The 144179-nt window shown below is 46.5% G+C and overlaps 1 protein-coding gene and 1 pseudogene across 2 annotated transcripts; one reads left to right on the plus strand and one right to left on the minus strand.

The window, feature by feature from the left end:
* Positions 1 to 2838: 2838 nt before the first annotated feature.
* TP53BP2 (tumor protein p53 binding protein 2) lies at positions 2839 to 73071 on the minus strand. 2 transcript variants are annotated; one of them, XM_062210442.1, is made up of 18 exons: positions 72823 to 73071; positions 48545 to 48692; positions 43151 to 43264; positions 39333 to 39415; positions 34141 to 34242; positions 31561 to 31735; positions 25835 to 26016; positions 25307 to 25471; positions 24749 to 24977; positions 23480 to 23587; positions 23091 to 23239; positions 21929 to 22391; positions 18913 to 19688; positions 14085 to 14222; positions 13300 to 13433; positions 11114 to 11280; positions 6848 to 7047; positions 2839 to 3608 (listed from the first exon to the last, which is right to left on the minus strand). In XM_062210442.1, exons 1-18 carry the CDS (start codon positions 72847 to 72849, stop codon positions 3567 to 3569), a joined length of 3402 nt encoding a protein of 1133 aa, XP_062066426.1. In that variant the 5' UTR covers positions 72850 to 73071; the 3' UTR covers positions 2839 to 3566. The 2 variants fall into 2 exon arrangements, with proteins under 2 accessions (XP_062066426.1, XP_062066425.1); XM_062210441.1 differs by lacking the exon at positions 72823 to 73071 and adding an exon at positions 63053 to 63075.
* A 26829-nt stretch (positions 73072 to 99900) lies between these two features.
* On the plus strand, positions 99901 to 100819 carry LOC133773747 (large ribosomal subunit protein uL22-like; annotated as a pseudogene).
* Positions 100820 to 144179: the final 43360 nt, after the last annotated feature.

Genomic DNA, 144179 nt, shown 5'->3' on the forward strand with positions numbered 1-144179 from the left:
CTTGAGTGAGGGAAGATGACTTGGTTCTGAATTCTGAGATGATCAATCCCTTATGTGAATTTTCTGGATAAACCAAAAGTAGGAGGAGCAGAGAAGTGGCATTACGCTTCTGGGTGGCGTGTGCCTAACCTGGGGTCACTTCAACCAAGGACAAGGACAAGGAAAAGGGCGTAGGAGGGGGTTCTGTGCTCACCCTCACAGAACCGAACAGCACACAAAACACCAAGGGGCCTACTTGCCGAAATCAAGGGGGGACCTCACCGAGTCCGACACACTGTCTCTCATTCACATTGGTGCGCCAGATGTTGAGGTGGATTCTGAGAGGAGGAGCGTGGTGGGGGCAAGAGGCATGGAGTCACCACACAGACCCTGGGAGTTGGGTGAAAAGCAGGCCAGAGGCGAGCAGCCGGCAGACTCGTTTATTTCAGTTGGTACAGCAGCTTATATAGCTGAGGCAGCCAATCACTGTCTGGAGAGCTAACCTAGTTTACGATTTCACTTTCAACAATTTTAGTTGTAACATGAGATAACAGAAAAGAAGGCACAGGCAGCTTCCGAGTTTGGGGTTCTGAATTGGCAGATTCAACTGACCATGGTGGAAAATCAGCAGGGAAGAAATTGCATGTGCATGGAACACACAGGCTTCTCTTGTCATCATTCCCTAACTGACACAGCGCAACAGCTACTGCCACGGTATCGGAAGTCTTCCAGAGAACCATGTGCACAGGTGCTGTGCAGACACCTGGCCATTTTAAAGAAGCAACCTATGCACCTGCACAGGCAGATCCCTAAGGGGGCCTTGGGAACAGTCCCTGAGGATACTGAGGACAACTGTCCACAAGTCTCAGCAACTTTAGCAAAGACTGGGAACAACCAAGCCCTGAGACAGCCCCCGGCTGGCCACAGCCCCCACGGTCCCTCGTGCCCACACCACTCCCTACCGCTGCCCGCCCTCCCTCCAGAGGAGCCTCCTGTACAGCTTTCCACACTGCCTCTCTAAGCGTCGTTTCCCAAGGCCTCGCACTGGTACCACCCAGCTCACAGCCTGTTGTCTTCCTAGTCCCAGGCCCATCAGCGACCTCCCTATGCCAAACCCTACAAACACTCCCTGGCCCTCATCTCCCTGGACCATCCTGCCAGCTTCCTGCTCATCAGCTTCTGCTGACTGACTCCTCTCACTGACACTCCCACACCCCCCTCTCCTACCCTTAAAATTCAAGCAGAGCTAAAGTCTGTGCACTCCCTGCTTTAGCATGGCCCCTTCTGCAGCTGCTTTATTCCCTTTATTTTGCAAGAATATAAAAATTCTGCTACCATAAACATGCGACCATGGCGTCAATTGTAATACTTGAGAAGGGGGACACAGCCATATGTTCACCATGAAACAGGACTACATGACGACAGGCTGGAATATTATGCAGCCATTAAAAATCATGTCAGTGTTTGTGATTCAATGTCAAGCATAAAACAGGGAGAGTACAGATTACTTATACAGTGGGATCTCCTTCATAAGAGGGGAAAAAAATATGCCCAAGTGTTACTCATTGCCTTCGGGTGGTCCTTTCCCTCCCTCACAGCCTTTTTCTGTCATTGGTAATATTTTCCTAAAGGATAATTCGACAATAAGACAAGAAGTAAAAAAATAAATGTATTCTAAAGCTTCGAGTTAAGGAACATAAAAGATGATCACAGTTCCCTAATTCCCCATCTCCCCTGTCCATGCATGTGTAATTCTTTAGTTTACCAAGTGCCCTCACATACAGCACATGGAATGGCTTTCCTCAACAACCCTGAAGTATGCACTGGCAATGGTATCAAACCACACTACACACTTAGGGAGGTCAGGGGTCATGGGCAAGGTCACATGATGGGAAAGTGTCACAGCACAGAACTAGAACACATGTTGGATTCATTCGCTGTTGTGGCTGCAATGTATTAACACTAACTTAGAGGCTTGAAACACATCCGCTGTCTCATGACCCTGACTTAGAAGTCCCATGGAGCTGGGTGAGGCCTGGCTTCCAGGCAGGGCACTAAGGGGCAGAGCTCACCCCCGGGAGCGGCTGGGACTGCTCATCCATGTCCTTGCTGGCTTCTGCTTTCCTTGCTCTTCAAAGTCAGGAACGGCAGGTCAGGTCCTCTCTGTCCACGTCTCGCTGACCTCTCCTGCTGCTTGAGGGGCTCACGTGGCAATCCGGGCCCACCGGGATAATCCAGGCGAATCTCATCACCCTGTGTAAGGCGAGCAGATTAGTAAACCTTGGTCAGCCTCAGAGTCCCTCACAGTATTATCCAGATTAGTGCTGGACTGACAGCCCCAGACACAGGGACACTGGGGGATGGGGAGATAGAACAGGGCACTTACACAGCTTAGGCTCGTTGTTGCTCTCCCCACCACTTGGAAAACTCTGGAAGGTTGTCCTTCGTCTCCCTTCCTTGCTAGAATTCACCTGCTCATAAAAACGTACAGAAAGAGACCTTACACAATGGTTTTTCATTTGTGTCTGCCATTAAAAAAAAAGTTCCATTAAAACAAAACAGCTTCCAGAACAAGGCACAAACTCAGTAACATTAATAAACAATGTAGAGACTACACAAGTTTTCACCCCATAAATTAAGGCATGTGACTCCATGAGAAAACAAAATGAGGCCACTCACCTATCAAAAGCTCTAGGTAAAAGGAATAAAAAGGCTTCAATCATCACGGTCTCTAAGATCTTTAAAAAAAAAAAAAAAAAAACCCCACTCACACTCATGACTGAAATTGAGGAATTCTAAAAAACTTAAGCCTTTAAACAAGGCTGCTTATCACATCAAAAATGCAGACCAGTGAACGGCTCTGAGTCAAAAAGCTGAATTTTATTACAACTGTTTTTCAGGTCAGCTATGATCTTGACAAATAGTACGGGTAAGCCTCTAACAAGTTTCTAATTCCCAAGATACAAAAGACAATAAATACAGATCCAAGTTCAGCCTAAAAACAAATCTAAATCTGTTTAGATTAGGTAGTGTAGCTTAGTTTCAGTATTTCAAATACATGTTTAATTCTTAAAATGCTACAAGAACTCAGATAGGAAGGTATTGCTCACTGATGAGCAGTCCAACGGTATACAGGCGCAGGGTGCCCCTGAGCCCTCGTGCACAGCCCCGGAGGGTCCATTGGCGCTGTGGGCAGTTGGAGATGGTAACACCGGCACTTTCTGGCAAGAGGTGGGACAGGGACAGGCACTGAAAATGCCCACTGAGCACGACAGCTGATTTCCCAACACCCAGTAAATGGTCCTATTTCTTGCAGAAAACAAGACGGGCGCTGTGTATCTCCGAGCGCTCTATGGGGGCAGCTTTGCCAGCACAGCGCGGGCTGCGTGCGTCCACACCCCACTTCACCCCAAACACGCGCCGCTCGTGAAGTCCTCCACCCTTCACTTTCCTCCAGGACGCATTCTTCCTTGCTTTCCTGCTGCGCTGTCCTTTAAATGAGTCTCACGGAATTGTCGCCAGAAACAGTTCTATTGCTTCTTAGTGACAGCAAAGCTTAATTCTTCATGGAGTAGAAGGCTGCGGCTTCAGGCCAGGCTCCTTTGCCTTGGTTTAATTCTTGGGTACAGCTGTAAGAGAGTTTGGGGCAGGTTTACAGACGTGTGGGTGAGTGGGAGCGTAACAAAATTTCAAAAGTACGCCAGGAGGGAAGGTGTCACAGGAAGGAAAGTAAAAAAAAAAAAAAAAAGATACGCTATGCCCAAATGTACAAACACTCACATTTAGCAATGTTCTTATCAGTGACTCAGCGCAGGGCTCCAGCCAGTGACAAGACCACAGAACAATGACATAAAAGCCCATGACTGCTCCAGCGATCAATCCATCCGTACAGCTTGTTAAGCTATAAATCAAGTCTAACGAGGAAGACAAATTGCTCACAGTGGTTTGCAATATGCCACAAGGTACAGAGTTCATGGGAAATGTTTATGATGAAAAAACTGAATGGACTCCAAAAATGCACCAGAACAAACTTGTCTGTTAATTCAACTTTCCACAAACTTTCTGAAGTATGCGCAAGCAACTGGGGTTTTCATGACTACTGGAGAAAACTAAGAAGATTAAAGTCTCTCAACTTTATTCACAATGGAACTTAATACTGGGGACTCGAGACTGGCAGGGATAAAACGCCAAAATACAAGACACAGACTAAGGAAGGATAGGTGTTCTTAGCTTCGGAGTTCTGGGGTTTCGTGTTCTCCCCAACAAGAGCACGAGAGGGGAGGGCTGGCCAAGGGCTGCAGTAGAGAAGCCAGGTGCAAATCAAATAATTCAACCCACAGCAAAACAAAAACCCTCTGCCCATGACACAGGAGGGAAAAGGAGCTCCCTCAAAGACAGCCAGGCTTCCAGGAGAAGATGGCGGGGTCGAGGCGCTGAAGGCAGACTTTTCCGTCCGGGCAGATGCGTGGCCAGGCCAGCGTCTACACTGTCTGGGCTTCGGAGTAAAATCCTCAACGTTTCTGCATTTGCCCTTTGTTAATGTTGTGTGGGCACACTGGCAACCAGACAGACCCGCGCCGGGAGACCCAGAGGTCTGCTGGTGGCTACAGGGCCACCTCTAGCCCGGCCCACGGGTATGGGCATCTACCTGCTGCTGCCCCACCCGGGACAAACCCCCGGTGAGAAAATGAAATTCACTCATGAGGCCCACAGCGGACAGGCTTCTTGAAAACTGCTAAGATGACAGATCTCAGGTGTTCCCGCTACCCAAGAGCGGTGACGCACACCCCGTGCGGTGACGCACACCCCGTGCAGTGATGCAGTGCATGAGCCTGAGGCAGCCACCCTGCACTACGCCTGTCTCACAGCTTCTTGTACACCGTGAGCTGCGGGAGGCAGGGCGCTGGCTGACACAGGCTGTTAAGAGGCGCTCGCTTCCCGCAGGCGTTCACTAGGGCGCTGCAGACCCTGCAGAAGCACACGGGGGCTTGACAGAGAAACGCTTTACTTTTCCTCTAGCTATCGGAAACCTTTTTGAAAAGGCTCCTCTTAGGGGTCAGCGTTGTGGCATAGCAGGGTAAGCTGTTGCCTGTAGGACCTGGCTGCCCCACTTCTGACCAAGCTCCCTATTAACTGCCTGGGAAAGTGGCAGAAGGTGACCCAAGTGTCTGGGCCCCTGCACACACATGGGTACCCTAAAGGAGTTCCAGGTTCCTGGCTGTCTGGCCAAACCCCAGCTGTTGTAGCCATTTAGCAAGTGAACCAGTGGATTGAAGATCTTTCTCTTCTAATCTGCCTTTTAAATAAATACATTTTTAAAAAAGCCTTTTAGTCTGTTTTTCCCCATTTCCATTGTTCTTTACTATTTGTGTTATGATCACAAAATGAATACGTCTGAGCCCCAAATGTCTGTTTCATAAAAAAATTGTGCTATGAGAAAAGCAGCAGTTAAGATGCACGAACTCATTCGCACTGCACGTTAGACTAGCAACAGTGGGGCAGGGGGAGTCAGGAAGACACTGGTCTGAGTGCAGACAGCAGGGGCCCAGCACTGGAGTCTCCCAGGAAGCCGGGACCTGCACAGAGAGAAAAGCCCACGTGGCAGCACACTCGTAGGCAGAATCCTGCCCCCGGCCCAGGCACCAGCACACGAGCTCTGTGCAAGGACTGACCACATCTGTGTGCCCCTGAAACACCCAGCCTGCCCACACTGCTCTGCACCAGAGCCGGGTGCCATCCTCACAGCAATCAAGGAGGCAGGCTTCTCCAACTCTCCTCCCGCCCTCCGCTGCCCATCACCTCAGGAAGCGCTGCAGGTGCACCCGCAGGCCTGGAGGCCACTGCCGCGACCCACATGCTATGCACTGTGCATTCCCGCCAGCCTTCCCTCAGCCCTGCCTCACCTCCTCACCAATAGCACGCTCTGCAAGCACTTGTCTAACCTGTAAACTTCTCTCTCAATCTCTCTGGTTGCCTTATCATGTCTCTCTCTCCTTCCCACTCCCACACTCTGTACCGCGTAAACCCTGGCAGGACACCTGCATCTATGAGAAAGCACGAGGCAAAGTCTTGAGACACATTCCTCTCACCTTTCCTCCTCCGTCCCACCACACACTAGCCTTTTCTCTGAAAATACTCCTGGGAATCGTTACCTGACGATAACAGTCCCCCTGTGCTAATACAGAAGTGTTAATTGGCTGATATGGACTTGTACAATTTGTTATTTTCTTGGTTTTTCTGACAATGAAATAACAAAGAACAAGAGATGTTGTCTTTAATGCCCTGCTATAAGTTTTTCCATATATACAAATCCTATTTTAGATAGACTTAAAGTTTATTTCACATATTACAAGCTCTAGCTGGCGTTGTAGTATAATGGGGTTAAGATACTGCTTGTAGTGCCAGCATCCCATATGGGCACCAGTTCGGGTCTTGACTGCTCCTCTTCCGATCCAGCTCCCTGCTAAGGTACCTGGAAAAGCAGCGGAAGATGGTCCAAGTCCTCAAGCCCCTACACCCATCTAGGGAGTAAACTAGCGGGTGGAAGATATCTCTCCCACCCCCAACCCCGTGACTCTACCTTTTAAATAAATAAATCTTAAAAAAAAAAAAGTCACAAGCTCGATTCTGCTCGCATTATCCAGTTACCTTCAGTCTGTTTATAAATGCAGACAGGACCCTGACGGCTGGCAAACATCCACCACGGAGCACGATACAATCACTGGAATGTGGCTTTGGGTCTGAACCTAAGATGTGGGGAAACTGTAAATTCCACATCTTACTAGTTGCAATGTGCCTGCAACAGGAGCAGGTTTTGCGAAGCTTCCTCTGTCACACGTGAAAACACGCCGCGTGTTGGATGACTTACCCCCAGCAAGTTGCGCGGCACATAGCCCTCCCTGTCGCTGAGGCGTGCCCACCACCACTCGATCTCGTCCTCGTCTTCCCGGCGGACGACCGTCATGCAGTCGCCTTCTCTCATGGGCAGCTCGTCGTCGTTCTGAGGCTCATAGTCCCACAGTGCGTAGATGACGCCTTTGTTCATGATGCCCATTTTCTCCTGTACTCCTGAAATCACCATGGGAAACAAAATGGCAAGAAACGGGTGTTGGCTGGAGTGAGCGCACTGAACTGTCAGCAAATGCACTTCCCGGGGTTGCGGGGAGGGTGGAAGCCAGCAGTGCTCCGGGAACACACGGGAGACACACGAGCGCTGCCTCCTCTCCAAAGCAGCTCTCAGCGTGGCCTCATTCAGAACACAAATGCCTAGGAACTAAAAACAGAACGGTCCCCGACTATTAAAGTAAATTACGCTTGTCACATTTCAGCCTACTTCTACATGACTAAGGAACTCTGAGAACATTCTTCACCTAAAACAGCAGAGACAAATGATCAGAAGTGCTTGACTGTTATTCGATTAATTTAAAAGAAAAAAACCTAGAAAATGCTAGAATGCAGAAATATGGCATTTTGAACATGATGAAAGTCTTTATATGGTTAGCTCTAAAATAGTGAGAAGCAGAATTCTAAAAAGATATTGAAATTTATAAACTAGGGGATTTCTCACCAGTTAACACCAGATTTCCAAGTTAACTGGCACTTCCAGCTTTGCCTCTCTCCACAGATACATCTGTCCTACAGGGCAACACTCGTAAGAAACAACCACCACCAACTGGCAGACATCAGGCAGAAAGCAGAGGAGGGAAGGAATCAGACAAGAAGGCTGCCAACAACTCAGAGTTCAACAGTCTCACCTGCATGATTTTTTTTTAAGTCAGGACAAAACCTGCTTGCATGTGAACAGATTTTCAACTCCCCTGAGCACTAAGCCATTAATTATGACCTTGTTACTCCTAAATCAATTAATGATGATGTCGCATGGAGTATAACCAACTCGAGGTAAAAATGAGGCCGTTCCTTTCCCAAAGAAGGCTCTGTCAATATAAAGGCCAGGTGAGTTCCCAACTTGTCTGTTTAAATCAGCCAGATTCGCAGGGGCAGTACAACTTGCTGTGACGAATTCCACCAAGTTCTAAAGCTGGACAGATGCATTACCTCTTGGAATGGGGATGCAGGTTTGGGTGAACCAAAAGAAACTCTGGATACTAAGTATATGCAAAATAAGAGCTGGAGTCCCAACTTTTTGTTGTTGTTGCTTGAAGATCTACTGTATTTACTTGAAAGGCAGAATTAGAGATCTTCCATTTCACTGGTTCATTCCCTAGATGGCCACAACGACCAGGGCTGGGTCAGGCTAAAGCCAGAAGCCTGGAACTCCACCTGGATCTCCCACGTGGGTGGCAAGGGCCCAAGAACTTGGGCCATCTTCTGATGCTTTTCCCAGGCCATTAGCAAGGAACTGTATCAGAAGTGCAGCAACCAAGGCTTGAACCAGCATCCATATGGGATGCCAGTGCTACAACATCCAGCCCGAGTCTCAGCTTCTGAGAAACCATCAAGGATGGAAGAACATTTCTCATTATTTGTTTTAGATTAAAAGCTGCAAATTACTCTGTGCAAAAATGTTTGAGGGGTCTGAAGACATGCTCGATGTCACTGGTAACTGGGGCAGCCACTAAGGAGGCCATCAGCCACTCCAGATCCACTAGGGGTCAAAGAGTAAGGAGCAGGGAAGTCCCTGGCTCTGTGCCCCCCTCCCCCCGCCAACTCCACACACACACAACAGGCTCAGAGGGAGGCCTGCAAGGAGAAAACAGCCCTGTGTCCTCTGAAGATAGAAGAATTATCTGTGCAATAGTCACAAAATAGAATGGCACAGCACAGGGAACATAAACCATGGCCACATGTAACATGAGGGACTCACAAAAACAATGCTGAATGAACGAGGCAGGCCACAGAGTCACCAGCATGATTTATGCTAAGTGTCAAAAGCAGCCCAAACCAAAAACATTATTTTAAATTCATATACAAACGATGTAAGTTTTTTTTTTTTTTTTTTTTTTTTTTGGGACAGGCAGAGTGGACAGTGAGACAGACAAAGGTCTTCCTTTGCCACTGGTTCACCCCCCAATGGCCGCTGCGGTGGGTGCACCGCACTTATCTGAAGCCAGGAGCTTCACTCTTGGGCCACAGCAGAGAGCTGGCCTGGAAGAGGAGCAGCCGGGACAGAATCCGGCGCAGTGACCGGGACTAGAACCCGGTGTGCCGGTGCCACAGGCGGAGGATTAGCCTACTGAGCCACGGCGCTGGCCTACGATGTAAGTATTTTTAAAAAACAAGGACTGATACACTTCCCAGCAGCAGTTACCACAGGTGTGAGGGCGTCAGATGCCATCATGGGACATGGTCACGTTCTGGTTCCCAAACTGGGCTCGCTTCTGGCCTGGGTTTGACCTGTGACCTCTATGATTTACACTGCACATCTCGGCCATAAGCACTCTTGACATTTGCAGTATGGCATCTCATACTTCTTTGTTTTGTATTTTTAAGATTTATTTATTTGAAAGTCAGTTACACAAAGAGAAGGAGACAGAGACACAGAGAGACAGACACAGAGACAGAGAGACAGACACAGAGACAGAGAGACAGAGAGAGAGGTCTTCCATCCACTGGTTCACTCCCCAACTAGTCGCAATGGCCGGAGCCAAGCCAATCTGAAACCAGGAGCGAGCAGCCTGTTCCAGGTCTCCCACACGGGTACAGGAGCCCAAGGACTTGGGCCACCTCCTACTACTTTCCTAGGCAATAGCAGAGAGCTGGATAGGAAGTGGAGCAGCCAGGACTCGAACCAGCGTCCATATGGGATGCCGGCACTGCAGGTGGTGGCTTTACCCACTACACCACAGCACTAGCCCTGTGTTTCATACATTTTTAAAAACCTCTCAACAAATGTCCCTAATGCTTTTTTTTTTTTTCTTAAAGATTTATTTATTTGAAAGTCAGAATTGGGGGGTGGGGAGAGACAGAGCCAGATCTTCCATCCACTGGTTCACTCCCCAAATGGAAGCAACTGCCTCAGGCCTAAGCCAGGAGCCAGGAGCTTTGGGTGCAGGGGCCGAAGCACTTGGGCCATCTTCTACTGCTCTCCCAGGCCATAGCAGAGAGCTGGATCAGAAAAGGAGCAGCCAGGACTCGAACTGGTGCCCATGTGGGATGGTGGCACTGCAGGCGCAGGCTTAACCTGTTACGCCACAGTGCCAGCCCCCCCTAATGCTTTTAAAACTCATATTTCATGTAAATATAGTTCAAGACGGCCAATAAAGAAAAATATATTAATAGATTAATTTAAAAATAGTATGTTAACATACCAAAATACTCTATGGTCCAGAGTTCACCACATGACTGAAAAGTAGTCATAAACATCCACAGTATGAGCAACAGCTGAGAGGGACGGTGAGGGGACTGTGAGGCCGAAAGTCCCCACCAACATTCCCTTCACACCCTGACCCCGGGAACAGACCTGGAGGTCGAGGGAAAGTGGATGAACAGAGCGGGCAGGGGTCCACGTCTCAACCTCAGGAGCCCCGGCCAGCACACAGCCCTGGAGCCGCCTCCTTCCCAACTTCTCTCAAGCCAGATCAACAAGAAAAGGTAACCTCAACTCCAAAGCCTTGTAACTTTTAAAATCTTCCTTATGCCTAAAAACAGTGCCAGTGAACATATATTCATGCACAACGTCAAGTCTATTTTTCTCAAGGCACAGATCTGATGTTAGCAATCAGAACCATAACCTTGAAACCAACAGAACAAGAAACAAATTTTAAAAAACTAGCTCCACAATAGGTTTTGCATGCGCACTCCCACACAGCTGCCGTCTATCACCTCGGAAGGAGGGGCTCTGCTCACCTGTTCACACACACACACCACCATGCGCTAAGGGCCAGAGCCTGGGCAGAGATCTTCTGAGGTCAGAACCATGAACATCACAGGGTCGTACGCTGCTTCACTGTGTTTTGTGGCTGTAAACATCCCTGACAACAGTGGTTTCTAGCAGTGCGCACAAAAGCTGTATTGTTACCTCTCACCATGGCTGCTGGATTTTCAATGCCCAGGATTTTATACAACATAGCAGATTTTTTTTTTTCCAAATAGTAAAAATATTTAACCAATTATACTTCAGCAATTCAGGAAAAATGAATGTGGCATCGGTATATCTAGTCTACTGGTTACGTACCATAAAGAAACTGGGAGCACTGGGTGTAGCCTTCCTCCATCTCCTCGCACTTGTCTGCAGCAGTCTGCAGGTCACTGTAGGTCATGGCAAACACAGCAGCCCCCGACTCCACCAGAAACTTGCACACCTGGACGTTATTACACGATGCAGCACAATGGAGCGGGGTCCTGTGAAGCGAGACACGGCCAGGGCTTGAAATGCTTGCCCAAAGTCAAAGATTCCTGCTGTGAAAAGATAGCTAGAAAGTTCTTAAATCTCTCAGCCCTTTTCTCTGAGCCAATCAAAGAATTACAGCCATGAAGGAAAAAAAAAAACACAGAACAATGGACTATGCTGGGGCTAGAACTAGACAAAGGGTGTAGAAAACCAAAGAAATGAAACTCATAAATCCTAAGAACAGGATAAGTGGAGTTTGCTCTATGTCCTAGAGAAACTAATCATTTCTACCAAAGTGGAGGAGCCAACAGTCCTTAAATTACACGGCTTCACTCAAAACACATGCCTTTGAAGATCCCTTTATTGCCACCAATTCTGAAGAAAGTAAGTTGCACTTGAGTTCTCTTTACATTTTTCAAAGCTGCTATCAGGCAAGTGTTTAGGCTAGCAGTTAAGACACCAGTTAGATGTTCATGTTGACTTGGCTTCGATCACCACCTCCAGCTCCTGACTCCAGCTTCCTGCTAATGCAAATCCTGGGAAGCAGCAAGAGCTGGCGCGCTCTCTCTCCCTCTCTCCCCCTCTCGCTCTTTGCCCCTCTCCCCTATGCTTCTCAAATGTTTTCTGAAATTAAATTTTAATTTAAAAAACTGTCAATTCAATTTAGACTAGAAACTATAAAATATACACATTTCAATTTAGGTTAGGTAACTAGTTAAGCATGAACTTGTAATAACAGCATTAAAAAGAATCTGCTCCAGATTTTCAAATGTCTTGTTTTAAATGACCCTGGGTAAGCAGACAGAAAGATAGACAGATAGATAGGTAGATAAAAAGGAAGAAGAAGAGCTGGTACCACTGTCCAGACTCAGGAGATGGACTTGAGAACGTCAGGCTCCAAAATACACAGGTCTACTTCTTTGTCCCTTCCTCCCCTTCATTTTATTTCACTTGGTAACCTTAAAAAATGTTTTTCATCCCCATTCCCGTTATTATTTTGGTGACTATGACTACAGATTTTTTTTTTTAAGATTTGTTTATTTGAAAGAGAGTTACAGAGAGAGGGTGAGAGAGAGACAGAGATAGAGGTCTTCCATCTGCTGGTTCACCCTCCAAATGGCCACAACAGCCAGAGCTGGGCCAGCACAAAGCCAGGAGCTTCTTCTGGGTCTCCCACCTGAGTGCAGGGCCCAAGCACTTGGGCCATCTTTCACTGCTTTTCCAGGCACATTAGCAGGGAGCTGGAGTAGAAGTGGAACAGCCAGGCTTGAACCAGAGCCCATACAGGATGCTGGCATCACAGGCAGAGGCTTTACCCCACTATGCCATAGCGCATGTCCCTAGGTTATTTTTTTTTTTACTACATGCTTTCTATTTTATTTATTTACTTGAAAGGCAAAGAAAAAGAACGAACGATCCCATCTGCTGGTTCACTCCCCAAGTCTATGCAATGGCCAGGACTGGATCAGGCAGAGATGAGAAGCCTGGAATTCCACCTGGCTCTAACACTTGAGTCACCACCAACTGCCTTGCAGGGGGCACATGAGCAGGAAGCCAGAACTGGAAGTGGAGTCAGGACTCAGACCCAGACACTCCAATATGCAATGCAGGCATCACAAAATATCTCATGAAAAATGGATTTAATGGCCAAATGTATTTGTAAAATGTTGCAAATTACAACCCCCTCTTGGAGTCGTACAAGAGACACTGGCATATTAACTTGGACTTTTCCAGGGGCTGGGGAGACCTTGCTTCCAATCAGCCTTTCTCAGACTCACTGATGCACACGAGTTAGCTGCACCACTTGCGATGTTCCCTCTTATTCTTCAATTGCTCTACTTTTCAAAACTCCTCTACTTCCAGAACAGGAATGAGATGACTGTTTCACGAGCACATGCTAATTCTTCAACAGATACCCCCGTTCTCCAGACAGACAGCAGCTTAAGGACATACACAGACACACTCCTCACCTACTGCTGACACAGCAGACGCCCATAAGTGCCGTCTGACTGGGGTTTAAAAGCTCTTACCATCCATCGCTGTCGGCAGCATTGACATTGACCCCAAACTGTACCAGGAACTTCACGATTTCTGTGTGGCCTGCGCACACAGCATTGTGAAGGGCTGTGATGCCCTCATCATTGGGCAGGCTTGGGTCATCAACCTGTAACATCAGTAAGAAGACTAGCATCACTCTAGTCTCTTGTCACCTGAATTGTCACGACTTATTGGTTTATTGGGGTAAAAGAGAATATAAATAGACTTTCGCAGCATTTTTCTAAATCATAATTAAAACCTACAGGAGCCAAGAAAACTATATTAAGAACAATTTTCTAGCAATAAGACAAAATAGCCACATTAAGTAGTTACTCACTATAAAAAGGAGTTTTTTAAATAAAAAAAATTGGAAGAGCAGTGCCAGAAACTATATCCTTATACTCATTTTTGTTTATTTATCCACCCAACTTCCCACCACAAATGAGTTTCTAAGTAGAAGTTACATTTGCCATGAGGAAGAAGAAAAGGTCAACTAAAAATATTTTAAACAGTAGGCGCCTCAAGAGCAGGGACCGCCTCTGTAACTTCACCCGGTATTGTTCTTAGAGAACAGCAAGGGTCACCCCATGAAGGAAAAGCTCTCACCACGTCACAACAGCACAGCCCCACCTTCCAAACAGCATGGCCAGCACTGAACCGTGCCCAGAGGGTCCTCCACCACCCCACAACCCCAAAGGACATTTAAACATACAGCTTCTCTCGAGTAGCCTTCTAATTATTCAAATAAAGGTCATCTTTAAGAAATTCATGATCATACCTCATAAATAATTCTCTGCACAAGGTCAAACTCTCCCTCCAAAGATGAATCGAGAAGTAAAGCAAGAGGGTTGAACTTCACCCTCATCCCATGAGCAATCCTCTCTGAACCAGTTTTGCGTAAGTTTGTCCTTTTGCCCTGTGAAGGAAACGTGCAAAACTAAGGATCTCAGTCTTAAGCAAAAGAGATCAATACCATCCAAAGCAGAAGACATCACAGTTACGTTGGCAAGAAGAACTTTAAAATACATATTTTGCACATTTTTCTCCAAGTGTGACATTACTTAGAAAAGTATACAATCATGATATGCAGCTCAATGCATCTTCTCAAGGTAAACGCCAGCAAGCAGCCCAGCAAGGAGAACGTACTGCAAGCTTGTCTTCTGCAAGTTCAGTACTGGTCCTTAATCACCTATCTAATACAGGACAGCGAACCCCACATTATGAAACTGGGCAAAACAGCTTAGTGTGTGTGTGTATACATATATATATATATATATTTTTTAAAAAGCTACCATATACTGAATGAACATTTATTTAATCCTCACAAAAATGCGCTGTCCCTAACTTACACATTTACAAACTCAGGTGCTCAGCCAGTAAACAAAAAGAAAGCAGTTCAAACACAGGAAGGGAACCTGGTCTCCCTGAAGCCCTCCCTCTAACCGTTTCATGCTACGACACCTTGATCTCCCCAGAGAAAAGCAATAATAAGGAGCATCAGTCTATCACAGACACATTAAAGAGGAACTTTGTCAGTCTCAAAATGTTTTAGTAAGTCAGGCTTAAAAAATAAAGCAAAAATGTAAAGGCTACATTGAACTAAATTTTTTTTACAGATACTTTATTTGAAAGAGAATCAGAGACAGAGGGAGGGGTCGGCGCTGTGGTACAGTAGGTTAATCCGCTGCCTGCAGCACAAGCATCCCATATGGGCACCGGTTCTAGTCCTGGCTGCCCTTTTTCCAATCCAGCTCTCTGCTATGGCCTAGGAAAGCAGCAGAAGATGGCTCAAGTCCTTGGGTCCCTGCACCCGCATGGTAGACCAGGAAGACGCACCTGGCTCCTGGCTTCGGATCAGCACAGCTCCGGCCATTGTGGCCATCTTGGGAGTGAACCAATAGAAGAAGACCTTTCTCTCTGTCTGTACCTCTGTAACTCTACCTCTCAAATAAATAAAAATCTTAAAAAACAAAAAAAAAAAGAGAAGGAAATGGGGAGAAAGGAGGGGGGAGGGGGAAAGAGGGGAAGTGGGGGAGGGAAGGGGGAGGCAGAGAGAGAGAGAGATCTTCTATCCACTGGTTCACTCCCCATATGGCCACAATAGTCAGGGCTAGGCCAGGCCAAAGCCAGGAGCCTAGAGCTTCTTCTGGGTCTCCCACATGGGTGCAGGTGCCCAAATACTTGGGCCGCCTTATGCTGTTTTTTCCCAGGCCATCAGCAGAGAGCTGGATCAGAAGTGGAGTACCCAGGACATGAACTGGTGCCCATGTGGGTTGCTGGCATCACAGGCAGCAGCTTTACGAATAATATTCTATGAAATGGGATTTTTTTTTTTTTTTAATTTTATTTATTTGACAGGTAGAGTTAGACAGTGATAGAGAGAGACAGAGAGAGGTCTTCCATCCAATGGTTCACTCCCCAGGTGGCTGCAATGGCCAGAGCTTCACCCATCTGAAGCCAGGAGCCAGGAGCTTCTTCCGGGTCTCCCATGTGGGTGCAGGGGCCCAAGCACTTGGGTCATCTTCTACTGCCTTCCCAGGCCACAGCAGAGAGCTGGATCAGAAGAGGAGCAGCCAGGACTAGAACTGGCATCCATATGGGATGCTGGCACCGCAGGCAGAGGATTAACCTACTGTGCCATGGTGCCAGCCCCTCAAATGGGATTCTTAAACATATCTAAGCAAGTCGAAATAGTCCCCAAGGTGTAACATGTGTACCACACAGGCTTTTTCTTCCATGTTAGCCCACATAAGGAAAATGTCTGGGTTTTGAAAAACATTAATGGCCACCGATACATTTCACAAGTGTGCAGTGGCTACCATGCTGCAGTCCTTGAAGGGGCCAATGCCATGCGAGCACGGTGCTACCAGTCACAGGCTGCAGCTCCTACTTCACCCGAGGCAAAGAGGAAAGAGAAAGCACTCTTCTGGGAAAAGAAAACTAGAGTCATAAAAGTTAAGTGTGATACTTTTACAAACTCTAGTTTGATTTTCCCTCCTTAAAAGCGTGAATTATTCTGACACAACAACATAAACTGAGGAGAGATCATAGAGTATTGCAGTGTACATTTGTTTTGGCCAGCAGGGCTTAAAACTTCCGTTTGTTCTCACATGTACAACTCAAATGAAGAGATCCAATGGGGACAGCACTGTGGAGTAGCGGCATCCCATACAGACACTGGCTGCTCCACTTGCGGCCCAGCTCCCTGCTAAAGCACTGGAGGATGGCCCAAGTTCTTGGGCCTCTGCAGCCACTTGAGAGACCTGGAAGAAGCTCCTGGCTCCAGATGGGCTCAGCCCCGGCTGCTGCAACCATTTGGGGAGTGAAATCAGCAGATAGAAGATCTCTTTGTTTCTCTATGTGTGTATCTCTAACTCTGCCTTTCAAATAATAAAAATAAATCTTTCAAAAAAGAGAGAGAGTCAAGCCTTAGAATTAAGGAGGCAGGGATGGGCAGTTGGCCTAGCTGTTGAGACACTGCTTGGGACACCAGCATTCCACATCGGAATGACTGGGTTCAAATTCTGGTTTTGTGTCCTATTCCAGTTACTGCTAACATGCACCCTGGGAGGCAGCAGGTGGCTCCAGTGGATGGGTCCCTCCACTCATGTGAGAGACCTGGATTAATGTCCCAGCTCCCGGCCCAGCCTGGCCTGGCCCGGCCCAGATTACTGCAGGCATTTGGGGAGTAAAGCAGTGGATAGCATCTAGCTCTCTCACTGTCTCTCAAACAACTTTTGGAAAGAGAAGTACAAATGGTAACTAGAAAAAAGAACTGAGGAGCTGGCGCTGTAGTGCACTAGGTTGATCCTCCTCCTGCAGCACTGGCATCCCATATGGGCACTGGTTCTAGTCACGGCTGCTCCTCTTCCAGTCCAGCTCTCTGCTATGGCCTGGGAAAGCAGTGGAGGATGGCCCAGGTGCTTGGGCCCCTGCATCCGCGTGGGAGACCAGGAAGAAGCTCCTGGCTTCAGATCAGTGCAGCTCCGGCCATTGCGGCCATTTCGGGAGTGAACCAATGGAAGGAAGCCATTTCTCTGTCTGTAACTCAACCTGTCAAATAAACAAAATCTTTAAAAAAAAAAAAAAAAGATTGAAGAGAGAGCTGTAATAAGAAGTGCTAACCTCTATTTTAAACTTTTCTTCTCATTTTAAATGTTTACTATATTGGGGTTTTTTTTTTTTAATCTTTATTAATCATTTTCATTTTATTTGAAAGGCAGAAAGATATAGACAAATAGGGAGAGATCTCCCATCCACTGGTTCACTCCCCAAATGCCCACAACAGCCAGTGTTGGGACAGGCCAAGCCAGGAGCCCAAAACTCAGAGTCTCCCGTGTGGGTGGCAAGGCTTCAAATTTCAGCCACCATGTGCAGCCTCCCAAGATGCACATTAGCAGGAAGCAGGATCAGAGAGGAGTCGGCACTTGAACCTGGCACTCTGGGACACAGGCGTCACAAGCAGTGACTTACCACTGCATCCCTATATAAAAATGCTAAACAAATATTTACTATCACTAGTAAAAGTAACCTTAGACATTCACTATCTTTGCATACTATCATATTTAATGGATGTACAATCCTATTTCAAAGCGATGCCATACACTTCCAAACACAAGCTTAATACTTGAAAGGAGTACAGGCCGGCGCCACAGCTCAACAGGCTAATCCTCTGCCTGCAGCGCTGGCACCCCGGGTTCTAGTCCCAGTCGGGGCGCCAGATTCTGTCCCGGTCACTCCTCTTCCTGTCCAGCTCTCTGTTGTGGCCTGGGAAGGCAGTGGAGGATGGCCCAAGTCCTTGGGCCCTGCACCCGCATGGGAGACCTGGAGAAGCACCTGACTCCTGGCTTCAGATCAGTGCGGTGTGCTGGCCGTAGCGGCCATTGAGGGGTGAACCAATGTAAAAGGAAGACCTTTCTGTCTCTCACTGTCCACTCTGCCTATCAAAAAAAAATAAAAATAAAAAAAAAGAAAGAAAGAAAGGAGTACAAAAGGCACTCCCAAGTCGATACAGACGAAGCTTTATAGCCAGATTTTTATAGCACACTGAAGGAGAGGAAGATGTTAAAGAGATGCCCAATCCACCCTCAGCCCAATTACCTCTCTCTGCCACCACCTCACCCAGAACCTGTCCCATGTGACCACTGCTGTAAGTTGAGATTAACTTAACATTTCATTAAAAAAAAATTTCTCTGAGAGCCAAAGAAGTATGAAAAGAGGGGCATCGTGTTTTTCTGAGACAAGCGACACCTTCTGTCTGATTTCCTGGGTGATTTAAGCCAGTGACCAAAAGCTTCAAATCCAAAATTTTTCAAGCCAGGCGAGCATTGCTTCCCTAGTAAGTGGCATCAGCTGGAGAGAAAACAGCAAATGCAGTATTTATAGGGATGAGAACTACTCTGTTTCCTTGACAAAGAAATGGGTTCTTTCTAGAACACAAAAATATTCTTTGTACCAAATACACTGCATTTTGATAACGTATATAAGAACCACTCTGTGTCAAGGGAACTGCAAACCAGAAAAGCAAACTGGAGGAGAGCATGAGCACCCGAGGAGCCCAACGAGGCGAAAGGGCCCCCAGGGCCGAGAGGTCCCACGGTACTCACAGGAGGCAGGGCCACCTGCCCAGTGATCTCAGGTGGACGCATGCTCCCAGAGTCTTCTCCGGGCCCTTCAGGCTCCCCAGATGGGTACGGTGGGGGCGGGTACGGCGGGTACTCCTCCAGGTACACCTCAAGTAGGTGGGGAGCCTCTGGGTTGGTTTGCTCTGCATTATTCTGGAGACTGGGGCTGCTCTCTGGAACCCCTTCCGGCACGTAATCAAGGCCCACAGGAGCTGGCACGTCACTGTTCTCCGTACTGGCACTGCCCATATCCTCGGGGGACAAAGGGTCAGCAGCCACGGACACCACCTCCTTCTCTGGCTCCACATGTAAATACGGATTGGGGATGACTTCAATGGGGCTTTCTGGGCCGGCAGTGCTTGCGGCCGACTTCGCAGGGTACGAGGGGGCGGAGATGGTCTCCATGGCAGCAAGGGTGGTCCTCTGATACAAGAGTTTCTGAATGTTTGGCCCATTAGGACCCTCTGGCTCTGTAATTGAGCTGCGCTTCTTCAGTGGCCGAGGTGCATTGGACAGTTTTTTTCGTAGGGCTTCCAGGTCAGCATCACTCTGATTCCGGTAGGGATGGGATAAGAAAGGCAGTAATTTGGTCGGGCTCAGGGGTCGAGGAATTCTTTCATTTTCGTGGTTCTCCTGGACCGAAGAAACGGGCTCTGGTTCAGGTTCCGGGCTGCCAGGCTTGCCCTGGCTGCTGGAGTAGACGTTCTCAGGCTGCTGCTGCTGAGCTTGCGCAGCAGCGACCACAGGCTTCCCGTACACTGATTGGAAATGGGGAAGCCCTGGTTAGCAGTGATTCAAGGAAGCTGGCACGTAACAGAAGTGGCTAACAATCATAACCTAAGCCTCTTTTAATTTCATGCTTGCTATGTAATGACTTTCAAATACAACTAACTTTTTAAAACAACAGATGACAGGGCAGGCACTGAGCCTGGCGGTTCAGATGCCTGCATCCCTCACTGGAGTGCCTGGGTGTGGTTCCCAGCTCCAGCTCCTGGCTTGAGCTTCCTGCAGTGCAGACCCTGGCAGGCAGTGGTGATGGCTCAAGTCTCTGGGGTCCTGCCACCCACAAGACTGACCTGGATTGCACTTCTGGCTCCCACCTTCAGTCCCAACCCAGCCCCAACCAAATATAAAACAAGATTTCACCCTGTATAATAAACTTAATATGGAATCAGAACTCCTGTTGACCGAAACATGCACCATAATTTTATGAAAAAGAAAATGTTGCCAGTATAAGAAATCACTGATAGTGACATTCAGATTTAAAATGTCAAAATGTGGAAAAAATTTAGAACCAATGAAAACTGGTGATCCTCATGTACAAGCATGATAACTGTCTCTCATACTCTCCAAACATGAATTAGTGTGAGAAATCAATGCACAAAGTTATTAAAACCACTTCTATCTACCACAACTACTCAGATCGCATAAAAAATCTAATTCCCAAATTACATCAGCAGTTTCACCAGAAAACTCACAAAAAAGACCTGTTACGACACAGCCAGTTAAGCCACCACTTGTGAGGCCAGCATCCCGCATCAGAGTGCTGGTTTGAGCCCTGGCTACTCTGCTTGCAATCCAACTTCCTGCTCATGAGCCTGGGAAGGCAGCAGGGGGCCTTGACTCCCTGGGCCCATATCACCCATATGGGTGACCAGGATGAGTTCCTGGCTCCTGGCTTCAGCCTGGCTGTGACCTGATTATTGTGGCCATTTGGGTAATAAATCAGCAGAGAAGATTTCTGCCTTGCCCTCTCTCTGTCACTGCCTTTCAAATAAATAAGTCTTTTCTAAAAAATAAGTATATATAGTGATTTTTTGCTATCTAATTTCCATTATGACAGGTTAGGCCACAGCTATAAGCTTATTTCATGATAAGAAAGCCATTTTTTTTTTTTCCAAGATGTATTTTATTTAAAAGACAGAGTGTGTGTGAGAGAGAAAGAGAGACAAAGAGATCTTCTGTCTGCTAGTTAACTTCCACAGTAGCCAGAGCTGGGCTGATCCAAAGCCAGGAGCCTCTCCTGGGTCCCCCACGTGGGTGCAGGAGCCCAAGCACTTGGGCTATCCTCCACTGCTTTCCCAAGCACATTAGTAGGGAGCTGGACTGGAAGTGGAGTGCCGGACTCAAATTATATGGAATACTGGTGCCGTGGACGGCAGCTTCTACCACTACACCACAGCGCCAGCTCCAAGAAAGCCACTTTCATTTCAGTAAAACATGGTCAATTTGGGGGTGCTGTTGTGGCATAGCTGGCATCCCCTAAAGGCACTGGTTAAAGACCCAGCTGCTCTACTTCCCAACCAGATTCTTGCTAATGTGCTTGGCAAAGCAGCGGAAGATGGCCCGGGTTATTGGGCTCCTGCCACCGACATGGGAGACCCAGAAGGAACTGCTGACTCCTGGCTTCAGCCTGGCCCACTACTCGTCATTGCAGCCATTAGCGGGGTGAACCAGCGGATGGAAGATCTGTCTCTCTCCCTCTCTCTGGGTAACTGACTTTCAAATAAATAAATCTTTAAAAAAAAAAAAAAAAAAGTCAAACAATTTTCCACATTGGGTGTTTTTAACACAAACTTATTTTAAACAGTGTTGTGTTCTCATTAGAACAATTTAAAATGCAGTCGAGAATGTTTTTAAAAACAGAGAGAGAGACAGGAGCAGTCAGCCAAGCCTCTGTGTATGAGGACATTGGGCAAACCATGGTGCAAACTGTGCTCTTGCACTGTGACAGCTATAGGCATCTGTCCCCTAGCAATGCGCTCTGAACAGAACCACACTTCTTCCCTCTATGATCAGCGCCCACTGCAGGAGCCGAAAGCTGGTGGACACGTTTGGAAACTCCCACTTGAGAACAGAAGCCACAAAACTCCCAGAAGGGCAGCATGAGCCATCACAGGGCACAGCTCCTCTGCTATCTGCTAACAGCTGGCCTCTGGTGTGGAACTTACACACATCACACCCCACCCCCAAGTGGAAACAAGCCCAAGAAGCTCACCGCTGGGAAAGTGTGGCCCTCGGCTATGTGTCTTGGTCAAGGCACTCTGCACAGCCTGCTGGAAGTTTTTGCCCGGAGCCTGGTGCTGTGTGTACATGGAATATATGGAGCTGGCGGCCACGGTCGCAGGTTTCCTGAAAGGCGGAAGCAGGCTGTCTTTGGAAGGCTGAGGAGTAAAGGGCCGGACAGCAGCAGCAGGTGGACTCTCTTGCTTACAGCCTGGAGCCAGGGCTTGGTCTTGGCCAACCAAAGGTGCACCAGGGCAGAGCAGCACCCTGGGCTGCGGCCCTGCTGGTTTGGGTTTGCTTCCCACGGAGGCAACAGCTGCTGACAACTGCTGAGAGTTTCCATCGGGCTTGCTGTCTGAAGGCGGCTGATTAGTTTGTCCAAAATAAGGCAAATTAATCTGTTTTGGCTTTGTAGGAACGGGAGGTGGTACTTTAGCCACATTTTTATTTGCAGCCTGTAAAACACATATACATACACACAAAGCCAGTTAAAACGGTGTAACACAGGTATACAGGATGCTAGATAGCCTAATTTCACTACTGTGAGTTCACACTATCTGATGTTAACTCTACATTCCTAAATCGTTTGAAGGCTTAAATCTCTGCAAATATCACAGTAAGGGACATCAGCAACTCCATTTGGCTGCTGCCCCACACGGCCCCCTCATCTCCACTTCTTTGGGCAAGTGGAGGCACCTACTCAAAAGCCTTCCAGGGCCTTCTTCCACATTCACAGATGGAACCAATAAGTGAAACTACCATGGTTAAAAAACACCCAATTTGAGCACTCACCTGCATAAGCTATTTGTCAAAGGCTAAGATCCTAACAGCTACAGACTCAGCTTCCAATCGTGTGACATAACCTCAGCTCCAAATTTGGAAGAAGTAAGATACCTGAACAACACCAATATGATGTTCTTCAATGCACTGTGGCTTTTAAGAGAACCACGAGAAATGTGACCCGGAAGCAAATGTGTCAGCTATCCTCCCATACAGCGTGAGGGCACAGCCACACTCATGCAACGGAAATTAAAACAACAGAATGCTCTTGTGTACAGAAATCTAAACAGCAGAAAGCTATTGCTTTCCTAGGCTCCCACACACCCCTCACATCCACTCTCTCGTGCACGTGGTATTTTGCAGTTTCCAAGTACCTGAGCGTCCCGCAAGATGTCTTCACTGCTCTGGTTCTTCCTCAGGGAACCAAAGGAGGGCGCGGCGGCAGCCTGGTCGACTGTGTCAAACATAGAAAAGGGGCGCACCTTCTTCTCCTTCTCCCTCAGCGCAACCTCCCCATCGTCAGCTGCAGACAGAAAAACCCCACGCTGCTCTAGGAACCGCATGCGACAAAGCTCCAGGCCCGCTCACCAGGCTCTCCCTCCCACATCTCTCGATCACGGAATAACCCAAACACTGCAACGGCAGCACCTCGGTCCCTCTGCGGAACGAGCGTGCTGCGGAAACAAGCACCGTGAAATCACGGCCCCGGGTTCCTCACACCTGCAAATGGACCTTTCCGAGGAGCAGCACAAACCAGCCTCACCTGGGTCCACAGCATGCCCGGCGCCCGCAGGTGCAGGGGAGCCTGGGCTCGGGAAAAGATCCGCCTTTGAAGGGCCCCAGTCAGGGCCGCCCGGGTGGACTGGAGCACCTGGAAGGCAGAGAAGCAGCCACAGGTCACCCAGCGTTCCGAGGCGGTCACTCTCCTGCTAAGACTTTCCATCTCTAAGAGCAGCTTTATATCCCACACTCACAACAGCCCGAGGAAACTGACGGAGCACATGAATGCGGTGTCACACTTCCTGTGTCTAACTGAAGGGTCTCCTTCCTCCCTCAAGTACCAGAGCCCGCAAGGGCACATCTCCCTTCACCGAGTAAGCAAACTCCACGCAGCAGGCCTACCTCAGGGCACACGTGTGCAACAAGCCACAGCTGCCGATACACGACCCAGGACTTGGACCGCAGTCTTTCACCAATCAGTGTGTTCGGGTTTTGACACTAACTTCCAATTTCAAAACCCATGACTTTTATTTTTCCTTATAGAAACAAAACAAATACAGCTCTTCCTCAATTAAAATCCAGACTCCATGGCATTATTATGGCAAAATAATTAATATGTTTAAAATTAGCTGTGTCGTTGCATCTAACGAGGGTTAGAAAAGAGACACAACACTGGCGACTGCTTTTTCTTTCTGGGGGTCTGAAGGACATGGTCGGGAAAGTCAGCGTGCACCCTATGTTTCCTTCAACTTCCCTTCCCCTCTCTAGCCCCTCCCCCCCTTTACAAAACTCTGGCCTGCACTTCCCCATGCACCTGAGGACTGCCCGGAATGCAAAGATGGCTCAACACACAGCAGCCTCTGCCATTTTCACTTTTAATCTTCCAGCACATTTACCTTTGTTCTAACAATGATCAGCAGAAAAACCCTCACACACAGGCATGTGTGGATATTTATCACCACTCATCAACAGAGCGCATTCACAGCCCAGTCCATGAAGAGGACGTCACTAGCACTTATGTACGGTGTCCGCATACAGGAAAGCTCTTAAATTATCATCAGATCAAATTAACTCAGTAACAAAGAACTTCCAAAACAATTTTCAGATTTGCAAGGATGTATTTAATTTCATTTCCTAAACAGAATTTTGTATTAAGGTTAAAATACTTACCACTGCACTAGCAAAGAATACAAAAAGATTTTTAAGTGTTAAACATGAACAAGGGATATAAAGACACATTTCTTTGCTAACTCAAACATGGGAAGAGTAACAGCAGGATGAGGCAGGGCTCAGTTGTGTATGGAGTTTTTACCTTTAGCTTGAGAGGCGGCCCCAGATCTCATATTCGGCAGTGTCTGGATCTTCATCGGCCCCTCGGCAGCCTGCATGACCAGGGAGCCGTCGGGCAGGGCAGGCTTCACCAGCAGCTCAGGCCGGGAGGGCATGCGTGGCATAGTGGACGACTGGATGTAGGGACCCACGGCAGCCACACGGCTCGGGGCCGACACCGTTTGCTGGGGAAGGTTTCCATCAGATGAAACCTCAGGGGCAGAAAACAGCGGCCCTTCAGTATGCCAATCCACAGGAGGGGTGACGCTGGCAAGGCTCACAGGGAGCACGTTCACAATCCAGCCAGCCAGTCCGCAAGCAACGACCCCAAACAGAAACACACTTGAGTGTTAGCACAAGTACTAGAAAGGAAGGCAGAGCTACTCAGGCGAGCGCACGAGAAGGGCTGGATTCTCTTTTGAGGCTCAGCGAATGCCACCTCTTGTATCTGAGGGCACTATAAGGACATGGACAAAGGGGCTTGTGTTGGCGGCGGCCTCACGGGGCGGGTCCTCCCCGGCCTCCTCCCCGGCCCACTTACTGGTAGGTTCTCCTTCTGCTGCAGGGCTGCCTTCTTCTTCCAGAGCCGGTCTCGCAGCTCGTTAACACGCTTGTCCATGACTGCCACTTCTGAGTTCCGCTTATTCAAACACTCCCTCTGTTGCTGCAGCTTGGCATTCTGCTCTTGGTTCAATTTGTTTCTTAACTGAATAAAATAGGGAGCGGGGGAAAGACAGCCAAGGAGTAGGGAGGAAAGTTTCGCAAACAGACGATCACATGGTTAACTATTATATAATGTCTAAAACCGTAAGGTCCCTCCGCCCCTCACACTTCTCAGCTCATGGTTTAAAATTAAGTGACACCTGTGCCAGACCACCAGCTGTGGCTATGCAAAATGCCTCAAACTGCCTGTCTGAGGTACTATGAAGTTTATTTTGGATTCTTTGGGGTTTAGGTCCCCAGCCCTGGCCCAGGGAAAAGCAAGCAAAATGTGGCACTTCCTGCCACTCACGCATGAGGGCGACTCTCAAGCACCTTGAGAGGAGCCCAGGCACGAGCGCCAGGGTACCTGCAACTCCTTGTAGAGGCGGTCCAGCTCGGCCACGGCAGACTGGTTGTCGTCGTGGCCTTCGATCCTGCCATTCTTGAGCATCTCCAGCTGCCTTGTAAGCTCCTCTACCTTTGACACGGCCAGGACGAGCTCCCTCTGTTTCTGCTGGAACAAACTATTCATCTGCTCGATTTCCTCCACTAGAACAAGAGTGAGAACAGCAACAACAGTTCAAAAGAAAAATAAGAAGGGACTACTGCCCAGGCAACCAGGCCTTGCAATCAACTTTCCAATAAAAGGTAGGCGGATGTTTCAGAATGTCCTAGAACAACCTATTTCTTTCAGAAGCAAATGAAATCAACACAGATCATCTCTGAATGTCTGGGCTTCTGTCTTAATGCATCCTCACAGAATCTGTATTATGAATATACTACACATTAAATCCAAATTTTTTTTTTTTAACTTTTATTTAATGAATATAAATTTCCAGTGTACAGCTTATGGATTACAATGGCTTCCCCCCCCCCCAATAACTTCCCTCCCACCCGCAACTCTCCCCCCTCCCGCTCCCTCTCCCCTTCCATTTGCATCAAGATTCATTTTCAATTCTCTTTATATACAGAAGATCAATTTAGCATAAAGATTTCAACAGTTTGCACCCACATAGAAACACAAAGTGAAACATACTGTTTGAGTACTAGTTATAGCATTAAATCACAATGTACAGCACATTAAGGACAGAGATCCCACATGAGGAGCAAGTGCACAGTGGCTCCTGTTGTTGACCCAACAAATTGACACTCTAGTTTATGGCGCCAGTAACCATCCTAGGCTGTCGTCATGAGTTGCCAAGGCTATGGAAGCCTTCCAAGTTCACCGACTCTGATCATATTTAGACAAGGTCATAAAAGACAGAGTGAGGATAGTAACCAATGATCCTAAGAGTGGCATTTACCAGGTTTGAACAATTATACAGCATTAAGTGGGGAAGAGGACCATCAGTACACACATGTTGGGAGTAGAGCCATTGGTGGTAGAGTAGAGGTTATGATTACAAAGGAATGAGGCCCAAGTGCACTAGACAGGGCCTAGAACAAAGGACAGAGTCATTATTAGAAGAGCTAAGAAAGGTGCTGTCTAAGCTACAATTAAGTTTTCTGATTGAGAGGCAAATAGAACCTGATAGAAGGGGCTTGATAATAATCTGGTGGGCTTTAGGCCTTGTAAATTCAGAGGCCCAGACCTATCTATCTCTTCACATGGGGTATATCCTAAGGGAGGTGTGAACCTCCTAGGGGAAGGCACTCTGTTGACTTTCATTACTTGGCTGGCCTGGGAGGAGAGCTGGCCAGGTAAAGGCAGGGGGCATCTCTAACAAGAAATTTACAGTTCTGCCTGCAATGTTGCTGACCCTACTTGACCATCCCCTCAGCTGCAGTGGTCACTTTGGAAGTTGGGCTGAGTGAAGGGCTTTTCAGCTTAGAGCCAATAAGATCTGTGGCTCTGACCTGGGCATCCTTCGACTCCAGGGCAGGTCCATTTCCAGTGATCCAACTCTTGGCAGAGCTGCCAGGGCTCTTCACAAGCTGACTTCTGCTGAAGCCCAGGCTTACCACATTGAAAGCCACTGCAGTGGACTGGCCTGTTGGGTCTCCTTGAGGGCAGATCACTGTACAGATCAGCCATTAATAGGCCTGCCACCCATTGCTTCTGATGCCTAGCTTTCTTTTCCTCCTGGTTTGTGTTAAAGCAGACCAGAGGATGCAAGTCAAGGGAGTGCCCGTTTCCCAGCTCTAATCTTCGGTGGCCTGAACTACAAGTCTATAGTCACAGGCATGTTCTGTAGTAGTTTTTCTAAGGTAGACAATGCCCATGAGGAAAATTATAGTCTCACTTTAAAACTTTCTTTCCCTTTGGTCTGAAAGGGAGGTTTTTTCTACTTACTGTATACTTCGCTGATGGCGAAGTGAATCTAGCTATGAGATTATTATTTGAGTTCTTATTTTGGCTATGCTATTGCAGAAAAATGTTAGCCATCTCTTTTATAAGGTCTAAAGATTAAATTGTGCATCCTACAGATTCCTTCATAATAGAATTAGTTTCCTACCTTGAAGAGAATAGAGAAATGAAAGAACAAGTTGGGCTTAGAATAGAGAAATGAGGGAGCAAGTCCTAGATCGCTTGCTGACAATAGCAATATCACATGAATACTTAGCAAACCGTTTCAACCATTAGATAACAACTTAAGAAAACATTTACCAGAAGGTCCAATGCCTTCTATAAATTTTAAGAATCATGTATTTGAAAACACCTCTTAAATATCTAACATGGTGTAGTTTGTTTAGCCAGTAAACTTAAGCACAACCATCTAAAATGTTTTTAGTTTCTTTCTACCAACAAGTCTAAAACATATGATACACAGATTCAGGTCCCACAAATTAAAATGTATCTTTGATTGATTTTAGCAGCTTAAATTTATGGACAATCTTATCTATAAGCCATTTAAAATAAAACTCTTAATAAAATTTCCCCATGTGGACATACAATATGTACACACATATAATATAGCATAATAGACCAATATATCAATTTTAATAATAGCTTTTAAAATCTTTAACTCTTTTTGTAGATTGCCAATTGATTTGAATTGCTTTTTCTTTTTAGTAACCTCAGTTAACCATACTTTCTCTCAGTTGGTACTGTTAATACATTATTGGCTTCATCTGTTTACAGAGCCATCCCAAAGTACTGAATACAATAAAAGTGGCTGGAAAAAGTCCATAGGAACCTATAGGAGGACAGCTAAACACAGAACCAACAACGCTTTAGTTTTATGAGCAGCAGATATTCAAATTTTTGAAAAAAGCACATATTTAAATAACCCATAGCTCTTAATAAAAATTCAGCTGTTTTTGAACAATTAGAATTTAACAGACATCAAGAGAACATAATAGATAACTTTAACACATTGCTTTAACAGAGCATCAGAGTTTAATTCTATGTCAAAGAGAAATTGAGCTTCCTGTGATCTTTTGCTGTGAGGTTTCCTTCCTTTACCTTCTTTCATATTGGTGACCATGTTTCTGTGTTTCTGTGTGTAACACATCTTTAAGCATCTTTTGCAGGGCAGGATGAGTGGCAACAAATTCTTTCAGTTTCTGTTTGCTATGAAAAGTCTTAATTTCACCTTCATTCACAAATGAGAGCTTTGCAGGATATAGTATTCTGGGCTGGCAGTTTTTCTCTCTTAGTACCTGGGCTATGTCTCGCCATTCCCTTCTAGCTTGTAGGGTTTCTGATGAGAAGTCTGCTGTGAGTCTAATTGGAGATCCTCTAAGAGTGATCCAACGTTTCTCTCTTGCACCTTTTAGGATCTTTTCTTTATGTTTCACTGTGTTGAGTTTGATTACAACATGTCGTGGTGAGGATCTCTTTTGGTCATGTTTATTAGGGGTTCTATAAGCTTCCTGTACTAAGATGCCTCTGTCCTTCTCCAAACCTGGGAAATTTTCTGCTAGTATCTCACTGAAAATGCCTTCTAATCCTTTCTCCCTCTCCATGCCTTCAGGAACTCCTAGAACCCGAATGTTGGGTTTTTTAATAGTATCCTGTAAATTCCTGACAATATTTTTTAGATTTCTAATTTCTTCTTCTTTTCTTTGGTTTGCCTGTTTCCTTTCCTGTTCTCTGTCTTCTAAGTCTGATATTCTCTCTTCTGCTTCGCCCATTCTGTTTTTAAGGCTCTCTAATGTGTTTGTCATTTGATCTATTGAACTCTTCATTTCATTATGATTTCTAGTCACTATCAGAGTTTCTTGTTCCACTAGTTGTTTCATTTCATTTTGATTCCTCCTTAATATTTCACTTTCACGAGAGAGATTTTCTATCTTGTCCATGAAGAATTTCTGTAGTTCAAGAATTTGTTTTTGAGAACTTCTTAATGTTCTTATCAATTTTTTGAGATCCGCTTCTTGCATTTCTTCGATCTCCTCATCTTCATAATCTTGAATTGGGGTGTCTTTTTCATTTGGGGGCGTCATAGTTTCTTCCTTGTTCTTGTTAGCTTGGTTTTTGCGTTTGTTGTTTGGCATGTTGGAGATATTTGGTTTCTTCACTGTGGTGTTTTTTCTTGTTACACTATGGCTCTATATTAAGTGGACTGTCTGCTTTCAGTGGAGCCTTAGAGGCTTGAGATGAGTGTGGCCTGAGAGCTGTGTTTGGTTCCTCAGGGTTGAGGGTGTGTCAAGGATGACACTCCCAGGTTAGGTGTGGTAAATCTCTCTTTCTTTTTTTGATTTAAAAGGGAAGTAATTCCGCACAGCTGAACGTAATTGGAGGTAGTTAGCAGGCAAATGATATACCCACAGGAGCCAGAGATCGGAAGCTCTTTCCCAAGGACCACACAGGGAATCTCTGCTGCCCTCAGTGTGGGCTCCAATTCTCCTGCAGTCTCCCACTGGGTTGCCAAGTTAGATGCTAATCTCCTGTTATTTCACCCCTCCCCACAGAGTCAGGTTTTTCTGCTAGGCTCAGGGCTGGTGCAGACCTGAGGTCGCCCTGCTTATGACGTATGTCCAAAATGGCGCCTGCTCTGTCTTGCTCGCCTGTGAGAGGTGAGCGGAGAGAGAGAAACTTGTGTCCGTATCAGTCACTTTTTTTATTTTTTTTTCTCTCTCTTCTAGTTAGCCTGGTGAACTTTTCCCCACGGAGTTTCAAGCCTCGTTCCCTTTAGCCTCCTCTTTCCGCTTGCCTGCTGGTATCTCGGGCTATGGAGGTTCGGCTCACCTCGCGTTCCAGCGCTGGTGCGTTGAGTCTGCCGCTGGTGTCCCGAACTTGGGCTCCCACGCTCTCCACGCAGGTCCACTGTGAATCACTAGTTCCGGAAGAGTTTCCTCTGCTGTTTCATCCCCTACTCTTCCTTGACCCTGCAGTATCTCCACTTATATTAAACTTTCTCTCCCCCCGGACTAAGTGTGCTTCCTGCCTATTCCGCCATCTTGCCGCCTCTCCCTAAATCCAAATTTTAGAAACAAATTTCTTTACAACTTTTAGTCTCAATTTCTAAAATTTTAAAATATTTAACATGCAATACTTGTACACTTTGATGCAGTACAATGTAGTATTTTAACACAGAGACAGAGAATAAACCAACAAAACCAGGCAACTAGGCTTTCCATTTCCTCGTCCCTTGTGGTCAGATGCTAGCGGCTCCTCTCTTCCAGCTCTTAGGACGATGTATACTCCAGTACTGTGAACTACAGTCACCCTGCCATGCTACGGAACACTAGAACCAACTGCATTTTGATACCCATTATCCAGTCTCCCTCCATACCCTTGATCTCAATTTTATAATGGTAGATGCAGCTACTAAATCACTAACCTTCTGTCTGAAATATGATAATACATATGTATACATATGTATATGATAATACATATGTATATGATAATACATGGAGCTATTACACTAATACAAACCCTACCTTTAAATTCTTTACAAATATTTAAAGGAAGAATGATCTGCTACTATATTTTCCAAAGGCAATTTAGCAACTGTGTCTAAAACATTCAACAGCTGAATTCTCCTGAGTGGAACCAGTACCATCAAAACTGCAGTGAAACATGCTTCTTCAAGAATCCCCTTCTGAAGTCATCTGCAGAGCCTCCCCTTACTCTTCTCCCTGCACCAATCTGGTTTCTTGTGCAGTCACAGTGTAACCTGTAGCCCTGAGTACGGAGCCGCTTACCAAGTTTCCCATTGCTCAGCCTCTTCTGCTCCACATGGCCTTTCAGCGCTCTCACTGTCTTCAGCTTGGCCTCCTGGCTTTCAGCTATTTCTCTCAGCCTCTTAAGCTTCTCCTGCTCAGCTGCTTGTTGCTGCTGACGCTGATCTTGTTGTTTTAAAAACTTTAAGCGCTGTTCCTGAAAAATCGTAACTAAAAACTTGTAACCAAAGCTGAGTCATAAGTCACATATTTTATGATCAAAAGCTAGCTCCCAAAATGAATATGCCTAAAACATATAAATAAGTGGAAATGATTTCAAAATAAGGAACCTGAACTGGAAACTGATTCTGCGACAGTCATCCTTGTTATGTGAACAGATGTCCTTGCCACTCACTGCCATGCTGCCTCAGCGCCACCTGGGAGTTTGTGAGACATGCAGGCTCTTAGTCCCCACCTCCCACCTGCACATCACAAGACCCTTTTCAACAAGACCCCTAGGTGCCTAGGTGACTCACAAGCACATTAAAGCTTGAAAAGCAAGGGCATCCCTGATTGTGAGAAAACTGGTGTCTGGGGTTACAAACAGAAATGGATGCATGGGAACCTGGATGGCCACAGCACGTTTAAAATTGCGTTAAAGCATCCATGGCCATTAACACCAAAGCCTTGTCGGGTAACTTGTCATGTCAAAATCATCGCTGTCTCCCCCACCTTCAGTGAACTGACAAGTACTAAGACTGGTCAGTTAAGGATACTGAGCAATTAGGCCAGGGGTGGCGAACAGCCTGCAGCCAAATCCAGGTGCTGTCTGCTTTTGCAAGGACATCTTATTGGAACACAGCCACACCCATTCATTTACCTACTGTCTACGGCTGCTTACAACAGCAGAGTTGAATAGCTGCAACGGAGGCAGCATGGCCTGCAAAGCCTCAAATTTACTCTGTAGCTGTTTAAGCAGAGAAGTTTGATGGCATCTGGTCTAGATCAAAAGCCTATGGCCGAGGCCGGCGCCGTGGCTCAACAGGCTAATCCTCCGCCTTAGCGGCACCACCACACCGGATTCTGTCCCGGTTGCCCCTCTTCCAGGCCAGCTCTCTGCTGTGGCCAGGGAGTGCAGTGGAGAATGGCCCAAGTGCTTGGGCCCTGCACCCCATGGGAGACCAGGAGAAGCACCTGGCTCCTGCCTTCGGATCAGCGCAGGGCGCCGGCCGCAGCGTGCCGGCCACGGAGGCCATTGGAGGGTGCACCAATGGCAAAGGAAGACCTTTCTCTCTGTCTCTCTCTCTCTCATTGTCCACTCTGCCTGTCAAAAATAAAATTACAAAAAAAAAAAAAAAAAAAAGCCTATAGCCGGGGCCGACGCTGTGGCTCACTTGGTTAACCCTCCGCCTGCGGCGCCGGCATCCCATATGGGCGCCGGGTTCTAGTCCCGGCTGCTCCTCTTCCAGTCCAGCTCTCTGCTGTGGTCCAGGAGGGCAGTGGAGGATTGCCCAAGTGCTTGGGCCAAAAGAGGTTTCTTGGGTTTTCTTTGTTCAAGGTCAGGACAAAGATTAGTTTGTGAGTAAGAATGTCCCCAAATAAAGACTAGTACCCTGCAGCTAGTGCCAAGCAACAGAAAGGGACAGTGTGAGCATTAATAAACTTGAAAATTCCTCTTCTGGTAGCCCAGAGCAGATCCCAGCAGCAAAGCTGAAGGGCTCTTTATGACTTTGCTGCTTTGCTCAGACCAGCACAGGAGTGTTAACTTTGATCAAAATCCGGGGGCAAGGGGCTGGGGGTAGGCTCTTAGCCTAGTGGTTAGGACGTAGGCTGGGACACTGCATTCCATGTCGGAGACCCTAGGTTTAAGTCCCAATTCCAGCTTCCTGGTAACATGCACCTGGGAGGCAGTAGGTGATATTTCAAGTAGCTGGGTCCCTGTCACCCTCAAGAGAGACCCAGATTGAGTTTCTGGTTTTGATCAACAGCTTGGGGCTGGTGGGGGCATTTGGGGAGGGACCCAGCAGATAAGGGAGATATCTCTCTCTCTTTTATCCCTCCACCCCAATCCTTTTTTTTTTTTTTTTTGGACAGGCAGAGTTAGTGAGAGAGAGAGAGACAAAGAGAAAGGTCATCCTTCTGTTGGTTCACCCCCCAAAAAGGCTGCTATGGCCGGCGTGCTGCTCCAAAGCCAGGAGCTTCCTCCTGGTCTTCCATGCGGGTGCAGGGCCCAAGGACTTGGGCCATCCTCCACTGCCTTCCCGGGCCACAGCAGAGAGCTGGACTGGAAGAGGAGCAACCAGGACAGAATCCAGTGCTCCAACTGGGACTAGAACCTGGGGTGCTGGCGCCGCAGGCAGAGGATTAGTCTAGTGAGGCACAGGGTAGGACACAAACCCTTTAACATGCAAATTTGTACAAATCAGTTTCAAGGTTTAGGAAGATCTTGAACAACTAGGATAATAAATGCTGCAATAAGGAGAAAGCACCAACAGAGCAGTTAACTTTGACGTTGCAAATATGAACTCATACTTGTGAGGGAGCTGGCTTAATAGTGAGGGTGGACTGTAAACACCTACATTAACAACAGCCTGTCAGTAGAGCTGATAGATAAGACACTACCTTCGTAGCCAGCATTTGTTGCTGGGCTTCAATCTGCTGCTGCTGGCGAGATGCCATTTCCTGAAGTTCTGCAAGTGTCAGATCCATCCTAGGACTATTAACCTACAAATGGAAACACAAACACACACAACCTAACTCACCATAAAATAATCACAGAGAGTCCTCTCTCAGTACCAACCATGACAAAATTACTTGGCCACTTTTCTTTCATAATGGTAAAAAGACCATTAATTTTTAAATTAATACTAATTTACCTAAGATAAAACGCATAATAATATATACTGAACAATATTTTATTTGAAGATGCAAAATTAAACAGTTCAACAGTCAGAGACATAAATGGAACAAGTTAATTTCTATTAGAATAGTAGTGTTTGGGCCGGCGCCGTGGCTTAACAGGCTAATCCTCCACCTTGCGGCACCGGCACACTGGGTTCTAGTCCCGGTTGGGGCACCGGATTCTATCCCGGTTGCCCCTCTTCCAGGCCAGCTCTCTGCTATGGCCCGGGAAGGCAGTGGAGGATGGCCCAAGTGCTTGGGCCCTGCACCCGCATGGGAGACCAGGAGAAGCACCTGGCTCCTGGCTCCGGATCAGAGAGATGTGCTGGCCGCAGCGGCCATTGGAGGCTGAACCAACGGCAAAAAGGAAGACCTTTTTCTCTGTCTCTCTCTCTCACTATCCACTCTGCCTGTCAAAAAAAAAAAAAAAAAAAAAAGAATAGTAGTGTTTGGGGCCTGTGCCATGGCGCAGTGGGTTAACGCCCTGGCCTGAAGCGCTGGCATCCCATATGGGCACCGGTTCGAGAGACCTGGCTGCACCACTTCCCATCCAGCTCTCTGCTATGGCCTGGGAAAGCAGTAGAAGATGGCCCAAGTCCTTGGGCTCCTGTACCAGCATGGGAGACCGAGAAGAAGCTCCTGGCTCTTGGCTTCAGATCGGCACAGTCCCGGCTATTGTGGCCAACTGGGTAGTGAACCATCGGATGGAAGACCTCCCTCTCCCTCCCTCTCTCTCTCTCTCTCTCTCTCTCTGTAACTCTGACTCTCAAATAAATAAATCTTTAAAAAAAAAAAAAAAAGGAGTAGTGTTTAATTGGATTAAACAATACTGGGGCATCAGCAGCAAACTCAGAATACAGTCATCAGAACTTCACTGAAAAACATACTAACACTAAAACATCAAGATACACTGGGTCATCAGGAACAAAATAACAATGTCCACTCTCACATCTATCCCATATTATCCCAGAGGTTCTAGTCAGTGCAATAAAATAAGAAACAAAGTGGCATCCCAATTGGTAAGAAACAAGTTAAACTGCCTTTCTTCAAAGACAGCATAATCATCTACAAAGAAAATCCTGTTATTTGGGATAAAAGGTCTGTAGGCAAAAAAAAAAAATCTATAATCTATGTATTAGCAACAATCAGAAGTTGAAATTCTAAAATACTGCTTACAAAAGCATCAAAAATATGAATTACTTTAGGATAACAGATGTGCAAGACTTGGATACCGAAATTTCAAAACACTGCTTAGAGAAAGAAGACCTAAATAAATAGGCAGATATACCATGTTCATGAATTCAAAAGCTCCATATCATCAATACTACAATGAATCTTCCCAAACTTATCTATAGAGTCAACAGAATCCCAAAATCCCAGCAAACTTTTTTTTTTAAAGATTTATTTATTTATTTGAAAGGCAGAGTTTACAGAGACAGAAAGACAGAGAGAAAGAGAGAGAGCCTCCATCTGCTGGTTCACTCCCCAAATGGCCAAACAGCTGGAGCTGTTCCAGGCCAAAGCCAGGAGCCAGGAGCTGCTTCCGGATCTCCCACATGGGTAGCAGGGATCCAAGCACTTGGGCCCCTCTCTGCTTGGCCATCCTTTGCTGCTTTCCCTGGCACAGCAGCAAGGGAGCTGGATCTGAAGTGGTGCAGATGGGACTTAAACTAGCACCCATATGGGATGCCAGTGCTGCAGACAGTGGCTTTACCCACTACACCAAAATGCCGGCCCTCTCAGCAAACATTTTTGCAAAAACTGATCACCTGATGCTTAATTTCATACAGATGTGCAGAGCATCTAGAAGAGCCAAAAACAACTTTAAAAAGACTAGTTGGAGAACTTACACTATCTGACTTCAAGACATATGAAGTTCCAGTAACCAATACAGTGTGGTACTGACCTCAAGACAAGTAAGTACATCAATGGAACAGAATAGAGAGCACAAAATAAATCCACACATTTGAGGGGCAACTGTTGTTTGGACAAAAGTACAAGAGCAACTGAGTAGAGAAAGAATAGTCTTTTTGGGGGGGCCAGTGCTGTGGCTCACTTGGTTAATCCTCCGCCTGCGGCGTCGGCATCCCATATGGACACCGGGTTCTAGTCCTGGTTGTTCTTCTTCTAGTCCAGCTCTCTGCTCTGGCCCAGCAGGGCAGTGGTTGAGCCCCTGCACCCACATGGGAGACCAGGAAGAAGCGCCTGGCTCCTGGCTTCAGATTGGCGCAGTGCCGGCCGTAGTGGCCATTTGGGGAGTGAACCAATGGAAGGAAGACCTTTCTCTCTGTCTCTCTCTTTCACTGTCTATAACTCTACTTGTCAAATAAATTTAAAAAAAAAAAAAAAAGAATAGTCTTTTCAACAAACACTGCTTGTACAACTGGATATCCATATGCAAAACGAAATGAACAGTGACTCTCACACACATAAATGTTAACTCAAAAGGATCATAGATGTAAACTTGAACCCTAAAAAGAGAACAAAGGAAAAGGATCTGTGATCTTGTATTAGACAAAAAGTTCTTACATAAAACACTAAAAGTATGCTTTGTTAAAGAACAAACTGATCAATTATACTTGATCAACATTGAGAACTTGTTCTTCAAAAAGACAGTGTTAGAAAAAAAGGACAGGGCTAGTGTCTGGCTTAGTGGTTAAGATGCCAGTGTCCCACATCACAGTGCTACAGCTCCTGTAGGAGACCTGGATTGAATTCTCAGGTCCTGGCTCCAGCTTTAGCTAGAGACATTTGGCAACTGAACCAGCAAATGAGCTCAGCTACTTGCTCACTGTCTTGCTCACTCTCTTTCTCCCCCTCCCTCTCAAACAATAAATAATTTTTTTTTATAAAGCACAAGTCACATGCTGGGAAAGAAAACAAATGAGCAAAAGATTTAAACACATTACACAGTGTATACATATAGTACAGTTTTTATGTTAAAATTCTTTAAAATTATTTTTTAAAAAAATTTGAACACTTTGCCAAAGAAGACACACAGAGGACAAATAAGCACATGAAAACATATCCAGTACCATCAGCCACTAAATCAATACAGTTTAAAGACACAGGGCATGATCAATACAGGTATTAGAATACAGGTATTAGAATGGCTAAAATTAAGAAGACTGACCATAACAATCACAGGCAAAGAAGTAAAAAAAACTGGAAGTTTCGAGTGGAAGTGAAAAATGACACAACTGCTTTGAGACAGTTGGGCAGCTTCTTAAAAAGTTAAGATACAAGTTAGTATACACCTACCATATAACCCAGGTATCCCACGCCTAAGTATTTACTTACAAGAAATAAAAGCACATGTCCATAGTCATTTGATATAGAATAGCCAAAAACTGGAAACAACTCTGACTGCATCCATCAACAGGTTTATGGATAAACTGCTGTACCCAGACAGCGAAATATCTCAGCAATAAAATCCTAACTTAAGTCAAAACTTACACAATTTAAACAGACCCAACTTACTGTACATCAATTCTACTTCCATAAACCTATTTTTAATTAAATGCCAGTGTGTCAAGATGCACTCAAAAACCCTACTAATGGCTAAGAACATTTTGGTTATCTTTCTATTGTTTGTTTATTAACAAAGATACCTAAGATCATAGAATAAAAACAGGAAAAATCTGAGTAGAAGCAAATGATATTTTGGATAATCCAAGCTGGCAAAAATTCATTGTAGATTGAACAAGGATAATTTAGCCAGTCCCTAATGGCATTAAAAATTCTGAGCTCTGTAAAGAAATGTCTTCAAGGTATACTAAGATAACTGCTCGAACTCATACACAATAGCAAAAGCATTAACATGAGGAGTCCTCAAAATGTTCATGGAATGTGGGCATGATGGAAAATAACCGTGCATGGATTTCAAGACTTTCTGCACCAAAATAAGTATCTTTTAATTCCATTTTTCCATGAATTTCTTGAAGTACCTGACGAGATAATTTTCCATTTTTAAAAAAGTGATTATAGTAACAAATAAAATCAAAACACAAATACTTCCTTGAACTTGCTCAACATTTCTTTTGTTATACCTCTGTATTACAGGAGCATCCAATTTTTTTAAAGAGCCAGGAAAGATCACTAAAAAAGTTTATATGATAGAAATTTAAATATCCTTTTTTTGAAGTTTACTTTTATTTATTTGAAAGGCAGAGTTAGAGAGAGGGGATGAGACAGAGAGAAAGATCTTCCATTTGCTGGTTCACTCCTCAAATGGCAGCCAATGGTCGGAGCTAGGCCAGGCCAAAGTCAGGAGCCTGGAATTCCAACTGGGTCTCCCATGTGGGCTGCAGGAACCCCATCATCGAGCTGTATTCCACTGCTTTCTCAGGTGCATTAGAAGGAAGCTGGATCAGAACTGGAGCAGCCAGGACTCAAACCAGCACTCACAGGGGATACTGATGTCACAGGCGGTGGCTTAACTCTCCACGGCACAACTCCAGCCCTTAAATATTCTTTTTAAAAAGAGTCATCCTTGGGGTCAGCACTACGGTGTAGTAGGTTAAGCCTCTACCTGCGGCACTGGCATCCTGTCCTGGCTACTCCACTTCTGATCCAGCTCCCTGTCAATTGCCTAAGAAAGCAGTGGAAGATGGCTCAAGTGCTTGGGCCCTTGCACACACATGGGAAACCTGGAAGAAGCTCCTGGCTTTGGATCAGCCAACTCTGGCCACTGTGGCCATTTGGAGAGTGAATCAACAGATAGAAGATCTTTCTCTCTGTCTCTCCCTCTCTCCATCTGTAACTCTGCCTCTAAAATAAATCAATGTCTTTAAAAAAAAAAAAAAAAAGTCATCCTTAACCCACAGAACAGCAAATAACAATGAATTAGACTTGAAGGATAAGAAAACAGTACCACTGTGACCCACATGGTATGTACAAAAAAAACTACTTACACCATTCTCCTTTCTGCGATGTTCACCAGGAACTTTTACGCCATTTCTTTTTAAACCTGGATCCTGAAACCTTGGTCCACTCACTAAGGACAAAATTCAAAAACTATGCATTAATCACAGTGTTAACAGTTACTGTAAGCACCAGTTCATTTCTGAGTTTTGTTACTGCTACTGGATACATAAGTTGAATATATACTTACAGTATTTTCTAATATCAATAGTTAAGATCTCATAATTCATCCTGTCTTATAAAATCAATTATATGGAGCAGTGAAGAATTAGCACTGTGAAATATCACGTCACCTCTATCACTAGTGAAATCGCCTGATTCACACATTAAAGGAGGAAAAATTCACGAAGCTAGTGGATTTCCGCTTGTGGGTTAATTCACACTATTTGCCTACAGTTGTTCCTCCTAGGTCTCTCTTTAGCTCCTCAGCAGTGAAATCTAGAGGGCAGTTGATTGAAGATTAAATCAATCCATCCTTGTATCCATAAGCCAATGAAGACAGAATATGTGGTATGACAGTTACTTGGTTTATTGAGAACACTTTGCATAAGCATACTATGAAGAGCTTTCCCATTTATTTAATTTAAATAATTCCCATATTCTCAATTGGGAAACTACCAACAAAAACATTACAAAGTCTGCTTTTTTGGCTAAAAAAATTTCTCATTATCACTTAATACATCATTATAAAAAACCATTAAACACTTTATAAGAAATAATATCAACAAAGAGAATTTTTCAAATATATTAAGTTTATACCTGTACTTTCCAGAAATTAGGAAAATTATTAAATTACCTGCCAAGAAAATTTAGATTTGAAAAATAAAGTTTAAATTTCTTTTGAATCAAATGTTCATTATACCTGCCAGAAAGCTCAGGCAAATTCCCATGGCAATAAATGAGTGTGTATCCTCAAAGCAGTATCACACTTGCACCCAACTCTGACTTGCTAGCTTATTTTCAAAAGATTGCTCAATCCTCCAACAAGATAGCTCAGGTGAACTCTGTCATAATATTTCTACAAGAAAAAAATAGTTCTATAATTTAAGAATAATTGCTTTCTTAGATGCCTTGTCAAAGAAAGAGCACTTAATAGCTAGCTTCTCCTCTGTATAGTCAGTTTCATAATTACAGTAAAAAGAAAAAGCTTTAAAAATAATATCCTACACATTCTGGGTCAGAGTCCTGGTTAAACTGAAGAACCTGGTAATCATGTCCTGACCCTTAATCTAGAAGTCTGGGCTAAAAAGAGTAAACAAACACCCCGCTAAAGGGACTGAACAGCATGCTGTTCTACCCCAGTTTCAACACTGCGGGGCTTGGGTGGTGCACGCCAGTGTAAAAACAGCTCCCAATCTCCAGATTCTATTTCTCACATTTCAAACACACTGAAACCACACATTGCACTGCTGAGGCGAGTTAATAATTCACCCAGCACCACACAGGAAGAAGCCTGAACTGGTAAATGAACAGGTAAAATCAACTCATTAATTAGAAAAGGATGCACCATGCATGCAGTAATGTAACTGAATAATAAAGTAAAAATATGATGCAAATGCCAATTTGCTTAGAGAAAAAATAATACATGTTCACTTGAAAAAAAATTACAGACACCAGTGGTACTGAAAGCCAGCCTGGCTGAGTTGAGGCCAGTTCCACTCCTGACTTTGTCACTACAAGTCACTTAACCCCCAAGGATCAGCACTTCTCATCTAGAGAGAAGAAGAGGCCAGACTAAACTTAATTACTAATGGTCAGGTCCCATCCACACACTTGTGCTAAAGCAGTAGTACTCAAAATGAGATTTCATAATGTTCAATAATTAACACTCATTACCTACATTTTTATTCCCAACTTTGTTTTAAAGAGTCCAACATTTGGGGCCAGCCTATGGTGTAGCAAGTTAAGCTGCTGCTTGTGGTGCCAGCATCCCATATGGGTGCTGGCTCAAGTCCCAGCTGCTCCACTTCCAATCCAGTTCCCTGCTGATACACCTGGAAAGGCTGCAGAGGATGGCCCAAGTGCTTGAGCTCCTGCTACCCACATGGAAGACCTGGAAGAAGCTCCTGGCTCAAGGCTTCAGCCTGGCCCAGGCCCAGTTATTCTGGCCACTTAGGGAGTGAACCAGAGGATGGAAGTGATACCTCTCTCTCTCTCTGCTTTTCAAATAAATAAATCTTTTTTGTATTATAATTTTTTTTTTATAAATGCACAGTAACCCTGCTTTAACCAATGACTTCCTACCAAAAACAGAGCTCCCAGATGTCAGATCTGAGGCCGCCCATTCTGCCACACCCTGAGATCTCAGGGTCCTGGGCAGGCAGCTGTGTCCCCAGTGTCTGCTTCCAGCCCACCCTCCTTCTTGCATGTCGCCTTCTATTTGCTCTGTTGTCTGTAAACCAGTCATAGCCCTCGCTGGACACATAACCACCAGACTCCATTGTTTTCTGCCCCAAGTCCTGCCTTTGCTCTGGATGGTCTCACCACACAAGGGCTAGCCTCTCACTTCCACTCTAATTCAGGCTCACGTCAGAGATGACATCACCTACAAGTGTGCTACCTCTGATATTTTAAATTCCAACATGCTACTTTTTGACCACAATTTTTTTTTAAAGATTTTATCTATTTATTTGAGAGGCTGAGTAGCAGACAGCAAAAGGGAAAGACAGAGAGAGGTCTTCCATCTGCTGGTCCACTCCCCAAATGGCTGCAATGGCCAGAGCTGAGTCGATCCGAAGCCAGGAGCTTCCTCTGGGTCTCCCACGCAGGTGCAGGGGCCCAAGTGCTTGGTCCATCTTCTGCTGCCATCCCAGGCCACAGCAGAGAGCTGGCTCAAAAGAGGAGCAGCAGGACTAGAACCTGCACCTTTATGAGATGCCGGTGCCGCAGGCAGAGGATTATCAACTGCACCACAGCGCCGGCCCCCACAACTTCTTTTCAATCCACCCATCTTACGCACCGCCTCTCATACACCTGTTCATTAACCCAGCTGAAACCTGCTGTCTCTGAACAGTCTCCTCCCCCACAGCCCCTCTTGTTTTCACTTCTTCCCCACGCAGCTAAGATGTCACCTTGCCAACCCCTTCTTCCCCCCCGTGCCACTGACCTGCCACTGAATTTGTCTGGAAAACCCCAACCCTGGGTCAGCCCCGCTGTCTCCTCTTACAACCCACCTGGGCGGCAGAGCACTGCCAGAAAACAGCCTGCCCCACACCGGGCCGCACTTAGCCCCAACCAGCCTCAGCGCTACTGGCAGTCAGCGCCCTGGTGAACATGTGCCCCGCTCCAAACAGCAGCTCGAGCTGCCCACCCACCTCTGTCACCATCATTTTCAGACTATTTTGCCTCTTACCTCAGAGAAATCAACTGTTTTCAGATGAGAAATCCCTCAAGTTGCCGCCACAAAATGGCCATATTTAACCACACCTGCCACCACTTTCTGTCTGTGGTAATGGAGGAGGGAGCCCCCATCTGGTGGAAGAGGAGTCTCTCCATGAGGGCTCAGACAGCAACCCACCCACAGCGCCCCCACCCCGGGCAGTTCCAACTTGCTGCCCCACCGGCTCCTGCCCTCCTGCATGTAAAAGCTGTAGTCTAACCTCTCCCCTCTGCAGTTAAAACCAGTCCTGCTCTCACCCTCACTGAGAGCCAGGTCTCAGAGGAGGGCTCTGTCCCCACTGCTTCAGCTTCCTCCCCCACTCACCTCTCAAAGCACCTGGGCTCCTCATCGAACGCCAGCTCACGCCCAGCCACTCCAGGAAACAGAAAAAGGCTGAGATATGGGTATGTTTCGTAGGACACTACCTACCAATGTCTCTGCTGGGGGCTCGTTCATGACGAAGGAAGAAACGGACTTCATTCCTCTGACTTCCAAATCGTTGAAGAACATCAAACATTCGCTCGTTATCAGCAACTGGGCGTTCTAAAAGAAATGGGTGGGAATTCATCAGCAGGTAAAGGAAAGACACATTATCTACATTTTCTATGGGTACAGGAAGGACAAACACGGCACCTGCCTGTGGATACACATTATCTACAGGTGAAAGAACTACAAACACAGCCTTCAAGCAAAATATGCATAATGGATGTAGGAAATAGCATCTTTGATTTTTTTTTCCCATTAAAAGAACTCAGAAAATGAGGTCTCACAGACCTCTGACACACATAATCATTGACAAACCAAAGGAGTCCTAGAAAGTAACGATCCAGGCCAGCTGGCAAGAGCAAGTCTTACTCAGTAGGCCCCACCAGCCACACGCAGAGGGGGCATTTACCATCTGTGGGTTCCATCAGTGTCTGTAACCTAAAAAACAACTATCTACATAGCCTATTCTTACTATCTTTAAAAAATATGGTTTTTATTGTGGGATGTTGTGAAGCTATTCCTAAATTATCTTGCAAACAATGTTTAGAAATCAGACTTGGCCATTTCCAAGCACAAGGCTATTTATTACTGTGAACTTATGTCTCTCTGGCCCTCTTCCAGCACCAGAGCCAGTTGTCAGAAATCTGCTGTACACAGAAAGAAGAGCACAGCCCAACACCTGGTAAGCTGCAGCTGCTTCAGGAAAAACAATGTTATTTTAAGCTCTCAACAAATTTTCCAGTCTCAGGAAAGAGATCTAGATGCAAATATCAAACATATTGTTTGAGAAGACAACTGGTTAAAATCAAAAAGGTAATATTGTCAATATAATTTTTAAATATGGGATTGTGAAATGGCCCTAGAAAACTTGACACGTTTATCAGTAATCAAAGACACTATCTCAGCACCTTAAACAAACACCGTGGCAGAAAATGGAGCAGCCAAGCCTTCAGCAGTCAATTAACCCGAACTTAATCTGCCTGGCTACAACGGAGTGCAATTCTGCTTCCACACTGACGTGACACAGATAACTCCCCTTCTATAAACCAACTAAGATGCCCCCCCACAAAAGGAAACACCCACAGCTGAGGAGAAGCCTTCCAAAAGAAATGTTGAAGCCCTCATCTTCCCCCCACAAAACACACACACACACACACAGTTGTACCCACAAGAAAGGAGGTGAACTCACAGGCTCTGGGACTAGAGAAGGCAGAAGAGTCACCCGTATTCCCCACTGGACTGCCCCGGCAAGAAGTGGGCCTTCTTACAAGCTGCAGGCACAAAGGTCCCAAGATCCAGCGTGGGCCTGCTCACCAAGGCGCTCCTGCTCTGTGGCTAGCGCCGGGCGGCGTCCAGCATCCTTTTCCCCTCTGTCACTGCACTGACTGCACCGCAATATATTCAGAGGCTGAGACTGCTCTTCCTGTGCACTCTAAGATACCTGAACGCAGTAGCCTTTTCTGTATTCCCCAAAACCAGGCACAGTCCCTAGTACCAAGTAAGCATCTAGGAAATACTCACTGAGTAGCAAGAAATGGAAACAAAAGAACGGGAAAAGAAAAGACAAAGTAAGACATACAACATCTATAGAATGAAATAACAGAACACGTCTACTTCTTTGGTGTGAGAAGGAATTTTTCCAATAGCACAGAGAGAGGTATGAGATCCAGAAGAGTTTGTTAAATGCCCACGAATCCAGAGAGACACAAATGCTTTCATGAGCAGAAGATGTATGGAAACAATCTGAAAGGATGGGAACCCAACGACTAAGAAACAAATGGAAAATGGCCAAAATGCAAGTTTAAACCAAAAGCTAGTTTTCAGTTTAGAAAAAGTACCATATTACACAATAATTGTTGATGAGGGATAGTTTTAGAAGTTACGGGAAAGACCAGGAGCTGATACAGCATTTGTGGAGAGAAATTTGAAAACACAAGGAGGAGACTTCAAAAGGCTCATGGTTAAATGCCCATTATGAAAAAATAATGTAGCTTTCAGAATTTTTTTCACACCTAAATATAAACTGATCTTTTGACTCAATCCTCCCACGAACCTTCTGAACTACCCTTATACATGCAATATTATTTATTTATTTATTTATTTGGAAGTCAGAGTTACACAGAGAGAGAAGAAGAATAGAGAGAGAGACAGAGGGGGTGGGGTGGGCAGAGGATTAACCAAGTGAGCCATGGCGCTGGCCCCAGTATTTATCAAGCTCCTACGAGGTCTTAGACACTACCCTTGGGCTGGAGACACAGGCTAAACAGCGTCTCTCTATCTCTCTCTCTCTCCTTAGGTACTCTAATGTAAAGTGAGGTTATAGGCATTAAATAGTCAGTAAGGGGCGGTACTGTGGAGTAACAGGTAAAGCCGCCACCTGCAGTGCCTGCATCCCACATGGGCGCCAGTTCAAGTCACGGCTGCTCCACTTCCCATCCAGCTCTCTGCTATGGCCTAGGAAAACAGTAGAAGATGGCCCAAGCACCTGGGCCCCTGCACCCATGTGGGAGACCCAGAGGAAGCCCCTGGCTCCTGGCTTTGGATTGGCACAGCTCTGGGCCTTTGCGGCCATTTGGGGAGTAAACCAGAAGATGGAAGACCTCTCTCTCTGCCTCTCTTCTCTCTCTGTATAATTCTGCTTTTCAAATAAATAAATCTAATAAATCTTTAAAAAAAAAAAAAAGCCAATAAAAGACACACACAAGTCAGAGAGTAACATGGTCTGTAGATTATTAAATCAGGGTGATGTGGGCTGGAGCCAAGACCACCACCTAGGTCTCCCATGTAGGCAGCAGGAACCCAAGTACTTAGGCCACCATCAGCTGCCTTCCCAGGCCATTAGCAGGAAGAGGGTTAGAAGCAGAGAAGCCAGGACTCACACTAAGCACTCAGATATGGAATGTGAGCATCCCAAGCAGTAGCTTAACCAGCTACACCACGACATCCACCACCTCGTGGCTATTTAAGCAGCTTGCTCAGAAAAAACTTTTCCAAGAAGGTAACATTTTAGCTGAAATCCAAATGACCAGAAGGCTGGCAATGACAAAACCTGGAGAGAAAGCAATTTAGGTAGTGGGCAATACAGACACTTAAAGCCTAGTTCCAAGGGTTCTAAAGGGGAAGGGGGTGGAGCTTAGGAATATTTTTAAAAGCTGGGACAGGTACAGTGGCAAGTGGGTTAAACCACAACTTGGAACATCCACATCCCACATCAGAGTGCCTGGATCCAGTCTCATCTCTGCTTCTGAGCCAGTGCCTATTGATGAGCACCTTGAGAAACAGCAGGTGCTGGTCTGAGTACCTGGGTCCCCACCACCAATGCGGGAGACCCCACGGAGTTCCCAACTCTTGGGTCTGGCCTGGCCCAGCCCCTGTTGTTGCAGGCATTTGGGAAGTGAACCATGTCGCCTCCCTTTCAAATACGTAAAACTGAAAAGCCGCAGGAGGCAGCAAGGAGGAAAATGGTACCAGATGACAGCAAAGACAGTGAATCTATCAGGCTTTTATCCTGAGTAGAAGAAAAGCCACAAAAGAGCGCCGGCACACCAGGTTCTAGTCCCGGTCGGGGCGCCGGATTCTGTCCTGGTTGCTCCTCTTCCAGTCCAGCTCTCTGCTGTGGCCAGGGAGTGCAGTGGAGGATGGCCCAAGTCCTTGGGCCCTGCACTCCCATGGGAGACCAGGAGGAAGAACCTGGCTCCTGGCTTCGGATCGGCGCAGTGGACCGGCCACAACACGCCGGTGGTGGTGGCCACTTGGGGGGTGAACCAATGGAAAAAGGAAAACCTTTCTCTCTGTCTCTCTCTAACTCTGCCTGTCATTTAAAAAAAAAAAAAAAAAAAAAAAAAGATTTTTAAACAGGATAAAGTATCCAATTTTCTTTTTTTTTAAGATTTATTTATTGGAGCCCATGCTGTGGCATAGCGGGTAAAACCGCTGCCTGCAGTGCTGGCATCCTATATGGGCACCAGTTTGAGTCCCAGCTGCTCCACTTCAGATCCAGCTCTCTGTTAGGGCCTGGGAAAGCAGTAGAAGATGGCCCAAATCTTTGGGCCCCTGCACCCATGTGGGAGACCTGGAAGAGGCTCCTGGCTCCTGGCTTTGGATTGGCAAAGCTCTGGCCATTGTGGCCAACTGGGGAGTGAACCAGAGGATGGAAGACCTTTCTCTCTCTGCCTCTCCTTCTCTCTCTGTGTAACTCTGACTTTGAAATAAATAAATAAATCTTTTAAAAAAGATTATTTATTTGGAAGGCAGAATTACAGAGAGGCAGAGGCAGAGAGAGAGAGAATATTCCATCCTCTGGTTCACTCCTCAAATGGCCACAACAGCCGGAGCTGGGCAGATCTGAAGCCAGGAGCCAGGAGCCTTCTCCGGGTCTCCCACGTGGGTGCAGGAGCCCAAGGAACCTGGGCAATCTTCTACTGCTTTCCCAGGCCATAGTAGAGAGCTGGGTCAGAAGTGGAGCAGCCAGGTCTCAAACCAGCAACCATATGGGATGCTAGCACGGCAAGCCCTGGCCAACAATTTTCATTTTTAAAAGGTTACTTGGGCTTTTTTTGTACAAATGATCTATTCAGCTCCTATGTGAAGGGAAACAAAAATAAATATCCACAGAGCATGCTGCAGCCCTTCTAGAACATTTGACTGTAGGAAAGAGGAGTAAAAGGACTTCCCTGGTAAGACGTGAGGGCTCGGCAGGAGCCAGATAGTGTGGATGGGGTGCACTCAGGGACCATAGTGTGGAACCTGCCCTGAGGACGCATAGTACCCACAGGAGAAAGGAAACGGGGAGACAACTCAGAGGTGCAGGACCAAGGTAGAAATGATGAAAAATTACTCCCCTATCTACAAACTCCTGTGCAGCCAGAAAGAAACCAGGCTATCCCATGTTAGAGCTCCAGAAACTCAGAGTGAGACCAACTACAAGGCTTCCACCATGGCCTCCTGCCACTGAACTTCCTCATCACTAAGCTGCTCTCCCCCAGGGCCTACAGGACTCAAAGATTGGGCAGAATGTCCAAGTTCTTGTTAAGTAAAGCCTACACACACACACACACACACAGCACCACACGTGACTTTGGCAACTCTGAAGCTTCCCCAGGTACATTAGTCACCTGACCTATGACCTCTGATATTTTATTCTGAAGTATCTTCATTTAATTGCAGAAAAACAGCTAAAGACTCCATGACACACAACAAGCCAGACTGAGAACCCCATTCCTGACTGACACTATTCCAGGCTCTGAGTGCAAACATGGACATTCACACACGGCACTGTGTTCAACTCGACAGTGAGACAAGACGGCAGAACTAAGGCACAGGGCATCCGCCTCCTACCGCAGCCACACCACACTTCAGCCAGGTGGCACTCGCTCTCGCCAGGCTCTTTACACAGATCCACCACATCACGGCACGTTGTCTCTGGGGTAACTGGAACTTCTGTGAAGTGCTGCTCGTTGTTACTGAGGTATACGGTGAGAAACATCTGCAAACAGGAAGAGAAACACTGAGGTTATCGTACTGTCTGCAGCGGTGGTATTCCCCTTAGATTCTGTCCTCCCAGTGAATCTCAGTGGGGAGTGCAAGTGGACGGCACCACAGCCCGGCGGTCCCCTAGCTCACGTGGGACCAGAGGACCTGCGCTCTCCCTGCAGTGCCTGCAGCATCCTGAGGGACCCCGGAGTACAAACTGGCTCACGGCCCAGTATGACTCCCATCAAATTTGTTTTATTTATGCTATTTATCAAACACTTCTGTAGTTTTTAGTATGTGCCCACCCACACTACAAATAAATTCTGCTACCAGTCCCTAAGGGTTGTTCAGAAGATCCCACACCCTGAAACTTATAACACACAGGCACTTTCTGGAAGGATGATAGGAAGCTAACTCAACAGCTTCTGGAAGAGACGGGGACAGGAGACAGAACTTGAGAGAATCTTGCCTTTATATCATGTGCATACGTCCCCATTCAAAAACTGGTGTTTTTAACCTAAGATGTTTTAATCAAATTAAGTAACCCACTTTCAAGTATAAGATTTCATTAGTAAGGTGTAAGCAGAAATGATAAGCTATTAAGCTAAAATTTACCTGAATATTCAGATAAGCAGAGAATTAAAATTCATTAAAAATCTTTCTCCCAGTACAAAGAAAGACTGTATCTTAAAAACACTGCTACTAAAGAATTCAAGCTTTCACACCTATTAAATTACAAAAGTATTGTGCTAACTCCCAATGCTGAAGAAACTGAGTGAAACAGCAAATAAATTTTTGTTAGGAATACAAATGACTAAACCTCTACGATCACACAGTTCAATGAATACACACTCCATGCAAATCAATACATATGAGGATATAAAAAGCAGTAATAATTTCAAAGAGTTATCCCACTGCAAGAATTTATCCTGGGAAAATAATTTTTAAGATTTATTTATTTATTTGAAAGTCAGAGTTACACAGAGAGAAGAGAGGCAGAGAGAGAGGTGTCTTCCATCTGATAATCCACTCCCTAGATGGCCACAATGGCCGGAGCTGCGCCAATCCAAAGCCAGGAATCAGGAGCTTCTTCCAAGTCTCCCACCTGGGTGCAGGGGCCCAAGGACTTGGGCCATCCTCCACTGCTTTCCCAGGCCACAGCAGCGAGCAGAGAGCTGGATTGGAAAAGGAGCAGCTGGGATTCGAACTAGCACCCATATGGGATGCCGGCGCTTCATGCCAGGGCATTAACCCGCTGCGCCACAGCGCCGGCCCCGGGAAAATAATTCTAACTAAAGAAAGAGTGTAATGTCTATGGCACACGCACTTGATAGGCTGGGACAGTCTTTTATAATAGTTAACGAGCATGCTAAACCCTGGGGAGAGCTGGAGCTCTAAGATTACTACAGAAATAGCAGAGTGAGTAGGATCGGACTGTGGAAACAAGAACGTCATCTAGCAGCCACAGGGTCTGCCAACAGTCATACAACCTCTCCTTCCAGCTTAAACTTCTCCACTCGTGACCCCAGAATCGTGAAAGCTACACCAGACTAAGGGGGTGCCTGTGTAGAGGTGAGGGTGGAAATGGCTTAGCCACGGGCTCAGGTGCCTCAAGATCTGGTCAGAGTTAGAGGACACACGCACAGGGAAAGAGAAGGGCTGGCAGCTGTGGAGCTCCTTTTTGTACTAAAACCATGTTTCCAGAAGGAAGTCAAAGTTTCCACTTTTTGTAACCAAAGCCCTTAACTCTTACATCTATAACATTAAGTGTAACTCAGAAAAACAGTGGATACTGTTTGAAGAAACAATCTTTTTAAAACCTTTATGGAGTTTTCCAATATAAGCCCAGAAGCTTTCAAGTTAACTGGAAAGAGTTTTTCATGTTCCAACAAACTGTAATACTATTTTTTTTTTTTAGTATTTATTTACTTATATGAAAGGGAGAATCAAAGGGAAAGAGAATGGGAGAGTCAGGGAGAGATATCTTCCATCTACTGGTTCACTCCCCAAATGGTTGCAATGGCCAGAGCTGGGCTGATCCAAAGCCAGGAGCCAAGAGCTTCTTCCATTTCTCTCACCTGGGTGGAAGGGCCCAAGTACCTGGGTCATCTTCTATTGCTTTTCCAGATGCATTAGCAGGGAGATGTAAAAGTACAGCAGTCAGGACTCAAATCAGTGCCCATATGGGATGCCAGCACTGCAGATGGCAACTTAACCCACTACACCACAGCGCCGGCCCCTAAACTGTACTACTTAAAGACAGTTTTAGGCCTCAACTTAGCCAACAAGTCAGCACTTAAAATTGCTACACAGAAATTAAAAAACCTTGAAAAATAATGAAGATTAATGAAGCTTGCATAATTCTTCCCTACTACTGCTCTGGCCAAAAGAGGCCACATATTTAATGATGGAGACCAATAACTGATATGTTAATATCAAACAGTACCTCGCCATACTCCCCAATGTCTGTCACTTTAAAAACAGTAACCGCTCTCAACGTAAATATGCTGGAGACACTGTCTACATACTGAACACACGCTATATCAACAAAGGAGAGCCTATTATGAAAATTAATTGCACACTTCACCTTTTAGTGCTTTCAAACACATTATCTCAGAAATTTACATCAACTCAGATAAGCAGAGCAGGTATTATTTTCTCTTTATAAATGAAGAGGGACTCAGAAGTGAGCTACTTTGTCACTGAAATGAGAAGGTCAAGGTACAATTCTGCTCCTCTGTTCTTTGTTGTACTCTTTAAGCTGTCCTTCATAGCAGGAAGATATCAAGAAATGCTCCAATTAACGACGGCAACCCAAATTTTAATAGAGATCTGGCCTTTTACTTTCTGGCAAACCAACAGCTTCATTTATTTAAAAGTATAATTACTGGCATGTGCATCAGGCCTAGCAGTTAGGACACCTGTGACCCACATCAGAATATCCGTATCAAGTCCTTGCTTCAGCTGCAGGGTCTAACATCCTGCTAATGCAGGCCCTGGGAGGCAGCTGGGATGGCTCAAGTGACTGGCTCCCCATCACATACATGGATGACCAAGAGTGAGTTCCTGGCTCTTGCCTCTGACCCAGCAAAGCTCCATCCACTACAGACATCTGAGGAATGAATCTCAGTCTCTCAATCTCTCTCTCCCAAATTAAAAAAAAAAAAAAAAAAAAAATTAATTTTTTTTTTATTTTTATTTTTGACAGGCAGAGTGGACAGTGAGAGAGAGAGAGAGAGACGAGAGAAAGGTCTTCCTTTGCCGTTGGTTCACCCTCCAATGGCCGCCGCGGTAGCGTGCTGCGACCGGCGCACCGCGCTGTTTCGATGGCAGGAGCCAGGTGCTTATCCTGGTCTCCCATGGGGTGCAGAGCCCAAACACTTGGGCCATCCTCCACTGCACTCCCTGGCCACAGCAGAGAGCTGGCCTGGAAGAGGGGCAACCGGGACAGGATCGGTGCCCCGACCGGGACTAGAACCCGGTGTGCCGGCGCCGCAAGGCAGAGGATTAGCCTGTTGAGCCACGGCGCCGGCCCAAAAAAAAATTTTTTTAAATGGAGTTCAATTACAGCTAAGAATGATGAGAGATGTGTTCCCTTTAAGGTTCCTTTTCCCACAGGATTAACCTGGCACGAATGGCAAGTGCATGACTTGACCCCACTGCCACCTTTCACGTATGAAGACTGCCTCTGTGGGGATTTCAGTGCCTGTACTGCGGTCTCGATGCTAGGCAAGCACCATGACATTTCTGCGGACTGCCAGGGAGGAGATCTGAGGTCACTCTTAATTAGAGAACAACCTCAGGGAATTAAGTTCACCTCCTCACCTTCAAAATGAGTGTTTAGTTCCCCAGTAGCCACCACTTAAGAAGTGTTTACCAGGTGCCAATAGAGGCCAGCATTTTGCAACTGCCTGCCAGGTGTCACATGATCTGCCCATACCAATGCCCATGCCCCATTAGCTTGTTAAGCCTCATCTCCTTCTAACTCCCCATATCTTCTCTGTTCCCCCAGCGTCCCCTGTTCCTCAAATGGACCAGGTATGTTCCCACCTGGGAGCCGTGCACTTGCTGTTGCTGTCGGCAGTGCTCTCTGCACTGTGCCAACACACCTCCTTTCCTCATTTCCTCAGGTCTTAACTCCAATGTCACCTCTTCCTGAGGCCTTCCCTGGCCACTCCCCCTAAATTCCAGCAGCAAACACACACCCTGGCTCGCTCCCCAGATTTTTCTCTCCTTGGCACAGTAGCTAACATACCCCGTATTACACTAATCTCATTTTTATAACCTGGCTTCCCTTAGAACATAAGCTCCTAACACTCGAGGGTTTTGTCTTTGTTCAGTGCCATAACCTCAGCACCTAGAACTGTGTCTGGGTGTCACAGCAGGTGTCAAATCCTGCCGATGTTACTGCAGGTGACTGATGAAGACACTGAAGCACAGAGAGATCAAGTGACTTGCACAGGCCACGCAGCTATTAAATGGCAAAGCCAAGATCCAAATCCAACCTCCTCCACAGCCTGAGCTCCAGCCACTACTGTTCCCTTGCTGTCCCCTTCCTCAGTAGTATCCATATACTCTGAAGAATATGGGCCACACAGTGCCAACTGCATCACTGCCACTCACTGCTTTTCAGTGACCTCCTGACGCCACCTGACCTCCGGGTTTTTCTCACAATGACGTTTCTCTCACGGAAGGCTTGCACAGGTAGCCCGCCTGCCTGCAGGAAAAGGGAGCGCTCACTTCATCACATCCAGTACGCTGTCACGTGTAAGGCACAGCCAGACTGCAGAAATGTTAGTGCTGCGGGCTGCGAAGTGAGGGGAGCACATCTTGGAGCCAGTAGGGGGAAAATAGGAAAGAAAAGGACCTTTTTTTCAGGAATTGCTAAATGGTGCAGCGTACAGAGAGCGGCAAAGCCAAACACCCTGAAATTACAGAGCGGTCTTCTCATCTCTTCCCTTGCCGCTGCAAAAGCCGTCTTACTTCTGTCCCAGCACTCCTTTCGTTCAGTACGTATGGATCATCCACTGTATGATCTGGGCTCCAATGCAGAAATAATCAGAAACAGCTAACACTGCACACAGTCCAAAGCTGAGAGAGAACTGTGTGGAGAGGGACATCCCAGCCCACAGGAGACCCCGGGGAGGGAGGGAGTAAAAACCGCCCCCACCTTATGTCCTCCAACGAGTCCCCACTGGGCAAACCTAGCTAGAAGCCAGATGGCGAGAGAAGCCGCTGATGCGGTTTCTGGAAGTCATCCTCCTGAGGCACGAAGCAGGGCAGGGGAGATACAGAGTGAAGACAGAGGGTAGGGGAACAAGCAAAAGACGGCCAGCATCACAGCACTCCTCTCCCACTCTGCAGTCAGAGAGGGCTCTGGGAGATCAGGCAACCAGCTCAGAGCAGTGAGGGCACAAGACCAGCCTAGGTCTCAAAGACCATGCAGAGGGAAGGGAACCTCGGTCACCTCTGCGGAAGGGGAAGGCCACAGCAGAGGGAACAAGAGGAAAGGATTACAGGAGATTAGTTCAGCGAGGCAAGTGGAAGCCAGATATGCAAGTGTTTATAGGCCAAAGGTTTGCAAACCTGGGCATGGACACAGGGTTGTTAAGCACAGATGCTGGGACACACCCTAAGAATTTCTGATTCATAGGTCTAGGGTGTTGACCGAGAATTCCGCATTTCCTAACCACCTCCCAGGTGATGCTGATGTGCTAGTCTAGAAACCACACACTGAGAACCGCGGCCTAAGACCACAGCAAGGGAGCTGGATTTTAATTTTGAGACCACTGGAGGCAAATCATTAGAGACAGAAAGTAGATTAGTGGTTGCCAGGGGCTGCAGGAAGTAGAAATGGAGGGTGATTGCTAACAGGTACAAGACAACTTTCTGGAGTGATGAAAAATTTTGGAAATTATAGCAATAGTGGCATAACCTTGTGACTACAATAAAAACCATACTTCAAAATGGTAAAAATTTCATGATATGTGAGTTATGTCTCAATTTTTTTTTTCAAAAGGAGGTCACTGGAGGGTTTTGAACAGGGTGTGCAAATGATCTATGTTACTTTTTAAAAAACTCAATTCTGGCTGCTGCATGAATGACTGGAGGGAGCCAGGGAAGGAAGTCCACTTAAGAGATCAATGTGGTGCCAGCCCCTGGCTCCTATATGGGCACTAGTTGGAGTCCCAGCTACTCCTCTTCTATCCATTTCCCTGCTAACAGCCTGGGAAAGCAGTAGAAGATGCCCCAGGTCCTTGGGCCCCTCACCTGTGTGGGAGACCTGGAAGAAGCTCCTGGCTCCTGGCTTCGGATCAGCCCAGCTCAAGCCGTTTTGGTCATTTGGGCAGTGAACCAGCGGACAGAAGATCTCTCCTTCTCTCTGTCCGTAATTCTGCCTCTCAAATAAATAAATCTTTAAAAGAGAGAGAGGGGTAGATGCAGCCCCACTCTGTAATATGATTGTAGCACAGACTGTGGAAAACAGCAAAGGTGGCAAGAAAGAGCTGGATTTCAGTCACATTTTGAAGGCAGAGCTATCAGCACTTGCTCAAAGGACAGGCTATGGGATGTGAAGACAGAGAGGAATTAAGATGAATCTGGACTTGCAGATTAACCAACTGGATCAAAAGGGGTGTAATGTATTGAGATGAGGAAGGAAGAACAGGTCGAAGTAGGGCCCACAAGACAGGGACTTCAAAATCCAATGAGACAACTAGCAGACATTATTCAGGACATGTGAGGAAATAGGCAAATGCTTGCACTTGACATCAAGAGACCAGATCAGAGCAGCCAGAGACAGGAAACAGAGCTGAGGACTGTGCTTTGGGCTAGGCGGACAACAACCCAGGGTGCCATAGCAGATGCAAGCCAGCTGAGGAACCTGAGCAAGAGTCATCAGTAAAAAAAACAGAAACCCAAAAGTGTGGTGCAGCAGAAACCAAGTTAAAGAACATATTTCAGGGGCCGGCGCTGTGGAGTAGTGGGTAAAGCCGCCACCTGCATTGCTGGCATCCCATATGGGCACCTGTTCTAGTCCCAGCTGCTCCACTTTTGATCCCGCTCACTTCTATGGCCTGGGAAAGCAGTGGAAGATGACCCAAGGCCTTGAGCTCCTGTACCCACATGGGAGACCCAGAGGAAGCTCCTGGCTCCTGGCTTTGGATCGGCACAGCTCCAGCTATTGCAGCCATCTGGGGAGTCTCTCTGCCTCTCCTTCTCTCTGTGTAACTCTTTCAAGTAAATAAAAAATCTTTTTTTTAAAAGATTTATTTTATTTATTTGAAAGACAGAGTACAGAGTGAGGTAGAGACAGAGAGAGAGGTCTTCCATCTGCTGGTTCACTCCCCAGATGGCCAGAGCTGCGCCGATCAGAAGCCAGGAGCTTCCTCCAGGTCTCCCACGCAGGTGCAGGGGCCCAAGGACTTGGGCCATCCTCTACTGCTTTCCTATAACTATACTTCCTATAACCTCACCAAGCTAAAATACCTCTCATGGTACACAGAAAGAGGATTTAATTAAGAAACAGCAACATCAACCAAAGCATCCAGTCTCTCAAACCCATACACACAGACACTTAACCAACCCCACCACAGCTTAGAACACAGGAAAGAGTTCAGGAATGAGATGTAGGTTGTTCCAGTCTTCTGGAATCTTCTGCCTCCTGCTCCTCAGGGAATGTACCCCAAGAGCACCAGTGGGTTTGATCCCTAATTCAGAAATGCTCTTGCCTCAGCTGTGGCCAGGCTGCCATCCCTCTCCAAGAAGTATGCTATGCTGTTTGGTGGCCTCACCTAGGACTGTTCCTTCAGGTATCCCCAGTCTCTGAGGGGGCAACCCTTAGGGGTCTTGGAGGAGCCCCTCTCAGGAGCCATGGGGACACTACATCGCTGAGTCTCCCCAATAATGCATTCCAACGTTATAACAGTTCTCAGAGGCCCCTTATGATTTCTGAGCTGCGTCTGTCATCAAGAGTTTACTCTTGGGGCCACTATACTGCTTTGCAAAATCTCCACCCATTTTCCTGGGTAATGTCTGCCAAGGTTCTGTTAAGGCTCAATTTTTTAAAAAAAGATTTTTTTAAAAAGAGCCACAGAGAGGCAGAGAAAAAGATAGAGACAGATAAATAGAGAGAGAGAGAGAGAGGTCTTCCATCCACTGGTTCATTCCCCAAATGGCCACAACAGCTGGAGCTGGGACAATCTGAAGCGAGGAGCTTTTTCCAAGTCTCCCATGTGGGTGCAGGGGCCCAAAGACTTGGGCCATCTTGTACTGCTTTCCCAGGCCATAGCAGAGAGCTGGATCGGAACAGGAGCAGCAGGACTTGAACTGGGCTCTATGTTAAACCTGCTTCCACACTAAATGAGTGTATTACTTTTTCTCATGCCATATTTCTGACATCAGCTCATCAGTTTCTATCAGCCAATTTAATTATTTAACGCAAAATGAGAAAAATCACATCAATGGGATTTTCTGTTTTACATCACAGTTTCTCTATACATCTCTATACATCTGGTGATGTATAGTTAAGTTAGAATTTGGAAATCAACAACAAACACATGAAGCCTCAATCCCATCTGAACAATACTCTGTTAAAGTTAATCAGTCACACATGGAGCATCCTGGCCATTCACTCATTATCTAGAGTACACACTCAGATGCGGGGCTGGCCAGCATTCTTGGGAGGAAACGATACACTATGAAAGGCTTACATTAACTGACAGGAAAATTCACTACCTTCTGAAAACCAGGGTGTTAGCAGCAAGCAGTCTGCCAGTCTCAGGGTCTGGCAATCAACTTCTTGACATGCGTGCGCGAGCTAACAGCTCCACCTTGAGACGCACAGGCATGATCAGAAGAAGCTCCTGGCTCTGTCTTCCTCTCAACTCCTTACTGACTTCAACGCCTTTCATTCATTCATCCATTTGTATTTACAGGGCACACAAGCAAGTTTAGACAACAGAAATAAAGTGATGAGAAAGCTTGCATCCTTTTCAGCAGACAGAACAGTAATACACAAGGGACACCAAAGTCCGCAGAGGGACGTGGTAGAAAATTACAAAAGAAAGGCAGGAAAGACAGTTGCATAATCATGATGGGGAAGGGGGCATCCGAGCTGACAATGAAAAAGCCGAGCTGACAATGAAAAAGCTGGGCACTTGCAACATGTAGGGGAAGGCATCCCATGAAAAGGCCCTGCCTGGGAAGGAGCTAGGACTGCTCCACGACTAGACTGAACGCCACTGCACTGGAGACGGGGGCCTGTGCCAGTGCCAGCGGACGGCCACCAGGCCCCACCTCACACAGCACCCTTTGTGTCAGGAACAAGGAGTGCAGGCTTTGCTGCGAGGGAGTGGGCATTGGAGCAGTGGTTCTCAAAGTGTGGCCCTCGCCCAGCAGCATCAGCATCACCAGGGAACCTGTCACACACAACGTCCCAGGCTCCCACTCCAGGCTTTCTAAATCAGAAACACAGGGGTTAATCACAAGTTTGAGAATCACTGCATTAGACAACTTTTCCACAAGAAAATAACAAAAAGCTAGGTTTCTGAGTGATCTGCTATAAGCAATGGATAGCATTAGTTGTTTGACTAGCAGATAATAGCAATATATATCAACTGTACAGTGTATTAATCATTATAATGCCAGAGATAACCCAATAACAGCAGAACACCATGATCCATAACCACCAGAATGTATCTTGCATATTTTGAATTTAAGAAAATTCCAATAATAAAAAATAAAGGATGAGTATCCCTTATTGCAAATGCTTGGAAACAGAGTATTTTATATTTGGGATTTTTTCCCCATATTTTGGAACATTTGCACGTATGTAATGAGATACCTTGGGGATGGAACCCAAGTCTAAATACTACCTTCACTTACACACATGGCCTGAATGTAACTTTATACAATGTTTTAGCACACCAACAACACATCAGGTGAAGTCAAGTGTAAAATGTTTCACTTGTGTCATGTTGGTGCTCAGAAAGTTTCAGATTTTAGAGCATTTTGGATTTCAGACTTTCAGATTAGGAATGCTCAATCTGTATTGAGATCTCCCACCCAAGTACTAACAAGGCCTGACCCTGCTTAGCTTCTAAGATCAGATGAGATCGGGCGCATTCAGGGTGGTATGGCCATAGACTGTATTAAGATCTAAAACCAGGGTTCAGCATTGGGGAGCAGCGGGTTAAGCTGCTGCTCTGGATGCTGTTTTGAGTCCAGGCTGCTCCACTTCCCATCCAGCTCCCTACTAATGTGCCTGAGAAAGCAGCAAAAGACAGCCCAAATGCTTGAGCCCCTGCAACCACATAGAAGACCCAAATGAAGTTCTGGGTTCCTAGCATCGAATGGGCCAGCCCCAGCTGTTGTGGAGTGAACCAGCAGATGGAAGATATCTCTGTCTCCCCCCTGCCCCGCGTGCCTTTCAGATAAATAAATCTTAAAACAAGAAATGTTTATCCATAAATGCCTGGCAGCACTTAAAAGGAGGCTTTTTCAATGCCAACGTCTCAGATGAAAAAACAAAGCATTCTGTTTTTTTGGGGATAAATTAAGACATCTTCTCTCTCCTTTTCAAATTTATTCAGATAGGGTTCAAATTGTGATTATACCCTCAATGTAACTCACCTTAGGCTACTTTGCTCTCAATAGCTCATAAACAATCCATAAGTAAGTAATGAACTAAAAATATATATGTAGTTAATTCTTATCCTGCCAACTATTTTGTAAGTTTGATGTTGGCACACTTCCTTCTAAACCAAGCCCCGCTGTTTTGTAGGCATAGGTCTTACCCTACATAAAGGTACTACACGGTAGCCTGCCATTTGCTTCTCTCCACTTGGCACTCTATTTTTAAGATCCACCCGTGATGCTCTGAGTACAACCAATCCACTGCTTCTAGTTCTTTCCTTCCCTTTTTTTTTTTTTTTTTTTTTTTGAGATTTATTTTTTTAAAGAGTTAACAAAGAGAGGTAGGGACTCAAAGAGGTCTTCCATCCACTGGCCCACTTCCCAGATGGCCACAACGGCTGGAGTTGAGCTCCTGACGCCAGAAGCCAGGAGTCAGGAGCCTCCCCCTGGTCTCCACATGGGTTCAGGGGCCCAAGGACCTGAGCCATCCCCAGCTGCTTTCCCAGGTACTTCAGCAGGGAGCTGGATCAGAAGTAGAGCAGCAGGACACGAACCAGCACCCATACAGGATGCCAGATCCACATGCCAGAGCTTTAACCCACTGCACCACAATGCTCACCCCTAGTTCTTTCCTTTTCACCTCCCACTTTGCTATGGAAGTGTGGGCAAGAACTACCCTGAGTGAAGACAATCAAAGTTAAGAATATTCATTCATTCACCCAAACAATATTTATTAAACCCTGCAATGTGTCCAATGCTGAGTTGATGCAAGAAGAACAAAAGTGGAGCCCACAAAGCCCACAGAACAGTGAATTTCCCCAAGACACAGCCCAGGTCCAGCGAGAACTGAAGACAACCTAACACAGCATGTAAGCAGCCAATGCAAGCAGGAGGTTGACAAGCAGGAAGAGAACATGGGCAAGAGAGACAAAACCCAGCTCGCCATCCTGACTGCAATCCTGGCACGGGCCAGATGAAGGAAGGGACAGGTCAAGTCTCAACCCACCAGCCCCAGACATGCTGCAAAACTTGCAACAAAGAAACTCGTTTCATACACACATAGTGAGGGCAACCTTGGGGCAGTAGAGTGGGTCATCGGGTGCGAAATGCAACAGGGGACAACTTGCTGTGGGCAAAAGGAAGGAATCACATCTTCAGCCCACAGAGAATCCTAACGCAGATTCCTTTAGGATCCTGTAAGAGGAAGTACACAGATCCTCCCAGGATTCCAAAGGCAGGCTGAAAAGTCAAGGGCAAGCAGACACTCCTCCATGGCACACGGAGCCAGGCGATCCACCACGGCCAGTGAAGTATTTTAAACACAGATATGTTTGGTGCTCTTTTGATCATTTCTACTATGTGGCAAACTGGACTAAAAATTCTGGAATGGATAAGTAAGACTGAGACAAACAGGTTGAAACCCACTAGGCCAGACTACATAAAGAAACGTGGCTCAGGGCTCAGGGGTTTGCATGCAGTCCTGTAAGAGAAGGTAGTCCGGAAGAGTTCTGGGTGGGAGAGTCACGGTGCTGGTGCAGAGAGACCACCATGGAAGCAGTGGACGCACGAGGGAAGGTGCAGGGAACAAGTAAGACTAAGTGAGGGGTGCAAATGAGAGCACTGCACCAGTCCAGGCAAGAGGCTGCACACAGCAGAAAGGAGCCCCAGGCCTGGAGAGAGGGCACTATGTCACAGGGAACAAACAGCGGGCAGAGGATGAAAGGAAGGGAAGCAGGATGATCACCCAGGTCTCCTGCTGTGGAAAGCAGCGAGCAAACCTATCAGGGAAAGAGCCCATCTGCAAACCATTATCCAAAATAGCTACCCTTGGGGAAGTGCTGTGGCATAGCAGGTAAAGCCGCCACCTGCACTGCTGGCATCCCACATGGGTGCTGGTTCGAGCCCTGGCTGCTCCACTTCTGATCCAGCTCTCTGCTGTGGCCTGGGAAAGCAGTAGAAGACGGCCCAGGTCCTTGGGCCCCTGTACCCACGTGGGAGACCCAGAAGAAGTTCCTCGCTCCTGGCTTTGGATCAACACAGCTCTGGCCATTGTGGCAAACTGGGGAGTGAACCAGCAGATGAAAGATCTCCCTCTCTCTCTCTCCCTCTCTCTCTGCCTCTCCTTCTCTCTGTGTAACTCTTTCAAGTAAATAAATCTTAAAAAAAAAAAATAATAATTGCTTCTGGGGCCGGCACTGTGGTGCAGCGGGTTAATGCCCTGGCCTGAAGCGCCGGCATCCCATATGGGTGCCAGTTCAAGACCTGGCTGCTCCACTTCCTGTCCAGCTCTCTGCTGTGGTCTGGGAAAGCAGTAAAAGATGGCCCAAGTCCTTGGGCCCCTGCACCCACGTGGGAGACCCGGAGGAAGCTCCTGGCTCCTGGCTTTGTACTGGCGCAGCTCCGGCCGTGCGACCATCTGGGGAGTGAAACATCAGATGGAAGACCTCTCTCCCTCTCTCTCTCTCTCTCTCTCTGCCACTCCTCTCTCTGTGTAACTCTTTCAAGTAAAATAAATAAATCTTTAAAAAAAATTGCTTCTTTCTAGGAAATGAACCAATTTTTCCAAAATTACCTGAGTATTCAAACTAGCAGCTTCATCTGGATGTTTAGACACTGGCATGGAGAGACCTAATGCCAGCTCTGACTTGATTTTTCCTAGATCTGTCTACTTTGTAACTGTCAGGAAAAGGGAAATACAAATAATATAAAAGCACAGAGATTGAATAACTTTGAAATGGAAAAACATAGAAGTCTCCAGAATAGTTTAGTCATGTAAGAGTGTTCTAAGGGGCCAGCTCTTGGCTTAACAGGTTAAGCTGCCACCTCCAACACTGGCCTCGCATATAGGTACCAGTTGGAGTCCCACCTGCTCCTCTTCCAAACCAGCACCCTGCTAATGCACCTGGGAAAGCAGTGGAAGATGGCCTAAGTACTTGGGCCCCTGCACCCACGTGGGAGACCCGGATAAATTTCCTTGATCCTGGCTTTGGATCAGCCCAGCTCTAGCCGTTGCAGCCATTTGGGGGAATGAATCAGCTGATGGTAGACCTCTGTCTCTCCCTCTCTCTGTAACTCTGCCTCTCAAATAAAATAAATAAATCTTAAAAAATCATTGTTCTAATGCATTTATTATGGATTCCTAAGAAACCTGAACACCTCATTCAGTTTTAAAGAACCAGAAGGCTTCCTCTCAGCCTGTTTTAATTTTACTTTTTAATTGAAAGACAGACAGAGGCAGGGAGATTTTCCATCTGTTGGTTTACTCTCCAAATGCCTTTATCAGCCAGGAGTGGGCCAGGCAGAAACCAAGAGCTGAGAAACCAATCTAGGGCTTCCCACGTGCATGGCAGGGTCCAGGTACCTGAACCACCACCTGCTGCCTTTCGTGGTGCACAGTGCAGGATGCTGGAAGCAGAGTGGACTCAGGGCTCGAACCCAGGCACTCCAATGTGAGACCTGAGGGTCCCAGCAGCATCTTAACCACTGCACCAAAATCCCTCCCTCAAGTGTAAATTTAAATCATTCTGTGGAGCTCCTCAGTTCTCTGATGATATGATTTAGTTTCTCTTTAGTCCCAGAGAAGGTGCTTGTGGCTACGGCAGTGACCTCTGCCCTGGTCCTATTTCAACCCTGGGTGAGTCTTCCTGCTTCTTCACTCACTTCAGGGCTTCCAAATGTCACTAGGACAAGTTATTAGAACAGGTGACAAATCATGTTAAGTTCACCTCCAGTTCTTACTATCAGCAGGCCTGCAGTGTGGTAAAAGAACCCTTGCTTCGGATCAGCGTGGTGTGCCGGCCGCAGCGCGCTGGCCACGGCGGCCATTGGAGGGTGAACCAACGGCAAAGGAAGACCTTTCTCTCTGTCTCTCTCTCTCTCTCACTGTCCACTCTGCCTGTCAAAAAATTAAATAAAAAAAAAAAAAAAGAACCCTTGAATTCACTTCCACAGCGATGTTCTAAGCCCTTCCCACTCCTGGCCAACTTCCCAAGTCCCACTGGGCCCCTCGGAGATCCATTCCCCACACAGCAACAGAGTGAGCTTTTCTATAAAGCAGATTTACTACCTGGAGCTCCTGTGGCAGCTACCAGTGCGCCGGCCCAAGACAAACCCATAAGCTGGAAGGTCTTCAACTCTGCTCTTCCCACTCACTCCTTGCTATCAACCTCGAAGAGCCTCTGGCCCAGTCCCTGGGAATTCTGCAACTTAAAATGCTCCACCCACAGCTAAAATGTCTCCTCTCCAGCCATCCAAACTACAGCAGCTTTTCCTATCACATTACTCCCCAAATCCCACTTAGCGCTCATGCTTCTCTTCTTTGCTTATGGTCGGTCCCCACACACACCCAAACTCCCCAGAAAGCTCCATGAAAGGTAAGCTCCTTGAAAATTGTCCAGTGGCTCTTAGAACAGTGCCTGGAACACAGTGGATGTCCCCAAAAGGCCATCCAAAAATAATCATCCAGTCTATGAGAATGAAAAACAGTAATTAACGTGATTTCATTCCAAATCTGCCACTAATTTACCACCAACAAATTCCTCTGCCTGCTGAATCACCACCCGCTGCACAGCCCAGCAGCTACGAGTGAAGCATCATCCCTGCACGCCACTTGGACGAGCCTTCAGGTCATTGCCGCTCCAAGCGGGTGCTTGGCCATGGTGAGGATGACTGCCATCTCCCAGCACCGGTCACGTTTCCCTGCACTCAAGGTCTCCCAACGTGCTCACTGCACTTCAGCCATTCTCCCCACATTACAGATACCACCTCCAGGAAGGTGCAGTCCAACACTCCTGAGTCAGGGGTTAATTAGGACGCTCCTTCTCTTTCCCTGTAGATGTGGGAGCCCTGTGATCTCTACGGATGGGGAACAGAGTCACTGAGATGTTGCTTTCACACAGGGAAAGGTAAGCACCTCCATTCATATCACTTGAAATGACAAAACAACTATTTGCCAATCTCCTTGTCCAGTTTGGATTTAAATAGGGGAAAGATGTCTTCAACTTTTTCTACTTCAAAAATAATTATTGTTGACTATGAGAACAGGTATTTGAAGTTACATCATGGCTACTGTTTGCCATGTCAAGTATACAAAAGGGAGTCTGACCCAGGAAGCCACAATCTTTTTTTTTTTTTTTTTTTTGGACAGGCAGAGTGGACAGTGAGAGAGAGAGAGAGAAAGGTCTTCCTTTTCACCCCACAATGGCCGCTGCAGCCAGTGCAGTGTGCTGATCCAAAGCCGGGAGCCAGGTGTTTCCCCTGGTCAAGGACTTGTGCCATCCTCCACTGCACTCCCAGGCCACAGCAGAGAGCTGGCCTGGAAGAGGGGGAACCAGGACAGAATCCGGCGCCCCAACCGGGACTAGAACCCGGTGTGCCAGCCAGGCAGCCACAATCTTCAACAGAGCATGTATCTGCAGGAGGACCTGCTTCAAACTCATTTCTGCCAGTGACCAAAAGCAAATTACTTAAATCCTCGGGGCTTCTTATTCCAGCTCTGTTGCATGAAAATGGGAAAACCAACTTCACAGTGTAATAAAGACAGATTAGTTGGGAGGACCAAGCTCAATCCCTGTGCACAGTGTTAGGCACACAAAGGGACTCTCAGGGGAGGTGCCTTCACCTGCCCCTAGGAGGGCAGTTGCAGAACAGGGCATGGGACCCCCCCTACTTTACATATAAATTGCCCATTTTACTGTGGAAGACAGGTAAATTGCCTTAATCTTTTCTAAATTATTACCACTAGTAGTTAAAATTGTTATTCTAGAGGCCAGCATTGTGGCATAGCAGGTTAAACTACCACTTGCAACACTGGCCACCAGTTCCTATCCAGCTCCCTGCTAATGTACCTGGAAAAGCAGTGGAAGATGGCTCACATGCTTAGGCCCTGCCACCCTCATGAGAGACCTGGACAGAGTTCCAGGTTCCTGGCTTTGGCCTGGCCCAGCCCCAGCCGTTAAGGCCATTTGGAGACTGAACCAGCAGATGGATCTCTCTTAGGGCAGGCACTGTGACCTAACGGGTAAAGCTGCCACTTGCAACCCCAGCATCCTATATGGGCACCAGTTCCGAGTCCCAACTGCTTCATTTCCTTTCCAGCTCCCTACTAACGAGCTTGGGAAAGCAGCTGAAGATAGATGGCTTCAGGCCCCTGCACCCACGAAGCTCCTGGCTCTGGTTCAGCCTGGCCAAGCCCTGGGGCATTTGAGACCATTTGGGGACTGAACTGTCGGAAGATCTTTGTCTTTTCTTCTCTCCCTGTAACTCTGCCTTTCAAATAAATAAATAAATCTTAAAAAAAAAAAAAAAAAGGAAAGGAAAAAGACCTCTCTGTAACTCTGCCTTTCAAATAAATAAAATCTTTTTTTTAAATTGTTATTCTATAACAGTTTCTTCATGATGGTTTTTAACTTGTCTACGCTTGTGCCTTAAGGGATTTCTGGTTGAAATGTTTGAAATTGAAATGAAGTAGCAGTACTAAGTTATAAATGTGATTCTAGAGAATAATTAATATATGCATTTCAAAAGTAAAAGTTCAGCACCTACTGGTCAAATAAACATTTTCATTACAAATCTAGTTCTATTATCATTGGAATAAATCATCTGTTTCTGAATATATTATGTAGAAAAAGGTTAAACATGACCACAGTTGCTAAATCTGTAAAGCTACTTTCCCTGCCCACCAGCTAATAATGTTTAGAATTAGCATTTATTTGCTAAGACCATTTTCTTTTGATAAGACCTTAAGCAAAGTGTTCTAAGAATCCCTGCCTCCTTAACACTCTGTGTTCTTAAGGGCCGTGCTCGTGACCTGTCCCAGTAAGATGGAGAATTTTCGCATCTCCTTTACAATCCAACTGCAGTACACACTTCATACACACTTCCATCATCTGTGTTTTCCTTTCCCAGTTACATCTGATAAGAAAATTGTTCTGTTCATTACCTAGCACATCATCAAAGAACAAGTATTTAAATAATGTTTGACTGGATTAAGTGGCATGAGCTGGGAAGAATCCTCTGGATTCCTACACCCTTATGTCCCATTCTTCTTCTTCTTCCAGATACCTGTTAGAGGAAGGTGGTGAGAGGTTTCTAACTCTCAGTGACAAACTGTGCTAGCACAGGCTGGCTCACAGCTCTCCTACCGGAGCTAGACAGGGGCTGAGCAACACAGGAGCTTCAAGAAGCGTTCAGCATTAAATTAGCTTTAGAAAGACTTTTCACAGAGTGCCACACATTGTGGTAGATTACCAAAAGAGATAAAGGTCTACAGTATTCCTTAAAAACTCCAGGAAACAATGCTGTGTTTTGTTTTCACTGTTGGGATAGGGGGATGAAGAGAAGGAAAACAATTCTTCCTCCTAAAAGCAATGTATAAATAAAAGACCTTCTGCATCCCTGCCAGACTAAATACTCTTTAATTTTTAAAATATAAGCAGGCATGTATTTATGCATATTTCTTTGAAAAATCTACATTTAGTTTCACTGAAAATACACAAATTTTCAAACATCTTCAGCTTTAATTAATACAGCCTGAGTCACAAAGCAACAAAGCTAACCACAGCACATGAAATGTGAGACAGTTTGCACATTTTTAAAAATAGATTATTGGTTTAATAGCCTTTGGGAATTACAATTCTGTAAAGACAGAAACCATCTTTACAAACTTAATCTACACCTTCTTTTGGAATAAAAACTGATCTAAGCTACCTTGCTATATTTTTACTCAACAAAAAACAATTTTTTCAGAACACGTATAGCCATATAAGTCCAATGTCCCAATTCTGTATCTTGAAAAATGTTTAGTTTCAAAATACAATTTCAGTTTGGGAAGTATGTGCAAATAAAACCAGTGTTTTTAAACGCTTTAAAGGCAAGTCTTTAAAGCAAAAGTGAGCGCAGAGTTGCACAGCAGAAGCATGCTGGGTCCATAAAGCAAAAGTGAGGCTACTGGTCTTCTAGCTGCACAGACAGCACAGTTACCTTCAGAAACAAATTCCCTGACCAGGTGTCAACCTGCTAAAAGGAAATACTGCAGTAGCCAATATTTTTGTTCTAGACTCCAAAGTTGAAAGCTCAAACGATCAGACTTTATTACATCATAAAACAGTTAGAAATAATTATGTCTCTACAGCAGTAAAAAGATAAAATGTCATACATTTAAAAATTAAGCCATGATCAGTTCAACTGATCATTTTAATAATAATTTCCTTGAAAATATTATCTGTACAAGGGCTCCATGATGACATTCTGTTGACTTATAATACAGTAGCCACAGGGGCCGTCATTGTGGCATAGCGGGTAAAGCCGCCACCTACAGTGCCAGCATCCCATATGGGCACCACTTCGAGTTCCAACTACTCTGCTTCCAGTCCAGCTCTCTGTTATGGCCTGGGAAAGCAGCAGAAGATGGCCCAAGTCCTTGGGTCCCTGCACACACGTGGGAGACCCAGAGGAAGCTCCAGGCTCCTGGCTCCCGGTTCTGGATTGGCACAGCTCCAGTCATTGCGGCCATTTGGGCAGTGAACCAGCAGAGGGAAGACTGACTGACTCTATCTCTGCCTTTCAAATAAATAAATAAAATAAGTCTTTTAAAAAAAAATACAGTAACCATGAGGTATGTATGGCTATTTAAACATAAATAAAATTAGTGGGGCCAGCATTGTGGCACTGCAAGTTAAAGCCCTGGCTTGAAGCACCGGCATCCCATATGGGCGCTGGTTCTAGTCCTGGCTGCTCCACTTCTGATCCAGCTCTCTGCTATGGCCTGGGCAAGCAGTAGAAGATGGCCCAAGTCATTGGGCCCCTGCACCCACTTGGGAGTCCCGGAAGAAGCTCCTGGCTTCCGACTTCAGATCAACTCAGCTCCAGCCATTGCGGCCACTTGAGGAGAGAACCAGCAGAAGGAATCTCTCTCTCTCTCTCTGTGCCTCTACCTCTCTGTAACTCTGTCTTTCAAATAAATAAAAATAAATCTTTTAAAATAATTAGTAGTAAATTATAATAAAATTAAATAATTTTTTTTGAAAGTTCAGTTCCACAGTCCCATTTCAAGTACAGTAGCCACATGTGGCTGGTGACTACCATACTGGACAGCCAGAAACAGAACATTTCCCTTATAGTTGGACAGACACCAAACAAATGCCCTCATCTACCTCTAAGTGAAATAAGCAAATTCTAGCCCTCTGGATGTCTATGTGGCACTGGGGAACACTGTATGTGAGTTTTGTCTTTTGTGAGTGTATACCGTATCAGCAACAGGTACAGTTAATTTTTTATTTTTTAATTTTTTTTTTTTTGACAGGCAGAGTGGAGAGTGAGAGAGACAGAAAGGTCTTCCTTTTTCTCTTGGTTCAACCCCAAAGTGGCCACCACGGCTGGCGCGTTGTGGCCGGTGTGCTGCGCCGATCCGAAGCCAGGAGCCAGGTGCTTCCTCCTGGTCTCCCCTGTGGGTGCAGGGTCCAAGGACCTGGGCCATCCTCCACTGCTCTCCCAGGTCACAGCAGAGAGATGGACTGGAAGAGAAGCAACTGGGACAGAACGGTGCCATGACCAGGACTAGAACCCAGTGTGCCAGCGCCACAGGCGGAGGATTAGCCTATTGAGCCGCGGTGCCAGCTACAGTTAATTTTTATAAAACTATTATCTGAAAAAACAGTGAAACCCTTTGAGTTAGCCAAGCTCTTTCATTAACATATTTTTGTTTGAATCTAATACATAAAGATATCTAATGTAATTTTCAATGGTTAGAAACATCTGCCTTTGATACCGCCTCCATCTGATCCTCTAACTAGTGAGTGGATCACTAAAGGCCACACTTTCAAAGTGCAAATAAGCCTTTCTTCAGTGAACAAAAGTCAGACCGTGTCAAGTATGAAAGATCAATTAGTTTCTCCCCATCAAGTTGCAGAAATATCATAGAACCAGAGATATTAACCATGGCAGGTAACTGAAAATGAGAGTAATTATCACTCCCCTGCCTGCAGTACCCTATCATTACCTCTGTTGTGATCCCAGCGCTTGCCTATTTATTTTTAGTTAGCCTACTAAAGTCATCTTCTACTGGTTTTGGGTACAATTATCACTTCACATCCCACATAAAAGAAACCAACAGATTGGTACCAGTTGGTGAGAAAACACACGAACACAATGTGCAAATAAGCACATTTTTAATATAATGAAGTCTAAATAGAAAACTCTTATCTTCACAATGCCTTTAAAAGCAGATCAAGGCGGGGCCAGCACTGTGGCCACCACCTGCAGTGCCAACATCACATATGGGCACCGGTTTGAGTCCCAGCTGCTCCACTTCTGATCCAGCTCTCTGCTGTGGCCTGGGAAAGCAGTTGAAGATGGCCCCAAGTCCTTGGGCCCCTGCACCCACGTTGGAGACCTGGCTCCTGGCTTTGGACTGGCATAGCTCCGGCCATTTCGGCCAACTGGGGAATGAACCAGCGGATGGAAGACCTCTCTCTCTCTGCCTCTGCTTCTCTCTCTGTGTTAACTCTGACTTTCAAATAAATAAATAAATCTTTTTTAAAAATTTAAAATAAAAAGAAAAGCAAATCAAGGGGCCAGCATAGTGGGTTAAGCCACCGACTGGTTTGTGTCTGGCTGCTCCACTTCCATTCAGCTTCCTGCTAATGCAGCGGGGTACAAGTGCTCGAGCCCTGACAACCACCTGTGAGACCTGGAAGAACCTCCTGGCTCCTGGTTTCAGCCTGACCCAACCCTGGGTACTGCAGCCACTTGGGGAGTGAACCAGCCAATGGAAGATCCTCACTCCACCCCCATAAATATTTCAAATAAAATAAATAAATCTTTTTAAAAAAGAAAAGAAAAAAGAGGGGCCAGCACTGTAATGTAACAGGTAAAGCCGCCGCCTGCAGTGTGGGCATCCCACATGGGTGCTGGTTCAAGACCCAGCTTCTCCATTTTTGATCCAGCTGTCTGCTTATGGCCTGGGAAAGCAGAAGATGGCCCAAGTCCTGGGGCCCCTGTACCCGCGTGGGAGACCCAGAAGAAGCTCTTGGCTCCTAGCTTCAGATCGGCCCATCTCTGACTATTGCAGCCATCAGATGAGTGAACCAGTGGATGGAAGATCTCTCTCTCTCTGCCTCTGCCTCTCTGTAACTCAGCCTTTCAAGTAAATAAATCTTTAAAAAAAGAAAGAAAAGCCACTCAAGGAATGCGCTTAATGCCACAGAACTGTACACTTCAAAAATGGCTAAAATGGTTAGTGATATGTCTATTTTTTTTTTGTTAATTTTATTTATTTATTTATTTTTGACAGGCAGAGTGGACAGTGAGAGAGAGAGAGAGAGACAGAGAGAAAGGTCTTCTTTGCCGTTGGTGCACCCTCCAATGGCCGCCACGGCTGGCGCACCGCGCTGATCCGAAGGCAGGAGCCAGGTGCTTCTCCTGGTCTCCCATGGGGTGCAGGACCCAAGCACTTGGCCCATCCTCCACTGCACTCCCTGGCCACAGCAGAGAGCTGGCCTGGAAGAGGGGCAACCGGGACAGGATCCGGCACCCCGACCGGGACTAGAACCCGGTGTGCCGCTAGGTGGAGGATTAGCCCAGTGAGCCGCGGCGCCGGCTGTGATATGTCTATTTTAAATGTTTTAAGTTATCAAGGCAACTGCCTACAGTCTGAGACTACCTTTTTTATATTAAGCACAATGCTTTTCCTGACAAATTGGCATTTTTAAAATAATAAAACTTCACTTATGCTGGAATGAAAATCCAAGCACATTAAAAAGTTGGAGAAATATGTTAAGATAAACTTTTATTAAGTATCCAAAATATTTCAGTATAAAGAAACATAACATGAGGCTGCTAAATGAAACATTATTTCTGAGGCACAAGAACCTCCAGTTTAAACAATACAGTGTTGCAAACTGAGGAAAAGTTTTTTCATCTTGGACCTATTCAGAACTACCCAATTAATCTCCCTTCCCTCACAAACAGCAACTCTAATCCTCAAAACCATCCTAAGAGCTGCCTACTATCATCATCCCGGTTTTACAGACAATGAAACTGAGGGACAAGTCATTTAAAACAAAGCAAAACAGGATCAAGCGGCTAGGACACAAAGCATCCCATACCAGAGGACCTGGATCGGATCAGAGCTCTGGCTTCTGACCAGTTTCTCACCAATGCAGGCCTTGGAAGGAAGCGGTGAGGACTCAAGAAACCTGGCTTCTGCCGCCCATGCTAGGGCCCTGGATAGCATCCCTGGGCCCTGCATCCGGCCTGGCCCAGAGCTCAGCACTGTGGGCCTTTGAGAAGTGAACCAGCTTTCTCTGTGTGTCTCTCTGCCTCTCAAATTAAGAAACAAACCCCCGCATCTCTAAAGAACGTAGCTGAGCGAAAACTAAAGTGTTAGCCAAACTGCTGAGTCTGTGCTAAGATGCATAAAGGCAACCAGAAAAACCACACCACTAAATCGAATTCAACCTCAAGAGCCACATAACTTTTATGAATTCTGATCATCCGGACTGGAGTCGGAAGAAGGAAAACCTCCCTAGGTTTTAAAGAAACTCCAAAGCACACCTTGACATAAAACTGAGCTTTAAGGAGGAAACCAGATTGCAACAACCAACACCTGTCCTTTTGCTGCTATTTTCCAGGAAAAATTCAGACAACCTGTAAAAGTTAAACCACGACAAAGAAACGCAAACGTATGGAATCAAAACCTTAACAAAAGCTTTCCACCCATATCCAGAGCACGTATTTGAAAACTGGGCACTCACATCCTCAACCAAACTTCATACCACATAGTAAGCTAGGATGCAGAACGCTTATTAACACTTCCAAATTCCCTGAACCCCAACAGAAGAGCCTATCCCAAACCGATCCAACTTTTGTATCCGTCCCGTTCGTGCAGGCTTAGGACGCCCTACCGAGGCTCGGCAAGGGAGTGAGGAGGCAGCAGGTCACACTCGCGCTGCCTGAGCGTACATAAACTAATCTTGTGCCGACTCCACTCCACGGATGTTGGAAGGGCTGTTCCTCTGAACAAGTGAAGCCACAGAACGCACGGACGGGATGCCTGCCAAGCCGGGCCCGCTTCGGTGGCACAGGCGTGAGGAGCCCGCACTGGACGCTGCGGGAGCCCCTGCGACCCCTTCTCGCGGGGTCCGGCCACGCGCGCCGCCGCCGGCCGGGAGCCGGGCACCGGGGTTGCCCTGCGAGCCGAAACTTCACAGGCAGCACTGAACCGGTTTCCACCAAGAGGCTCCGACACAGCTCCCACCGCAGGTCTCAGGATCGAAACTCGATCACGGCCACGGCACAGGCACCCTTTACAAGTACGCGCGCTGCACGCCAGTAAAAAAGTTTAAAAATAAACAGCCAACGCAAGGAACAAGGTTCACCAGTGCCCCAGTCCTGACCGCCCAGAACCGCAACAACAACAGAAATCAGGCAGGGGAAGTCGGAGGGGCTTCTCACTCCGGGGCGGCGGCGGGGACCCCCGGGCGCCCGCGCCCCCGCCCGCCCGTGCTCACCGGCATCATCTTGGCTCCGAACTGCATGGGAGCGGGCGGCCAGCCCGCGCCGCGGTGCGGGGGAGGGGAGCGGAGAGTCCGGCGGCCGGGAGGCGGCCGACCTGTTGCGAGGCGGCGGCGCGCCGGTCCTCAGGGCCGTCCCCGCGGGCTGCGGCGCCACCGAGCCTCAGCGAGGCGCACGCCCCGGCAGGGCCCCCCCCAACCCCGGACGCGGCTTTGTCTCCTCAGCGCTCGCGACCACAGGGGCTGCCGCCTCCGCTCCGAAACCAACTAATCCCGGGCCCGGCCCCGCGCGGAGCCCGCGCCGGCTCCGCCCCCGGCCGGCCCCGCCCGCCGCCCGCCGCGCGCCCTGGGGGAGGGGGAGGCGCGCGCCTGCGCGGACGCGCGGCGGCGGCGTGGGAGGCGGGGGCCGGCGCCTCCTCTTTCTTGGCGCGGGGCGGGAAGTGCAGCCGGGGGCGCGCGGCCGGGGGCAGGGGTGCGCGCCTCCGGGACAAGCGAGGCGAACCGGGGTACTGGAAGGCGGCGCCTCGGGAAAAGAGGGCCATGAAAGACGCGAACGGAGGCCGAGGCTGCGGCTGTTTCCTACTCGGCCGATCCCGGCAGAAGTGCCCGGGGGTTGAACCCTTCGCCTCCGGACCGCGGCTCTGCCGTCGGCGAGGCCGGCCCTGGCCGACAAAATGGAGACGCCTGCCGCGGGTCCCGAAAGTCTCGGTGAAAGCTCTCCACTCGTTCGCCGTTGTCCACGTCGGAATTTAAAACTCCGAGGTTACTTGTTTAAAGTAAAATCAATAAAAAGGGGACCCTGCAGAAATGACTCAAGCGGTGGATTTTATGTTGTGTGTATGTGGCCACGATAAAAACAAGACAAAAGGCTTAAAAACGTGTAAAGCAGCTGTGTGTGGCGCTGGAGTGTCGCCCCGAAGACGCTTGCGACGCCCTAGCCGCGACGGCCGACACGGGCGGAGCCGCAGGTGCAGTCCCAGGGCAGCTGGGGCCTCCGAGGACCGGGTGGCTCCGCCTGGCAAGGCAGCGGAGCTGGTTCGGGCGCCCTCCCTTCCACCTTCCGCCAGACCCAGGCTCCAGGAAGCTGTCTGCGGTGAGGTGTCCGTGCCAGCTCGCTCACAGCCACTTTTCCGTCTTTACTGAGTCTACAAGGTGAGGCAGAGCACCCGGCGCACTCAACAATCCTCACGCTCCGTTCCTACTGCACACTCCGGCTGCTTCATCTGGAAATAACTGGATTATGGCTAAATCAAAGTCCAAGGCAGGCATTTGGCCTAGGGGTTAACACACAGTTTAAAACTCCGGGGTGTGCCCTATCGGAGTGGGTAGGTTCCACACCCGCCTCCAGTCCTCACTGCAGGTCCCCTAATGCAGACCTGAGGGGCAGTGGTGACGACTCCAGCGGTGGGATCCTTCTCACCCACGTGGGAGACCAAGATTGAGTTCCTGGCCCCTGGCTTTGGTCTGGTCTTAGTCACTGACCATTACGGGAATTTGGGGAGTGAATCAGCAGGTGGGAGCTCTCTTTTTTTTAATCACGGGCGTAGGCGTTGTTGGTCCCTGGGTTAAACTGCCGCTTGGGATGCCTGCGTGCTCAATAGGAGTGCCTGGGATTGAATCCCAGCCACTCTGCAATGCTGGTCAGCTTCCTGATAATGCACACCCTGGGAGGCAGTGGATGGTGACCCAAGTACTTGGGTCACTGACACCCACCCACATGGGAGACACCACTGCAGCTCCAGGCTCCTGGCTTTGTCCTAGCACAGTCCCAGCTGTTGCCAGCGTTTGGGGAGTGAACCATAAATGTGGGAACTCCACACCTACCCCACTCCCATCATTCTGCCTTTCAAAGAAATAAACTTTCTAAAATCTAGTTTAAACTCTAGTTACTTTTAAAAGGATTATCCTGAGTTAAGCAAAGAAAAACCTTCCATTCATCTGTTCAATAAAAGTTACCAAATGAGATGCATAATCCTAACCAGTGTCTTAACCCAAAGGCTCCCCCCACCCCAAGTGCAGCTTTAAATAGGGTGGTCAGGAGAGTCCTCACTGAGATGGTGGCACATGAGCACAGCCCTGGGGTGGTCTAGCTGCTGCAGAAAACCCAGAACCTAAAGGAAGCTCTTACAGTAGTCCAGGCAAAAGTGGCTGACGAACAGGGGTGAACTGGTTAGGGATGCATTTTTTTTTATAGAAAACTTTTATTTAATAAATATAAATTTCAAAAGTACAACTTTTGGGTTTTAGCGGTTCTCCCCACCCCCCCATAACCACCTTCCCACCCAAGGGATGCATTTTTTAAAGGATGTATTTATTTATTTAAAAGGCAGTGTTACGCAGAGGCAGAGAGCGAGGTCTTTCATCTGCTGGTTCACTCCCCAAGTGGCTACAACCACTGGAGCTGGGTTGATCCGAAGCCAGGAGCCAGGAGCTTCCTCTGGGTCTCCCACATAGGTGCAGATGCCCAAGCACTTGGGCCATCCTCTGCTGCCTTCCCAGGCCATAGCAGAGAGCTGGATCAGAAGTGGAGCCGCCAGGACTCGAACTGGCGCCCATATGGGATGCCAGCACTGCAGGCAGCAGCTTCACCCACTACACCACAGTGCTGACTTCAGGACGCATTTTCAAGGCTGCACCTGGCGAATCTCCTGACCCACTGGATTCAGATTAGGAGAGAAAGAAGTCAGGGAGAAGTCCTAGGTTTTGTTCCAGAAGGACAGAAGTTGCCACATGCTGACATGGAGGAGATCATGAGTAGAACAAGTGTTAAGAAAATGGCACAGTCATCTATGGTATGATCTACACCCTGACACCATCCTAGGCTCTAGCCCCTGCCACCATTTTTGGAAGCCAGGTGACCACGTGGCCCAACCACCAGTGTCAAGCTCCACCCCCATCCTAATGGGATTCGCTGCTCCCGATTCCCTGCCCGCCCTCCAGCAAAGTTTTAAAAGGACCTGTTCCTGAACACGTGGCTCTCTTCTCTCCTGCTTGCACTCTCTTGCCTCTCCCCTCTCTCTTGGCTCCTCTCTGCTCTCTTCTCTCCTCTTTAGCTCCTCTCCTCTGTGTCTCTCTCTCTTATACTCTCCTTCTTTCTCTTTTTCCTTCTTCGCCCCTTCCCTCCGGTCTGCTGGGTTTTCCCCAATAAACCCTTTCCCTTACTCCGGTGTTTGGTGTGTTTTGTGACGGCCTAACAACAAGTTACAGAGAACAGATCAACCTGGAACATGTTTATCTTCAGAATCATAGCATGTAAAAACAGGGGCTGCCATTGTGGTGCAGTGGATTAAACCACTGCCTGTAATGCTAATATCCCATAGGGGTGCCAGTTCCAGCCTTGAGTGCTCCACTTCCAATCTAGCTCTGTGCTAATGCACCTGGGAAAACAGTGAAAGATGGCCCAAGACCTTGGGACCCGGCGCCCATGTGGGAGACCAGATGAAGTTTCAGGCTCCCGGCTATGGCCTGGCCCAGCCAAGGATGTTACAGCTATCTGGGGAGTGAACAGCTCTGTCTGTCTCTCCTTCCCTCTTTCTGCCTTTAAAATAAAGAAATCAACTTTAATAAAAGAAAAGAACTCTAACCTAAAATGTGGCACTTTTATAGAAAAAAATTCTTTTTGGCAAACTGCAATTCATAAAAGGACTATTTTGCACCCAAAAAGCCACTAATTTAAATTACTGTCTTGCAAACAAATCTCAAAAATAGCCAAAGATACCATGATTCACAACCACGAATCCAGGATATTGATCACTGAATGTCCAGTTCTCCATGGTGACAGCAGCAGCTGGCAATTTGTCCTGAAACTCGCTTCCAGCCCATTGAGAATGCCCAGCTGCCAAATAGCAGGTATGTTTACACTGAGGGTTTTCTTTTCTTTCTTTCTTTCTTTTTTTTTTTTTTTTCTTTTTTGTCAGAGAAGCAAGCATGAAAGCAAGAAACCGTGTCTGTGCTTTGTTTTTGTTCCCTCAAAGTCTGGCTCTCCAACGGGTTGTTTGCTCCCTCCTGGCTTTGGCTTTTTCTTCCCTCCTACTCTCCCCTGATCGTTTTCAAGAGCCTCATCTTGATTCTTCCCACCCTATAATTCTGTACTCCGCTCCCAAGAAAGATAAGTCAAATTATACAAGCCAAGTGGGGAGGAGCTGCCTCCTCTCCTGGACCTCGCCTGCCCCTTAAGCAATTAATTATCTGTTTGGCTTGCGTTCAAATGTGCAAGTTCCCAACTTCCCCCCATATGACTTTCTTTCTCAATTCCCACACACATCTCCAATCTGGAACCTCTCTCACCTGTCAGAGGATGACTCTTACTCAGCCAATAAAATAGAGGCTCTTGGCCTTCTACTCCTGCAATCTCATGGTCTCCGCCCCCAGCACATCACGTGTCCTGTCCTGCTTGTCCTCAATCCTTGGTTGATTTATTTTACTCCTACTCTTATGCAGCTGCCTTTTAGCAGGCGCTGTTGGAGACCCTAGACGCAACAAAGTCAACACACTGCTTCATGAAGCTCACGTTCTGCTGGGAGTTAGACAACAAATGAGTGAAGTAATGATAACTGCTGTGGGAAAAGAAAGCAGTTAGGGGCTGGCGCTGTGACGCAGTGGGTTAAAGCCCCAGCCTGCAGTGCCTGTATCCCATATGGACGCAGAAGAAGAAGAAAGCAGTTAGGTAAAACTAAGAGAGTAGTTTTTATTTTGGCTAGGATGTCGGGTTGGGCGTTTGGCACAGTGGTTAAGTCACTGCTTCTGTTGCTTGCATCCCATACCCAAGTGCCTGGTTCAAGTCCTGATTACTTCACTTCCAACCCAGCTTCTTGCTAACACAGATCCTGAGAGGCAGCAGGTGATGGCTCAAGTACTTGCGTCCCTGCCACTCACGTGGGAGACCCGCGCTGAGTTCCAGGCTCCTGGCTTCGGCCTGGCCAGCCCTGGCTGATGCAGGCATTTGAAGAGAGGCAGCAGATGGAAGATCTCCCTGTGTCCATCTCTCTGCCTTTCCAATAAAATGAAAACAAATAAATTTAAATTTTTTTAAAGATAGGGGGGCAGAGAAGGCCTCTGAGGAATGAAAATGGGGAGGGCGTCAGACTCTAGGCAGTGGGAACAGCATGGGCAAAGGGCCGGGGTAGTGTTGAAGAGCAAAAAGCCAGTGTGCCTGGCGCTGAGTGTGCCAGGAGGGGAGCAGTAAGAGTGACAGAGCCTCGGTTTAATGTGCGGCCAATGACCCTCCCTATCGAAATCCCAGATGCTCCACTTTCACAGGTTTTTCAGCCTGCAAATTTATTCAGGTCTCCCCTGTGTTGCCCTCACTAGCAGTAATCTGAAAGAAAGCGATGGGCAGGAGCTTGTACTTCAGGCCTCTGCCTCTGTTCGTGACTTAAACTTCCTTCTTGCCCTTCACGACCCTGTATGGACGTTCTCCTCATTTTTCAAGTCCCTACCCAAATGTCCCTCCTGAAAGTCGTGTTTGGGGTTTCCCAAGCAGAATTCATAGGTACCTCATCAATATCCCATGTGCCATGTCGCAGTGCTTGCACACAAGACCTGGGGAAAACCCACATCCATCTCCCTAACAAGACTCAACCGCAGAAACTGTTTCTTATCTATTTCCTTGTGCATCTTCAGCCCTAACACTGTGCCTAGGACATAGTGTGGAGTTGATGGCACGGAGTACATGCTGACCAGGCCTTCTTTTGTCTCTGCTAGAAGTGGAGAGGTTTTCCTCAAGATTCTTGCAATGACCTCAGGCAGGCTGACCTGCATCTCTTCCTGCCCCCTCCAATTCAATCTCTACACTAGTGGCTGGCAAACTACAGGCCAAAGCTGTCCCTCTGTCTGTTTTGCTGTTAGTGTTTCCTTTATTTGAGAAAGAGCGAGCGAGTGAGAGAGAGAAAGACAGAGACAGATAGAAACAGAATCAGAGATCTTCCATCTGCTGTTTTACTCCCCTGAATGCCTACAACAGCGGGGGCTAGGACAGACCAAAGCCAGGAGCCTGGAACTCAGAGTCTCCCACATGGGTGGCAGGGACCCTAGTTCTTGAGCCATCATCTGCTGCTCCTAGGGTGTACACTAGCAGAAAGCTGGAATTGGAATCAGAGCCAGGACTCAAATCCAGGCATGCCAGTGTAAGATTCAGGTGTCCCAATCAGCGTCTTAATCATTGTACCAAATACTCACCTACCCTTAAACTGTCTTTGCATGCCCTATGAGCAAAACTGGATTTTACATTCTTTAATGGAGGGGAGGGGATCAAAAGATGAAGGCTATTTTGTGACACATGAAAATTATATGAAATTCAAATTTCGGTGTCCATAAATAAGGCTTTGCTGGGACACAGCCACATTTACTTAAGAGTTGTCTAGGGATGCTTTCAAGCTCCAACAACAGAATTGAGTGGTTGCAACAGAGCCTGTGTGGTCTGCTCCTGCATTACCCAGCAGCAAGACTGATTTTTTTTAACACAGTGCAACCATGTCACTCTCACACTTCAAACTCTTCAAAGTAGTTGGGGTGTGGATGGGGCAGGACTGAGGTTTGAATGGTGTTGGGGCATGTGATGGAGAGAACCTGGAGGGCTACCATACTTGCTGTCTTGTAGATCCTGTAAATTCTAGATAACAAAAAGATTTTTTAAAACAGAAAAAGGCTTCATTTGCCTTCTACTGTTTAAGGATCAAGAACACTCCTTAACATGGCCTCTAAGTCCTTGCTGGGTCTGGCTCATACCCATCCTTCAAGATAGTTACCATAGGAAGGAAGCTCCATAGATGTATACATCCTCATATTCATGACAACGGACCTAAGATGGGTAAGTTTGTAGGATAAACTCAATGCTTGAAGACATCTAAGACATTGACTGTACCTTCATTCAGTTTAAATAATTCGCTGCTGTGCTGGTAACTCACGGACCAAGGCGCTCATGATTTCTTATCTTTGAGTGTCACTTCTCTCTCCATTGCTCGTTCTCTCCCTACCTCTCGTTCACCATTCTCTCTCCCTACCCTCGTTCACCTGGTCTGCTTTCAGTCCCAATCCTCCCCTGAAACAGTGCTTGCCAAAATCACTAGGGGCCTCTATTTCATGGGTCACCAAATATTTCCAGTCTTCTTGACGTTCCACTGGCACTTGACTGTTGCTCATTCCTCCCTCTCAAAACACCATTTTCTCTTTATATTTATGACAAACAACTGTATTTAAATTTATTTATTTATTTTATTTGAAAGGCAGAAAGAAAGACAGAGAAAGAGATCTCCCATCCACTGATTCACTACCCATATGTCCACAACAGCCAGTGCTGGGCCAGGCCAAAGCCAGGAGCCAAAAACTCAATCCAGGTCTCCCATGTGGGTGACAGGGGCCCAAATACTTGAGGCTTCACCTGCTACCTCCCAAGGCACACATGAAGAAGCTGGAAAGAAGAGTGGAGCAGGAATTCGAACCCAGGTCTTCTAATACAGGAAATGGGTATCCCAAGCAAGCAGCTTAATCACTGCACCAAATGCCCGCTCCTTTATATAACAAAGTTCTTATGATTTCCCCTACATGCATGCCCTCTGTGTCTTTCGAAGGTTCATTCTTCTCCACCAGCCTTTACATATGGAAGGTCCTGGAGACTCAGGCCCAGCCACCTCCTCTCTCAGTGACAATCTTATCCGCAGTCTTACACTTCATGTATATGTTTCTATTTTTCGCATTTCCAACTAGACTGCTTTTCTGGGCTCTAGAACTGAGCTGTCCAATGCAAAAGTCACTAGCCCCGGAGAGTTATTGAGTACCTGAGATGTGGTGCGTGCAACTGAGAAACTAAAAAAAAATTTTTTTTTTTGACAGGCAGAGTGGACAGTGAGAGAGAGAGACAGACAGAAAGGTCTTCCTTTTTGCCGTTGGTTCACCCTCCAATGGCCGCTGCGGCCGGCTCATCATGCTGATCCGAAGGCAGGAGCCAGGTGCTTCTCCTGGTCTCCCATGCGGGTGCAGGTCCCAAGGACTTGGGCCATCCTCCACTGCCTTCCCGGGCCATAGCAGAGAGCTGGCCTGAAAGAGGGGCAACCGGGATAGAATCCAGCGCCCCAACCGGAACTAGAATCCGGTGTGCCGGTGCCGCAAGGTGGAGGATTAGCCTGTTAAGCCACGGCGCCGGCTGAGAAACTAAATTTTTAATTTTACCTCATTTTAATTTTAAATGACCCACATATGAACAGTGGCTAAATATTGGACAGTGGGGATATTGAATCCATCATCACAGAAAGTTCCACTGAATAGTGCTGGGTATCCACTTTCTCTGTAGTTAGTGTGACAAAATACCCGAGGCTGGGTGCTTTACAAAGAAAAGAGGTCTAACTGAGTCACAGTTCTGGAGGTCCAAGAGTATGGCCCTGGCCTCAGCTTCCGGTGAGGGCCTCATGGTGGATTGTATCACATAGCCAGAACAGGATTCACTTGAGAGCAGTGAGCAGTGGGCACAGAAGAAAGGCTATGTAGTGAGAGAGGAAGCAAGAGACAGAGAGGGACGAGGCTGGCTCTTTTATAACCATCTGCTCTCCCAGGAACGAAGCTGCTCCCTTGACACCTGACCCTCTCCTGGAGACCAGAGTTAATCCCTTTCTCACAGTGGGGGTGATGAACCACTCACCTCCCGCAGGGCCTCCTTCCTCTTAAAGAGTCCACCACAGTTTAGTACCAACACATTGGAGAATAAGCTTTTCTAGCAAATGAACCTTTGGAAATCTTTACACAAACAATAGAATTCATATCCAGTCATATTCAACTGCCTACTCTGCCAGTTCCCTTGACTATCTCAAAAGTATGGCAAACTCAACATGCCTAAAATCAAATGCATTTGGCCTGGTAGTTAAGAAGCTTGCATTCCGGGGCTGGCGCTGTGGTGCAGCAGGTTAACACCCTGGCCTGAAGTGCCAGCATCCCATATGGGCGCCAGTTCAAGACCCGGCTGCTCCACTTCCTATCCAGCTCTCTGCTATGGCCTGGGAAGGCAGTAGAAGATGGATCAAGTCCTTGGACCCCTGCACCCACATGGGAGACCCAGAAGAAGCTCCTGGCTTCGGATCGGCATAGCTCCGGCCATTGCGGCCATCTCTCTCTCTGTCTCTCTGCCTCTCCTCTCTCTGTGTAACTCTGACTTTCAAATAAATAAATAAATCTTTAAAAAAAAAAAAAAAGCCTACATTCCATATTGGAGGGCCTGAGTCTGATACCTGGTTCTGGTTCTTAACTCCAGCTCCCTGCTAATGCAGACCCTGGAAGGCAGCAGCAACTGAGTTCTTGTCACCTGTGTGGGAGACGGGGACTGAGTTCCTGGATCCCAGCTTCAGCTCCTGGCTTCAGCCCCCAGCCTGGCCAGGGCCATCGTGGGCATTTTCCCCTTTCTCTGTCTTTGTCTTTCTGCCTTTCAAGTGAAAAAGAAAAAAAAAGTGCAAAAAAAAAAAAAGTTAAAACTAAATGCATAGGGCCATCAAAGAAGGAGGTACCTTTCTCTGAAGGGAGGAGAGAACTTCCACTTTGATTATGGCCTTGTCTAAATAATGTCAGAGTTTGTGGACTCAAGAGGCTTCCATAGCTTTGGGAGCTTATGACGAGAGCCTCGGGTGATTACTGAAATCATAAACAAGCATGTCAATTGTTAAATCAACAACAGGAGTCACTGTGCACTTACTCCCCATGTAGGATCTCTGTCCTTAATGTGTTGTACTATGAGAATTAATGGTAAAACTACTACTCAAACAGTACTCTATACTTTGTGTGTCTGTGTGGGTGCAAACTGTTGTAATTTTTACTTAATATATAGTTGATCTTCTGTATATAAAGATAAATAAAATGAATCTTAATGAAAAATGGGATTGGAGAGGGAGTAGGAGGTCGGACGGTTTGGGGGTGGGAGAGCGGGTATGGGGAGAACAACCACTATAATCCAAAAGTTATACTTATGAAATTTATATTTATTAAATAAAAGCTTTCTATTAAAATAAATTGTCCTTTGTTCCCCCATTCTGGTCCTCTTCCAGGATCCCCTATCTCAGTGAATGGTACAGTGTTCATCCATTTTCTCAAGTCATAAACCTAGGAATCTTGCTTGGCCTGTTTCTCACTCATCTCTAACATCGATTCAGTCACCAAGGTCTGTCCAGTCTGCCTCCTAAATAACCTTCAGCCTGCCCTTCTCCCATCCTCACAACCACACTATTCAACTTACTACCACCTCTTGCGAATCTGCTCATAAGATAACGCTTCTTAAAGCCATTCGTTAACCCGGCCCCCAAGTCCTTAAAAGCCTGTCCCTGCCCAGCATGTGGCCTCGCCAGGTGCCACAGTCCTGTCTCTGAGGCTCAGCCACACAGTCCCATTTAGTCCCTCTGCCCTCCATGCTTCCTCCGGTACATGCTGTAGTACAGTTCCAAAATCTTGCCTTTATACCTGTGTCGCCACTGAAACTGTTTACAGTGGTTTGTGTTCCTAGTGTTATTCAGTTATATCTGTATCTTTAAAAAAAAAAAAAAAAGATTTACTTATTTGAAAGGCAGAGTTAGAGAGAGAGAGAGAGAAAGCTTCCATCCACTGGTTCACTTCCCAAATGGCTGCAACAGCCAGGGCTGGGCCAGGCCGAAGCCAGGAGTCTGGAACTCTGTCCAGGTCTCCCATGTGGGTGGCAGGGGCCATCTTTCGCTGCTTTCCCAGACACATAGGCAGGGAACTGAACTGGAAGGGAAGAGGCCTGGACTTGAACTAGCGCTCCTATGGGATGCCCACATCTTAGGCAGCAGCTTAACCCACTGCACAACACTGGCCCCAATATCTGTCCCTTCCACATGACTGCAAACTGCAAAGTAGAGTCTCGGACCCATCTATTCAGGTTAACGTTCACTCCTCAGTGCCTAAAACAGGGCTCAGTACACAAGCACTTAATGAATGAGCGGTCAAGAATGAATACATGGGTGAGGTATTCATTTGTGGTTCAAAGTCAGTATTTTGCAGGTTTCCCAACCCTATGGGCTGTGCAGTACATTTGCTACCCCAAACGGCCAACTCACAGATGCCTCCAAGAAGTTCTGTGGAGCTTAAGCCCATTGCTGGAACACAAGCCCGGAGCCCTTGCCCTTCTGAGGGTTAGCCAGTGGTGCCCTCCCCTGCCCCCCGCAAAGCACTGGTTGTCATTATTACACAGCATTTGGATGAGACTTCAGCAAGAAATTAAACTGAGGCTTCTTTGTTGACAAGCAGGAGGAGTCGTGGCTAAAATCCTGAAAATAGACGCTTTCAGGGCCAAGGCGACCCGGAGTCCCCAGCCACCAGTGCAGCCTGTGGCAGCCTGCCGCGGCGTCTGTCTTGCCGGTGCAAGGCAGCGCGTTCTACTCTAAGGAACGCATGCGCATTTCTTCCTAGTCCCCATAAGAACACACTGCGTTAGATCAGAATGAACTGTTCTCATTATTTTTCAGTCTTTTAAAACTTGGAGTTGATTCAAGTATTTTTCAAGAATACTGCTGAAAAATACACTGGTTTTACAAATGCGTGGGCAGAGTTCTTTGGTGGGGTGGGGAAGGGTTGGGGGGAAGATCAATTCTTAAGGTTCTTGATCTTCCCTTTAGCTTAGCATACAATGTTTTGCTATCATTTGGTTATTACATGAAAGTAAGTATGATGCGCTACAGAAGTCATTCTCCAAATAGCTAAACAATTAGAAAAGTAAAAACTAACTGGACGGTTTTCTGTATTGTCACTTCGACTTCCATGGTGCCCATAACTCAGTCCTTTAATGTTTATTTTCATCTACTTGAAAGGCAGAGCAACACACACACAGATCTTCCATCTGCTAGTTCATCCCCCAAATACCTGCGACAGCTAGGGCTGGGCCAGGGCTGAAGCCACGAACCCAGAACCCCATCAGGAGACTCCATCTGGGTCTCCCACATGGGTGGCAGGGGCCCAGCACTTGAGCCGTCATCTGCTGCCTCCCAGATGTGTTAGCAGGAAGCTGCTTCAGGAGCCGAGCAGTTGGAACTCAAGCTGGCACTCCGATATAGGATGTGGGCATCCCCAGCAGAGGCTTATCCTGCTGTGCCACAGTGCCTGCCCCTCTAAGTCACTCCTGATGACGTTATGTACACCATTCAAGTTAGTTATTGACAGCTGAGAACGTTCCACCCACCCGTCACTGTGGCCAAACCAGGACTACTGGGGTGGGGGGTGGGGGGGGGGATTATCACTCTGCATCTTGGCTGAAGGCAGTTTTTATTCGTCTACTTAAGGCACAGAGGGAGCTTTAAAAAGCTCTGAAGAGGGGGCCGACACTGTGGCGTAGCAGGTAAAGCTGCCACCTGCAGTGCCAGAATTCCATATGGGTGCCGGTTCGAGTCCCGGCTGCTCCACTTCTGATCCAGCTCTCTACCATGGCCTAGGAAGGTAGTAGAAGATGGCTCAAATCCTTGGGCCCCTGCACCAGCCTGGGAGACCCAGAGGAAGCTCTTGGCTCCTGGCTTTGGATCAGTGCAGCTCTGGCTGGTGCAGCCATCTAGAGAGTGAACCAACAGATGGAACACTCTCTCTCTCTCTTTCTGCCTTTGCTCTCTATAACTCTGCTTTTCAAATAAATAAATAAGTCTTTAAAAAAAAAAAAAAAGCTCTGAAAACTACGAAACTAAGAAGGAATGGTAGTGTCTGCTTAGAGAGGATTCTCACTTCCAAGTTGGGAGTCCCTAAGCTCCAACCACTCGAGATTTTTTTTTTTTCTTTAAAATAATTTGTTTCCTGAAGTTACTTATAAATTGATTTGGGGATAGGAGTACATCTAGTCTCAAACACTTCACATTTGCCCCATCTAAAAGAATACATTAAAACATGCTTATTTACACTACTAATATATACTCATTATATTATATACAACAAAGGACCAAGTGTAGTAAGTTCTTCTTGTCCACTTAAATATGCTTTTCCTTATCAAAACTTTAATGTGCACATAATTTTTCAGTAAATATAATGAACATTATTGAGTGCCTACCGTGAGCCCTGCGCTGCCCGGGGCACGGCCCTGCGGGATGAGGTTACACTTACAGAATTAAAGGCCCCTTTTAAAAACCCTAGATGTACTGAATCTTTCCATCATCACAATGATGAGTTTGGTGCTTTCATTCTCATTTTATGAGTGAGAAACTTGAGGCACAGAGAGGTGAAGTAATTCATCTAAAGCCTCACAGCAGTGAGTGGCAGAAGCTTTGGGTCCAGAGTGTGCACTCGTAGTCACTTTGCTATCATCCCCGTGCCAGCGTCCTGGACTTTGCTGCTTCTCTGAGTGCTGAGAGGCCCTGGGCCAGCCAGTGGGGCTGCGGTGATAAGTAAAATCCAAAGCACACGCCGTCCGGGAGAGGAGACCCTAACCACAAGCCCGAGTGGAACCAGGTGTCAGGTGCTCTGGGGGAAGTCCACATGGTAGACCCCTTATCCCCCGGACCCTCACAAGGCAGGACAGCCAGGGAAGCCCGCCGAGGAAGGCCTGTGAGCTGAGCCTCAAAGATGAGCGTGGTGTGGTTTCTATCTCACTTCTTCACAGCCTTGATTTGCAGGATGAAATGTTGTTTCATTTAAACTAAGTTTTATTGAGTGTGTACTATATGCATAGCCATATGAAATACACCCATACACTAGAGGAGCTTATATACTCAAGGGGGTGGGGTGGGGGGGTCAATGCAGGCAGAAATAATAACTAGGCCCCCCCTTTATAGCACAGTTACTATATTTCAAGCATCATGCTAAGCTCTCTACAAAGGTAATACTATCAGCTCCATTTCGCAGACAAATGCCCTGAAGCTTAGAGTTGCTGACTTTTTGATTCACTCAGTAAATGTTAAGAACTTACCCTGTATGTGCCCATACAACTCCAAGCCCCAGGGACACAGTGGTGAGAAGACAGATAAGGCCCTGCCCTGCTGTCTAGAAGTTTTTATCTAAATGGGGATGACAGATGACAAATAATTGAGACAAATGCTAAGAAGTAGCTAAAATAGGGCCAGCGATGCAGCGTAGTGGGTAGGGCCCCGCCTGCAGTGCCAGCATCCCATATGGATACCAGTTCTAGTCCCAGCTGTTCCACTTCTGGTCAAGAGAAAAAACAAAAGTACAAAACAGGTCAAGTGACTCAGTGGCTTGGTCCATGATGGAGCCTTCTGCCTTTCTTAGGCAACGGCTGGTCCTTGATAGCATAAGCAACCACATTACTCAACATGCACCTTGTTGTGGACAAGAACCTTCCCCTGCTCACCGCGTTGGTTCATTCCTGAGGCAAGGCCCTGCCAGCCCTGCTCCCATTTCACTCAGGAAATCAACAGTTAGTGTCAGAACCCAGCCCACAATATTATCGGCTCATCTAAGAATTCTGCTATGCGCCTTTTTCTAATCACCCCCTCCCTCTCACCTCTGTCTATCTAAGACAATTCCTTCCTTTCTTTCTTTCTTTTTTTTTTTTTTTTTTTTTTTTTTTGTGCCAAAAGCACATATCTATTAGGGCCAGCACTGTGGTGTAGTGGGTAAAGCCGTTACCTGCAGTGCCAGCATTCCATATGGGTGCCGGTTCTACTCCCAGCTGCTCCACTTCCGATCCAGCTCTCTGCTGTGGCCTGGGAAAGCAGTAGAAGACGGCCCAAGTCCTTGGGCCTCTAAACCCACATGGGAGACCCGGAAGAGGCTCCTGGCTCCTGGCTTCGGATCGGCGCAGCTCCGACTGTTGCAGAGATTTGGGGAATGAACCAGCAGATGGAAGACCTTTTTCTCTGTCTGTCTCTCTGTAACCCTGCCTTTTAAACAAATAAATAAATCTTAAAGAAAGAGAGAGAGAGAAGTAGCTAAAATAGCTATAAAAGAGAGTGGGGTTGGGTACTTTAGAATTAATGATCAGGAAAGGTCCAGCCATAGGGATGACATTTGAACTGAGATCCAAATGACTGGAAGAAGCTATCCTGAGAAGACGTGGCCGGGGAGAGTCTCAGGCAGAGGCAACAGCAAATGCACAACTCTGGAAGAAGTGAGCTTCGCAAGTTCGAGGTGCAGAAGCGAAGTCAGAGTGCTAAAGCGGAGGGCTTCACCCCAAATCACACAGCCATTAAATACCCGAGATGACACGCAAATTCACATGGGCCTGTGGCGAAAACCCACAGGCTGCCGCTCTGCTTTATTGCCTAAGGAACAAATGGAACGTGCTGCACACTGCCATGGCTGAGCGTGCTTTTTTGTTAACTTGAACAATATCCAAAGATGAGGAATCAAAAAGTCCAAATAGAAGAAAGTCACGCAAACAGAGGACTTCCTCTAAGCAGGAGACCCCTAGGCCAGCAGAGCACTGCAGGAGCTACGTCCAAGCCAGCTTCATCTAACCCCGCTCTTAACCTCAACCCATTATGTCTTAGGCCAAAATCCCTTGCAGCGATGAAGGAACGCAGCTCTGATATTTCACATTGGAAATTCACATAAGCTCAGTGTCCCCAGTGCTTCAGCCTCTCACAGGTGCCAGCCAGAGCGCTTTGGTCTGAATGGCCCACACTCTGGTGGCTCGGAGGGAAGCGTTGTCACTGGGCAGGGGCCACCTGGGCGAGGAGCTCTGCAGAGCGCAATGCAGGGTTGGCCGGTCAAGCCGTGACCCAATGGGTGTGTGTATGGCGGAGGGTGCTGAATTCAGGCAGGAGTTGGTTACCCAGATAAGAGTCATAAGGTAAGTGGCAAAGGGCCAGACTGTGGGCAGGGCAGGCTCAAGTTGCCAGGCAAGGTGACGTAAACAAGCAGGGCAGAAAACCTTAGCAAAACCTAACACTGCCGATGAATCCAAGAGAGACATGTTGTTCTGACACCAAGCTGGGGCAAATGAGCCCAGTTTCGCTTGAGGAAGCCTGAATTTCCCTGACAGTTGCCCCAAAGACGTTTCATTTGGGGCCTCTCCTTGTCTCCATGCACACAGAGGCAGGTTAACCCAATTTCCCTGCTGATAGCTGACGTAAAAGGACTTGTCTCTCCAGAGTGTGGTCTGTGCGATCCTGCCTGTGTGGGCAGCGGTGCTCACCGACTTTGACATCTGTAGAAGCAGCTCTTGGAGAAACTGAGATGACCTACAAAAAGGAGGTATCTTTAAGCTACATGCCAGACCCTGAAAGTAGATAGCATAAAATGGCTTATTAAATCCTCACATCAAAAGTGACACTGTTTTTACAGTTTTCTATTTATTGATTCTTTACTGATTTGAAAATAGTGAGAAAGAGAGAGAGACAGAGACAGATCTTTCATCTACTGGTTCACTCCCCAAATGCCTGCAACTGTGAGAGTTGGGCCAGGTCAAAGGCAGGAGCCTGGAACTCCATCCAGGTCTCCCACCTAGGTGGCAGAGACCCAAGCATTTGAGCCATTGCTGCCTCCCGGGGGACACGTGAACAGGAAGCTGGAATGGGAACTCAGGCACTCCAATATGGGATGCAGGTGCCTGAAAAGTGATATTATTAACATTCCCAGTTTGTAGATAAAGAAATCTTAGGTGAGTGCCTTGTACAGGGTGACATATTAGTGAGAAGTAGTGAGAAGTTACTGCGAGGCAATCATCTATGCTCTTTATTTGTTTAAATCAGTTTTACTGAGGTATGATTTACCTAAAATTTAATGCACTTAGGTACATAGTTATCTGAGTTTCAATAAATATAGAAACTCTTGCAAATACCACCAAATGAAGCTAAAGAACATTTCTTTCAGCCTCATACTCCCTACCTTGGCAGCCCCTGAACTGCTTTCTGATAACTCGAGAATCAAATAAATAAAACCAGGCAGTACATACGCTTTCGCACTTTCCTTCCTTGGCTCCGCATGACCTTTTTGTCATTATTGCACTCTTAGGGGCATTGTAATTTGATATACTCATATCCTGCACAGGTAACCTAAATGAGTACAAAAAGGCTGAGCATCCCTTTCACAGAGAGAGATTTCAATGGTCAGTCTCACTTTAATTTAAAAAAAAAAAGTAAAATATAATACCAATAAAATAAAATCTTGCTAGTATTGGGCAAAGCGTAAGTTCTATCTTTGCACATCTTACATTGTTGTCTTTTTCTTTTTTAAAGATTTATTTTATTTATTTGAAAGACAGGGTTACAGAGATAGAGACAGAGAGAGAGAGGTCTTCCATCCACTGGTTCACTCCCCAGATGGCTGCAATAGTCGGAGCTGCGCCAATCTGAAGCCAGGAGCCAGGAGCTTCTTTCGGGTCTCTCATGTGGGTACAAGGGCCCAAGGACTTGGGCCATCTTCTACTGCTTTCCCAGGCCATAACAGAGAGCTGGACTGGAAGAGGAGCAGCCGGGAATAGAACCAGCACCCTTATGGGATGCCGGCACTTCAAGCCAGGGCTTTAACCCGCTGCACCACAGCGCTGGCCCCAAGTTGCTGTCTCTTTTTAATTTGTGAGGTTTTCCCCAGCTTTTTGAAGGCATAACTGACAGATAAAATTATCATATTGATGCTTTAATATACACACATATGGTGAAAAGACTGAGTTAGCACACCCATCACCTCATATGGTTACCATTTGTGTGAGTATGGGATGGGGGGGGGGCGTAGAGAATACTTAAGATTACTCTTGGCCCTGAGGCTCACTTGGCTAATCCTCCGCCTGCGGTGCTGGCACCCCGGGTTCTAGTCCCAGTTGGGGCACCGGATTCTGTCCCGGTTGCTCCTCTTCCAGTGGAGGGCAGTGGAGGATGGCCCAAGTCCTTGGGCCCTACACCCTCATGGGAGACCAGGAGGGAGCACCTGGCTCCTGGCTTCAGATCGGTGCGGCTCCAGCTGTAGCGGCCATTTGAGGGGTGAACCAATGGAAGGAAGACCTTTCTCTCTGTATCTCTCTCTCTCACTGTTTAACTCTGCCTGTCAAAAAAAAGAGATTACTCTAGGCAAGTTTCACATAATCAAGATTTTGAGATTTGTTCACATTACTGTGTGTGTGTCACTCATTCCTTGGTATTGCTAAGTAGCATGCCATTGTCTACATGAACCACAATTTTTGTGTCTTTTCACATGCTGAAAGATAATTTCAGTTGTTTCTTGTTTCTGGATATTATGAATATACTTGCTGTGAACATTCATATACAAGTCTTTTTTTCTTTTAAAGATTTGTTTATTTACTTGAAAGGCAGAGTTACAAACAGAGAGGAGAGACAGAGAGAGGTCCTCCATCTCTGGTTCACTCCCCAAATGACCACAACAACAAGGATGGGCCAGGCCAAAGCCAGGGGCTTCCTCCGGGTCTCCCACATGGGTGCGGGACCCAAGGACATCATCCTCCACTGCTTTCCCAGGCACATCAGCAGGGAGCTGGATGAGAAGCAGAGCAGACAGGACTTGAGCTGGTGCCTATACGAGAATACGAGTTCCCGGTGCTGCAGGCCGTGGGTTAACCCACTGTGCCATAGCCCCCACCCCTACATACAAACTTTTTTGAGCATATGTTTTCATTTCTCTTTGATAAATATCTAGTAATAGAGTTGCTGGGTCATTTGGTTAGTACATCTGCCTTTATTTAAAAAAAAAGCCATACTCAGGGCTGGTGCTGTGAAGTAGTGATAGAGCCACCATTTGTGAAACCAGCATCCCATATCAGAGCACCTGGAGTCCCAGCCACGCTGCTTCTGATTCTGCTTCCTGCCAATGTGCCTGGGAAGGCAGTGGAAGATGGCCCAAGTGGTCTGTGGCCCTGCCATCCACGTGGGAGACTCGGATGGAGTTTGACTCCTGGCTTTGTCCAGGCCCACCCTTGGCTGTTGTGGCCTTTTGGGGGGTGAACCAGCAGATGAGACATCTTTATCTATCTATCATCTCTCCCTCTCTATCACTCTGCTATTCAAATAAATAAATAGATCTTTATTTTTAATACCAGAATGTTTTCCAAAATTTTGTTTGCTGCTTTATTCTCCCACCCACAGTAACTGAAAGAGTTCCAATTGGCTTTGTGTATTCAAGAACACTTGGTATCGTGAGGTGACTCATGATAGACATTTTTTCAAGTGCTTATTGGCCTTTTGTATATTTCCTTTTGTGTAGTATCTTTCAATATCTTTATTCCCTGTTATTTGTCTTATTGATGAGTTGTAAGAATTTTTTATATATATTCTGGAACAATGTCCTTGGAAAGACACATATACTGAGAATATTTTCTCCCAGATGGGCCTTGTGTTTGTATTTTCTTAATAGTGTTTCTTTAAAAATGAGACATTTTAGTTTTGATGAAGTTAAATACCTGATTTTTCCCATTTTGTGCTCTCTGTATCCTGCCTAAGAAATGTTGGCTAATCCAAGCTTTCAAATATTTTCTCCCTATGTTTTCTTCTAACATTTTTATAAATGTAGGTCTATGATCCATTTTGAGTTAATTTATGTGTATATTATGAAATCAGGGTCAGGGGACAACATTGTGGCATGGTGGGTAAAACTGCCACCTCTGAAGCTGGCGTCCCATATTGGCATTCCTTTGTTCATTTTCTTTTTAGATGTATTTCAGGGACCAGTGCTGTGGTGTAGCAGGTTAAGCCCCCACCTGTGAGGCTGGCATGCTACATGAGCCCTGGCTGAAGTCCCGGCTGCTCCACTTCTGATCCAGCTCCCTGTTAATGGCCTGGGAAAAGCAGCAGAATATGGCCTGTTTGGGCCCCAGAAACTCACATGGGAGACCAAAAGATGCTCCTGGCTTCTGGCTTCAGCCTGGCCGAGCGCTGGCCTTTGTGGCCATCTGGGGAATGAACCAGCAGATGAAAGGTCTGTCTGTCTCTCACTCTCTCAAAATCTTTCAAAAATAAATCTTAAAAAATAAAATCAGAGGCAGCTTTTAAAATTCCATATGGATATCCAATTTTTCCAGGGAAATTTGTGGGATATATTGCCTTCTCCCATTAAATTATGTTGGCCTCTGTGTCAACAACCAGTTGACTGCATCAACACATTTACTGATGGGCTGTCCATCCTGTGCCGTTGCTTTATGCATCTCACAGTCCTATCCCTATGTCCCTTCAAAATCCTCTTCCTTTTTCAGTACTCTGCCCCACAGATTCAAGCCACACCAACAGCTCCAAACTGTGTCTCTGCCTCTTTGGCTTGGAGGGCCCCCTCTCCCATGTTCTGGACTCCCCATTCTCTGTTCTGGCACTCCCTAGTGATGCTATAATGCAGAAAATGTTCCCTGATGAGAGACTGGGCAAATGGAGCTCACCCACAAGCTTCCTTTTCCTAGAGGATCACAGTTCTGCACTATCTTACAAAGGGGGGGGGGGGTTAACTTTCTGAAAAGTAGAATGATAGAGATATCTTCAGTCTGCTGGCTCACTCCCCAAATGGCCACAATAGCCAGGGTTGGGCTAGGCCAAAGTCAGGAGCTAGGAGCTCCATCCAGGTCTCCTCCCACACCCGTGGCAGGGGCCCATGCACTCGGGCCATCTTCTGCTGTCTTCCCAAGTGCACTGCATTATCAGGAAGCTGGATCAGAACCAGAACAGCCAGGACTCTAATCAGCACTTCAGTATGGACTGCTCCTGTCACCAGTGGAAGCTAAACCCACCGTGCCACCACAAAACCAGCCCCTCTGTACCATCTTGTTTAATGCCTGAAAACAGGGGACACATATATTTTATCTAGTGTATACTTTTTGTAGCAGGAAGTCTAGTCCCACACCAATCATTACAACTTGGCCAGGAGTAGAAGTGGAAGTTTCTGCTCCTAACCGTGAGTTGCACTGAAAGAAACCATGGAGGGAGACCGAGCTGCAGCCGTGGCCCAGCTATAACACTCTGGCTTCCTCAGCAGAAGCTGCAAGAATTGAAGTGTGCCACTAGCATGGGGTAAAGGCACTCAAAATTCCCAAGAAGGGTTTCATCATCCCTTAGAATTGCCCTTAGGCAATTAAATGCATAGAGGCTCCCCTTGGTCAGCTTATCTGGTTTTGTATATGGACACAATGCACTCATGTTTGCTAACTAGTAGATGTCTTCCCCGAGTTCAAGACTACCAAATGTTCTAGATGACCACAAGGAGGGTTATAAATCACAGTGTCCTCCGGCAGGGCCCAAATAAGTCCTTGAGTCCAAACAGCCCAACCAGGAGCATGCAATCAGCAATGAGGATCTTCTTGGGCTTCGGGTTAACTGACAGAACTTGTTAAGCCAGATAATAGTCCGGCTACTCCCAGACAGCAAAAGGAGCTTGCCAGTCATCTTCAGATGACTGGGGCCTCCTAGCTATATCCAGAAGCAACAGACAAGTTGTTACAATCATCTCTGGGGGCGTATGTGTGTGGTTTTGATGAAGACAATATTAGCCAGCAACCTGTAAGAGCAGGGAGCTGAAGCTATGAAACCAGGTGCTGAAGCTATTAAAACCAGTGGTGAGTTACACCTGTGAATCCAAAACTGGTTGAACCTAGAGATGGTGGGAGGTGGTTGCAGATCTTGGGGGATGGTGATAAGGTAACTAGTTCCTCCTGGATAATGGCAGCGGACAACATGATGAATTTTAAGTAAATATGAGAATAAGTTCAAAAACAGATGATATAGGGCAATAAACTGAAAGATTTTTTTCAACTGGCTGGAATAAAACCTCCACCAAGTATGTTAGTTTTCAGATACTAAGAACTACGGAGCAGCAACAGACTCCTTTGTTGAGAGACCAAAGACCTGTTCAGCCTCTGTTAATAAATGTTTCTCAGACACCATCAGGAGAAACTCAGTCCCTTTAACTAGGGACAGCTTGAATCCACTGGAATAATCATGCCTCTGAAATAAAGCTCATTTGATGTGTACAATCTTCAGGAGATAGGCATTTATTTGGCCTAGTGGTTTATGTGCCTGCATCCTATATCAAAGTACCTGGGTTTGAATCTCAGCTCCACTCCTGGTTCGTTTTCTTATAACGCACACCCTGGGAGGCAGAGGCGATAGCTCAAGCAGTTGAGTTCCTGTCACCCATGTGGGAGACCTTGACTGAGCTTCCAGTACCTCATCTGGCCTCGTCCAGTCCCGGCTATTATGGGCATGGGCATTTAAGGAATAAAGTATTGGCTGAAATCATGGCATTCTTAGTGTGTGTGTGTATGTCTTTCTTTGTCTCTCTACATCTTGAATTTTAAAAAGAGGAAGAAAGAAACAAAGAACTTCAGTCCCTAAAAATCAATATGCTGTATTGGCTGACATCATGGACTTGCTGTTGCACAAAACTGTGCTGGAAGCCTTCTCTGCCACTTAATGGTTGTGTGGCATTGGAAAATTTATTTAATTTCTGGAAGTGTCAGTTTCCTCACCTGTAACATGAGAAAAAGAATACTTAGCTCTCAAGTTGCTGTGAGAATTAAGGAAGACAGAGGATGTAAAACACGCAGCCTAGGACCTGGCCCATAGAAGCATTGCATAAGAGGTAGCTGCAATTACTTTGACGCAGGGTTACTGTCAGATCCCTTGCTTCCCTTGCTGCTGATTGTATGGAGCAAGCCTTCTGGGAAAGTTGAGAGCTCTCTGTCTCTCTCAGAGAGTTCTGTCCAGGGGTGCTCTGCTCCCCTGGCTCAGAGGCCCAGGTCTCCATGAGCTGCTTCCTTAGATTCTTCATTCCCCAAGCAAAGTAGCTGTCTAATCGTGCCCCACATGATGTGCTATGATCTGAGTGCGTCCCCCCAAATCCTATGTTGAAAGCTAACCACTAATTAGGAGGTGGGGCCTTGGGTGAATAAGTCATAATGGCAAAGCCCTCACAAATGGGATTACCAACCTTATCAAAGGGCTGGCGAGAACAAGTGCCTGCCGCCTTTGTCCTTCCCTGTGCCACCATGTGAGGGTGTACCCTTGGTCCACTCTGCAGAAACAAGGTGCCGTCTTGGAGGCAGACAGACCAGGCCCTCACCAGACTCAGGGCCTGCCAGTGCTCTCACCTTGGACTGCCCAGCCTCCAGAGCCTTGAGGAATAGTTGTTTACAAAAAATAGGAATAGTTGTTTACAAATAGTCCAGTCTTGGGGCTGGCGCCGTGGCTCACTTGGCTAATCCTCCGTCTGTGGTGCCGGCATCCCATATGGGCGCTGGGTTCTAGTCCCGGCTGCTCCTCTTCCAGTCCAGCTCTCTGCTGTGGCCCAGGAAGGCAGTGGAGGATGGCCCAGGTGATTGGGCCCCTGCACTCGCGTGGGAGACCAGGAGGAAGCACCTGGCTCCTGGCTTCGGATCGGCGCAGTGCCGGCATAGCAGCCATTTGTGGGGGTGAACCAACAGAAGGAAGACCTTTCTGTCTCTCTGTCTCACTGTCTAACTCTACCTGTCAAATAAGTTAAAAAAAAAAAAAGTCCAGTCTCGGCACTTTGTCACAGTAGCCAAAACAAATGAGAATCTTGTATCCAGTTATTCCTTCACAGCCTAGGCTTTCTAAAATCCTGCCTGTCTCTGTCTGAGCCTCCATTTTGTCTTTGAATGGGGACAATGCTGCCTATTTTGCCTACTTCACAGGATGCCTACTGGGGAATCTGACATTATTATTTTTGAGAGTGAAACAACCCAGAGAAAGACGAGACTGAAGTCAAAACAGTGGACTCAAACCAAGAACCAGCAGATAGAGGGAAGTGGGAAAGAATGAAAGGGTGCTTTTCCAGAAAGAATAAATAACTGCGCAAAATTCAGTGGTCAGACTGACCACCTGCCAGGGCCCTGGCAAAGGAAAGGCAATAGAATCCAGTTTTCAACTACAAAATGGCCCAAAACTAAGACAGGTGTGTGGGATGAGGTCAGCTCTGTACTAGGACCATAACAACTAACTAGAAGGTTGGGGAAGGAGATCAGCCAGGTACTCACTTGCTGTAGCCTAAGGCACAGGTGCTTCCAGAGGGGGCCAGCAGAGCCTGAGTATAGGCTGCCATGACATGCCATCCAGTCGCTGCAAACAGCAGCAGTAGCACTGTGTACCAAAGTACTGTGGGGGCAACCAGAGAGAGCATCCCACAGAGGCCTGGCTGCTAAGAGGAGTGTCAGGGGGCCGGCGCTGTGGTCTGGTGGGTAAACCCGCCGCCTGCAGTCCCAGAACCCATAGAGACACCAGTTCAAGTCCCAGCTGCTCCACTTCTGATCCAGCTCTCTGCTGTGGCCTAGGAAAGCAGTAGAAGATGACTCAAGTCCTTGGGCCCCTGCACCCACATGGGAGACCCGGAAGAAGCTCCTGGCTCCTGGCTTCGGATCTGTGTAGCTCCGGCCATTGCGGCCCTCTGGGGAGTGAGCCAGTGGATGGAAGACCTCTCTCTGTACCTCTGCATCTCTGTAACTCTGCCTTTTAAATAAATAAATCTTAAAAAAAAAAAAAGAAAAAGAAAAAGAGGCATGTGAGGCTGTGCAGGACATGGAGGTTGGTAGATGGCCCCAAGGAATAAAAGACTTATTATTATACCACAAGGAAATACCTGCTACATATTCAAAAAAAAGGGCCCTGCAAATTGTATAACATTATACAATTAGTTGCAATGAAATTATAAAGAGTTGAAATAGCAGTTAAGCTATAATTTAAAACATTTACAAAAACATGCCTCAGATTGAAAAACAACATTTTAAAATAATTGTGAATTCTGTAAAGCCAATTTACATTTTCTTAAAATTTTATTTATTTGTCTGAAACAGAGGCAGAGAGTGAAAGCTCCCATTCATCGGTTTATTCCCCAAATGCCCACAACAACTGGGCTAGGGCCAGGAGCTCCATCTGGGTCTCCCAAATGAATGGTAGGGACCCAAGTACTCGAGCCATCACCTGCTGCCTCCCAAGGTACAGTAGCAGGAAGCTGGATGGGAAGCAGACGCACTGCAGTCCACGCACTCTGATAAGGGATGCAGGGATCCCAAACAACAGCTTTGTGGCTAAGCCACAATGCCTTCCCTGGTTTCCTGGTTTTCAGATTTTAACATTATTGCTTTGCAAGTCTGAGTAAAGTTTTCACCATATGCCCAAGCGCACGTGGTTCCTCAGCTCTCCGGGTTCTATAATTACCACATGCACAAAAACTGTCAGCCTTATTCTCAAAACTGTCAGAAGGGCCAGTGTTGTGGCATAAAAGTTAAAGCCACTGCCTGCGACACCAGTATCCCATATGGGCACCAGTTCGAAGCCTGGCTGCTCCACTTCCAATCCAGCTCCCTGCTACTGTGCCTGGGAAAGCAGCAGAAGACGGCCCAAGTGCTTGGGCCCCTGTACCCACGTGGGAGACCTGAAAGAAGAAGCTCTGAGCTCCTGGCTTTGCTTGGCACAGCCCCAGCCATTGCAGTCATTTGGGGAGTGAACCAGGGCTTGGAAGATCTCTCTCTGTCTCTCCCTCTCTCTGCGTAACTCTACTTTCAAATAAATAAATAAATCTTTAAAAAAATATTTCAGGAAAGGTCTCTATGTGAATTGTTTTCCCAAAATTGCTCTTAATGCCCAACTAAAGTACACTTAAGAATGAGTCATTGGTGGCGGCTCTGTGGCACAGTGGGCTTTAACCAGGCCCCAGCCTGCAGCACCAGCATCCCATATGAGCACCGGTTTGAGACCTGGCTGCTCCACTTCTGATCAAGCTCTCTGCTATGACCTGCAGCTGCGTGGGAGACCTGGAAGAAGCTCCTGGCTTCAGATCAGCTCAGCTCTGGCTGCTGCGATCATTTGGGGAACCAGCAGATAGAAGACATCTCTCTCGGGCTCTACCTCTCTATATAACTCTTTGAATAAATAAAATAATTTTTTAAAAAAGAATGAGTCATTGGATAATCATAGATATTATTAAATTATTGTAAATTAATAATGGTATTATTGTGGTTATTTTAAGATTTTCTAGTAATACAAGGGGTCTTAAAAAAGTTCATAGAAAAGTATATTATGAAAAATACGCATGAATTTCAAAAAATGTTTGCACCAAATAAGCATATCTATTTATCTGAGAGCCAAAGAGGCAGAGCAAGAGAGTAACAGAGAAAGGGAGCTCCCATCCACAGGCTTACTCCTCAACTGCCTGCAACAGCTGGGACTGGAGCTGGGCCTAGAGCTGGAGCCAGGAGTTGGGAAGTTAATCCAAGTTTCCCTCGTGGGTGGCAGGGACCCAATTACTTGAACCGTAACCACATACCCCCAGTCAGGGAATTAGCATACGAGCATCTTTGGGAGGCCATTATTCTGCCAGTCACACTGATATATGACACACACGAACACACACACACGCACACCCCTGCAATATTTAAAGTGACAAATATATGGAGCAGGTGTTGTAGTGCACCCAGCTAAGCTGCTGCTGGGGACGCCCATGTACCACATTGGTTCAAGTCCCATCCAGCTTCCTGCTATTGCACCTGGGAGGCAGTGGATAATGGCTCAAGTGCTTAGATCCTTGAGACCCACACGAGAGGCCCAGATGGAGTTCCTGCTCCTGGCTTCAGCTTGGCCCAGCCCCAGCTGTTGTGGGCCTTGGGGGACTGTACTAGCAGATGGAAAATATATCTCTCTCTCTCTCTCTCTCATCTGTCCCTCTCAGCCACTCTGCTTTTCAAATGAATAAATAAATCTTTTTAAATGTGACAAATACAAACCTGTGAAAATGTAATGTTATCCCTCAAAATTTCCTACTGCCCCTTTGTCTCAGTCTGTGTAGGCTGCTACAGCAAATACATTAGACTGAGTGATTTATAAACGATAGAAATTTATTGCTCACAGCCCCAGAGGAGAGGAAGTCCACCGTGAGCAGATTTCCCATTCTCTGGCTCATAGGTGGCTGTTCTTTCCCTGTCCTCACATGATGGAAGCAGCATAAGAACTCCCCTGGGCTTCTTTTTAAGGGCACTAATACCATTCATAGGGTCGGAGCCCACTTCTATATATCACTGCCCTGGAGATTAGGTCCCACATAGGAATTCTGGAGGGACACAAAACGGTCTACAGCAGATAGGATGGTATTAACCTAGGGATAGACACAACAAGGCGAATACAAGATCCAGAAATAGATCCTAAAAGTGTGTGTGTGTGTGTGTGTGCGGGCGTGTGTGTGGATGGCCACGCGTGTGGCCTTGGGTGTTCTGTGAAAATGGTTCGTTACTCACTTGAACTAGAAAACCCCACAAAATCATGCAAATCAAGAGGCTCAAATCTGTGTGTTCACTTTAAGAACACCCGAGAAACTGCCCAGGCCATCAAGGGTATGCACACCCTAAAAGCCGCCAAATACCTGAAAGATGTCACAATAAAGAAGCAACGTGGGAGTCAGTGCTGTGGCATAGCAGGTAAAGCCGCTGCCTGCAGTGCTGGCATCCCATATTGGCACCGGTTTGAGTCCTGTTTGCTCTACTTCTGATCCAGCTCTCTGCTATGGCCTGGGAAAGCAGTAGAAGATGACTCAAGTCCTTGGTACCCTATACCCACATGGGAGACCCAGAAGAAGCTGCTGGCTCCTGGCTTCAGATTGGCCCAGCCCCAGCCACTGCAGCCATCTAGGAAGTAAACCAGCAGAGGGAAGACCTCTCTCCCTCCTCTGTCTCTCTCTCTCTCTCTCTCTCTCTCTCTCTCTCTCCGCAACTCTGTCTTTCAAACAAATAAATAAATCTTAAAGGGAAGAAGCTATGTGTGCCATTCTGTTGGTACAATGATGGAGTTGGTAGGCATGCCCAGGCCAAGCAATGCAATTGGACACAGGGTCAGTGGCCAAAAAATGTGCCAAGTTTCTGTTGCACATGCTTAAGAATGCAGAGAGTCATGCTGAGCTGAGGGGTTTGGGTGCAGACTCTCTGGTCATTGAACACATCCAGGTGAACAAAGCCCCCAAGATGCACCACCGTCCCTACAGAGCCCATGGTTGGATCAACCTACACATGAGCTCCCTGTGCAACATTGAGATGATCCTCATGGAGAAGAAACAACTTGTTCCTAAGCCAGAAGAGGAGGTGGCACAAAAGAAAAAGATATCCCAAATGAAACTAAAGAAGCAAAAGCTTATGGCTCGGGAATAAAGTCTGTATAAAATAAATACGAATTAAAAGAAAAAAAAGTGTGTGTGTGTGCGTGCATGCATATACATGTGTGTCTGTGTGCAAACTGACGGTCTGGTTCTGAAATTTATCTAGCAAAGGAACACAAATGTCCAAAGCAACATTTACAAAGTAGTGCAATTTTATTTATTTTTTTAAAGATTGATTTATTTATTTGAAAGAGTTACACAGAAAGAAAAGGAGGGGCAGAGAGAGAGGTCTTCCATCCGCTGATTCACTCCCCAACTGGCCATAACGGCCGGAGCTGTGCTGATCTGAAGCCAGGAGCCAGGAGCTTCTTCCAGTTCTCCCATATGGGTGCAGGGGCCCAAGGACTTGGGCCATCCTCCAGTGTTTTCCCAGGCCATAGCAGAGAGCTGGATCAGAAGTGGAGCAACTGGGACCTGAACTGGTGCCCATATGGGATGCCGGCACTACAAGTGGTGGACCTACCAGCTATGCCACAGCACCGGCCCCAGTAGTGCAACTTTAAAATGCATATTTGTCAGGGAGAGAAGCCAATCTGAGAAGGCCACATACTGTATGATTCCAACTACATGACATTCTGGAAGAGGCAAAATCATAATAAAAAAATCAGTGGTTTTCTGGGGTTGGGGCAGGATGAAAAGAAGGAGGGAAAAAGTAAATTCTTTCAAATATACAATGACTTAGAAAGTTTACTGCCCAAGTATGCTCACTAATAAATTGCTACAGGATAGAAAAGAATAAAGATGGAAAATAAGAAAAATAAGGGTGAACAGAGAAATTGGTAACATATGATAATATATCCAAATAGAAAAATGTACTGACCATTAAAAGTCAATAATTTTTTAAAGATTTATTTAATTTATTTATTTAAAAGGTACAGTGACAGAGAGGGAGGGGCTGAGGGAGACAGTGGGGCCGCTTCCATCTGCTAGTTCACTTCCCAAATGGCCAGAAGAGCTGGAGCTGGGCCAGGTAGAAGCCAAAAGCCAGGAACTCCTTCTGGGTCTCCCATATGGATGGCAGAAACCCAAGTAGTTGGACCATCATACACTGCCTTCCAGGGCCATTAGCACAAAGCTGTCCAGCTGGGACTTGCTAGCACTCAGATATGAGGTGGGTATCCCAAGCAGAGACTTAATCCGCTGCACAACACAATGCCTGCTCCAATCGTAGTTTTTGTGTGTTTAAAAATAAAGTAGAGGCCAGCGCTGTGGTGTAGTGAGTAAAGCCGCCATCTGCAGTGCTGGCATCCCATATGGGCACCGCTTCTAATCCCAGCTGCTCCACTTCCAATCCAGCTCTCTGCTATGGGCTGGGAAAGCAGTAGAAGATGGCATAAGTGCTTAGGCCCCTGCACCTGCTTGGGAGACCCGGAAGAAGCTCCTGGCTCCTGGCTTTGGATCAGTGCAGCTCTAGCTGTTGCAGCCATCTGGGGAGTGAACTAGTGGGTGGAAGACCTCTCTCTCTCTCTCTCTCCCTCTCTCTCCCCCTCCCCTCTCTTTCTCTCTAACTCTGCCTCTCTGTAACTCTGCCTTTCAAGTAAAAAGAATAAAAATAAAAAATAAATAAAGTAAAATAAGGACTGGTATTGTGGCATAGCTGGTGAAGTTGCTGTCTGCAATGCTGACATCCCATATAGGCACCAGTTCGAGTCCTGACTACTCCTATTCCAATCCAGCTCCGTGCTAATGTGCCTAGGAGAGCAGAAGAAGTACTTGGGGCCCTGAACCCACATGGGGACCTGGATAAAGCTCCTGGCTTCAGCCTGGCTCATGCCTGGCCGCTGCTGCCATTTTAGCAGTGACCCAGCAAATGGAAGATTTCTCTTTGTAATCCTGCCTTTCAATAAAACAAATAAACACATTTTTAAAAATAAATTTAAAAAATTTCAGTATTGGACATAAGTAGGAAAGCATTTTGGGAAGAAGTTGAAATGCATTAAAGTCTTACTTCATTCAGAAAGAGAATATGAACATTGATCAACTTAAATGTTATTGGGGGAAATGGGTATGCATATTAAAAATTTAAGGTTAAGCACAAAATTTCTGCACCTAGAATTATGATGGGGAGAATAAAGAAACATTTATCAATTCAACAGAAGGCAGAAAAGAAAAATGCATGAAAAAAGAAAACAAATTTAGATAGTAATGACAAACATAATTGCGTTAGTAATCATGAATTAGTAATAGAAATAATAAACACACTGATTAAAAGACACACTCTTAGATTAGATCTTGAAATTCTAATTAAATGCTCTTTGAAAAACATACATCTTACCACCTGTAAAAAGAAAATTAATCCCACAACAGAAACATTACAGAACTTAATGGAAAAAGCAATGAAAGAAATAAGAGGGATATTTCACACTTAACTTACTAAGAAGATATAAAAAGCATAATAGAAAACACGTGTAAAATTGTATTGAATAACTTACTTCCCTACAGAACTTCATTTGTTTCATTGCTTTGTACAGTTATGTTTATTTGAGAGGGAGAGAAATGGGGGGGGGGCGTCAAGAGAGAGAACTTCCACCCACGGGTTCACTCCCCAAATGACCACTACAGCTGGGGCTGGGCAGGAGCTGGACTCAAGAATGCAATCTGGGTCTCCAATTTCGTGAGCCATCACTGCTGCTTCCCAGGCTCTGCACTGGCAGGAAGCTGGAGTCAGGAGCCGGAGCCAGGAATCAAACCCAGGTACTGCAATGCGGGATGCAGGCCTCATAAGTGCTAGACTAAATACCCACTCCTACACATTTAATAGTTTCAGAGTTTGCCCTTTGTGTGTTCTCAGTATTGAAATACAGCAGAGTATCACAATACATTCTGGCACAGAAATAATCAAGGACATTAAAGAACTTAGACTAGAAGAGGAAGACGATTGGAAGATAAGTAAAGCCAATGCCTTCCTACTCTCTGTGGAGAGAGGAGACTGATAATAGCAACCCCTGTGCCTACACAATGAGTTCATTACCACAAAGAGCTATGAGCAAGCTATGAGTGGCAGGGGAATGAGGCCACTCTCCTCAGAGGTTAGAAAAGACTTCCTGGAAGAAGTGGTCTAATAAGCAGAAGTCTACGAATGACCTCAAAATCCCTTATCCTTGTATAACCTCCTTCCTTTGTGTGTGAATATGAAGATAGCACTCCCGAGGTTGTGTTGCCTTATAGGGCAAAAGGGCATTTATCCAGATGGGCCCCAGCCAATCACATGAACCCTTTAAAAGCAGTGTTTTCTCCACTTGGTGGTAGAAACTCAAAGTGGAAACTCAAACCAACCTGGGGCATGGACTTGAAGAAGGGTCTCCGGGTACCACTTGCTAGGTGCCATGTTGGAATGCTGGTTCAAGTCCCATCTGCTTGGCTTCTAATTCAGCTCTTTGCTACTGCAAACTCTGGGAAACAGCAGGTGATGGCCCATGTATTTGCATCCCTGCCATCCATGTGGAAGACCCGGATGGAGTTCCTGGCTCCTGAATTTGGTCTGGACCACCCCTGGCTGTTGCAGCATCTTGGCCCAAAAGCCCACTCCTAAAAAGCCCTTTTATTAAAGCGTTCAACCTACCCATGAGGATGGAGTCCTCTGGCATAGTTACCTCTTAAGACCCCACCTCCTGGCACCATTACACTGGCCTTTAAACTTCAACCTGAGTTTTAGAGGGCACACATTCAAACTACAGCGGCAGCTAGGTTTGTGGTCCAGTGTTTCACAGCCACAGAAAGCTGACACACATGACAGTGGAACTGTCCATTGAAGAACAGATAGGGTTTCAAGATGCAGAGCTGAGGAGGAGACCTTGTAGGCAGAGAGGAGAGCAGGACTAAAGGCAGAGGTGGGAGAGCCTGGGAACACTCCAGGAGCAGTCAACACGGCTACCTGGCTGATCAGCCCCAGGGCTCCGGGAAGGCTGAAGCGCTTGAAGTAAGCTCACCAGGACCCACACGGAGCGCCAGCCCAGGCAGTCGGCTCTTCTCCAGGATATCAAGAGGGTGGGTTGGACCCAGAAATTTACACCCACTGTATCAGCCACTGTGGCAGTGCCCACATCACGTCCCTTCAGCTCACCTGTCATTTCAGGTGACAGGCAGTGGTCTCTTAGCTGACTGCCCCCAGGCTTTGTCTAAGACACTGAGCACACACCAGGTCCCCAGCAAGTGCAGCTCAGAAGAGCAGGGTCCCCCTCAGCTAATGGGGAAAAGAAGCAGTCACGAAATGTTTGTCTTCTATCTTTCAGCTGACTGTTGGTGGAGACCTTCTGTACCCACCCCCTCCTTTTAAGATTTATTTATTTGAGAGGCAGAGTTATAAAGAGGCAGAGGCAGAGAGAGATATTCTATCTGCTGGTTCACTCCCCAAATGGCCACAACAGCCAGGGCTGGGCCAGGCTGAAACCAGGAGCCAGGAGCTTCTTTTGGGTCTCCCACATGGGTGCAGGGGCCCAAGCACTTGGGCCATCTTTGTTTTCCCAGGCACATTAGTAAGGAGCTGGATCGATAGTGGAGTAGCCAGGATTCAAACTGGTGGCCATATGGGATGCTGGCACTGCAGGCAGTGGCTTTACCCACTATGCCACAGAGCCAGCCCCCATATCCATCTTAAATGGTCTCAGTGGAAGGGCTGTCATTGTGATGTAGTAAGTTAAGCCTGTGACGTTAGCATCGGATATGGGTGCTGGTTCGAGTCCCAGCTGCTCCACTTCCAATCCAGCTCCCTGCCAATGTGCCTGGGAGACAACAGAAGATAGACTAAGTCCTTGGGCCCCTGCACCTGCGTGGGAGACCTGGAGGAAGCTCCTGGCTCCTGGCTTTGGATCAGTTCAGCTCTGGCCATTGCAGCCATCTGGGGAGTGAACCAGCAGATGGAAGACTCCTCTCTCTCTCTCTCTCTCTCTCTCTCTCTCTCTCTCTCTCTCTTTCTCTTTCTCTTTCTCTCTCTCTCTCTGCCTCTCTCTGCCTCTCTGTAACTCTGCCTTGCAAATAAATATATAAATCTTAAAAAAAAAAGAAAAAGAAACACTTAAGACAGCTTGAGCAGAAGATGGCATCTGTTGGATATGAAAGGAACAAGGAGGGAAGAGCCCAAGAGAACACCAAGGTTGCAAACCAAAGGGTCATTAGCAGAAAAAGGCAAGTGTGGAGAAGAAATATGTGATTTGCACTGTCCTTAAACCAACATTTACATTAACATCAATAATATTTGTGTATACTAATCATAGAGTTATGTACCACCATCATTAATTCACATTCTATGTCCTCTATTCCATTGTCCTTTGTCATAAAACATAAGTTACAGATGCCAAATGTTATTTATGTAAAGGGGTGAGGAGCACAGTAAAACCTCCCAGATGAAACCCCACAGCTCTTAAAATATCACATGCCCACGGGGGCCCCCACTGCTGGCCTTGTCTCTGGTGGCCATATCATCTCAGGCCTTTGTTCAGAGGCACCTGCTGTCACACGCGCAGTGGGGTTTTGCGTAGCTAATGTACACCTGCACATTCACAATCTACTAGAGCCAATGTAGAGCTCAATTCCTGGGCAGAGAGATGTGAGGTTTCATCTTCTTACCTATAAACAACAATGACAAAAAGTGAGTTTTCTGAGCCTCCAGCAAAACTATACTCAGATAACCTAGCCTTGACAAAGTGTAAATGCAAATGAAATTTAGGTGCCAAGATTCTAATAGCCAGAACTAAGGCTAAAACTTGAAGGCGTGTCAAATGTCTTTTTCCTGCTGACCAAAAAGCTAAAACGACGTCAGTCAGTTTTCCAAATCACAAGGCCTTCACTTCCGGAGTGCTTGCTAGTTTTTGAGCACGTACACAGTAACACTTTATTAGATCCTCTCCACTCCATGGAGGAGCTATTACAGTTCCATTTCACAGAGAGCAGCAGCAACACTCAAGAAAAGGGAAGTCATCGAGACACATCAGTGGAGGGGCTGGTGTTAGAACCTGCTCTGCTCAATTCTAGAGCCTGCTCTCCCTAGTTAGGAGGGGACAGGTCAGCCGCCTGCCCTTTGGGTCAACAACCCTTAATCCCTTACCTCATCCTCCTGATGACACGGGTTTACCTTGTGTATGTTCCAGAATAACAGAGTCAAATGGTTTGCCTAATCCTGCAGATCAATACTAATACATTAACTCTAAAACAAGTACACACAGGGTGACAGTGCCTCCCATCCCCACCCACATATTGCATTTCCTAAAATGACTCATCCTCTCTGGTCCTCATCCACGGACGAACCTGCCAACAGCCCTGAAGGCTTCGTGCACCTGAGCTACTTCCCCTTCGACCCTGTGGAACTTGAAAGATTTTCCCTCTCAGTGTCCAAACATTGCAGGCTCACTCCCTGGCACCTGGGAGAGATGAAAGGGCATGGAAACCATGTGATTTTCTTCAATCATCCTAGGAAACACACACGCACACACACACAGCCCTGCAACGTGTTGTAGCGCTGGGAGGGTATCCGAGGTAGGAGTTAATGATTCACAAGGGAAGCAGTGGTCACGGGGGCTGTCCTGCCCTGCTCTTGGCAGCAGAGCTACCTGCTCTGTGTGCGAAGGGAGGAACAGGAAGTCAACAGAGCGGAATGCGAGATGTGTTGGAGGGGTTTATGGGACCATCTCAAAAAAGAATGTGTCACAGAGAACCTGAGTTGGGAAGAAAAAACAGGTGCAGGGGAACAGAAGTCTCCAAAAGCATCGAGACTCACCCAAGTCCCTGTATCTGTGTCACCAGACACTCACGGTGTCACTGGGGAAGCATCCTCAGAGGAGAAGGGGTTTTGCATTAGGCTTGACAGGAGCACAAGTGACCGACACCTTGCAGCCATGACACTGTCCTGTGTGAGTTCTGGGCCAAGGGAAAGCCTCTGACTCCTATCGCAGTCGCCCAGGAGCCCTCGCACTGGAGTGCTGGCAAGCTCCTCCTAAGGGCACACATTGGGGAGCTCCTGGTGCCTGGAACCGGACACTTGTGTTGCAAATTGTTCTGGAATTCTGATGAACTTGTCAGTCTGCTGTCAGCTTAGCAGACATGAGTTTATCACTGGGTAGACAAAGAAAATTCATGTGATAGGGAGCCGGTGTTGTGGCAGAATAGGAAGAACCACTGCCTACCTGCAACACCAGCATCCCATGTGCACGCCAGTTCCAATCTCCACTTCTGATCTAGCTCCCTGCTAACGGTCTGGGAAAAGCAGCAGAAGATGGCCCAGGTGCTTGGGCCCCTGAACCCATGTGAGAGATCTGGATGAAGCTCCTCACTTCAGCTTGGCTCAGCCCTGGTCATTGCGGCCACTTGGGGAATGAACCGGTGGATAGAAGATTCTCTCTCTCTCTCTAACTCTGACTGTAAAATAAATTAAATAAAATTTTTTTAAAAAAATTCATGTGATGGGGGCCCGGTGCCATGGCTCGCTTGGTTAATCCTGCCTGCGGCACCAGCATCCCATATGGGCGCCGGGTTCTAGTCCCGGTTGCTCCTCTTCCAGTCCAGCTCTCTGCTGTGGCCCGGGAAGGCAGTGGAGGATGGCCCAAAGTGCTTGGGCCCCTGCACCCATGTGGGAGACCAGGAGAAAGCACCTGGCTCCTGGCTTCGGATCAGCATAGCTCTGGCCATAGCGGCCATTCGGGGGGTTGAATCAACGGAAGGAAGACCTTTCTCTCTGTCTCTCTCCCTCACTGTCTAACTCTATCTGTCAAATAAATAAATAAAAATTTTAAAATTCATGTGATGGACCTAAAAATCCAAGCTGAGCTCCAAGCTCAAGGATCCCTCAAAGGTGCCACTTGGGGCCCTGCCTGTGACCCCTAGATTCCTGTCATTAACAACCTTACTCCACCCCAAAAATTCCCTTTGCACTTTAAGATGCTTCAAAGTCACGCCTGTGGTATAAAGACACCATCTGTAAAGCCTTGCTTGAAAAGGAATTTGAAGTATTTGACTGCCCATAAAAATAGCAGCTTTTCCTTCCACCCACATGAACCTAGCATGTAACTCATACAAATGTACACATTTTCTTTCTGGCTTCCTCCTGCTATTGATTTTGGGTTTTGTGGTTTTTGTTTTTTTGTTTTGTTTTGTTTTGTTTTGTTTTTTTTTGAAAGGCAGAGAAGAGAGAGAGAGATCAAGAGACAGAAACATAGAGACAGACAAAAACAATCTTCCATCCACTGGCTCTTTCCCCAAATGCCTGTAACAGCTAGGGCTGAGCCAGGCCAAAGCCAGGAGCCCAAAATTCCATCCAAGTCTCCCATGTGGGTGGCAGGGACCCAAACACTTGAGCCATCACTTGCTGCCTCTCAGGGTATGCATCAGCAGGAAACTAGAATCAGGAACAGAGCTGGGATTTGAATCCAGACACTCTAATAAGGGATGCAAGCTCTCCCAGGTGGTGTCTTTTCTTTTATAAATTTATTGGGGGCCAGCACTGTAGTGTAGTGGGTAAAGCCACCACCTGCAGTGCTGGCATCCCATATGGGCACCAGTTCGAGTCCCAGCTGCTCCACTTCCGATCCAGCTCTCTGCTATGGCCTTGGAAAGCAGTGAAAGATGGTTCAAGTCTTTGGGTCCCTGCACCCATGTGGAAGACCCAGAAGAAGCTCCTGGATCCTGGCTTCAGATAGGTGCAGCTCTGGCCATTACAGCCATTTGGGGAGTGAACCAGTGGATAGAAGACTCTCTCTCTCTCTCTCTCTCTCTGCCTATCCTTCTCTCTGTGTAACTCTGACTTTAAAATAAATAAATAAATAAAAATCTAAAAAAAAAAAGATTTATTGGGGCCAGCACTGTGGCACAGTGGGTTAAAGCCCAGGTCTGCAGCATTGACATCCATATGGTTACCAATTTGAGTCCCGGCTGCTCCACTTCCAATCCAGCTCCCTGCTAATGTGCCTAGGAAAGCAGCAGAGGATAGCCCAAGTCCTTGGGCCCCTGCACCCACGTGGGAAACCAAGAAGAAGCTCTTGACTCCCAGCCCCTGGCTTTGGATCAACCCTGCTCCAGCCAATGTAGCCATTTGGGGAGTGAAACAGCAGATGGAAGACCTCTTTCTCTGTTTCTACCTCACTGTAACTCTTTCAAATAAATATAGATCTTTTTAAAAAATATTTATTTATTTGAAAGTCAGAATTACACAGAGAGAGGAAGAGAGAGAGAGAGAGAGCAAGGAAAGAGAGAGAATATCTTCCATCCAGTTCACACCCCAAATGGCCGCAATGGCTGGGGCTGGGCCAGGCTGAAGTCAGGAGCCAGGAGCTTTTTCAGGACCTCTCACATGGGTGCAGGGGCCCAAGCACTTGGGCTATTCTCCGCTGCTTTTCCCAGGTGCATTAGCAGTGAGCTGGATCAGAAGTGGAGCAGCCGGATCCCGAAACAGCATCCAAATAGGATGCCGAGGTCACAGGCGGCAGCTTTACCCCCTATGCCACAACGCCAGCCTCACCTGTGGTGTGTTAACTGCCACTTCAAATACCCATCCCCTCTCCCTCTGCTTCCTTCTGTTTTATCACCCAGTTTTACAAATCTCCACATCAGGACCTAACTTGGGTGCTCAGACTATCAACCACCACGTCTCCCACAACTCAGACACACTGACATCAGTAAAACGTTGCAAAGCCCCAGCCTCTTCTGCTGGGCCTTGCCTCTGCCTCACCTGAACCTGGCAGACTACTGATGTCGCAGCAGGCCCCCTTCCACCCCTCGGCTCAGCCCGTGGAGTTGCTGTGATGCACCTGCCAGCTTCCTGGGCTTGCTTTCGCTCCCTCAGTGAGGCTGCCTGTCTTCCCAGGCATATACCCATCAACCTCCTGGCTCAGCCAGGGTATGGCTCAAGCCCCTCCTGGATCAAGCTTTCTTCCCTGTGCCCAGGAAGTCCCCTACCCCTTCCTTATTCTCACCTTGGCTTTAGGGGTGGGAACATAGGTAACAAGTGATTTACAAAAAAGGAACTCTCCCCTGCCTACAGGGTGATAATAATGGACAGTAGCTACAATGAATATTTTGAGTCTCAAATCCTTCCAATGCAGTCCATGGCCCAGGACAGGGACAATCTTCCTGGCGCAGATCAGACAGGCATTTAAGGAATCTTTTCAGAGGACTATGCCTGGTGATGGATGTCCTGTGTGGTCTCATTCCAAACTCCCATCCACGTGGTGTGCCTCCTGGCTCCCCTTCACACTATCTCTAACCAAAATGAGCTACTAATCCCTGGCCCTAAGCAGACCCCAGGCAGCCCTTTCTCACTCCTTCTCTTAAAGCAGCCAGGCAGCATTTTTTTTTTTTTTTTTTTTTTGACAGGCAGAGTGGATAGTGAGAGAGAGAGAGACAGAGAGAAAGGTCTTCCTTTTCAGGCAGCATTCTGTATACAAATTGAATCCCTTGAAGACACCCACTATGCACACAAAGGCTGCAGAGGCAGCAGCCACACACCCCAACAACCCTATTCGGGTTACTTTCTCAATGGTCCTTTCTCATCTCACAACCAGTTATCCCCTGGCTGCTACAAAGTAAGCATTCTCTAGCTTCTGCTTTTGCAAAGTCTCAATTTTTGTAGGAGACTTTTCCAACTGAGGCTTGATTTTTATCTTTGTTATTTTTTCTTCTTTGCCCACCTGATCTTCAGTAGAGACTCTCAGCTCACCCCTCTAGCACTGAGAGTTATGACAGGAATTCCTGTCCCTCAGGTCCACATGTCTGACTCCTCCCCACCCTCCCAGGCCTAGCTCAGACGGCAGCTCCTCCCTAAATTCTTTCCAAATGCTTCAGCCAGGAGCAGCTCGCCCTCACCGGGACCCCGACCCCGCGGCACACTTGATTCATTGCTCTCTGGGCACTTGAATTTGTTTTACTGCTTCCTGTGTCCTTGGCATAACCCCTTTCTCAATATGAAAAGCCAAGTCTAGTAAACCTAAGTTTTCTTTCTTTCTTCTTACTTTTACTTATTTTCCCTCCCAGCCTAGAAGCACAGGACACTGGCCACAATAAATTCTACAATGAATGAATGAATGAACCACCCTTCCACACTGGAGCCAATTTTTGAGGCTTCACAGAATTTTTTTTTTTTTTGAAAGGCAGAGTTAGACAGTGAGAGAGAGAGAGACAGAAAGAAAGGTCTTCCCTCCGTTGGTTCAGCCCCCGAATGGCCGCTACAGCTGGCGCACTGTGCTGATCTGAAGCCAGGAGCCAGGTGCTTCCTCCTGGTCTCCCCACGTGGGTGCAGGGCCCAAGGACTTGGGCCATCCTCCACTGCCTCCCCAGGCCACAGCAGAGAGCCGGACTGGAAGAGGAGCAACCGGGACAGAACCGGCATCCCGACCGGAACTAGAACCCGGGGTGCTGGCACCGCAGGTGGAGGATTAGCCTAGTGAGCCGCGACGCCGGCCTAGAATTTTTACCGGTCTAAGCAGGGTATCTCAATCTTCCAGGAGATACTAACAGTCATCCAGTTATTGACATCCAATTTTAAACACCAAATCTCTGGGCTATTTTTATTAAGTGAGCCTATTAATATATTGCTTTGTGAACTTTTCCATAATTACATAAGTCAGAATGATAATCTAGGACCTCTTTATTAACAGATGTTGTTCATAAGAGCACAGTCTGTAAAACAAGTGAAATGTCATGTTCACGTAGTTGAGGTATCCTATTCATGCTTAAATGTAGAGCCCTACATCATAAAAGTGCTTGGTTTGACTGCTGAGTCAATGACTCAGTGACTGCCTTCCAGATCAGCCAGAAAACGCTGTAAGTGATCTCCCAAATAAGGCTGTTATGCAGGGGCGGAGACCCAGCGCATCCCAGCATCACCTTTCTGCCAGCACACCTGCCTCCAGACCCCCTTGCAGCGTGTACTCCAGGACCGAGGCTGACTTCTTGACAGCCAAGAAAGGATGACAAGAAGATGGGAGAGAGATCCTAGTCCTCTCCACACGCGACTCTCACAGCTGGCACCGCCACCTTTGCAGTGCCTTCCTGTCCTATCAAATATTCTCGCAGTTTAAAATCATTCATCTTTTGGAGTTGGTTGGGATGGAGACCAATCTTTTTTAAGATTTGCTTATTTACTTGAGAGGCATAGTTACAGACAGAGAGAGAGAGGTCTTCCATCCACTGGTTCACTCCCAGATGGCCACAATGACTGGGGCTGGGCCAAGCCAAGGCCAGGGGCCAGGAGCTTCTGGGTCTCCCACATGGGTGCAAGGGCCCAAGCACTTGGGCTATCCTCCACTGCTTTCCCAGGCACTTTCGCAGGCAAATGGATTGAAAGTGGAGCTGCTGAGACTCAAAGCAGCGTCCATATGGGATGCCGGTGCTGCAGGCCAGGGGTTTAACACGCTGTACCACAGCGCCAGCCTTCAACCTTAGATTTCTTAATACCTGGCCAGGAATGAGGAGAGGAGGCTATGGTATTGAATAGAGACTCCTTGAGTTGTCTAAACTAACTTAATAGGAAGCAAGTTCCCAAAATTCTAGACCAGAGAATGATGCTAAAATGGTTTTGACCTAAAACGGTTGGGAGAAAAAATTCCTGATAGAACATTTAGTTCAGGGTAACACAGTTTTCAGAACATCTCTCACTATGAATTAGGGGAAAAAAAAGTCCACATCTTTGGGCACAACCACCTTGGAAACTTCTGGGCAATTTCTTCCATTTCTGAAAACATATGACAGAGCAATTCCCCCTCCTAGGTACATACAGTAGAAATGCAAACATATGTCAAAAAAAGACACATGCAAGAATACTCATAGCAGCACTGTGTGCATTTATGAAAGCAAAAAGGACTCAGGTTCCCAGTGAAAGCATAATGGGAGAGAAGCAGCATGGGATGCAGGAGTGAGCATGGCCGATCGTTGCTGCATGCCACGGCGCAAGGCGGCACAGCGGCCTCCAGGCGCCAGACAGCACAGACTGCGGCCTTCCCTTTATGGGAAGTGCAGAACAAGCAAAGCTAATCCGTGGCGCTAGAAGCTGGGAGAGTGGTCGTCACTGTAGGCATGGGAGGCGATAGGGAGGGAGCAGAAGCAAAGGCTCCAGGCACTAATCCAGGTGGTGGCCACACAGAGGTGCCTCCAGGACCTGTGCAGCTTTCTCCACATATTTATACTGCAATAATACTTTCACTACAACACACACACACACACACACACCTCTAAGAAAAAACAGACCTGCCATATGGCTATCACAATGACTGCATTTTTAGTAACAGACACAAAAATAATAATTTGAAATGTGGAGTCTCTCATCCTAAATCCTTCTTTCTGACAATAATCATATGGCAGAACAAATTGTTTATGAGGCCACGTCTGGTTCCTGACAATAAAATTGTGCCACTGTCATGTCAGAATGCCCTTGATAAGGAAAATGGGCCCAGTTTCTTCTTATTAATTCCCTTGCGATGGAATGAAAATCACTGCCAGGGAGACCCAGTCTCCCCAGGCTCCAAAACCAGTCTGTGTTGAGACAGGGGGACCACCACACGGAAGAGCTCAGATGAGCATCACTGACACAGCCATTGGGCCCCCATGGCTTGATGTCGCCCAGGCCTGGCACTGCCCTTCAACCCATCCCTGGGACAGAGCCCTATCCTGGACTCTTGCTTCCAGCACTGGAAATTCGCATCCTCACCCCTGGGTCCCTGCTCTGTTAGTCTCATTGCCATCTTGAATCTACCAAGCCTGGGGCTCTACCTTATTTGTACTTTGCAGCTCTTAGTAGTTATTTTTAAATTCCCTTTTCCTTCCTTTGTTTATCAGTTAAATATTTTATTCCTTGCATCAGGTGGGATGTAAAAATAAAGCTTTTTAAGTACTTAAGGAAACATAGGGAAAGTTCTATACAGTCTTTGTAGGAGAAGCTATTATGACACAAAATTCAGAAGCCATTTTTTAAGATTGATAAATTAAATTATATTTAAAAATGATCCCATAGCCACACAAGAGTCTTTATTCAAATAAATTGCTAACACATGATGCTGCTGGTAGGAGATATTTTAAGGACAAAATGAATTAGCAAGGACTATTGAATTTATTTAGGTTTATTGTCAGTGGCATTGATAACGTGGCTCTTAAAATATTCTGTGTGCATTGTAGGATAGAACAATAAGCAAATTCAGTACATTTTAGGGAATAAGGTTTTCTGTAGAAGAAAGATACAATAGAGAATGTAGGAAGATGAGAAAGGAGCTTGCAATGTCACATTTGGGTAGGAATAAAAACTAATAGCAGAGGCCAGTGCAGTGGCACAGTAGGTTAACTCCCTGGCCGGCAGCACTGGCATGCCATATGCACACCGGTTTGAGACCCGGCTGCTCCAATCCCGATCCAGTTCTCTGCTATGGCCTGGGAAAGCAGTAGAGGATGGCCCAAGTCCTTGGGCCCCTGTACCCACATGAGAGACCCAGAAGAAGCTCCTGGCTCCTGGCTCCTGGCTTCACATTGGCACAGCTCCAACCATTGCAGCCAGTTGAGGCATGAACCATCGAATGGAAGACCTCTCTCTCTTTCTGCCTCTCCTTCTCTCTCTGTGTAACTCTGACTTTCAAACAAAAAAAAAAAAAAATAAATCTTTAAAATAAAACTAATAGTAAATAGAATACATATGCATGTACTGTGTATGTAGCTTAATTGCACATATTTAATTTTACTATTTAAAAATTCTGTAAGAAGATATAGTGAACAAAGACAAAAGACAAATGAAACTACAAACAAAAAAAAAACACAAAAAAGGCAAAGCTAACTTTCTAAATGTATAAAGACCTCCTATATATCAACTTTTAAAACTCAACAAAGCACAAAAGGCATGACAGATATTTCTCAGAGAATAAAAAGGCATCCTTTTTTAAAAAAATAAATTTTTTAAATTTATTTGAGAGACAGAGAAAGAGAGAGACAGGCAGAGAAGGCTCCCATCCACTGTTTCACTCCCCAAACGCCCACACAGCCAGGACTAGGCCTGGGCTAAAGCCAGGACCCAGAAACTCAAGCCAGGTCTTCTGCTTGGGTAGCAAGAACCCAACTTATGCACCATCATGGCTGCCTCTCGGGGTCTGCAATAAGGAAGCAGCCGGAGTCAGGGGCCAGAGCCAGAGGTCGGCCCAGGTTCTCCTGTGTGGACATAGGGATCTCAACCGCTGTGCCCAAGGTCCACTACCAGGTGACTGCTTACATCCTAAAATGGTCTACCTTAAAATAACCATGAGATACCACCACATCCCTACTAATATGGCAAAAACCCTGAACACTGACAATGCCAGCAAGGTGCGGGACAGCGGGGTCTCTTCGTTCATTGGTGGTGGGAATGCAAAATGGTTTGGCCACTTCGGCAGACAGGTTGGCAGTTTCCTACAAAACTAACCAACCCCCCAGCATGCAAGCCGACAACCATGCCCCTCGGTACTGACTCAGAGAGGTGACAGCTTACGTCCACATGAAAACCGCACGTGGATGTTTCCAGTAGCTTGATTCCTCATTGCCAAACGTGGAAGCAACCATGACACCCTTCAGTAGGTGAGCGGTAAACCGTGGTGGATCTGGACAATGGGATAGTCTGTGCTAAAAAGCAATGAGCTGGAAAGCCATAAAAAGACCTGAGGGAAACCTAAATGCATGGGAGTAAGTAAAAAAAGCCATCCGAAGTGTTGGTGCGATTCACCAGCTGTAAGAAACATATCACTTTGGTAGGGGATATTGGCAATGAGGAAGGCTGTCCATGGGCTGAGGGAGGGGGAGGGTGTATAGAGTAAATCTCTATTCCTTCCACTCAGTTGTGCTGTGAATTTAAAACTGCTCTAAAAAACAAAGTCTATTTTTTAAAAACGCTTGACCTCATGTGTAAGGTATAAAAGGCACATCGGGATGGGTGCTCAGCACAGGTGCCAAGCTGCTGCCTGGGACATCCGCATCCCATGTTGGAATGCCAGGGCTCAATTCCTCGCTCCAGTCCTGATTCCAGCTTCCTGCTCATGCACACCCTATGAGCCAACAGGAAATGGCTCATGGGAAAGCTGGATTGATTCCCAGCTCCTGACTTCGGCTTTACCCAGCCCCAGCTGTTGTGGACACTTCGGAAGCAGCAAACCACTAGTTGAGAGATGTCCTTCTCTGTCTCTCTTTCTCTCTGCCTGTCAAATAAATAAAATTGTTTGGATAATTTAAGAAATACTTTAAAAATAAAATGCACATTAAAATGCAATTTAAAAACTCTATGGGGCGCCAGCACCGCGGCTCATTAGGCTAATCCTCCGCCTTGCGGCGCCGGCACACCGGGTTCTAATCCCAGTCAGGGCGCCAGATTCTGTCCCAGTTGCCCCTCTTCCAGGCCAGCTCTCTGCTATGGACCGGGAGTACAGTGGAGGATGGCCCAAGTGCTTGGGCCCTGCACCCCATGGGAGACCAGGAGAAGCACCTGGCTCCTGCCATCGGGTCAGCGCGGTGCGCCAGCCGCAGTGCGCCAGCCGCGGTGGCCATTGGAGGGTGAACCAACGGCAAAAGGAAGACCTTTCTCTCTGCCTCTCTCTCTCACTGTCCACTCTGCCTGTCAAAAAAAAACTCTATGGGGCAGTGTGAGCATCTGACCTAGCATCTAAGAAACCATATCCATATCCCACATGAGAGTATGTGGATTCAATCCTGCTTCCTGCTGAGGCACACCCTGGGAGGCAGCAGGTGATGGCCCAAGCAGCTGGGTCCCTGCCACCCATGTGGGAGACCTGGATCGAGTTCCTGGCTTATAGCTTTGGTCCCGTAGCCATCGAAGGCATTTGGGGAGTGAACTAGCGGGTGGGAGAGTCCTCTCTCTCTCTCTCTCTCTCTCCCTCTCTCTGACTCTCAAATAAATATTTTTCACAGAGCAGTAAGGGCTGGTGTTGCATTGCAGTAGGTTAAGTCTCTTCCAGGACACACGCGTCCCATACTGGAGCCCCAGTTACTCCACCTCCAACCCAGCTCCCTGCTAATGTGCATGGGAAGACAGCAGGTGATGGCCCAAGGGCCTGAGCCCCCGCACCCACGTGGGAGACCAGGATGGGGTTCCTGACTCCTGACCTCAGTCTGGCACAGCCCCAGCTGTGGTGGCCATCTGTGGCTGTGATCTCTCTGTTTCTCCCTCTTTCTCACTCCGTATTTCAAATAAGTAAATAAAAAAAAAAAAAACTCTATGGGGAAAAATGGCTGTAGCTATCAAATTTCAAATTCAAACAGTCTTACCCAAGCATTCCTCTTGTAAATGTCTACCTGCAGGCACACTCACAGAGGCAGGCACAGTTGTGTGTCCCAGAATGTCTATTGCACTGATACCTGTATCAACAGAAGCTTACAAACAGCCTTAATGTACATGCAAAGGAGACTGTTTAATAAATTATGCTATATGCAGTAACACATTGTAAAATGGGAATAGCTCACATATCTCTGTATGAGAAGATTTCCAAGATATAATGTTAAAATTTTTAAAAGGCAAAGGTTCAAAAATGGCATATATGTGAGTACTCTTAATGTTTAAAAAAGAGTATATATATATATATGAATATACAAGTTCAAAAATTTATATTCATTGTTTATACATTGAATGGTCTGGAAGAATATGGGGGGAAACAATAATAGTGATTGTTTCTAGGAAAGGAAACTGAGAGATGGGGGGTAAAAGCTGTCTTTTCTCTTAAATCTTTTGGATTTAAAAGTAATTTTTGAATTTCCAACTAGTTCTTCCCAAGAAAAAAAACTTAAAATTTTAATAATTTAAAATTGTGGAAATAAGGGTAGGAAAGATAATTTACCAATATAATACTTTATTTTTTATTTATTTAATTTATTTGAAAGATAAAGAGAAAAATGTGTGTGTGTATATATATATATAGAGAGAGAGAGAGAGGAGAGAGAGAGACAGAGAGAGAGAGACAGCTACCATTTGCTGATTCACTCTCTAAAAGCCCACAACAGGGCCGGTGCCGTGGCTCACTTGGTTAACCCTCTGCCTGCGGCACCGGCATCCCATATGAGTACCGGGTTCTAGTCCCGGTTGCTCCTCTTCCAGTACTCCCAGTCCAGCTCTCTGCTATGGCGCAGGAAGGCAGTGGAGGATGGCCCAAGTGCTTGGGTGCCTGCACCCGCGAGGGAGACCAGGAAGAAGCACCTGGCTCCTGGCTTCGGATCGGCACAGCGCCTGCCGTGGCGGCCATTTGGGGGATGAACCAATGGAAGGAAGACCTTTCTCTCTGTTTCTCTCTCACTAACTCTACCTGTCAAAAAAAAAAAAAAAAAAAAAAAGCCCACAATAGCCAGGGTTGGGCCAGGGACCAGGAACTCAATCCAATTTTCCCATGTGGGTAGCAGGGACCTAACTACTTGAGCCACCACCTGCTGGTCCCTGGGGTATGCATTAGCAGAAAACTGGAATTGGAAGCAGAGGCAGGACCTGAAACCCAGACACCCCGATAATGGCTTGTGTGCATCCCAAGCGGTAGCTTAATCACTGGGCCAAACACCCAACCCCTCCACATAACCGACATTTAAACCGAAATAACAACAAAGATGACCGACTGTCTGAAAAACATTGATAAGGTCAGGGTCGGTATTCCGCTAGTAAGTGGTCAGAGTTGCTTAGCAGTTTTCAAACAAGTAAACAGACACAGGTAATTACTGTGGGAAAAGACTGGGCCCTGCTACTAGTAAAAGGAAGATTCAAGGCAAGATGAAAAACCACTAGGCCATCAGAAATGAAAACCAATACAACTGGAGCCTTTGAAATGTTTCCGTCAACTGAGGGATACAAGAGCGCTTGTTCCCACGCGCTGCTGAGACGCACAGCAGTGTTCCCAGCCCACCCGCTGTTTCAGAAGGAGCAAGGGCACGTGGCAGATGAACGGATAAGGGCGCACGTGGTCCAAGACAAGAGGAGAGGAGGTAAGAGAGGCCTTTTACGACATACCAGCAACTTTTTTTTTTAATTGGTTCTAGGGAAAAGCAGTAATTGAAGATTTTTTCTTCCTGGAACGTCACCTTGGAATATGTACGGAGAATTATACAGTCATTCTTTGATTCTCTTTGGGATTTAAAGCTCCCACATTCATAACAACGCTACTTACACTAACAGAAAAAATGGAAATCACATTAAAACATTATCCAACTTTCTAAAATATAATGTACATAATTCTAACAAGCGGAACAACATTGAATTAGAAGCAGGACACCTGATAGTAGATGTACACTTGTTAAAATGATAGAAAATGTGTGCAGAGACATCTTCAAAGGTATGCAATGAGTTTGGAGGACAGGAAGTAGCTTGTAGCAGGAGTGTTTGTTAGGTCTGGGTGAGTGGTTGCTTTACTTCACAGAACGAGGACCTGGCAGTGCTACAATAGAACAAGCGAGACCAGATGGGCACAGCAACAGGTCAGCACCAGCAGAGAAAAGAACCCCTAGAGTAGGACTGACTGCCAGCGCCTCCCCTTGGGCACCCAGAGCCTTCCAACTGGCTCACTACACTTGTCCCACACACACTCAAGGGAATTAGAAGCCACCTGGTGGCCATAGCAGGAAATTACAGCTCAGATGATGCCGGAGGTCGGCACAGGCAGAAAGACAAATGAAACAGGATCTGGACTGACCGTAATTCGTCTTAATTTGTCATCACTGGCTCCTGAGTGAGCATCACTGTTTCCTAAAAATCCTACTGCTTCCTTTCCATACTTAGCAGCGTCCTCCAGGTGCCTTCTCTTGCTCTTAATCAACATAGTATCTCTTTGCATCATCTTTCTCTAAAACACCAGTTAAGAATATGTTACTACTGCTTGGGGATTATCAATACTTAGCACCGACTCAAAACTATCCCTTCACTCCAGCACATGCTCAATTCTTCTCCAGAAACATGGCAGTTTATTTACCCAGAGGCAGACAGAGCTCCATTCACTGTTACCAATACCCACAGCAGCCTGAACTGGACAGGGCCAAAGCCAGGAGCCAGGAGCCAGGAACTCAGTTCAGGTCTCCCATGTGGGGGCAAGGATTCAATCACTTGAGCCATGAGCACTGTCTTCTGGAGTCTGCATGAACAGGAAGTTGGAATAAGGAGCCAGAGCCAGGTATCAAACCCAGGCACCTTGATGCAGGATACAGGCAGCTTAACAAGCATCCTAGCACCCAGCAAAAACACCCACCCACAACAGATTTCATTACTAAGAATAACAATGATAAAGAACTACTTGATATACAAAGACAAAATACATTGTTCCATTATGTGTTTTAATGACTTGTTCATTATAGAACATCATCCCTATCTTTTAGTCAACCTTGATTACCCTTTGGGGTAGTTTGGGTAATGAAAACAGCAACAATCAATGCAGATCTGCTTTTGATGGTAGTATTATCAACCAGTAGCCTCAAGCAGAGAGACCATATGCCTGAAAGGACAGCTCCGCAGGTGACAAGTCCTGAGAAAACATTAAAAACACATCCAGAAGTGAAGAACGTCTCTTTGGAAAGACTGCTGGACGTGGACACCCCCCTCCTGGCTGTGGTGTGAGCGGCCTCTCTGCCGGCCTCCACCTCCTGATTACTCAGAGGCCAGTTCCTCACCTGTTGGTCATGGACGAGAGTAGATCACAGCAGGAGCGCAGGAAGTACCCGCCTCTTCATCTGCTCAGACCAGCATCCTTGGGCAAAGGTCGGAAATGTGAGACTCGATGGCAAGGGCCGGTGCTGCGGCTGTGGCACAGCGGGGAAACCTGCTGCCTGCAGCGCCGGCATCCCATATGGGCCTCGATCCAAGTCCTGGCTGCTCCATTTCCTACCCAGGTGCCTAGGAAAGCAGTGGAGGATGGCCCAAGGGCTTGGGCCCCTGCATCCGCATGGGAGACCTAGAAGAAGCTCCTGGCTTCAGATTAGCCCAGCTCTGGCTGTTGCAGTCATTTGGGGAGTGAACCAGCAGATGGAAGATTCTCTCTCTCTCTGCCTTTCTCTGTAATTCTGTCTCTCAAATAAATAAAATAAATCTTAAAAAAAAAAAAGATGGCAATGACAGTAGCCAACCTTAAAGTGGGGGCACCCATCAGTATTTCCATCCATCTTCTCCCAGCGTGGGCCTGCCTCAGCCTAGTCAGCAAATGTTTCAAATCTTCTTTCCTTAAACCCAGCTCGCCACAGCACTACAATTGCTTGTTTCTCCCAAACTAACTGGAAATTGGAAGTTGAGTATAAAAGGAAACTTGGAAACAGACAGACAGACACACACACACACACACACAACACTGCATAAAATGCATTGCATTCGTCCAGGAGATCCTTCCACTTGGCTGTATTCCAATGCATTCGTTGCTATTCTTTGTTCTTCAAGTTCTTACCCTGGTTGTCAAGGATCAAAACATGAGAAAATAGATAACATCACCATTAGTGCCACTAACTGAAAGTATGAGTTTCCTGATGTAAAGCACCAAGGATGGATGCACCACTCTGGGCTATTCTCACCCAGCGAATTACAACATGAATCCAATCATAAGAAAATATGGAAGCCAGCGCCGCGGCTCAATAGGCTAATCCTCCGCCTTGCGGCGCCGGCACACCAGGTTCTAGTCCCGGTCGGGGCACCGGATTCTGTCCCGGTTGCCCCTCTTCCAGGCCAGCTCTCTGCTATGGCCCGGGAAGGCAGTGGAGGATGGCCCAAGTGCTTGGGCCCTGCACCTGCATGGGAGACCAGGAGAAGCACCTGGCTCCTGGCTTCAGATCAGCGAGATGCGCCGGCCGCAGTGGCCATTGGAGGGTGAACCAACGGCAAAGGGAGACCTTTCTCTCTGTCTCTCTCTCTCACTGTTCACTCTGCCTGTCCAAAAAAAAAAAAAAAGAAAAAAAAAAGAAAAGAAAAGAAAATATGGAGGGATTGGTGCTGTGGCGCAGTGGGTTAAGCCACTGTGTGCCAGGCTGGCATCCCATATGGGCACCAGTTCAAGTCCTGGCTGCTCCATTTATGATCCAGCTGCCTGCTAATGCACCTGGGAAAGCAAAAGATGGGCCAAGTGCTTGAGTCCCTGAATGCTCACGGGAGACCTGGAAGAAGTTCCTGGATCCTGGCTTAGTTCTGACCTAATCCCGGCCATTGCAGCCATTTGGGGAATGAACCAGCAGATGAAAGACCTCTCTCTCTGTCTCTCCCTCTCTCTCTGGAATTCTGGCTTATAAATAAACCTTGGCGGGGGGAGAAAATATGGAACAAACCCAAATTGAAGGACTTTCCACAAAAACATTGGTCTATGCTCTTACTAGACCATTCCTTGTCAGAGAGAAGGTGTTTATTTGCCTCATAGGTCCCCCTAATTAATCCTGAAGTATTCTATGTGACGTTCTATTTTTACAAATCATAGCAGTTGGTGAGTATTATGCACTTATGCATGAAACCACTGTGCTAAACCTTTTATAGTATTAAGTATTTTATAGCATTAAGTATTTTATAGTATTAAGTATTTTATAGTATTAAAAATCTTAATTCTCACACTAACCTATAAGCTATGCACTATTCTTATACTCATTTTTAACAAAGGAAGAAACTGAGGCACTGAGGGAGTAAATAAATTTCACAGGGTCACAAAACTGTGTGGAAGAGGCAGAAATTGAAATCAGGCCTATTTGGCTTCAGCATCGTGCTCTTAAACCCTTATGCTACTACCAGATATCAGATGTCAAAAGGCCTGGCTAAGAGGCTGGCACTGTGGAGTAGCAAGTGGTTAATGCTGCTGCCTGCAGTGCCTGCATCTCATATCAAGTCCCGGCTGCTCTACTTCTGATCCAATTCCCTGCTAATATGCCTGGGAAAGTAGTGGAAGATGGCTCAAGTTCTCGGGCCCCTGAACCCACTTGGGAGACCCAGAAGAAGCTCGAGGCTCCTGGCTTCTGAATAGCCTAGCTGCAGCCATTGCAGCCATTTGAGGAGTGAAGCAGTGGATGGAAGACCTTCTTTCTCTCTCTCTGCCTCTATCTCTATCTCTCTGTAACTCTGCCTTCCAAATAAATTAAAAAAAGAAAAAGAAAAAAAAAGTGGTCTGGCCTTAGCCAGCATTTTGTCAGGAGAGGCATTTATCTGGTACTGGTACTGGACACCATCATAAGTCTGGATTGGACACCGTTGTAGGGCTGCCCATCCGTCTGATCATGTCAGAGATGGCTATGGAGACATTAAGAATAGAGGAACGGGGACTGTGTTTGGCGCACACTGCTTGGAATGCCTGCATTCCATATCAGAGTGCCTGGATTCCATGCCAGCTCTGGGTCCTGACTCCAGCTTCCTGCTACTGAAGACCCTGGAAGGCAGGGGTGATAGCTCAGATAATTGGGTTCTTGCCACCCATAAGGAAAATCTGGATTGTGTTCCTGGCTCCTAGCTTCAGTCCAGAACAGAAATGGCCATTGCCAACAGTTGGGAAGTAAACCAGCAGATGGGAGCTCACTCATTCACTCTCTCTCACTCTCTCTCTCTCTTCAAACAAATAAAAGAAATTTGGATTGGTTTCAGCAGCTAAACTTGTGCTTATTTGTCACAGCAGCAGTATGAAACTAATACCATCAAAGACATCTCCACTCTTGTGTCTGGCAGTTGAAGCTGGCTGGCAGCTGGGCTCTCAGGTTGAAACCGTTAAGTGGAGTGCTCTGTGAGGCCTGGGCTTCCTTAGTACCTTGTAGCTGGGGTCCAAGAGAGAGCGTCCACGAGACAGGATGTGGAAGCTGCCACAGGCTAGGGCCTGAAGGCCGGCCCACCTCACTTTCACTATTTCTCCGTCAGCTACTGGCAGAGCCCAAAATCAAGCAGAGGAGACACAGACCTCGCCTGTCGATGAGAAGAGTGTCAGGGAATGTGGGATTGTGCTTTAAAACGTCCACAGCTCAGAACCCCTCCCTTTCCTTCTCAATGCCTACTCTTCACAGAGAGGGCATTTTTCTTTTCTTTTTAAAAGGATTTTTTCATTTATTTGAAAGGCAGAGAGACAAAGAGAGAGAGAGAGAGAGAGAGAGAGAGAGAGAGAGAGAGAGGTCCTCCATCCACTGAATCACTCCCCAAATGGCCACAACGGCTGTGTTAATTAACCATTCCCCTTTGGAAGTGGATTAAAAGCCTAAGACATGGTGTGTTGGCCCCTTCCTTTCCTTGGCCACTTGCCAGTACGGGGCTGGCTATGGCCCTGGGCCTCCAGGGCTCATGGCCTTTGGGGCCACCCGCCCCATGCTTCCTGGCTGAGATGCTCCTCCACATGGTTGGTTCCTGGTACTCGGTATGAACCCAGATTTACCTCTCTCCTTTAGACAGGGCCCTCACTCTCCTACGCATCTTTCACACTGAAAAAAAGCTTAAAATGTACCATGCTACCTCGTTCATTTCTGCCATATTCAGAATTCTTCTCTGAATATTAGGCAAGAACTCACATGGGCTTATTAATATTGGGAATTTATTAATAAGCACAAGGTGATATGGTATGGCACCCCAAATTCCGGCTTCAACGGGCTGCCAATACTGCAGGCAGTGGCTTTCCCTGCTACACTACAAAGCTGGCCTCGGGAAACTTTTCCAGCTGTGGATAAAGTTACCTAAAGCCTTTGAATATTAGCAGACATGAGTCCATAAATGAACCATGGATGTCAATGAATTTGCATCTTGAATCGGATACTTGATACATGACATGAGATTGTTTGAAAATGGAAGGCCTTAGATAACATAGAGCGGGAGCCCAGCGGAACATTGCTTTCCTGCTGGTTCTAACGTGGCATTGGTAGTCGGGTCTATGCAGGGAGGTGAGAGCCCTGGAGCCGCTCGCTTTTCCTTCTCAGCTTTCATCCATTCCTTTGTCTCCGGAGCAGTTGCACAATGGGCTCTGCACAGAACCACTCTGTTAAGAAGACTGGGCCCAGAATTCATTGTCTTAACTTGGTTTCCTTACTCTGTTCCGTCCTTGGGTTGACCTTCCTGCTTATATAAGCTCTTTGACTCCTACATCCCAATATGATTTTTCTATTCACTCTCTCCTCTCACTGGACTTAGAAGAGATTTCTTCTTCCATTTTTTAGTTCCAGTTCTCAATCCATCTTACAAATCTATCACATTCCGTGTCCTATCTGGAGACTGGCCTCTTCTACAGTGCTACTACATACAATAGGTACTTTGCAAATCTTTGCCAAATTCAAATGGACATGCAATCCAAAAGCTGGAAGGACTTGAGTTTATTACCTGTGAGCTGTTGACAGCTTTAATCTGAAGATGGAAACAGAGGAGAGGAGCATGCATGGGTGCACTGTGAGGGTCCCAGGCTTCACCCTTCGTACTAGAAGCTACACTGTTAAATGTCATACATATGAGGGCATTTGATAAGTTCACGGAAAAAAGAATTAAAAGATAAGCTTATTTTGGCATAGAAATGTTTGAAATTCATGCATATGTAGGGCCTTCAAAAAGTTCATGAAAATGCATATTATGAAAAAAGCATGCATGGATTTCAGAATTTTTCACCAAAGTAGACATCTGGCCGGCGCCGTGGCTCAACAGGCTAATCCTCCGCCTTGCGGCGCCGGCACACCAGGTTCTAGTCCCGGTCGGGGCGCCGGATTCTATCCCGGTTGCCCCTCTTCCAGGCCAGCTCTCTGCTATGGCCCGGGAAGGCAGTGGAGAATGGCCCAAGTGCTTGGGCCCTGCACCCGCATGGGAGACCAGGAGAAGCACCTGGCTCCTGGCTTCGGATCAGCGCGACGCGCCAGCCGTAGCGGCCATTGGAGGGTGAACCAATGGCAAAAGGGAAGACCTTTCTCTCTGTCTGTCTCTCTATCCACTCTGCCTGTCAAAAAAAAAAAAAAAGTAGACATCTTTTAATTACATTTTAACATACTTTTTAAAAATCCTAATTATTTTTTTCTGAACTTATCATTTATTATATTTTTATTTATTTGAAAGACCAAGGGACAGAGAGAGACAAAGACAGAGATCTTTCATCTGCTGGTTCACTCTCCAAATGACTGCAATGGCTGAGTCTGGGTCAGGCCAAAGCCAGGAGGCTGGAACTCCACCTGATTGGCAGGGACCTGTGTACTTGAGCCATCACTGCTCCCTCCCAGGATCTGCATCAGCAAGAAGCTGGGGTCAGGAGCTGCAGCTGGGAATCAAACCCAAGTACTTGGATGTGGGATATGGGCATCTCAGTTGCTAGGCTATACTATGCCTGCTCTCTCTCATCTCTCTAAAGTCTGAAAGTGAGACCTCTGCCAGCAGTGTTAGAGAATCACATGGCCCATCTCAAAAACCTCCGAGGGACAGGCATTTGGCCTAGCAGTTGAAACACGGGTTGGGATGCCTGAAACTCACACCAGACTGCCCTTGTTCAATCCTCCTTCTCGTTCCTGAGCCCAGCTTCCTGCAGCTGCAAGCCCCGGGAGGTAGTGGTGACGGCTCAAGTAGTTGTGTTCCTGCTGCCCACGGGGGAGATCTGGATTGAGTCCCTGGCTCCTGGCACATCTGGGGAGTGGACCAGTGGATAGAGGCTCTTTCTGTTCATCTCTCTCTCTCTGCCTTTCGAAAATAAAAATAAATAAATAAATAAATACATACATACATACAAAACCACTCAGACCAGTGTTGTGGTGCAGCGGGTTAAGCCGCAGACGGCAACACCACGTCCCACATAGGCACCAGCTCGAGTCCCAGCTGCTCCACTTCCAATCCTGCTCCCTGCTAATGTGCCTAGAAAGGCAGAGGAAGATGGCTCAAGTGCCTGGGCCTCTGCACCCATGTGGGAGATCTGGAAGAAGATCCTGGCTCCTGGCTGCAGCCTGGCTGAGTCCCAGCTTGTGCAGCCTTTTGAGGAGTGAACCTGTGGATGGAAGGTATCGCTTTCTCTCTCTCTCCTCCCCTATTTTTCTGTCTTTTTTTTCTGTTACTCTGCCTTTCAAATAAATAAATCTTTAATAATAATTTTTAAAAACCCACAACAAAAAGCATGCCAAAGCTCAATCACTGACAATATTCAGTAAAAAATATTTTTAGTAATTATTTTTCTTAAGCTATAGAATAGGAATGGGTATTTGGCACTGTAGTTAAGATATCAATTGGGGGGCCGGCACTGTGGTGTAGAGGATACAGCCGCCGCCTGCAGTACTGGCATCCCATATAGGTGCCAGTTTGAGTCCTGGCTGCTCCGCTTCCTATTCAGCTCTCTGCTATGGCCTGGGAAAGCAGTAGAAGATGGCCTAAGTCCTTGGGCCCCTGCACCCGTGTGGGAGAGCTGGAAGAAGCCCTTGGCTCCTGGCTTTGGATTGGCCCAGCTCCGGCCATTGCAGCCAACTGGGGAGTGAACCAGCAGATGGAAGACCTCTCTCTCTCTCTCTCTGCCTCTCCTGCTCTCTCTGTGTAACTCATACTTTCAAATACATAAATAAATTAAAAGAAAATAAGATAGCACTTGAGACACTTGTCATATCCCATATCTTTGTGCCTGGATTTGAATTTCAGCTCCATTTCCAATTCCAGCTTCCTGTTGCTGAGCACTCTGGGAGGTGGTAGGTTCAGGAGGTTTGGTTCTTTGCTGCCATCCATGTGGGAGATTTGGATTAAGTTCTGGGCTCCTGGCTTCATCCTGGCTCAGTCTGGCTGTTTCGTGCATTTTGGGGGTAAACCATTGAATTGAAGATCTCTCTGCCTTTCAAATAAATAAAAGTAGATACACTTTTAAAAATTAAAAAAAAACAATGCAATCTTATACCGTGGTTATGAATAACTGTCTGGTAGGTGGTTGAGATGTTTATTTAATGAATTCCATGATTGGTTCGTGGACTTGGAAGCAGTTCTCAGGGTGAGAAAGTTGTACGTGGTAAGCGGTTTTTTTCCTGAAGATGGAAGCAACGCTCACAGAACACCGCGAAAGGGGAAAAGCTGGCCACCTCCCAGCAAACCAGAATGGCTCCGAGAGCCGCAGGCAGCTGCCTGTGTGTCTTTGTTTTGCGGAGGACCTTGGAGGAGCAGCATTTCACCCTTACTGGTCCATTTTCTCCTAACTGGCGGAGTAAGCAAATGCCGATGCCTTGGAAATGGGGCCCACTGGGTGTTTCTGCTGAAATGACGCTGTCCACACCTGCATTTAAAGTTCAGAGGAGAAAGGGACAGCTGCATTATCAAAAGTTCTGGAAGGGACAAAGGACTGGTAACCCACTGGGCTGGTATAAATTCCTCTCCTGGTTTGCTCATCCAACAGCAGGTGGAACCAGCAGATGGAACCAGCAGATGGAAGACCTCACTCTCTCTTTCTTTCTCTCTCTCTCTCTCTCTCTCTCTGCCTCTCCTCTCTGTGTAATTCTAACTTTTAAATGAATAAATCTTTTTTAAAAACAGTTTGTTAGGTAGGAAGTCAGAAATTGAGCCTATGTGTGTGTGAGGCAGGCCTGAAGAGTAGCACCTACTGCGGAAGCTCCAGAAGCCCAGTGTCTTGCACCTCGAAGTCCTGCTCAGACCCTGAGAACCTCCCAGGTGCTCCCAGCCCTTCCCCCAAGGAAAGCTCCCAGGAGATTTCGCTCCTCAGGACCAAATGGGGAACCTGACCTGATAACATGGGACACTAAAACCTTCACAGACGCCCTAAGGGAAACCCCCCTACTTTGCCCAGGCAACCAGCAAATCTGGGGAGGAATTTGCTAATTTTCATCTGACAAACCCTTCCACCAGGACTCTCCATCCTTTGTCCTGGAGGAGAGGGGGAGGTGGGTAAACAGGCTCCCTTAAAACCAGGAGTCTAAACAAAGCCTGCGGGTGCTCAGTTCCCTGCTCGACTGAGCCGCCCGCCTGGCCTGCCCAGGTGTATTCTCAACCATGTCACCTCACTCTCTCCCAGTTCCAGAGACTGGGCCCTCTCTCTCTGTCCCTTCCATTCTGACGGATGCCCTATCCCCAGTGAAGCCTTATCACTCTGCTCTGTCTCACACTTGAAATCTTTCTTGCGTGAAGACAAGAACCCCAGGGCTTCCATGGCCTTTCCTCTGGTGACAGTTTCCTACTTGGGTATAGTAGAGTTCTATTTTTTTTAAGGGCAGATTTTGTTGTTTATTTTTTGCAAAATGTACTACAGTAACAGCACTTTGGCATTTTTGCTAAGGGAAGGGAATCTGAAGAATTTCAAAGCTAACTCTGTGTGTGTGTGTATGTGTGTGTTTAGTATGGTCAGATACCAAAGAACCTAGAGAGGAGGCTTGAAGAAAATGAGAAGTAAAGCAAAGTTTGGCCAGGATTCTAGGGTTTGAACTAGGAATAGCAATGAGGACATCTCCACTCCAAAGCTCCCCAAGGCACAGAACATTTGCTAAGTAATTTACCAAGACTATAAGGGTAGTTTCCTTGGTGTTTTTGTTGATAAAAAGATGCTAGACACATATTAGAACAGACTGGAAAGTCTGTCTGATGTTGTTATTATTACTTTTATGACAATGATAACAATCATAAGTGTTTTGTACTTCAAAAATGTACCATGCAGAATACAAAGTGAGATCCAAAGGAGAGAGACCTTTCAGGAAAGCTATTTCTTAAGCTGTAAGCTCATAAAGTGCAAAGCAATGCTGTCAAGCAGAGCCCATTGGTCAAGCTATGAAAATATAGTGGGCTGCAGTTGCTTCAAATGTCTTGTCCTCATCGTCTGTAGACACAGAGGGCCAAAGGTAAACACTGAGAGAGCCTCCGTGGCCCAGAACACCACCACATGCTCCCTTCTGCCCGGACACCAAAGGGAAGCAAAAGATGAAGGTGTGCACCAGCACTGTGGCGTAGCGGGTAAAGCCATCGCCTTCAGTGCAAGCATCCCATGTGGGTGCTGGTTCTAGTCCCGGCTAAAACCCATTAAATTATAAATTATAAATCTTTTATAAATAAATAAATAAATAAATGATGAAGGCACTCAAGACAGCACTCAAGGGAACCAGGAAATCACAGACCCACACACATCGACACACACCCCCACACACACCACACACACATATACACACACACAAACACACAGATCCACACACATACACACACCCATGCACACACAGATACACACACATACACACATACACACCTACACACATACACAGATCCACACACCCACACCCACACATCCACACACACATCCACACCTACACGCACACATCCACACACACACACACACACACACTCTTATAGGCAGTTGATCTATGAAAATATCATGGTTGTTTGATCATTTTGAAGGGTAATTTTCTTAGAAAATTTTAACTTAATTTTTAAGATTTATCTATTTATTTGAAAGTCAGAATTACAGAGAGAGAGGGAAAAACTGAGACAGCCAGATCTTCCATCCACTGGTTCACTCTCCAGATAGCCACAATGGCTGGGACTGGGCCAGGCTGAAACCAGGAGCCAGGAGCTTCTTCCAGGTCTCCCACATGTGTGCAGGGCCCCAAACACTTATAGTCATTTGCTGCTGCTTTTCCCAGGCCATAAGCAAGGAGCCGGATCAGAAGTGTAGCAGCCTGGACATGAACCGGCACCCATATGGGATGCCAGCATTGCAGCAAGCGGCTTTATCCACTATGCCACAACACTGGCCCATTTTTAACTTAATTTTTTCCAAAATCAGTCCTACATCTTCTTCTGAACAATCCCCTGCAATATAAAAATGTATTCCAAGCTGCACATGTGCCAGGCCTCACAATCACTACCATGTTTGCTTCTCGGATTCGGATCATGCAGACAGATGAAAGGCGGACGGCACTGCTGGAACTCATTTTCCGTCTGCAAAATCCATTGTCTGCATAAATCTCTGCCCGGAGAAGAGGCACTGGCTTTGTCCCGGAAGCAAGACAGTGCGTCAGGCTCTCTGTACCTCAGGCTCCTCCTTGGGACCTGCCACACACAGCTGTATGGGAGCCCCAGCACTGGTCTTAAAAGTTTTCCACCAATATGAAGATGAGCCACAGAGCACAGTGTGAGTGCAGCCTGAGCAGGACACCCTACGACTTCCTCTCCAGGAATTAATTTCTGGGGGTGGGCATTTGGTGCAGAGGGTAAGACACCATCCGGGACACCTGCATTCCATACTGGAGTGCCGGGTCCGAGTCCAGTCTCCATCCCCTGCTCCCCATTCCAGCTTCCTGCTACTGTGCACTTGGGAGGCAGCAGGTGGCTGTCCAAGTACTTGCATCTCTGCAATACCCCAGGGAAATTCGGATTGAGTTCAGACTCCTGGCTTCAGCTTGGCACAGAGCCAATTGTGGGCATTTAGGCAGTGGATGGGTGACTTCTCTCCATCTGTCTATCTCTGTCTCTCTGCTTTTCAAATATAATTAATTAATTTAAAATGTGAGAACATTTCCTTGTTTAAAGGCAAAAGATTTATATGATCTGAAGAGAAACCAGAGTATTGTTTCTTTATTTAAAAAAAATGAATGACTTTCCCTACTGAACCGTGTAAAACCAACAGGGCCCTCCAGATTGTCACTGGACTTAATCCTCTATGAAACCAAGAAACACAAGGATGAATTCCGCAGACACCTAATTCTTAGGGGCTTGCCTAAGTGTCTAGGATGGTTATGGGTTCTTCTCTGAGCATCTTTAAGAAAAGAAATTCAGTTTCCTGAAATAGCTGACTGCAAGTCACGCTGTTACTCAGGAGAGTCAAATGACCTCTAACAGGTTTTTCCAGCCATGGTTTCTTTCTTTTTTTTAAAATTGTCTTCCACCCACCCCCACCCCCCATTTCAAAAATAATCAGAAAGTCTCCTAGGATAAGGTTATTATATTCAAGTCTTGCCAAAAAAAATCAGAAAGAAACTCCTATTTCATTGGATCCAGGGAACAATTATACTTCCTAAAAATAAAATGTGCCTAAGCTAAGAAAATGAAAAGGTTTATAAATAAGAAGGTCAGTACCTCTTTTCTTGTCTGCTTTCCTCACCGTGTGATTTACTTTAATGGTAGCCTGCCATTTCAAGCCAGATGACTCAGTGGCCTGGGGACGACTTATAGAGCATTTCATGTGGTCACCCATCCTGCAAGAGAAACATCACTCTTCCCGACAGAGAAGCGTCGCTCATCCATTAGTTATCTCCCCTTTAACCTGTCCTCTCAGCCAGTCCAAAAGATTGGTGCTCTTCTGCTCTTGCCTACACAGAAAGAGAATGGAGATAAAACAAGACCTCAAAATTAATGGGTTGTGGCCCGTGTCTGATGATCAGATCTGAAGAGCTGTTTTAAATTTGGTCCTGTCAGTTCCTAAAACAACATGAGGTTGTATCATAACTGCCTTCTACCTATCTCCCAAGAGTGAAATTATTTGCCCCGGTGAGAGTTTAAAGGAATGACTTAAGTGGTGTTTGGGGCAGGAGTATTATGAGTATCTCCATACAAGGTTTTCCTTAAATTGTTAATTAGAAGGAAACTTGACATTCTCAAAGCTATTTTCTAATTAAGCCTGAAGACCTACCCAGGAATCTGATCCCCTCTCTAAGAAGATTAATCACAGTGACAAGTAACTTTCAAGTTGATGCCATGTACTCCCAGGTTTCAGAAAAGCCCCAGAAGGAAGTCCCCCTCCCAGGGCTCTGAGGGCTGGCCACTGGCCTCACTCCCCACCTGCCCTCATATAGAGCTCCCTGCTTGTCCCTTAACTTCTGGTTGGTCCTGCTGAATTCCTGACTCACCCTTGACCCCAGCAGCAACATACTCCTTTTTTTTTTTTTTTTTTTTTTTTGATAGAGTTGCAGAGAGAGAGACAGAGAGAGAGGTCTTCCTTCCGTTAGTTCACCCCCCAAATGGCCGCTACAGCCGGAGCTATGTCGATCCGAAGCCAGGAGCCAGGTGCTTCTTCTGGTCTCCCATGTGGGTGCAGGGTCCCAAGGACTTGGGCCATCCTCCACTGCACTTCCAGGTCACAGCAGAGAGCTGGACTGGAAGAGGAGCAGCCGGGACTAGAACCTGGCCTCCATATGGGATGCCGGCACCGCAGGCGGAGGATTAACCAAGTGAGCCACGGCGCCGGCCCCAGCAACATACTCCTAATACTTGCTCTGCATACATATTTCTTTGCCTTCTACCTAATTCTTAATTTTTAAGTTCTTGAGTCAATCCTTACAGTCTGGGGAGAATGGAGACATCGTTAGAAACAGCCAAGCCTGCAGTTCATATTTAATGAGGACAGAAAACCCAGAGACAGTGACCATACAAATGTTCACACAGAAGACATATGATTTGTAAGACCTTAGAGTTCATAAATTATATACAAGGTGTTATGGTTTGAATATAAGTTTGGACATCCCCCAAAGGTCCATGTGTTACTGGCTTGATCCCCGAAGTCTTATGTTAATAGATTAATGGTAATGGCCAATAGATTAAGGGTAGATGCTTGGTACGATAATGGCAACTACAAGGTAAGCCCAGTGGAAGGTCTTTAGGTCACTGGAGGTGGCCCTTGGAATGTAATTCTCCCAAAAGAATTAGTCATGTAAGTCAAGTTTGGCCCAGCCATTCTCTCTCTGCTTCCTGGCTCACCCTGTGATTGCTCCTCTGCCATCCTCTGGCCTCATCAGATGTCTGAACCAATGGGGCCACCTGGGCTTGGACTGTGAACCCCAAAACAGTCAGCCAAAGCCAAGTTCCTTCCCCCCTACGTAGCTTCTCTCAGGCACCTTAGTTAAAGTAGCAAAAAGCTAAAACACAAGAGTAGTTTCTAAGGTTTGTGGGAAATAGATTTAAAAGATGTTTATTTTGGTGTAAAATATTTTGAAGCCCATGTGTAAGTTTTTCAGAGTATGCTTTTTCTGTGAACTTTTTGCAGACCCCGCATATATGAAGTTCTTATAGCTAGCACCATAACATTAGCAAGTGGCAAACTTTTCAAATGTAGGTCACAGAACACAGAACATAGCCCTCAAAGCTCACCTGGGATCACAAAGCAAAAATATGCAGTCCCATGTAGTCATGCTGCTGGGTCAGCTGTGTCACTCATGCCCTGAGGACAGTAGCTCCATGCAAGACCCGAGCCCTGAGAGGCTACAAGAAGGGCACCAGTTCTAGGCAGGTTGTCACAATTTATAAACACATTATTCTAAATGTTTAAATATGTTAGGATATGGGGGCCGGTGCTGTGGCATAGCGGGTAAAGCTGCTGCCTGCAGTGCCAGTATCCCATATGGGCGCCAGTTCGAGACTCAGTCGCTTCACTTCTGATCCAGCTCTCTGCTATGGACTGGGATAGCAGGAGAAGATGGTCCAAGTCCTTGGGCCCCTGCACCCACGTGGGAGGCCCAGAGGAAGCTCCTGGCTCCTGGCTTCGGATCAGCGCAGCTCTGGTCTTGAGGCCAACTGGGGAGTGTACCAGAGGATGGAAGACCTATCTCTCTCTCTCCTTCTCTGCCTCTCCTTCTCTCTCTGTGTAACTCTGACTTTTCAAATAAATATTTTTTAAAAATTGTTATGATACTTAAAATAATAAAAGTAGTGAGGACAATACAAGACTGTTGTGGAGAATTAGATGGTATGGTTATGGAATTTGTTCAGCCACTGATAGCTGGCTCTCAATTTCTTTAAAAAAATGAGGAATTTGAGGTAGGCATTTAGCCTGGTGGTTAAGGTATTGGATGACACACCCACATCCTACACTGGAGTGCCTAGGATTGATGCTTATCTCTGGTGCTTGACTCCAGCTTCCTGCTGGTGCAGACGCTGGGAGGCAGCAGTAATAGTGGAAGCAATTGGATCCTTGCCACCCACATGGGAGACAGGGATTGGGTTCCTAGCTTCAACTTTCCCACTCCTGGCCACTGTGGGCATTTGGGATTGAACCAGAGGATGGGATCTTTCTCTCTGTCTGTCTTTCTCTGTGTGTGTGTGTGTGTGTGTCTTGCTCTGTCTGCCAAATTAATAAAAAATTTTTAAAGATTTATTTATTTATTTGAAAGTCAGAGTTACACAGAGATAGAAGGAGAGACAGAGAGAGAGAGAGAGAGAGGTCTTCCATCCTCTGGTACATTCCCCAGTTGGCTTCAACAGCCGGAGCTGTGCCAATCCAAAGCCAGGAGCTTCCTCCAGGTCTCCCACGTGAGTGCAGGGGCCCAAGGACTTGGGCCATCTTCCACTGCTTTTCCTGGCCATAGCAGAGAGCTGGATCAGAAGTGGAGCAGCTGGGTCTCAAACTGGCATCCACATGGGATGCTGGCACTGCAGGCAGTGGCTTACCCTGCTAAGCCACAGTGCCGGCCCCATTAATAAAATTTTTAAAATTAAGAATGTGTCTGTAAATCATATTTATAGCCTTTCCACCAGAACTATTCTTTGACTTTGATATAGAATCATGTAACAGGAAAGGACCTTAGAAATGACTTAATTTGACCACTAACCTTTGAAGGGCAGAGAGAGCAGCATCCAACCTCCAACTCATGCTCTTTCCAAATAGCTCTTATCAAGTGAAGGCTCTTTATTTGAGCTGCCACCCTCTTCTCCATATTTTCTAAGATTAGGCCAAATTCTATCCTCCCAAACAACATAATACAATTTTTTAAAGATTTGTTTTATTTATTTGAAAGACAGAGTTACAGAAAGAGAGGTAGAGACAGAGAGAGAAAGAGGTCTTCCATCTGCTGGTTCACTCCCCAGATGACTGCAACGGCTGGAGCTGTGCCAATCTGAAGTCAGGAGCCAGGAGCTTCTTCTGGGTCTCCCACATGGGTGCAGGGACCCAAGCACTTGAGCCATTTTCTACTGCTATCCCAGGTCATAGCAGAGAGCTGGATCAGAAGAGGAGCAGCCGGGACTAGAACTGGCACATTTGTGAGATGCCAGCGCTTCAGGCCAGGGCTTTAATCCGCTGTGCCATAACACCGTCTCCCATAATACAAATTTAGTATTTCACTCATATAACAGCTTTCTCTCTCTACATTGCCCTCTTGTATTTGAGGTTTCAAGTACCATTCACTGTTATCTGCATCTGTTACATGTTGTCGTCATCCTTGATTGACAAATACCAAGAAGGTAGGAAGGATCCCCTTCTCTGCCCTGTCCTGAGCACACCCTGGGAGACAGTGGATGATGACTCGAGTGCTTGAGTTCCTGCCACTCACATGAATGTCCAGGCTCCTGGCTTCAGCCTGGACCAACCCTGACTGTTGTGTGCATTTGGGGAGTGAACCAGCAGATGAAAGATCTGTTTCTCTGCCTTTCAGATTGATTAATTTAAAATAATTAATAAATGAATGAAGGATTTTTGAAGGCCATGTAGCCTTGCTAAGAGAATTCTGTGAAGAAACTGACATCTTATGATCTGATTATTGTTTTTAGCCCTTGTCTATACCCCTGTGGAACAGTGGTCTTTCTACTTTTTACATGTTGAACATAATGGTTAGTAGCATTAAACCTGTGACTATAAAGTAAATCATGTTATTGCAAAAATTAAAGGAAAAAAGAAAGGAAGGAAGGAGGGGGATTGAGGGGAGAGAGAGGTAGGGAATTATGGATATCTTCTTAGGTTTGTATCTATAAAAATCTGTTCTGTTTATATTAATAAAATTTTTAAAAAAGAAGAAAATCAGAATGAAACAAACTTCTGTGATGATGCATGAAGAGGGAACATAACTTGTTCAGAACACTTCAAAGTCCCGTGGGAAAGAACCGAAGCCAAGACATAAAGACCACTGCTGGGGCACCTGATTAGGTTTGTGTGAAGAGGGAGCTGCATCAACCACCAGGGCCTGTCAGTTCCACCTCTTGGTGTTTCTGTATCCACTTTTCTCCTGCTCCATTCCTGCTATCTCATTCAAGGCAACCACAACAGCCTTCCTGCATAACCACGGCAGCTCTGGCCTCTGGCTTTGTTCTCCTCCAGCCCACCCTGCACAGCAGTCAATTGCCCTTCCTAAATAAAAGCCTGATCATATCATCTTCCAGATCCAGTGCTTCAGTGGCTTTCCACTGCCCTCGGCATGAGAACAAGGCAGTCGGCACAGCCTATTTTTAAATCATATCCCCAAGCCTCTTCTCCCCATGATTCAACTAGATGAAAATGGTATCTTCTCTCTCTCTCTCCCTCCCTTCCTCCCTCCAGAAAGCAAATAGGGCAGGCATTGTGGCACAGTGTATTAAGCTCCGCTGGGGATGCCCACATTCTATATCCTGCACTCTGGGACGTGGCAGGTAATTGGGTTCCTGCCACTCACATGGCATACCTGGGTTGAGTTTTTAGGCACAGCCCTGGTTATTACAGGCATCTGGGGAGTGAACTGCCAAATGGAAGATATAGATATATAGATATATATATAGATATATAGATATCTATATATATATATCTTAAATAAAAATAAAATTTAAAAGTAAATAAGAAATTGAGCAATCTGTGTGGTTTTCTCTGCCCTCATAGAAAAGGGGTTTCTAGGGGCCAGCACTGTGGCACAGTGGGTTAAAAGCCCCAGTCTGAAGTGCTGGCATCCCATGTGGGTGCTGGTTCGAGTCCTGGCTGCTCCACTTCCAATCCCACTCTCTGCTAATGCACTTGGGAGGGCTGCAGAGGATGGCCCAAATGCTTGGGCCCCTGCACCCACATGGGAGATCTAGAAGAAGCTCCTGGCTCCTGGCTTCGGATAGGCTCAGTTCGGCCATTGAGACATTTGGGGAGTGAACCAGCAGATGGAAGACTCTCTGTCTCTACCTCTCTCTGTAACTCTGTCTTTCAAAAAAAAAAAAAAAGTTTTAAAGGGGGGCGGGGGTTAGTTTCTTCTGACAAAAGAAAAAGATTATTTGAGCAGGAACAGAGCACAATATTCCAGTGTGGTAAATTAGTACTAAAAATGATATATGTATGTATATAATGTCTACATTTAAAGTGAATGTGAAAAAATGCTTTAAAAATGTAAAATAAAGAAAAAATTAAAAATGAGGGAAAAAAAGAATGACGTTCAAGACACGGGTTTCGAAATCACCATTTTGCAGAGGAAAGAAACGTCAGTCCTGAGAGGACGTTCGATTCCGGATTTTGCAAGCTACAGAGCTGAGAGGGACACTGTCGGAGGTGGCACTCGGTATAATGATGCGTCCAGCTTTGCGACAGGAACCAGTTATTGCAAGCATTCAGAATGTGGCCACAAAACAATCCACTAATAGTCAAAGCCCGACCAGCAGTCGTCTCTAGATGAGGCTTTGGACACATTCTTCCTCACTGGAAGAGAGTGAGTGGGTCCTTTCCCAGCCAGTGAATGCCTCGCTGGCTTTTCAGCAAAACGCTACTACCGTGACTCCTTCGCCCGCAGAGCTGATTCCTGAGATTTGTCACCTTGGCTCTTCGGGGAGATCATTACACTGATGGATTCTTAAACCGGTTGTAAAGGAAATGAAAGCTTGGGAGGATTCAGCCATTTTCCCTTGGTCACGGCTGTCCTTGGGTGGCAGCAGCCAGTCACTGCTGCCCCAAATTTCAAGCTTCAGTGACATTTCAGAAGTCCTAGGAAGTGTTCAAAATCACATAGCAAGAAAAATAACGGGTTTTTGGTATTTCCAAGTCAACAGCTGATCTTTCTGGATTCTAACAGAAGTCTCAATTTCAATTTTCAATATTTCCATTTTGCTCAAAGATACTGCTGGCTGTAGATATTTCCACGAACCATGAACATGAGTACAATATGATAGATAACAACAGCCCTGCACCAACGTGTACAGGGGGAATTGGACCTGAAGGTCACTCATCCATCCCATGAATATCTGTGGAGCTGCTATTGTATGCTGTGGCGCCATACTAAATGTCAGCCTAACAAGACCAGGATGTTAAGAAGCCTTCGCATCAGTGGGGAAATAAGATTTCATGTGCAAAATGAATAAAGCACAGGGCTGTGCAACACTACACGGCAAGTGAAGGGGCAGCCATTAAGTAGTCTCTAGCTTTCAAGAAGGAAATACCAGAGAATATAGAGGTATCGTTACTTGGTGGAGGCTAACTGCTTTCAAATGCTGCCTTGGCCATTTGCCAGCCTTACGACCTGAAGGAAGCCATTTCACCCCTCTCTGCCTCAGTTTCCTGGTCTGTAAAGAACCCAGGTAAAAGCAGAGGATATTGTAGAAGCAAAAATTGACACTTAGTTTCCAACACGATTAAGCATTTTACATTGGATAGGGAAAGGGTGAAAAAAGAACACGTTGGATATGAGATAAACCAAAAACTAAGTCACCCTTATACACATGAAAAAATGCTCAACATCATTAATCATTTAGGAAATTCAAATCAAAGCCACAATGAGATGCTGCCTCACTACAGTTAGGTCTTCTATTATCAAACAGACAAAGATAGATGTTTTTGAGGATGTAGAGAAAAGGAGACACTTGCACACTGATGTTAGGCAAACCAGGATAGCCACCGTGAAAAAAAACAGTCTGGAAGTGTCAGAAAAAGCTGAAAATAGAACCAGCTTATGATCCAGCAATCCCACTCCTGTGTAAATATCTGAGGGAAATGACATCACTCTGTTGCAGGGACAGCTGCCTGCCCACGTCTATTGTTGCACTGTTCACAATAGCTAAGAAATGGAGACCCCCTAAATGCCCATCCACTGATGAACACATACAGAAAATATGGTGTATCGGGGCTGCCGCTGTGGTGTAGCGGGTAAAGTCGCTGCCTGCAGTGCCAGCATCCCATGTGGGTGCTGGTTCGAGTCCCAGCTGCTCCACTTCCAATCTAGCTCCCTGCTAATGTGCCTGGGAAAGCAGTAGAAGATGGCCCAAGTCCTTGTGCCCCTGCACCCACTTGGGAGACCCATAAGAAGCCCCTGCCTCCTGGCTTTGGATCACCCCAGCTCTGGCTGTTGTGGCCAGTTGAGGAGTGAACCAGAGGATGGAAGACCTCTCTCTTTCTTTCTCTCTCTCTCCCTCTAACTCTGCCTCTCAAATAAATAATCTTTAAAAAATACATAACATTTTAAATATATATTTTTTCATTTATTAAACTTTTATTTAATGAATATAAAATTACATTTTAAATATATTTTTAAAATAATAGTATGGAGCAGGATAATGCTTCCCACAAGAATGAATGTCACTTGTCCAAAAAAAAAAAAAAAGTTGATTTAGATGACATGAGGGAATGGCACGAGGACAAGGATGTGACATGGTGACTGAGTCACCCGTTGGAATAGAACAAAGGACTTGCTGTGCGTGTGGCAAGAAAGATAACACTGAAGAGAGAAGTCGGTTTGGAACTAAACACTGAAGGGCTTGTTCTTGTTGGTGAAGATAATAGAGAGTCACTGACATGTTTGTACTCGGTGACAAGATTTGGCCACAGCCCTGCTGTAAGAAATCTGTTCTTCCAAAACTGCCTGGAAAGCCCAAGCCGCTGTTAGTCCTAAAGCACTGTTTGAAGTTCAGTTTTATCTTGCAAGCTGCCTTTGATGAAAACTAAGCCCAGCATTATTTCCTGCCCACTCCCTCCAGCCTCCCAAATGTCAGTGGCTGCTACTTCCAGGCAATCTGCATACAGACCACAGTTGAAGTTATTTCGCAAACCAATTAGTGAAACCACAATTAGCTTCCTTAGGCTGTCCTAATGGCATTTTGTTTCTGCTCATCTTATTTGAGGTCAAACCCACTTATGAGCTCATCTTAGCTCATCACACAATTGCTGCCAGCATACTGTAAGCTATGCGGCAGTCATTCAGCACTGGTCTTACAACCTAGAACTCCACAGCCACAGATCCTAACACTAATCAAGAAGCAGAAATTACAATCTTGAACAAAAAGGACAAAGCTGGAGACATCACACTACTTTCTTTTAAAATATATTGCAAAACACAGTAATCAAAACAGTGTGGTACTGGCATTGAAAACTAACCTATAGACCAATGAAACAGGGAGCCCCAAAATAATCTCAGTTGATTTTCAACAAATGGATAAAAACCACACAATAGATAAAGGAGAGTCCCTTTAATAAATGATACTGGGAAAGAAATAACCACATGCAGAAGAAGGAAATTAGATCTTCATTTTATATCATGTATAAAAATCAAGTTACAATGGATTAAGACGAACATAAGACCTAAAACTGTGGAACTACTAGAAGAAAACATAATTTGAAGCTTCGCTAACATTGGTCTGGGCAATGCTTTTTTGTATATGATTCCAAAAGCATAGGTGGAAATAGACAAATGGGATTACATCAAACTGAAATATTTCTGCATAGCAAAGGAAATAATTAACAGAGTGAAGAAATAATCTATGAACTGGAAGACTATATTAGCAATCCATCTATCTGATAATGAGCTCTTATCCAATATATATAAGAAACTTGACTCAATAGCAAGAAAACAACCACTTGGGATGCTTGTATAGCAAATCAGAGTGCCTGGGTTTGAGACCTGGTTCCACTTCCAACGCCAGTTTCCTACTAATGCAAACCCTGGAAGGCAAGTGATGACTCAAGTAATTGGATACCTGCCATCCAGGTAAGGGAGCTGGATAGAGTTCCCAGCTCCTGGCTTCAGCGGGCAGCCTAGTCCATTCCTGGCCATTGTAGGTATTTGTAGAGTGAACCAATGATTGGGAGCTCTTGCTGTCTCTCTCCCCAACTCCATTAATTAATTTAAAAAACCTCAATCTGCAAAACCACAGTTAATTGCTCAAAGTTCCTTACTATAAAAGAGGTATTTTCCCTCAAGTTTTAAACTACTATTTATACACCATCATTTTTTAATACAGATTTAAGGCATCTCAATAATTCTGCAAGAAACCATAATCAAAATATAAACAAATGAATAAGTCAGGATAAAGAGAATGTAAGGTTAGAAAACAATAGAATGATATTAAGAGCAAAATTAAAGCTATGGGCCGGTGCCACGGCTCACTAGGCTAATCCTCCACCTGCAGCGCCAGCACCCCGGGTTCTAGTCCTGGTTGGGGCGCTGGATTCTTTCCCGGTTGCCCCTCTTCCAGTCCAGTGCTCTGCTGTGGCCCGAGAGGGCAGTGGAGGATGGCCCAGGTCCTTGGGCCCTGCACCCACATGGGAGACCAGGAGGAAGCACCTGGCTTCTGGCTTCAGATCAGTGCAGTGCACCGGCCGCAACGTGCTGGCCGTAGCGGCCACTTGGGGGGTGAACCAACGGAAAAAGGAAGACCTTTCTCTCTATCTCTCTCTCTCACTGTCTAACTCTGCCTGTCAAAAAAAAAAAAAAAATTAAAGCTATGAACACTTATTCACTGGGTAGAGATAGAAATCCAAAATCTAACTCTGATTATTCGAGATCCTAGGACAAGGAAAAAGGTATGATCCACTACATGGTCCATGGTCCACACTGCTCTCAAAAGATAAAAGCAGGGGCAGGCATTTGGCACAGGAGGTTAAGCCTCCACCTGAATGCCACATCTCCTATCAGGGTGTCTCGTTCAAATCCTGACTCCTCTGCAGCTGATCTAGTTTCCCACTAATGGGCCTGGTTCAAGTACTTGGGCCCCTGCCACCCACCTGAGAGGCCCCAGTGGAATTCTGGGCTCCTGACCTTGGCCTGGCCCAGCCCCAGCTATTGTGGGCATTTAGAGAGCAAACTAGTGGATGGGAAATCTATTTGCCTCTATCTTCTGTCTCTTTGCCTTTCAAATAACAAAATAAAATAGGTGTTTAAAAAATTTAAAGATAAAAGCAATTCATCGCACAGAAAACAGGTACTTCTACTTGAAATCAGAGGTAATTGTTTCCTGTGGATTCTCACCACCGCAAAAGCACCGAAACAATGACATCCAGCTTCCTGCTGATGGCTGAACACATGCACAGATTTCAGGAGTCAAGAAAATGGATGAAATGCCTACCTACCTTTTCTTATTTCTCAATATTTCTTTTTATTCCTCCTATCCTCTGACACTTGCTCTTAATAGATTGAACACTGATGAAAATGTTGTGAAAGCTGAAGCTGAACACGAAGATTGAGTACAAAATCATTGTGATGATCCTGGCTATTGGAAAGGGGAACAGGACAGAGGAGGGAAGGAGCACGTCATTCGCTGAGAAAATACGGAAACTGCTTCCTTCGTGCAGACAACCCAGCCCTCCTCCCTGGATGCGTTCCCCGCTCTCTGCTATCCCACTAGTCAGGCTTTAAGCAGGCTCTTAGGACACAGGAGAGTCTGACACTTAGAGCTCCTCTTTCTGTAGCTGCAGTAAACCACTTGCTAATGTCTTTGCTGTGAAATCTATATCCTCCAACACTACCCACAGCGGCCCAGCTGGGGAGTGTCCCGCCCCACGTATCTATTTGAAGTTTCTGACTAGACCATTTGAATGCTCATTATTTCCTGGATCCCAATGACCTTATAAATGCAGTTATTATATGATTACTGAATAACTATTAAAAATAGTATCAGGAAGCCAAAGGATATAAAACAA

Source organism: Lepus europaeus, chromosome 14, assembly GCF_033115175.1.
Source record: "Lepus europaeus isolate LE1 chromosome 14, mLepTim1.pri, whole genome shotgun sequence".
NCBI lineage: Eukaryota > Metazoa > Chordata > Mammalia > Lagomorpha > Leporidae > Lepus > Lepus europaeus.

Excerpts from the sequence above, each read along its gene's own strand:
- TP53BP2 (XM_062210442.1), bottom strand. The coding sequence starts at position 72,849 with ATGCAGTTCGGAGCCAAGATGATGCCG. Across the intron at positions 25,472-25,834 it reads GCCTCTACAAGGAGTTGCAG|TTAAGAAACAAATTGAACCA; the intron begins GTACCCTGGCGC and ends TATTTTATTCAG. Across the intron at positions 3,609-6,847 it reads TGCCGCGCAACTTGCTGGGG|CTGTACCCAAGAATTAAACC; the intron begins GTAAGTCATCCA and ends ACTCTCTTACAG.